This window comes from Tetrao urogallus, assembly GCF_951394365.1.
Source record: "Tetrao urogallus genome assembly, chromosome: 1".
Classification (NCBI taxonomy): Eukaryota; Metazoa; Chordata; class Aves; order Galliformes; family Phasianidae; genus Tetrao; species Tetrao urogallus.
In genome coordinates, this window is record NC_136813.1 from 116,554,795 (window position 1) to 116,698,973 (window position 144,179).

At 41.7% G+C, this 144,179-nt stretch overlaps 6 protein-coding genes across 6 annotated transcripts; 2 read left to right on the top strand and 4 right to left on the bottom strand.

Moving 5' to 3' along the window:
- Positions 1–7,378: 7,378 nt before the first annotated feature.
- YBX3 (Y-box binding protein 3) lies at positions 7,379–32,495 on the top strand (the record flags this gene model as incomplete). The annotated part of the gene is made up of 9 exons (XM_079541410.1): positions 7,379–7,616; positions 11,398–11,461; positions 13,404–13,437; positions 18,217–18,306; positions 18,616–18,738; positions 24,355–24,449; positions 30,422–30,593; positions 31,171–31,271; positions 31,983–32,495. 8 exons carry the CDS (start codon positions 7,379–7,381, stop codon positions 31,234–31,236), a joined length of 882 nt encoding a protein of 293 aa, XP_079397536.1. The 3' UTR covers positions 31,237–31,271; positions 31,983–32,495.
- A 5,332-nt stretch (positions 32,496–37,827) lies between these two features.
- SYCE3 (synaptonemal complex central element protein 3) lies at positions 37,828–39,182 on the bottom strand (the record flags this gene model as incomplete). Its single annotated transcript, XM_079541502.1, has 2 exons — positions 37,828–37,997; positions 39,074–39,182. The coding sequence occupies 2 exons, from the start codon at positions 39,180–39,182 to the stop codon at positions 37,828–37,830; spliced, it is 279 nt and encodes a 92-aa protein (XP_079397628.1).
- Positions 39,183–54,222: 15,040 nt separating this feature from the next.
- On the top strand, positions 54,223–61,374 carry STYK1 (serine/threonine/tyrosine kinase 1; the record flags this gene model as incomplete). The annotated part of the gene is made up of 9 exons (XM_079541383.1): positions 54,223–54,289; positions 55,215–55,364; positions 56,924–57,172; positions 57,415–57,596; positions 59,280–59,363; positions 59,603–59,811; positions 60,056–60,096; positions 60,393–60,489; positions 61,170–61,374. 9 exons carry the CDS (start codon positions 54,223–54,225, stop codon positions 61,372–61,374), a joined length of 1,284 nt encoding a protein of 427 aa, XP_079397509.1.
- Positions 61,375–84,991: 23,617 nt separating this feature from the next.
- On the bottom strand, positions 84,992–91,486 carry GABARAPL1 (GABA type A receptor associated protein like 1; the record flags this gene model as incomplete). The annotated part of the gene is made up of 4 exons (XM_079541492.1): positions 84,992–85,057; positions 86,076–86,194; positions 87,169–87,247; positions 91,397–91,486. The coding sequence occupies 4 exons, from the start codon at positions 91,484–91,486 to the stop codon at positions 84,992–84,994; spliced, it is 354 nt and encodes a 117-aa protein (XP_079397618.1).
- Positions 91,487–100,495: 9,009 nt separating this feature from the next.
- On the bottom strand, positions 100,496–103,955 carry TMEM52B (transmembrane protein 52B; the record flags this gene model as incomplete). The annotated part of the gene is made up of 5 exons (XM_079541467.1): positions 100,496–100,746; positions 101,198–101,385; positions 102,305–102,343; positions 103,320–103,363; positions 103,902–103,955. 5 exons carry the CDS (start codon positions 103,953–103,955, stop codon positions 100,496–100,498), a joined length of 576 nt encoding a protein of 191 aa, XP_079397593.1.
- Positions 103,956–119,618: 15,663 nt separating this feature from the next.
- Positions 119,619–126,754, bottom strand: KLRD1 (killer cell lectin like receptor D1; the record flags this gene model as incomplete). Its single annotated transcript, XM_079541444.1, has 6 exons — positions 119,619–119,739; positions 120,060–120,172; positions 122,525–122,679; positions 122,951–123,037; positions 124,067–124,165; positions 126,628–126,754. The coding sequence occupies 6 exons, from the start codon at positions 126,752–126,754 to the stop codon at positions 119,619–119,621; spliced, it is 702 nt and encodes a 233-aa protein (XP_079397570.1).
- Between the last annotated feature and the right edge of the window lie 17,425 nt (positions 126,755–144,179).

Consider the following 144,179-nt stretch of genomic DNA (forward strand, 5'->3'; position numbering starts at 1 on the left):
TATCTGATCTAGAATTCTTATGTCACACCTCTATAAATTCTCATAACTCAAAAATCACTCAGATTGGTTTAAAATCTTTTTTTTTTTTTTTAAGAAATTATGATTTTTTGATCTCTTTTATTATTTATGTTTAAAGCAGTACCTTTTCCACAGCTAGCACGGAGTAAGCAAGTTCTGTACAAAGGAATGCAATCACAGACTTTCAGGTTATAATAGGACTTGAGAGGCAACAATAATGAAACAGAGCCCTGTGGGAAAAGTGTAGTACTGGTCATAAAAATCACAAAGTATTTTCTAATCAAATGCAGGTACCTGAGGGATCCAAAACATGGAGTGCAGTTCCCTGAGGAGCTCACATGGAGCACTGGAAGAGTCAGTGACTTGAGGAGAGGAACTCACTGCACACAATGAATCTATGCTCAACAGTGTGGAAGAGCAAGAGAAAAGGTGGGGTTCAGTGCCAAACTCAACAAGAAAGACGGGCTTCCAGCCTGACATGGCAGCAAGACATCACTCACTCAGGATCTGCAAAAGCAACCATCCCTGGAGTCAGGATGTAAAACAACCTTTCCTCAGCATACCTAGGGGCTACCCTGCTCTCCTCAGCCTGTGTGCTTCCTGGTGCAGCCAAAACTCTGCTTTGTATAAACAATATACGTCATTCAGTGCGTAATGACACTTGTGCTTTAGGGCATCTTGCCTAGCCTCCATCTGAAGGTATGGATCTCCTCTGTTCCTGTTCCACATGTCCCAGCCTCATGCAGGTGTTTCATATCCCACCCAAACTGTAGAAACAGCAAGTGACTTGGAAAAGAAACAAATATGTGTTCAAGCAATTACCCAGAATCAGCAGATAGCTGAAAAAAGTAGCAATAGTCTCTTTTTGCCTCAGCTCCCCATTTCCAGAATGGTGGTTAAAATGCATTCAATAATTCCTGAGAACCATGGATACATAGCAGTAAAAGCCCTGCAGGATCCCAAAGGAAGGTACAAGTAGAATCACAGAATCATAGAATCATGGAATTGCTCAGGATGGAAAAGACCTTGAAGATCATCAAGTCCAACCACAACCTAATCATACTACCCTAACTCTAACAACCCTCTGCTAAATCATGTCCCTGAGCACCACATCCAAGCAGTTTTTAAACACATTTTTCAGGGATGGTGACTCAACCACCTCTCTGGGGAGCCTATTCCAGTGCTTAACAACCCTTTCTGTAAAGAAATGTTTCCTGATATTCAACCTACACTTACCCTGGTGCAACCTGAGGCCATTTCCCTCGTCCTGTCACCAGTGAGAAGAGACCAACCCCACTCTCACTGTCAGCACCTTGCAGTTATTGGAAGAGAGCAATACTGTCTTCCCTTAGCCTTCTCTTCCCCAAACTAAACATCCCCAGTTCCTTCAGTCACTCCTCATAGGCCATATTCTCCAAGCCCTTCTCAAGCCTTGTTGCCCTTCTTTGGACCTGCTCCAGCACTTCCATGTCCCTTCTCAGTACTCGAGGTGAAGCCTCACCAGGGCCAAGTACAGCGCAGGATTACTTCCCTAGTCCTGCTCACCATTCCATTCCTGATACCAGGCAGGATGCCATTGGCCTTCTTGGCCACCTGGGCACACTGCTGGCTCGTATTCAGCTGACTGTCCATCAGTACACCAAGGTCCCTTTCCGTCACTTTCAGCCACTCCTCCCCAAGCCTGTAGGGTTGCCTGGTAATGTTGTGAGCAAAACGCAGGATGGAACACTTGGCCCTATTGAAACTCATACAGTTCAACTTGGCCCATTGATCCAGTCTATCCAGGTCCCTCTGCAGTGCCTTTCTCCCCTCTGACAGATCAACACCTCCCATCTTGTTGTCTGCAAACTTACTGAGAGCGCACTCAATCCCCTCGTCAAGATTGTTAAAAAAGATGTTAAATTGAAGCGACCCCAGTAAATTCTGCATCTATTCTAAGGGTTATATAATATGCATTAAATAATGGCTTGATCTGCACATTTAGTGAGGAGGTTGAAAGGGATCACTGAAAGCTCACTTGCTGAAAAAGGCAGGATTCTGAGAGAAGAGGAAGGTGTGATCATCTAATTAAGAAGTGTATAATTATCCCTACACAAAGGGGAGCTGATCTTCAAGCTTAAAAGTAATCTCAGTTCTAGCATTTCTTAACTTTTCCTTACATAATTTTGCAGCTTCAGTGTCTTTTGTAAAATGTGTTTCAGTTCCCTTCTGAGAGTAAAACCTGAATATACTGGGGAATAGCACTTTTGTCCCACACAGCCACTCTGACTACAATGTGTGGGAAGCAGAGTCTGGATCTCCAGTGCTTCAGCTCAGAAAGCTTCCACTTGAGGATCTGAACCAACGGCAGGCAAAGCACACAGGACACTAAACCAGGCTGGTGGGCTGCCCCAAGGTGGTAACTGAATCTGCAGCATCCCAAATACTTAGAAGGGTGCTCCTTCTTCTTCCCTGACTTATTCATCATCAATTCATCACGTTCACTCCTCCTTACTCTTTCTTAGTTCCTCCATCTCTTTTTGTTTGCTGCCAGTTCTTTCCCTCTGATCTCTAAGCCTTTGTTTTCTCTTGGCTGCTGCCTTGGTATTTCATCTCCTGCTGACAAACATCATCCTGGATGTTTCAGTCCCTGGCAAGCCCTGCTCTTCAAGCCCTGGAGCCTATGCTCCCTATCCACCTTTTGCTTTTATTGTAACCTGGTCATCATGAGGCATGTAAAAGGAATAGTATTCTAGCTCCAAAAACTGGTGATGGTACCACAGTGACGCACAGGAACTGCAATTGTAAGAATGACCTGCTCAGCTGTAGATGACCCACCAGAGTGTCCTACAATGATCTTGCATGATTGACATAGAATTCAAACAGCATAGTCAGTGCACCTCCATACAGCAGCTTCAGGCAATTTTTCAGCTCAACTCCACAAGTTGCTACTGATCATGTTCTAAGTGGCTTTTCAGAAGACAACTACCTGGAGAAATTTAATTGCTAATAATCTGATTGATTTTGTTTTCCTCTCATGTAGGAAATATAAAATAAGTACCCCTAACACAGCTAAATCTCAACTTTCCATTCAAAAACGCAGAGTCACTGTAACTTACAAAGATAAGCCTTAAATCAATTTAAAATGAGAGAAAGCAAAGTATTTTAACCTCACCTTATTTTCAGAGCTGAGTATCTTCTGCTTAACTTTTCACACAAAAATTATGAATTTCAGTCCAGTCCAAGCCATTACAGTTTGGTCAAATTATGAGCAACTAAAACTACATGCGTTAGCTTGACATTTCCCCAACTTACAGTGTTAGAAAGATGTTGATGTGCTATGGACCTATGAATTAAGAAAGAGTGGCCTGAAAATGATTTTTAGAAATGTCTAGGGGTTCTTTTCCATAAAAATGCATCATCTGTTCATTTTGAGGTGATGGTCAAGGACTTGGTGATCCTCCATCCTGCCAAAGAGGGAAAACAGTGTGAGGAGGAGGAAGGGACTATATCAACAACTGGTTGCAGAGCTGGTGTTTACAACATGGTTTCGATTTCTTCTATTATGGGATCCCACTGGAAGATAAAAATCCCAATAGACCATTTCTAAGAAATCAGGATATAAGGTGCCACTATGAAATGCTTGCTCAATAATATATGCAGCATGGGGAATAAACTCAAGGAATTAGAGATGTGCAATTGCACAGCTATCGTCTGATAGGCATCAGAGACACATGGTAGGTTGCCTCATACGACTAGAGTGTTTCAGTGGAGGGATGCAACTGTTTAGGAAAGGACAGGCTGAAAAATGAGGTAGAGTTGCCCTTGATGTGACAGAGGAGTTGGTGTGCCTGGAGTTCTGCCTGGGAATGGATAAGGAACCAACACAAGATGTGAGTAATATAAGAGATAAAGAGCAAACCATTATGGGTGACATTGTAGTTGAAGTCTGCCACTACAGACTGCAACTACAGACAATCTGGCCACCTGACCATCTGCCTGTCCTTACAAGTGAATGAGGCCTACAGTTAGTCAGAAGTAGTACCCATTGGCAAGCCCTGGTAATCATGGAGATTTTTAAACACGCCCCATGCCTGTTGGAAGGACAATACAGCAGGGCATAAAGAATTCAGGAGTTCATGGTTATATATGACGTGGACATTACTGAGGTACTGAATGCCTTCTTTGCCTCAGCCTTTACCACTAAGAGTGGCCTTGGTTAATCCCAGGCCTGAGTCCAGGAGAAGGCTGGAGCAAGGCATATGTAACCTTTTCAGGGAGAATTAGATCAGGGAATACTTAAGTACACTGGACATAATAACAGGCCATGATGAGATGCAACTACGAGAGACTTGGCAGATGTCACTATGAGATCTCCTTGATAATCCTTGATTAATAATGGCAATGTGTTGAAGAGCTCAAAGACAGAAGGAAAGCATATATCACTCTTGTCTTCAAGAAGAACAAGAAGGAGTTTTCAGTAAACTACAAGTCAGTCAGATTCAACTCAGTCCCTGGAAAACTGGTGGAGCAGGTAAACCTAGAAACCATTTTCAGGCATGTGAAGGACAAGAGGGTGTCTTTCAGGAATAACCAAAGGGAAGACAAGTTTGACCATTCTGATAACCTTGTATGATGAAATGATTGGCCTAGTAGATGAGGAGAAAGCACTGGATATTGTATTCCTGGACCTCATTTAGTAAGACTTGGACACTGTCTCCAAAAAGATCCATATAGAGAAGTTAATTATATGAGCAGACCAAAGTGAAGTGAAAACTGGCTGAAGGGCCAGGGCTAACGGGGCTAACTCTGCCTTTTGCACCCACCACACACACTCAGTTGTATCAGAATCCTCATGTATGGCATATTACGTGTGCTTGTGCACTTGGTAAGTAAAACACTGTGATCACTGATAATAACATTGCAACCTACCTGCACATGTTTGTATCCAGGATATGCACTTTTTGTACATGCAGACACGTATGCTTTCTTATTTAATTATTAAACTACAGCTTGTGTTATTCTGTAAGATAATTTAATAAGTTAACACATTTATTGTGGAAGAAACATCTAGAATAGCTGTGTGGTACCAACACATTTTATAATTTTCAAAGTCTCAACAAGAGTACAAAAAGTACAAAATAATCTGCAATTTTTTTTTGGTGGATTTGACCACTAATTTTAATGAGTTAAACATGCATCTTCATAGTGAAAATCAATTTGTATGTGCTATGTTTCAAACTGTAACAGAGTCTGAAATGAATATTAAATGCTGGCAAGCTCAAGTTCTGGCACATTTTATGCATTTTGAGACATTGGTTGAACACAGTTCTGTAAACAGTGAATATGCAGCCATGCTTTCTGTTTTGATAACAGAATTTGAGAATAGATTTCAAGATGCCAAAAAAAATCATCTTTTTTTGGTATATGCCCAACTCCATTTTCAGTTGATGTGCATTGCCTGCAATTTTTTTAGTGGAATGTATAGAGTTGCAATCAGATATTCAAGTCAAAAATTTGATGAAGTAAACTTTGATCAGACCTGCCCTATCAGTTGTAAAATATCTCTCACTTCACAATCACACCTTATACATGTCATCACTTTTTGGCAGTATGTACATCTGTCAGCAACTGTTGTCAAGGCTGAAATGCAGGAAGCACAAAATTTCATCAAAAATCTTTGATGAATACCTCAAGAACTCATTGAGAATTGCATCCACTTCCATTGAACCAGACACTGATGCATTAGTTTCACAAAACCAAGGTCAAATATCCCACTAGTTTTGTTTTGTTGTTTTCCTTTTCAAAATGTTTCAGTAAAAAATAAAAGGAGTTTTGTTACTTACATACATTATATGCAGTCCAAGACAATTCCTCTTCACTCAATGAGGCCTCAATGTGCCAAAAAGTTTGGACCTAAGAAGTACCTTGCCAAGGAACACCTGAGACTTTCTTGGAGTCAGTGTTGGTATTGCTGATAGTGATATTCAGCTCCTTCAAAGACCTTTATTTTTGTTATGAAAACTATCAACTGATTGTCAATGCCACTTGTCAATGTCACTTTGCGCAAGAACTTCTTTACAGTGAGGTTGACGGAGCACTGGAACAGGCTGCCCAGGGAGGTGGTGGAGTCTCCTTCTCTGGAGATGTTCAAGACCTGCCTGGATGCCTACCTGTGCTACCTGGTGTAGGGAACCTGCTTTGGCAGGGGGGTTGGACTCGATGATCTCAGGAGGTCCCTTCCAACCCCTACAGTTCTGTGATTCTGTGATTCTGTGATTCTGTCAAGAAGTGGGACACAAAGGGAGAAACAAATGTGACCCCATGTTCTTTGAGCATTCATGAATACAGAGTAGCAAAGCTGAACTTGAAGAAAGTGGAGAAGACAGAGGTGCATGATGCATGAACAGATGTTCCCTACCTCGTAGGGAATGAAAGATTCAAGGCAGAGGGAATAACGAACAATGGCTATGCGGCAAACTGCAAAAGTGCTCTCTGAGCAGAAACATCATCAAAAGACCACTTAAGGAGGCTGTTCAAAAACTGGGAGGAGCAGGAAAAAAAGTCAAGGCAGGAAGGAAGGCGAGAGAGCTAGAAGCACAACTGCAAGGGAAAGAGGCGGCAGTGGGATGAAAATAAGTTCGAGGGGTTGCAGATTACACCACGGGTAAGGAAATAGCAGCATGGAAAGAAACAGGGGCAACAAAACCAACGCGGACGCACACTTAGGCTCACCTCATCGAGCCGTTTGTTCCCAACGGAGAGCACACGAACTCCCGTCCAAAACGAGCCGTTCTGCCCATACAGGGCACGGGGCAGATGTGCGCAGCCGTGCTTACAGACACCGCCGCCAGACCACGTTTGTCTGCACACGCGTGGGAGCAAGCAGCAACACACGGCCACGCGCCTACTGACATCTCGGACTCTCGACTGCAGTCGCGTGTGCGTATGTATCTATACACAACCCCACGCACAGAGGGATTCTTGCAGGTACCCACAGATACGGACGGCATACACGCGCGGTGCTCAGCTCAGCTCAGCTCCGCTCAGCTCCACACGCACACGCTCGCGTACCCACAGCCGCACTCGTGCGTGCACACACGGCCACCTGTACACCGCACGGCCACATTCACGCGCGTACCGCGCCCGTGCGCGCCCCTCACCTCACCGGGGCCGATCCCCACGCCGTCCCCCGCTCGCTCGGTCCAGCCGCGACCACGGTGCGGCCCCTTTAAATGCTAATGAGGCGGCGCAAGTCCCGGCGCCGGCCCCCGCTGACTGTGTTAAAACTTCGGCGGGGCCATTTTAGGGGCAGTAAGACCCAGCGCGGGCCCGAGGAACAGCTGCTCAGCGCCGCGCACCCGTCCTGCTGCCAACCAGTATGAGCGAGGCGGCGGAGACCAGCACCGCTAGCGGCACGGCGCCCGCCGCAGCTGCCCCCGCGCCACCGCCGCCCCCTGCTGCCGCCCCTCCGGACGTCAAGCCTAAGAGCCCCGTCAGCGGCGCCGCGCCGGGAGCATCGGGCGGCGAGGTGGCACCCGCCGCGTCCGGCTCCGCGGCCGCTACCGCCGCTACCGCCGCTACCGCCGCCGCAGGGGAGACGGAGAAGAAAGTGCTCGGTGGGTGCTGGGCGGGTAGGGCGGTATCGCGTGGCGGCTTCGCGCTCGCCTCGCTGCGGGAGGAGGGTTGACGGCAGCGCACGCTATGCTCCGGGCCGGGCGGAGCCGCCGCCCGCTTGCGGACGCCCCGCTCCTCCCCCCGTTCCTCGCTGCCGTGAGTCAGGCTGCGCGCGGGGTGGCGGCGGCGTCGTGGGGAGCCGCCGGAGGAGCGGGGCCCGGCTCGCACGCAACTCGGCGCGAAGTTGGGCGGCGCCGCCGCCGGTCGTGCGCGGAGCTGGGGCGCGGCTTCACCCTCCGATTCTACGAGGCCCCGCGTCGCGGAGAGTCGGGCGGGGGCTGCGTGGGCAGCGAGGAAAGCGAGCGCAGCCATGATGGCGAGCGGCGGGCGGCGGGGCAGGCTTGCCGGCACCTGCTGCGTGCCCGCTCCGCGCTGTAGGGAGAAGCCGCGGTTGTGCGGGCTGAGCGTCCCGGCCCCGCCCGGAGCGGTACGGGAGGGCGCGGGGCTGCGAGCCTACTGCCGGAATCGGCTGCTGGCAGAACGCGTGGATGACCGTGAGCCCGGATCTCTGAAGTCTTGGCAGAACTTCTTTACTCTTAAAGGACAGCAACTGCTTCAATAATGTCTCTTGGATATATGTTTTTGAAAATTATTTCTTTCACAATAGCAAAAGCGAAGTGCCGAATTGCTATCTCAGTACTCAAGCCGTGTACGTGCATAGCGTGTTTCTTTCTTTTTTTTTCTGTTTGAACTGTAGCTAAACAGGACCAACCTGTTGAAATGGTCTGGGTATAAGTCTGCGTTGAAATTGTTCTAGTGGAAGCAGGCTGCTGTTCATTACCTATTTATCTTGCTTATAATCTACTATTAATAACCACTTAACTTTAAGAGGCTAGCAAGACAAAAATAAGGCTTACTTCTAATGCCTGAGCTTCAGTGGGGAAAGACAGCATCTTCTCTTTAGAAGGTTTGAAATCTTAGTGCAACAGATAAAGGAGCAGGTAGAGACCTCAGTGGAACTGCCATGGCAAGGAGCCTAGCAAAGTAAACTGGTAGTATGTTTTTGGTAATGTTTTCATGCAGATCAAGCCCCTGCTTCCAACCTTCCTCCCCACCATTTCCTGGAGGGGGCAAAGAAGGAGTGAAGGCTCAAGTGCTTTTCCTGGTCTAGTAGGAAGAATAACCCCCATGATGATGCTTCTGCAAATGGGCCTTAATGTTAGGCAAGCTTTTTTCCTCAGACATGAGGAAATGATGCAATTAAAAATGGGCTCGAAAGTACATAGTAGTCTAGTAATAGGTCTTATGGTACAGTGCAATTAAATCTCCTCTTAAAAAGATATCACATTGGAAGCAAGGTTTGAGGCTTCCCCAGTGTTTGACTTCGAGGTATAAGGACAAATCAGCTTTCATGTGCTTTTCATTGCTGAATTAAGAAAAACAAAGCTATTTAAATGTGGATAGGAGTGACTGATCATTTCCCTGATATGTGCACAGCATTTCGTAGGAAATATGTGAGCTTTTGCTTGCCAGTGGGATAAGACTCATCATGTTAACTGCTTTCTTTGAATTGTCAGTAAGACTGGTTATGGCTTCCTCTGGGCTTGTTCCTTCTACCTGCCTGATCTCTCCACTATGACAACTCAGGCTTAACAACAGCTGTGGTCACATGGAGATCAAACATAATACTGACGTCTAATGTTCTTACCCTCTTGGTGATGCTTAAGGGGACATTGTTACACTAATACAGGCGGGGAATACTACTTCCACAGTATACCATCTTAGGAATGTGCTGGAGGTTTCCTGCAATCTGTGACAGCTTGTGCAAAAAGAAGAGTGCTGTTCTACCTAGCTCTGAAGCTGTGTGCGCATTTATCAGCGGCCATGTACGATGAGTTTTGACTACCTTTCCTTCCGCTAGTTTTCTGGCTCCTCTGAGAGTTTTCATAAGATTGTCAGGCTTCTCATCCTCTTCCTGATCTGATTGAATAGGCCAACATATTCATGGCTATTTTGAGAGAAGAGAAAAAAATAAGGCAATCAGTGGTATTAGCCTATTATTGTCTTCTCCCCCATTTTCCCCTGTTAACTTGCACAGCGCAGTGAACTCTTGCCTATGTTCTGTACCTTCATAATATCAGTAAGTATCTGGACCTAGATATGACCTGATGAAGCTAAACCTAGAAGCACTGCTGTAAGAGTGATAACTGTTGTCCTTCAGTCAATGCTGAGTGGCAAAATTTGGGGGCTTTTCTCCTCTTGAAAACAAGGGGAAAGCTGGGAATGGATGCTGTACTAGGTACAGCCTTTTTTCTCTAGTAACTATCACAGTCTTCCATGATTTCGCTTTTTCTGACTATAAACATTTGCTCCTAAAATATGAACGCTTACCAAAATCTTCACTGAAGTGCTGTGATAAAGCACTGTTACTATTTCCAGTAGACCTCAACAACAGTGTAACAGTGGACTGCTACCAGCAAACATTTCTGTTGTAGCTGTGTAGCTGGAGGATGAGGTCACTTTTTGTCTGTCAGGAAGGTGTGCACATATATCAATGTCAAGGCTGCGTAGGACCAGAGGTCTGTTTAGCCGTGCAGTTGCCCTGTGAATATTTAGGGAAGAATACAGAAGAAGGTAATTGTTTCCAGGATGTTTTCTTTTTGCCTCGAGCAGGCTGACTAAGGCTTCTGAACTGGAGATTATCCTGAAAAGACTTTTCCCCTTTAATTAATACTTATTTTTTTCCTGTTTTTTTTTTTTGTTTGTTTTGTTTTGTTTTGTTTTGTTTTTTTTTTAGAAAGTTGGCATTTGTCTGACTAGATCCTTTACAGGTGTCTACTGTTCAAATTAGGCAGTGTGACTGTTTGACATACTGCAACTGTGTAGCAGTGCTGTGTATTAAATAACACTTATAGGTCTCCAAATCCTCGCTTTCCTGCAGGTTTGGAAAGGGAAAATCTTGTAGTCCCCACTCAGTTGCTGACAAAAAAGGAGAGGTTGAACTACCTCCATCACAACTGAGTCCCTCCCACACACTACCTACATGTTGGTGGAACAAGTTCCACCAGATCCTTTAAGACACTACAGTCTGATTTCTACATGAGATGTGAGTTTAGTGTAGTGAGACAAGAAGTTGTCTTCTTTCTAGAAGCTTCAGCGTGGTCTGTTTACAGCTGATACTTTGTGGAAGAGCTCTGGAGTAAGGAATATAAACAGAAAACAAATGTTGGGCTTTTGTTTGGAGTGGGGTTTACAATGCAAGAGAGAGCTCATACATAAAAATAAACATGTGCTGCCCTTCTCACATGAGATTGTTGGATGATATTTGGCATACTGCTTCTTCAGCCAGTTCAGGTTTCCAAGGAAGCAAAAAGGAGGGATGTTTGAGTGAAAGAGCACTTCTAAACAGTTTCTTTCTGCTAGATGTGAAACATACAGCTACTAAGCTAAAGAGAACTGATGACTGGCGGTCATCAGAGGTTTAAATGTTCATTTCTTCTTTATGGAATAAGAAATAAAATAGAGGAGAAAAATAGATGGCCAACTCTGAAAATAGGGGGTGGACTTAACTGTAGATGGTGGAAGCTACCATGCAGCAAGTGAAAGCAATATTTCCTACTACTGCATTAGTATAAACTGAAATGGAGGTGAAGGTACATCTTTGGCATTAAGGAAGGAGACCAGGTCTGGTCTGAGAAATAACATGCAGCTATAAAAGCATTTCTGTGACACTTTTGTATTATTATTATTATAATTATTATTTGAACTACTTTTTTCTTCCAGCAACAAAAGTTCTTGGCACGGTCAAGTGGTTCAATGTCAGAAATGGATATGGCTTTATCAACAGGTATGTTTAAATTGATAGTTGTGCATATACTGCAGAAGGACTCATGGTATGGATAATATACCTTGTGTTAGTCATTCGAGCAGTGACCCAAGGAGCTGACTACAAGCTTGTGCACTTAGTGGTCAGGCATTCAGTAAACTTGGATTTTCTCTGAGCTGAATCTTTGCTCAGTGGTATGTGTGGGATGAAAATATAGTGTTAAATTCAGTATAAATTTGATCTGTTAATTGCTTCTCGTGTTTACTCATGCTACAGTTCTAATGAGCTGTATTATCTTTTGTGACTGTGTGGTTTTTTTTTGTTGTTGTTGGTTTTTTTTTTTTTTTTTTTTTTTTTAAGATGTGAGGAAGGAAGATGAGAGGGAATACCTCTGGCTAAGAATCTAGTGTGTTAAGATATTGCGAAATAACACTCTGAAAGAGTGGTCAGGCACTGGAATGGGCTGCCAGGGATGCGGTGGAGTCGCCAACTCTGGAGGTGTTTAAGGAACATTTGGACATTGTGATGAGGGACATGGTTTAGGGAGAACTGTTGGTGATAGGTAGATATTTGGACTGGGTGATCTTGTGGGTCTTTTCCAACCTTGGTGATTCTATGATATTAGTCAAAATGATTAAGTATGTCTGATATTTTTTTCAATATTATGTAACTGAGAGTATTTTAGGCCTGGGTTTGGGGATCTTTCGTTTTTTCCTCTCTAAATACAAATGAACGTTTAAATGGCACCAGTAATGGCTAGCTATAAGAGGTGTTTGTCATGCCTCCAACTTCAGATGCAGTAACAGCAGGGAACTCTGACTTTTAAGGCTGGAATATCTGTTAAGGGGCTTAAATGTATGATTTATGAGAAATGTTTCCTGCATAGTGAACACTTAGTAGACTCATAGAACTGCTTGGAAAGGACCTTAAAGATGTTGAAGTTCCAACCCCCTGCTATGAGCAGGGTTACCATCCAGTAGGTCATGTATCTTACAAGATACATACTTGTCCTGCAAGTCCCTGAATTGTTATGCAGATTTGGGTTAGTTGAACACTAGAATGGGATAGAAGAGTCCTGTTCCGTGGATCTGAAGCTCACTTTATTATAGCCCTATATCTGGAGCTACTATCTGGTGCACTGTAAAGTAGAAGAAAAGCTTGAATTGAGAAATACTTTCCTCAGTCAGGTCTTTCAGAGCACTTTGAAGGGGGAGCCTTCTGCTGGATATAGTATAATAACTGTCTCACAAAGCTGAAGTTACTTATTCTAAGCACAGGAAAGTTAGAATGATATGGTCTTTGCAAAGCCTTTGTGAAGGATACTTGCTCCTTCTGCAGGGATTTAAGTGAACAGACTAGACTGTAGAATCTAGGTTGTTCCTGTTGTGTGAGGACACAGAACTGACACATCTTCAGGTGTTGCATGTGGGAGCCTGAACTGGCTGGTGTAATCTAGACAACCATATGAGTTGTTTTCTGGTTCTCCCTCCAGTGGATGCTCTTAGCACCTTGTGCAGGGTTGCTTTAAGATTCACTGAAAGGAGAGCTGTTAACAGCTGTGGCCAGTCCTGTTGGTAGTGTTGCTTGACCTCTGGGATAACAGATCAAGTTGCAGGCACTGTGGAGGTTCTGGGAGGTGGGATAGTGGAATAGTGAAAGGCAAGTAGCCCAGTCATTACTTATTCAGTGTTTTGTTTCAACACAAAACGCTTCCCTATGAATTATAGGGCACCTCCCTCCTGTTCCCTCATTTCTCTGAAGAGTGGGAAGTCCTTACTGCTATTAAAGGTAGGATCCTCGAAAAATCAGACCAGCATCTTGACAACATAGCCTAACACAGAATGTGTGGAATCCAGGCGATGTGTGATGGGCTGGGGGAAGGGAGGCCTTACTTGTGAAGTCAGAGATCTCTATTTAAGTCTGTTAGTCTGAACTCTTATTACTTTTTCATTTCTTTTCACAGAAATGATACCAAAGAAGATGTGTTTGTTCATCAGGTAAGAGTGTGGTATTTGTAGTTAGAGATAAGCATTGTCATGGCCTACAATCATTTTCTAGTGTAACTTCTAGAGCAGCTGGGTTGCTGGGGTCAGCTTACCTTGGCAGCTGCTTAGAATATTTACTTCAAATATCTCAAGTTGGCATGCATGTGTTTCAGGGAGGAATACAAGGATATGTTTCTTCCTCTTTCAAAGTCATATTTGAAAGAGTAGATACTGCAAACCTTCACTCTGTCTTGTGTCTGCCTTAATTTGAACATTAGAGTTCCACCCACACCCAGAGGAGATGATGACTCTGTTTACCTGTCCTTCCCCCATTTTCCTCTACTTTGTCACTTTCCTCCTGTGTCTTGTTTCTTCCCACCATCTTAACCTGTGGGTCTGTTCTGTCTGCCCTCCCTGGTATTGGAGAGAAAGTGATCTGGCCTGGCTTTTGACCAGGTTGGGTTGCCATCAGCTGTTGCTGCATGAGGCAGCTGTTCTTGAGAAGAAGGGGTGGAAGGCGGTGTGCTGAGTGTGCCCAAGGAGGGAGAGGCTGCCAATCAGCCCGCCATTGGCTAACTTATGAACTGTCAGTGGGCTGTTCTAAGTTTATATCATGAGTCTTGGATCGCAGACAACTTGTGGGAAGGCAGAGGATGCTGCTTGCATTCTGGTGCTAACTGATTGGCTGGCTTAGATCTGCTTTTGCATCGCCCGAAGCTTTAGCAACAAGTGAATTATTGCACTTGGAACTTGTCTCATATGGAAGATCTGCTGTCTGTGTGATTGTTAAAATCATGAGAGTCCTCTGTAGCTCCATGGAAATATAGCTGGTGAAATTACCCTCAGAGTTGGTCACTGAGAGAAGAGGGTATGTACGTGTGTAATTAAAATTGCTGCTGAATGTCAAGTTAGTCATGAAGCCACAAACTAGACATCATAACTGTTTCTCTGAGTCAGGGGGTTTAGACTCATTATCCCTAAAATGGATGAAACTGAGTAAGACTAGTGCCTGGGACAAGTGAAGGTGGTGTCAGTCCATGTTCTCAGTATGCGTTCCTAATTCAGTTAGTAGAACAGTAGTGAGAGCTCTCAATGTGTATATGAATTTCTCAAGAGGTCTTAATTCATAAACAAAACTGTTAACAGTTACCCTCCTTTAATGACAATGTGTTTTGTACACACTGATTCAGATGTGTATCTTTTTCTAGATACACTGCCATTGTGCTGATACACAAGTTCTTGTAACAAAATATATTTTGCATAGGCAACATTGTAAAACTGCCTTGAAAACAAGGTATCCCTGAGATCTGTGTGAGGATATCCAGCTATCCTTCTGATGGCAAAAACTACATGGAGCATCATTTTCTTTGGGAAGACTGCCTGTGAGGGCTTCAGAACAATGAAGGCCAGCAGCAAGCTACTCTCTGTGCTGTTATATCTGTAGAGATGATTATTTAACTCTTTGTAAACTGATGGTGGAACTTTGCTTTTTTTTTTTTTTTTTTTTTTTTTTTTTCCCTCCACCACAGAAGACGAGATGTTCTAGACACAAACACAAATGCAAAACTGGCTTGATGTTTTAGAAATACCACATATATCCAATGTGAGCTTGCATGCTAACTTGCCTCTGGGCTCTGCATGACAGAGTATGTTCTCCCAGATACAGCCTGCCTCAGCTGCAGTCAGATATTCTGAAGCTTCTCTGTTTTGAGTTGTTTTACTACACAGCAGCAGAAAGTGAGGGTATAAAGGGGTGATGTGTCTTCTTTCTCCTCCTGTAATGTGCTGGAAGGAGATCCTTGTTCCTGGGGCCTTGTGGCCAGTGCTTAGTGCTGGACAGCCCTTCTTGGGTGGGGGAGCCAGATCTGTTGGGCTGTGAAGGAGGAGAATGAGTCCTCTGCAAACATCCTGCTGGGAGCTCCCTGTCTTTGGTGGTTAGTGCATATGCAGCTCCTCCTCCACTTCCCCTGCACCCAGCTTGGGATGGGCTGGATTATACAGCTAATCCTTTAAGAATAAGGTTGACCTAATTGAACAGAGACCACCCCCCTCCACTGCCCATGTGTACACACACACACAGGAGGAAACAGCCTGGTCTCATGATCAGGATAGGGGGTTAATTCTCAGTGTATGGCTATTGGATGCTATCTATAAACTGAGCACAGATTAAAATGCTTTTCGCTTTAGGACATGCATGGCTTGCTTTGAATTAACCCTTTGTCTTGCAGAGGACCCAAACAGTAGTATGGTGAAGGGAGAGTCTTACTTAGCTTTGTCTTGCTTGCATCTTTGTTCAGTTGGCTCGTGTGGGGTGCTGTCTTGGTGGAGTGTGTTGGGGTGTCTTGCAGTTTAACCCTATTAAAAGTATGCACAGCCAGAGAAGTTAATGAGAGAGTTGGAATCAAGAGGCAGTGAAGACGAAGCTAGTGCAGCGGATGAGATGAATGGCTTTCTTTTTCTTGTCTGAACTGATCTGTGTTCCTCTTACATTACAGTGCTTATAGTGCAGCCTAATACAGATGTATCAGTAACTGGTGTGGCAGATCGTGGCTTTCACTGTGACAGTGCTGGATGTAAACATGATGTGATATCTTGTGTGGGAAGAACTTTTCTAAACAGAGGACTGAACTAACTGAAATCTGTCATAGCCTTCTGTTCATCAGTGTCCCTTTCGAAAAGATCTCAGTTTATTGTTCAGTGCTGTCTATGTTAATACAGAACATCTGTCCCTTGAATCAAAGGCCCTAAGCCTGCAGGTGATGAACCGCAGCAGGAAGAACAGCATTCTCTCCTCTCTGGGTATATGGAGTAAAAGTCTTTTCATCAAGCTTAAAGTTCAGGCCTCTTATTTCTTCAGTGTTTACCTACTGCTGATGTAGCAGTAGGAAAGTCATATGGTTTCTACTCTGAATTCTAGAATGTACTCAGAATTATTCCTGGTTGCCTTCATAAAACAACTCAGTCTACCAAGTAATAGCTTCCATCTTCTATCCAGTTGCAATTCTAAATCTTGAAGTCTCTATACATAAGTCTGAAATAGTAGTTGTGAAGTCCTGTTGAATTTATCTTCCATTACTTTTCTTGAAAGTTTGAGTAGCTTTACTTATCTTAATTATGCCCTTTGTTGAAAAGGGGTCTTTCTAGTTCTCTTCCCCCTTTGCAAGAAAGAGGACTTGAAAATGCAACTTGACATGTCATGCAGAGCACAAGTCTGCTGAGGTCATGCCAATTATTTCAATACAAGTGAAATAATTAAACCCTCAATCTACTGTAAGATAACAATTTTTAGTATGAGTATGTCTTTTTTTGAAAAGCTAACAATTCCAGGTGGTTTTAGTAATGGGCTGTTACTAATATGTTAGCAAGAAAGCAAATTGTCTGTACTGGACAGTGGGAGTCTGCCTGTTCTCGTGTTTCCCAAAAGAATGTACTTGAGCAGTTCATTCTGTTCCTATATCAGAAAAGTTCTTGGATTGTTTATTGCTTTGGTATCAATACTGTCTATGCTCTCACGTTCTTCAGGGACACTGCGGGGTGCAGAGAATAACTGTCTAGATGTGCAGCTGCAGTGCTACAAGGACATCCAGGCCTATTGCCTTAAAGGAAGGGGGGTGGTTTTTCATCAACAAATAGAAGTGTCTTTTCTAAACTGGTCAAGCTGAACTATAAGCTGACTAGAATTTTTCATTTGGTACTTCAATAGACTAAAATATTTCTTACTGTTGATAGAATGACTATAGTTGCCATGCACTGGCAACAACTTGGCTGTTCTTCATTTGGCCTGTTTTTTCTAAACTGCTTATGACTTTCTGTTTTTGCCTTGTACCCCATTTATAAGTGGGATTTGTGTACTTCTAAGTACTAGATCTGTACCTACCTCATTTATGCTAACAAGACACCTGTATCAGGGAACTTAAAGTACACTGGTCTTTAACTGAAGAGTACTTCAGTAAAAAAAAATAAATTACTGGCTCAGTATATTGACATCTTCAGTATATGTGTTGTTTAGTGTTCTTCAGTCTCTTTAAGTTTGTAAACCCTTACTTAATGAGCTGACAGTAGCCTTGCCTTGCTTTGCGTTGCTTAATGCATTTTAGGAATCCTAGAAGCATGCCTCTAACTGGAAATCACCCTAGAATGATTTTCAGCCTATCAACAGTGGATGCCCAAGTGTTTCTGTGAGTTTAGAGATTGAGGGTAATACCAAGGGGGTCTAAACAATGACATTAATAGCATTTTTGTGTTTGTCTGCAAGGGATGTCTGAGATAATCTGTTCTGGTACTGTTTTGCTGTGTTAAGTAGGGACTCGCTTAACTTTCTGGGGTCTCCCTTACAGTGCTTAGGTAAAATGCTTATTTCTATTATTTCAGAGTTACAGTAATTCTTTAGTTACCATGGATTGCCAAAATATCTTTTTGTTGATGTCACCTCCTCCAAAATGCTCTTTATTTTTACACTCTTTGTAGTGCTCAGCGTGTGTCTCCTAATGATTGCTGCAGTTGCTATCTTGGTAGAGCATGCAGGAAATAGAGAATTCATGCAGAATGGTCCTGATATGCTGTAGGCTTGAGAGAAGGCATCTTGGGGCAACAGCTATTTTGTAAGCTTATGAGTATTGAAGGGGTAAATTTTGACTCAGTAAGGAGATTCTGTGAAAAGAGAGATCTATGTATCTTATATATTCTGGTATGTGGTTTTGAGACTGTAGCAGAAAGACTACTCTTTCCTCATCCACGAGGCTTTGAAGGAATGAAATGAACTAATGTATCTTTCTGTATCTTTATTTAAAGACTGCTATAAAGAAGAACAACCCACGGAAGTATCTGCGCAGTGTTGGTGATGGAGAGACTGTAGAATTTGATGTGGTCGAGGGAGAGAAGGTGAGATTACTGTGGCAAAGAGGTGTGATCCAACAGAGTTCTCAGTGTTACTTCTCAGAAGAATACAAGTTTTGCTGTATATCTAGTCTTTTTAATGTATTAATCCCTGTGGTGGGTGACACATTCTCACTCCATAACACCAGGATTATGAATAACAGGCTTGCTTTTGCACGACCTGTGAGGAAGGAATCTGGATAGCTAGGAAATGATGTTATATGCATAACATGTTCATGTTTTATCTTCCTTCCCCTTCTTGCTGTACCTGGCTCTCTTCTTCCATACACATGGCTTACACTTTTTAACTTCCAGGGTGCAGAAGCAGCTAATGTCACTGGGCCAGATGGAGTTCCTGTAGAAGGCAGCCGCTATGCTGCAGACCGACGCCGCTATCGACGTGGCTATTTTGGCAGACGCCGTGGGCCACCTCGAAGTGTAAGTGTAACTTTTTTTTTTTTTTCCAACAATGGTCATCCTACCTCCATAGTAATTCTAATTTTCTCAAGAGAGGGAGCTACAGGTTTGACTCAAGTTAATTAAATTGTGAGTGTTTCTCAGTAATATTCTAGCTTTTTCCAGCACATCACTGATGTTGTTGGTGATAGCTCTGTTACTGGGTGTCTGGTAGGCTCTTTCTTTTCATCCCATTCCAGAACTGTCTTAAGTATCTTTCTGGGTGTTAGGATATCTGCTTGTGGAGAAATAAGATACCTAGGCAGTTAACCATGCCCTTTACATGAAGCAATAGGAGGAAGTATTTGTAGTGACCTAAGTAAGCAGTGTAATAATCACTTGTGAAGGTTGAGTAGAGAAAATTTTTTCTTCAAAAGCTCATTGTTTTTGTATGGCACAGTAGTAGTTTAACAAACTAGTTGCTACTCTCACGTAGCATCCCTTAATAGAACTCTGTCTGCAGCAGTGCAGTATAAAAATGCATTTTTCTTTAAACTGACTATCTAAACATGTTATAAACAGTTGTGCATAGGTTTGGAAAGCTTTCCTTCAAGATTTCGCAGTGGGGAGGTCTCACTAAGTGATAGGTGGCTGTAGTTCTGACAGTTACCACTATCTGTTTTGTGCTTTTGCTGCGTTGGTGCCTGGAGTAATCCAATGACTTGAATGTAGTGCAGGCTTGACAATATTTTTTTTCTAACAGTTGAGTCTGATCATCATTTACAGGAATGTGGTGTTCTAGTATGAAAGTCTTGCTTCATCCAAGCAACATAACTCTCTTCATCTTGTTCTGCAGTTGCCACTGTGTAGGCATCCTTCTTTATAGCCTAGCTGTTGATGCTTGTCTGTTGAAGTATTTTCTTTTAATGCTGTTAGATACCACCAAACTTTAAATATGTGAAAGGTGTTCTTTGAATGAAGCCCTGTAGACTGCTAGAAGTTGGTGATGGTAACTGATACTTTATTTCTGAGTGTGTCTTTGTTGTGATAGTTCGCAGCTTACGCTTTCATTCCATGCAGCAGAGAGCTAAGAGTTGATGAGCTAACAAACTAGAAATGAGGAATATACTAGATATGTTCTAGTATCAATTTTTTTTTCCTTTTGCTCTGCTGAAATTAAAATCTCATTCTACTGTCTAGTGAATGCTTTAGTTATAGTATTTGATTGTCTGGGACCTGCTTCACATTTCAAATGAGCAAGCATATGAGGGTTTTAACACCCCTCTGCACTGCTGAGTACGTAAAGCAGCTCTTTTCCTTTTGCCTGAAGAATGATTGTGTGAGGCTTGTCTCAGGCATGGGGAACATTCAATCTGTAGGTTCTTGTGCTGAGCCATGTTTTCTTAGACATCTGATGGAAACTCATTAAGATTAAACTCTGACTAGCATGTGACAGTATAACACACTTAAATTCCAATACTTGAAGGTATATGGAGCAAGATTGGGAGCAAAATTGTGGTTCCATATTGTTTTCCTTACACTTGCTTATATCTAAATCCTCAGACTGGTACCCAAAACACAGCAGACCTCAATGGTTATGTGTCTGGGGCCTGGAAATCTTGAGAGAGAGACCTCTTATATGTAAAAATTAATATTTTTATATATTTAAAACTAGAAGCATACTGGTCTTCCTCAGCAGTTGATGATTCTGGAAGAATTGTAGCCTTCAAAACATGTGGATGATCACTGCTCATGAAGTTTTTTGTCTTCCTCTTCAGTTTAAGATTCCTCTGAGTGTTCAGCCTGCCCAACAATGCATTGTTCCTTTAGAGTTGGTAATCTGTGAGCTTAAGAGTAGATTCTGTTCTGCTGTCAGATGTTGGAGTTCTTACAGTACCATCCCTTAATGTGCCTGCCTTTAGCAGATAACCAAGTGAGCTCCATGATTGCTGTAACTTTTCAAATACAATAGTGGCCAGTTCCTTGAATGCTCTTAAATGTGTGCTGCCTAATCACAAACTTGGATGCATGTGATTTGCTTGAGTGATACCTCACTGTCAGAGATGAGCTCAGTCAAGAGTTCTGAGAAAGAAGTGGGCAGTTATGTGTACTAAACTTTGTGTATATTTCTTTGGGCAATTCTTGCATTCTCAGCTAGTGAGGACTGACCAGTTCTGCTGGGCTTTCTTACCAACCTGTCGATTAGCTGCCTGAACAAATCAAAGCCCTACTCTGGTAAGATCTTTTTAGGGACTGCAAGGGGCTCTCTGCAGGGACTGTCTCTGAATTGTCCTAGTGTAGGTCAGTGAAACCACTCTTAACTTACCCAAATCTTGTCATGCTTTGTTTGCTTGGTTTTGATCAATTGCTTGTAGACTGAATCATCAGAAGCAATTAGCATTTATTTTTGGAAATTTCTTGCATCAATTAACATACTCTTCATTTGGCAGTTTGCAGTAGAACTGCAGTTCTACTATATTTCAAAAGAAGCTTCTCTTTAATGACACTTCCTTACCTTCTCTTCTGATTTGCAGAGGGGTAGAAAAGTTAGCAATGTCTGAGCTGTAAGGTACCATTCACAGAGAATAAAGGTGGTGCCTCTCTGTGTGAGTCCTGTAAGATAGTTAGATGGAAATAACACCACTTTTGAGACTTAAATTTAAGTTACTGGTAGTACACTCAGCCTTCTGTGTCTAAAGAGCACCTCAAGGAATAGACTCCATTGTATCTATGCCTGTTGTTCTTCTGATGTACTGGGCTACAGAGGTGAAAGGTTTTTCTGTAACTCAGCTGCCATGTTGCTGATACTGCTAACAAAAGGGGGGGAAAAAAGAGTTGAGGGGAGGAAAAATCAATACAGTAGTTTATGGATTGTAATAACACTCAGCTTTAACATACTGAGGTGACTTCCAGCCTTCTAGAGCTTCTAACTGCTGTCACTTAACAAGTCCAGTCCAACCTTCTAGTCTGTCTCTTCTAGTCAAGACTGATTTCTCCTTGTTTAACTCCATGAGCGTTGGGAAGTATGCTAGATGCTATCTTCTGTTAGCCATGCTAGCTCGAATGTCTGTACTCTAGACATAACTTACTTGACCTAGTATATTCAAAACTATATGGATTTTTTTGAAGGGTGAAGAGAATCTTCAGCAACCTGAGACTTTTCACCAGCTTTAATGGACCTTTTGAACTGTTTGGGGAGTTCTGTGAAAAGCAGTACTTTTTTTGTATTGTAATCTTCAATTTCTCTGAAGACAAGAGGCTGCAATCTTCCACAAACTGTGGTAGTGTAGATGTGACATGGAGGTGTAATCAGAGTACTATTACAGGCAATGGATCATGAAATAACCTTGAATTGATGATATCTTCTTTTAAGTACTGCATGCATTACTAACGAAGTTCTATGCATGGATCAGGTAAAATCTCTTGGGAAACATTTTAAAGGTTGACGCTGTTTCCTGTAGAGAGAATGTGAAAACATGAGTACTACTGTATGAAAGTTAGAGAATGATCTGAAGAAATATAAAAATGAATGAAATTGAAGAGACAGGTGAAAAAACTCCTTGTGGTTACAGTTATGCTTAAAGACATTCTGTTCAGGGGAGGGATTAAAACTCAGTGTCTTCATGGGATAATACAGCATGCTTACCTATTTTGGTAGCCTTCAGAGACAAAAATGTGAGTGAAGCTGACCAGTTCTTTACATCCATCTTTTACGATGACCTAGTGTATTATTAAAAGGTAGGATGTAGAGTTGGAAGGTTTTAGTGGAGAATGTGAAGTGTATCATGTAGTAGATAACGTATATGTTGCGAGTTTGGTGCTTTTAATAGTACCAATGAAGTTTTTGTAGTAAATAAATGTAACTTATTGTCAGTATAATAAAGCAATCTTAAAGCTTAGGTTCTGTTTTCTGGTTAAACTGTATTTAGTGACTTCTGGCAGCATAGCAGCTTTATTCAGGAAGCATGCTTTACTTCAAACTGGCAGATCTGAGAAATTACTAGATATACGAATGTGCTAACTGAACTTTTGTGATACTGTAGAGGATGCAGGAAATAGCTGATATTTCTGGGCTAAGTAATTCATGTTTTCAACTAGCTACTTAAAACAAGCCCACATAAAATATTCACATATCAACATCCGATTCAAAATGAACAGGGAAACAGTGTCTGTATTGTTTTTCAGTAAAAGCTTTATCAAGGTTTTTTGTCACTAAATGAGCTGGAGACTGTTCTTTATCTGAGATTTCAATGCAGCATTCTGTGGGGAGGAATGCATTTGTGCTGTGCTATTAAAGACGTTGGAATTCAATACTATCTTTAAAGAGCAGTGAATTTAATACTAATTGTCCAGTGCTATAAGAGAGCTTTGGCTGATGAAGTCATGACTTTGCACTCTTCCTTACCGTTGAGTTGGCTGATGCTTTGTTAACCTCTGGTCCCTTAGTCAAGACCTTCTAGGCTTTTGTGTTTTCATATGTTTGACATTGCAGCACTAGAATTTGAATTGTTTGGTCAGAAATCCTGGAGAAGGGGAACAGTGATTGTGCTGAAACTTACCCAGAATCATAGTACAAGGGAAATAGTAATATATTTGCTTTGATTTTACTACTTTTGCTTTCAGATAGTGCTTTTTCTTTGGTCTCCCACGTCTGTGCTTTCCCAGACTGAATAGCCACATCCTTCCTTTATGGAAAGGAAATGCCAAGACTTCAGAACTGTTATTAGCACACATGCTTCACTATGCAAGGCAGACATTGACCTCTCCTCTCAGATTTTAACTGTCAAGTTGCATAGAACAGAGAGTCTTAATATAAACAGTGCCAGAGTGGTAAGGCAAACACTATAATGCTTAGAAATGTGTTTTCTTCAAATAATTCTTAAGTGGCTACAGAATGCATTGGGAATAAATAGCTTTTGTTACATGCTGAATCAGATGCAGAAAGCATTCTGTTTCCAGGTCTCTTTTTGAATCCTTTATTTTGGAGCAAAGAATAGTAAAACTAGAACTGTAAGGCATGGTGACCTCGTATGCCAGTAGTGTCTTATCTTTTGGAAAAAGAGAATGCTGTAATACAACTCTATCAATTTTCAGCTAGAGAGAGAGTCTCTCAAAGGCTGATATTGAGTGAATGTATGAGCTGAGTATTTGACATGATGCAGTAATCTTCTGTCTTTGAACTCAGTGTGTTTTCTTTTTGGAAAGAGGATTTTACTTAATAAAGTCAGAGTAGTGTCTAGCAGTATTTGGCATGACAACTTTCAGTCTTCTAAATTCAGAAGTGTCCAGGTCAACTGCTGCTTTTCCATTGCATAGTTTATCTTTTTTGAAATTCAATGTCATGTCTTGAAACCTACTTTTGTATGTACTGGGGAGATCTGACAGGTTCTTTACCTTTCCCTTGAGGCAGGGAGGATGCACTAATAGGTGGCTTTCTCCCTCACTATGAGGAACATGAGCAGCATAGCTAACTCTTGTTCTGCCCCTGATCTTTTCTTTGCCAAAATAAAAGCTTTGGCTTAGTATGTTGGGGTTTCTGTACAGGCTTACTGTTATCTGAGCTCATATTCAAGTCTCTGGGCTATACAGTCAGTATACTGCCTGAAGTAAGGCTATCTGTCCCTGATTTTTATTTTGTTTGCTTTATTTTGGCTTTAGGGTGTTGAGGGAGAAATCAAGGATGGGGTTACGGAAGGAGGACAAATTCATCAGCAAGTCCAAAGGAATCCTACTTATCGTCCCCGCTATCGCAGGTTTGTGCTGTTTTCTTTGCTTGTCATTGCAAGTGTAGTCTATAAAAGCTTGCAGAGTGAAAAGCTGAATTCCCAGACATTTGAGTACATGTAAGTGGTAGAGAGAATTGGAAGCATTTAAATTACCAGGAGGAATGTGTAACTTTTAGGAATAAGGAAATAGTTGTAGAATTTGCTTGATCTAATTGTGTGTTACTTACTTCCAGGAGCAGATCAAGAAAGGGCAAAGTTATTTGTATCCTGTACCAACTCATTTCAATATGTTGCTCAGCTGTGAGAAGTTCCATGTCTTTCCAGCTTGAATTCTTATAGTACTTCAGGCAAGCAACTTATCTAGATCCTGCTTGACATGGGGCAGGTTGTCCAGTGTCTGCAGGGTCAAGATGTGCTTTGTAAAGCTATCTGTGGACTGCAGTCAGTAGTCTAGCACTGTGTTGCTTGTGTACCCAGGATTGAGATGGTTGTATCACTCAAGCCTAGGTCTAAGCAGTGATGCTGTTTGTATGTACAAAAGAGCCTGTCTCTTCAGGAGAAAAATGAAGTCATGTTCTGTCCCCTACCGAACATCAGATACACAGAGGGTTTTCAGTATTGCAATTGCAAGCGCCCAAGGGCAGAGGCTCGGAGGTGGAAGGGAGAGATTTTTAAAATCATAAAATAGTTTGGATTGGAAGGCACCTTTAAAGGTCATCTAGTTCTAACATCCTTGATAGGAACTTCCTACTAGGTCAGGTTGTTCAAACTCCCAGTCTGGTGTTCTTGAACACTTTCAGGGGTGGGGCTTTCACAACCTCCTTACACAACTTGTTCCAGTGCCATCCACACAGTAAAAAATAATTTTACTTAAATCTAATCTTCATCTACTCTCTTTGATTTTATTTATTTATTTATTTTTTTAAAAAACCATTATTCTTTGTCCTGTCACTGCATGCCCTAGTAAAAAGTCTGTCTTCATCTTTTCTGAAAGCTACCCTTTAGATTCTGGAAGTTTAACATCAGGTATCCCTGGAGCCTTTTCTTCTCCAAGCTTGACAATCCCTACTCTCTCAGCTCCAGCCCTTCCTCACAGGAAAGGTGCTCCAGCACTGTTAATATTCATAGTCCACATCTGGATTTGTTCCAGAGCATCCATGGTGTTATGCTCAGGTCCCAGGGAGGAGCCCAGTACTCCAGGTGGGGTCTTGCAAGAGCAGAGTGGGAAAATCACTTCCCTTAATCTGATGACTGTGCTTCTTTTGATTTAACCCTCAATGCAGTTAGCTTTCTAGGCTGCAAACATGCTGCCACCTTATGTTTATCTTTTCATCCATTAACACCCTGTATAACTAACAAATATACAGGTATCTACAGATTGTATAGCTAGAAAGATTATCATGGTGGAAAGGGATAGTCAGAAATAAAATGCTCTCCTGTGTCCTGGCCTTACAGAAAAACTCTAAAGGGAGTGATCTCCAGAAAGAGATCCTTCCTCAGTGGCAGTCAGCCCTTAAATGGGGTCTAGGAGAGGTGGAGCCAGGCTCCACTTGTGCTCACACAGATGAATTGCCTTCACCTGTGCTCCTGCAGCTGATTCAGTGCTTGCCTCAGGTGATCAATCAGAGGTTCATGCTGTGATTCAACAGTTCTCATACACACCCCCAAGTCCTTGGCTGGTCTGCTGTCAATCTACTTATCATCTAGTTGGTATTCATGTTTGGGATTGTCCCAACCAATGTGTAAGACTTCTTACATGGCCTTGTTGAACTTTGTGAGGTTCTCACCTTGAAAATCTGTTAGCATTTCTCTGGAAGGCAATTCTTCCCTCTAGTGTCAGCTACACCACATACCTTGGTGTCATCTGCCAACTTACTGATGGTGTACTTTTTGTCCGTGCCACTGACAAAGATGTGAGTAGTCCTGATATCAGTCACTGAGGAATTCCCCTGTTGCTGATCACCACCTTGACATCAAGTTACTGACTACAACTGTTTGAGTGTGACTGCAATTTATTATTATTATTATTTTTTTAATCCACTGAGTGATCCATGTCTCTGATTTGAAGAAGGCAGGCTGAGGGAGCTGGGCTTCATCACTCTGGAGAAGAGAAGGCTCAGGGGAGACCTTATTGCAGCCTTCCAGTATTTGAAGGAAGATTAAAAAGGAGATAAACTGACTTTTTTTACACTGATAAATAGTGATAGGGCAAGGAGGAATGCTTTTAAGCTAAAGGAGGGGAGATTTAGATAAGATGTCCAGGCGGAGCCTATCACAGAGTGAGGTAGTGGAACAAGCTGTTGAGACAGGTTGTGGGTGTCCCATACATGGAAGTGTTCAAGGCCAGGTTGGTTGGAAACCCTGCTTCTGTGGCAGGGGGATTTTAACTAGATGATCTTTGGCCTGAGTTGGAAGGGACTTCATTCTGTGAATTGCAATGGATAGTTTCTTAGTAACTTCATCTGCTAGTGTTCCCTTGGGATCCTTCAATGCATCTTACCAGGTCTTGTGGACTTCTGCAACTTCAGGTTGCTTAGATGGTCTCAAACTTGATCTCTTCCTACAGTGGGTGGTTCTTCCAGTCTCTTTGTTTTCTGGAGTTGGGCAGTGTGAATAGAGCATTTTCCAGTGAAGATTAACGAGGGGAAAAAAATGATAATCAGGGAGTACCTCAGCCTTCTCCTACTATTTTCTTACAAAGAGGGCCCAATTTTTCCCTAGTTTCCTTTTATCACTGACATACTTAAAAGCCTTTCTTGTTGTTCTTAATGTCCCTGATCAGATTCCGTTCTTTCAAGGCTTTTGCTTTTCAAATCTGATCCCCTGGCTGTGCAGACAATGATTATGTTCCTCCCAGGTTAGTTCCATCCTTGTTTCTGATCTCCATGTATTTCCTTTTTGTATTTAGGTTTGTCTGGGAGCTTTTTGTGTTTTTTTTTTTTGCCTGACTTCTTTTTAGTTGCCTTGCAGTTGAGCTTGTAGGAGGTGATTATTGAATATTAATCAACTTTTCTGGGCCTCTCTTCTTTCCAGGGCTCTATCCCCTAGTTCTCTACCAGGCAAGTTCCTGAAATCTGTTCTCCTGAGCGACAGTGAGTTTACTGTGTGCCCTCCTTGTTGCCGTAATCATTTTGGGCTCTACCATTTTGTTGTCATTACAGCCAATTATGGAATCATCAGCGTTTGAAAAGACTTCCAGGATCATCCACTCCAATCATCCACCTATCACCAGTATTTCCTACTAAACCATATCCCTCAGTACAACTTCTAGACACTTCTTCAACACCTTCAAGGATGGTGACTCTCACCTCTGTGGGCAGCCTGTCTCAGCACCTGATCAATCCCTTGGAGAAGTAGTATTTCCTGATGTCTAACCTGAATCTCCTTTGTCACAACTTGAAGCTATTCCCCCTAGTCTTACTGCAGTGCTGCCCTTGAGCTTCATGTATCTCACCAGGCCTTCCTTGTTGGTGAGAACAAGATCCGATGTAGCACCTGTCCTCCTTGACTCCTCTGTTGCTTTGAAAGAAGCCATGATCATTCTAAACCTGGATGGCTTATGCCTTGTTGTGCTGTCCTTCCAACAGACACCAGAGTAGTCAGAGTCTCCCATGAAGATCAGGGCTTGTTGAACATGAGTGCTTGTTCTCCGTACTTCATGTTTGCATAGAGGCATTTAATTTGGGCCTTTAAACAAACTGGCTTACTGCCTGGTGTGGCTAAAACTCATTTGTGCTCATCAAGTGTTCTTCCTTTGACCTGTGGTCCTGTTGTCTCCCAGGCTTTCAGAATTGTGAGTGGTGTGGGAAGATTAGATGAAGTTCCATTATTTCATTTCTATTTTATTCTGACATAGGAATAAGCTATGAGGAGACATCAAATGAAGGAAGTGAGAGACATGTTGAGAAACGTTATGTTTGAAGCATATAGTTAGAACTTTTTGGTGCAGGATGCTGGGGAAATACAAGCTTGTGTAAGCTTAAGTGGTGTGGGTCACATAGCAAGAAGAGAATGCTATTGCAATATCACTAAATAGGCAGACTGTATCTAGCTGAGGAAATCTCCAGAGTGGAAAACAATTGGACATTAGGGGACTAAAGAGAAATAGGCTTCTTTATCCTTGCTTTTCCCTAGGGATCTATGGAACTGGGTTAAAGGGGTCCTTGAAGACCCAGTAGGACTTCAAATTATTAAAAAAAAAAAAAAAAACAAAAAAAAAAAAACAAACCTAAAAGCTATTTGGATTTTACATGAACACAATACTTTCCAGTGCGATAAGCAGTTAACTTGCTGAGTCACCTGTGTTAGTCATCCTGTAAATTGTCTAGTATAGGATTTCTATATTTCTGTCCTTAATTTTCTATTATTAATTCTGACGTGACCACTCCAGTTTCAGCCCTCCATGCTGAAGGAATGATTCCATAATTGAGTGACTCAATATAGTTAAAAATATTAGCGTGTGAAATACCCATCCTCTGACTGTTATGCATTTTGAGGTATTGCCCAATTTCTTTAAACTTCTTGAAGCTCATAAGTTACAAAAAATCAGATCATTTCCTTTTGGAGGATGTGACAAATGTGATGCCTTATGGAGACTACTCTTAAGGAGCAGAATTGCATTAGTCTGCCATAAACATACCTTAGTTGGTCCTCCTCATCTGGTCTGTTTTTTTTATATAGCTTATTGAGATCAGGTTCCAGCTTTGGATTTGGGTAGATGAACTATGAAATGGGTACAATTCTAGTTCTTTGTTGCATGCTTACTCGGAAGCAGATAGGAAGGAGCAAAAGAATAATGCAAAAGAAAGAAGGAGTTGAACTTCATAGGAATAACGGGGTGGTCCTTGATTGCAATGACATGTTCCATGCGGAGATAAACTTAACACTCTTATGCGTGCTGAGTCTACAACTATAAGCCTTCCTTCTCCCCTCTGATGTTTTCTAGCACTTAACAGAGTCATCCTCAACACAAACATTATCTGGGACTGCAGGAATGTAGATAATACTGACATTGTAGCAATCTGATATGTATGAACTACTGCTGAAAGTCCTCATTAGCATTGGGCTACCTCCTGTAAGAAGTAGCTTAATATGTACATTCCAATGTCAATGAATTATGTTTCTGTTTAGGTTAACAGTACATGTTAGTGCAAGCAATACCTAAATCTAGTGATACTAGTGTTTCTGTTAGGTTTTTTTTCCTTGAGAAATCTGAATAGCCTTTTGAAACTGGGTAACTGTGGATTAATTAAGCCATCTACTGGGAACAAGATAGTAGGCCGTGACTTCTAGCCATATTCTGACATTATTGTGAACAGAATACATTAAGTAATCTTTGTTCCTGAAGTACCCAAGAAAGCATTGCATTTCCAGTGGAGAGCTGAAGGTCACTTACTTGAGATGCATACTTTGTGGTCAGAGAGGCAACACTGCATTGGTTACTTGTGAGCTGTTTGTGGATATTCAAACTTGTCAAGTGTAAGTGTAATTTCCTGGGAACTGTGGCATTCAGTTATAAGGCTGGGTGGCTGTGTAACTAGTGCAACCTGACTGGCTTAATTGGTCACTGGCTTGTTTGTTGTTGTTTTCTTTTTTAATTCTCTTAGTCAACAGTTCAGAGAACAGTTCATCAATATGGTGAGCCATGGGGAGCCAAGGCACTCCAGGTTGCCTAATGGATAAGGCATTGGTGGTTCAGTGGTACAATTCTCTGAGCAGACTGAGCAGAGTGGGGCTGACCTACCTTTTTATTGCAGAGCAGGCAGCAGAACATGCTGTTGTAATCCCAACAGTGAAAACACTCAGACTGCATGTCTCTCAATGAACTAGGACTTTCCCTTGAACTGTATGACAGCGGAACTCCAAAGGAATTGTTTGCTTGCATTCTAAACTATGAAAGGTGGTAGTTGGCTGGTGAGGATTTTGCTGGGCTGAAATTAAGTTAGTTTAACAGTCTCAGGCTACTTTTGTACTTATATGCACTTTCTTGCCTCTTCAAGAGGGCCCCTGCGTCCACGCCCTGCCCCGGTCACTGGAGAGGCTGAGAACAAAGAGAACCAGCATGAGGCCAGCGCTGTGAGTCAGCAGCCACTTCGCCGTGGGTATAGGCGCCCATACAACTACCGGCGTCGGCCTCGTCCGCCCAACACACCAGCTCAGGATGGGAAAGAGGTAAGCATGCTCCTGGCCACGTGGCAGAGGCTGAGTTTTGATGGGATGAGTGCTAAGAGGTTTGGACGGGGGGGTTGACAAGTCTGTCGGTATGTTACAGAAAACTGATGGCAAGTTGATGGTAAGGGTAGCTGGCTTAATTGCCTGTTTCTTATGGACTTGTTTGAGCAGCTTACCTTAAATGAAACCAGCAGTGGGATAGAAATTGCTTCATATTCAATTGGAGTCAGACTGTAATAAATACCTCTGAAATAGAAAGAAACTCCTTATCTTCCAGCTCTGTTTCCAACTGTTTCTGAAACTATCCATTTCCAGGACAGGAGATGGATTTGAAAGTTCCAGATCAATTTTTTGAACTGCACAAACTAGATTTAGGTTAACCGTTAGTAATTAGACTTCACCTTAGTGAGGAGAAGACTTTATTATTCTATCCTATCCATTCAAGGTGGTTTTCTCCATGTCAGAGCTGACTAATAAAAAAAAACCAAAAACAAAAACAAAAAACCCTGCTATTGGACAGTGAAGGGACTTGCTCAGTTTTACCTATAACAAAAATGTTATTGTCTTTGTGTCTCAGACAAAGGTGGCTGAAACACCTGCTGAAAATCCTGCTCCAGTGACTGAGCAGAGTGGTGCTGAGTAATGTCAGGTTCTGCAGGCACCTCTACTATCCCTCAGGTAAGGAGCATAGCTAGTATCTTTTTTGAGTGAAATGGGATTTCTAGAACTCCTGGCATGTTGTCACATATCTATATTTCTGGCTAGATACTTGTAGTAACTTCTGAAAGCCTTTTATAGGTGAGTCAAGGAATTTCTTCCTCTGCATCTGTCTGTGTCTGTCACAAAGTAAAGTTTGCTTTATCTATATAGGTAACTCTAATCTTTGAAAGGGTAGATAACAGCAGGACAAGGGGAAATGGTTTTCAGTTGAAGGAGGGAAGACTTAGTTTGGATATCATGGGGATGCTCTTTACTATGAGAGTGGTGAGGTGCTGGAACAGTCTGCCCAGAGAGGTGGTGGATGCCCCATCCCTAGGGGTGTTCAAGGCTAGACTGGAGGAGGCCCTGGGCAGCCTGGTCTAGTATTAGTATGTGGTGGAGGGGAGTTGAAGATTCATGATCCTTGAGGTCCCTTCAAACCCTGGCCATTCTGTGATTCTGTGTGTGTGTGTGTGTATGTATATGTATGTATGTGTGTGTGTATATATATATATATGTACTTCATGAATACCATCTGTTGATGAGTTGGTGCTTTAGGAAGATGTGGTACTCAATTTATAAATAAGATATGCTGGTCATGCTTATCTTGCCATTAATAAGAATAGAATATTCTCTGCACTAAGAAAGCAAAACTTTAAGCTGCTTTTTTAACTTGACTTTTTTCAACAGGTGTCCTGTATAACTCAGAAATAACACCAAAGAAACATTCAAGCAATAAATAAGCAACAGTGATGAAAGCAAAGATTCAAAACATCAGAACTAAAAGCAGGAGGAAAAAAAAAAAAAATACCAGCAGCTGAGATCCAGGGAACGCCTGCAAGACAGATGCATAAAGAGTGAGATTTGGAAAGAGCAACCTCCCCAGTTTCAAGAGCAACTGTGGGTTTTTTTCTTGTTTAGAATTTCAATGTTTCACTAGTGTTGAATTTTTTCAGTTTTTCTTTTGGTATCAAACTGAAAAGGGGAAAATACCCAATGAAAGAACTGAAATAGAAATCAAATGCTTTTCTTTATTGGATGCTGGTGCTAGACCTCCCAGGTGTGTTGAGTATTTTTTTTTTCTGTGCCAGTCCTGTTCACTTCAGGACATGGGGAGGAGAAATTTCAGCTTTCCTTGGTAAGATCTATTTGAAACTGTGCAGCATGGGTGACGTTCCTTGCAAATAAAAGTGATTTCAACTACCAAAACCAATCCATTGAAGTGTTTGTTTATATTTACCTTTAAAATCATTCATGCTCTAATCTTGCTGCTTCAGTATTTACATGTGAAAATGAGCTGCATCTCTTAATATGCAGTGATATGTCTTGTCTAAAACACTGCTTGGATAATACATGTGCAAGGACTTGACTGGGTTAGTTATGGCTACTGTAAAACAAGAACAGCTTCTGCAAGGTAATTAGACAACAGAGCTGTAACACTACACTACCCTCTCTGCATTTCTGATTTTAGGTTTTTCTGTTACTATATTGCAGCAGTTGTTTGTAATATCCAGAGTGGATTAGTGGGATATCTTTCCCTTCTGGTTTCCAAGGTTTTTGTTATTGAAGCAGTAGAATCTAAGCCTATAGGTTTCTCTCTGCCCAGACTTAGGCTGCTACCTCATTCTAGCAAATAAAGTTCCAAATAATGGCAGTACATTTCATTAGTCTCTACAGTTTTCCTTACCTGAAAACAATGAAATTTTTCCACCTGCTCCATTTTGTGTTAGTATAATTCTTTGGTTATTAATATGTGTGAGGTTGTTGTTTGTTTGTTTGTTTTGTTTTGTGTCCATCCCCAAACCTGGGCTGTCTTGCATGTTATCACACTACTGCCAGCTGCTGAGTATGGGTGTGTTCCTTCAGCTATCTTGTTGCATGCTTCATTCTCTGGCCTGGTATTTCTCACGTTCTTGCTTTTACAGTTGATGTTATCCTGACCTTGAATAATGTATTTGTTTCCTTAAAACGCCTAATTCTGTTCCTAGTGATACAGCACTTATCCAGCCTCTAGTGAATTTTGCTTCAGGTAAATTCCCTTTAGTATGGAGCAATACTTTAAGACTAAACAAATGGAGAGACTTGTGGCAGGTGACTCCTACTACTGTTCCCCTCCCCCCCCTCCCCCCCAACTTTCTCTGTTCTAATAATTCAAAATCATATGAGATTCTTTGGGGTCTTACATTCCCATGTTACTTCTCAGGAAATGGGGAGTGGGGAAAGGAAGGGAGTCTTGAGTAGTGAATAATAAGGGCTGGGAGCAAATTGCTTTGGAGCCTTACTCCCTTTCTCTTCACCTGGTGTGAGGGAGGGATAAGGGAAGGCATGATGCATGGATTGCCCTGCCCCTAGCTTACACTATTAAATGTTTCTTGGCTTGCTTTTATGATCAGTGAGTTAAGAACTCTGAATAAACAGTGAAGTGAAAACGGCAGACTTGATTCAGGAATAAAAGTGCTTTTGCTTCCTTCAAGCACGTGCAGTGATGCACTCATTCACTGTAGAGTAAGCTCAGATTGCAGCACTGATCACTTCCATGCCTGCTTTCAGAAGTGCTAGGTAGGTACTACTGTGAGATACGTTCTGTGCTGAAACCACTGTGCTACAGAGAAGAGAAGGAAACAGTGATCCTCATGGATCTTTTCTGGGAGAAAAAGAATATGGCTGTTCTGACAGGTTAAAAACTTGACAAAAGCACACATACCTCTCAAAAATCCTCAAGTAGTACTAAATCCACTTCAGGCACATGGGTGCAGGGCTGTCTTGGTTCATTATAATCTTAACAGACATTCTTAAATGCTGTAGTAATGCTTTGATATTTACTGTACATAGAGGCATTACTTTTGGAGCAGCCTTATTTCATTCTATTGGCCCATGATGTCAGAAGCAGGTGTTGGTATGGCAGCAGAGACTGAGCCTTCCTGCCAATATTCTGTTACAGTTTGTTACTGTGTGACACATGGCAGCTGAAGGGCAGTCAGACAAAATGGCATCTAAAATGGAAGGTGCTTATGAAGCAAAGGTAGGTCACTGAATTCCTCCTTAGGGGGGAAAAAAGTGGCACCCACTGGCATTCATTGATGCTCGCTAAACCCTTACAGAGACCAAACACTGAATGTTAGGACAGTTTGTGTGTTTCAGCAACAGCAACATAAAAGACAAGCACATTCTGGATAGCCATACACAGCACGTATGGAATTGCAGTCAGATATTCAACTCAAAAATTTGACTGTATCTCATTACTAGGCTTATCTTAACACTAAAAAAAATATATCCCTTGCCTTACAGTTATGTCCTGTTCATGTCATTATTTTTGGTGGTACGTACATAAAGGCATAGGAAGTATAAAATAAGATCAAGTCTCTGATGAGCACCTTGAGAATTGTGACCACTTCCATTGAACCAGACATTGATGCCTTGCTTTCACAAAAACAAGGTCAAATGTCCAACTAGTTTTGCTTTTGTTCTCCTTTTTTTAATGTTTTAATAAGTAAATATATAAGTGAATATATAAATAAGTTTTATTATATATATATATAGGCTATATTTTTAATATGATGCTTAAGAAAATTTCTCTTCATTCAGCAAGGCCCAAGCATGGTCTAATCATTTTACAGTAAATCGTTTGTTGTTGTAAAGCTTGCCATAAAGGCTGAGAAAACCAGTTCTACGTGCATGCTTATTTCATGCAAGGACATGTGCTTCAGACTCCTTAGAATGTTCAAATGAAATTCACGATCTGGATACTAAGAGTTGTAGTGACCTTAGTTGTAGAGTAACAGCCTTGAATTCTTCAATTTGTAGATCCCTGGAAACTTTCAAAGATGATTAAGAGCTATACAAGTAAATTTGGTTTGGCTGTTCAGAAAGTCTATTTGCAAATTCTGAGTTTAAGTCTTAGATGTTGTCCTTTCTATTGGTCTAGCTTTTTTTCATCTGTAAAACCAGTTGGCCCTCAGCATCACTGTAAAGTTGTAGCAAGGAAGTATCTGTTCTGAGATGCTAATACATGGCTGGGGAAAAGCAGTCATACCAGCCAAAAGGGTGGTGAGAACTGGAAAGCACCAGTACTGAAAGAAATAAATATTCTAACCAGAGCTTTAGGCTATATTTCAACAAGGAGTGAGATGCCTAAGTAAGTGAAATGCAGAGGCCCCACAGGCCCTTCTCAATTCTGCTTTATTTTGTCATTACAGGCTTTTTGGATGAGACAGCACATGGCTTAGTTTGCTACTGCTTGGATAGTTAATTCTTGAGCATCCACCCTTACCTTGAAGACGAGTTAGGTAGCTAACTATGATCTGTAAATCTTGTTGTGATGAGCACTGTCTTTATTCATGCAATATGAATTAGCATTAACTAATTCTAGTGTCTCTCCAGATCTGCGTCTAAAACAGCTAACAACAAAGTTCAGCTGATTTGTGACTTGCTTATGAAATGTTACCATCAGAAGGTTAGGAAAGAATAGCTAAGGAAAAAATTCCTTATTCCTGCTATATTTGGGCACATAGATTGGCAGTGCACCAGTGCCAACTTCTCTTGCTTTTGTGGCTGTTGCACGGAAGCATGCTTTTCTGTAGAATACAGCCCAGGAAGCACTTGTGTATAACTGCTGTAAGGGCTGAAATCACATAAGTAGAGTTCACTGCAAGTGAGCGTAAAGCTTAACTGTTACTGACACTTTTCTTTACATAAATATTCCATGATGGATGATAGAGATGTCAGCCCAGCAATCTTGATTACTGTTTAAGTTATGTGAACACTAGATGAAGGTGTTGATCCACCACCTTTTTATTTTTGTAAGTTAAATTTGTATTCCATACCCCTGTGACAGGACATCAGTTGGTTTCCGTTGCAGATCTAAGATATCTAACTGGGCTGAAATGTGGAAGATGGTGAGAATGCGTGAAACAAAACTCACTCTTCCTTCAAGTTCATTATCAATAAATCTCAAAAAAAAAAAAAAAAAAAAAATTGTTAGTAGAAAAAGACAAGTATAATAATCTTGTCCCTATTCTGGTGCATCTCCCCAAGTCCCGTGCAGTTATCATTATGCAGCTGAGAAGAAAGGTTTAGAGAGGAAGAGGCAGTTTAGTCTACTAAGGTAGCCAGATTCTCCATGTTCTACTTCCTCACAGTTCTAATCTGCAGTGTCTTGTTCTCTTCCCAACTTCTCTCCCTACCCCTCGTCATAGGTGGGTGTTTGTTGGGCATGTGGTTACTAGGGTAAGAACTTCCACAAGTAAGAAAAAGGATGACCAAAAAAATTACACCACACAATCATAAAATTCAGTAAATCTCTGCACTACATGAGCAGTTAAAAGACTTGTGACACTTAAAAAAAAAAAAAAAAAAAAAAAAAAAAAAGTAAGTTCTTAATGCAGATTTAAAAAATGGAGGTGATGCAGTCAAGGTACTAAAGTGAAAACAGGCCATGAAGGTCCTCCAAGGAGTGATCAAATTGCTATTTTGCCCTACGTTGGCTGGAATGAGGACCTATCTTCTGCAACAAAAGTCAAGAATGTAGTTCAAACTTTCCATCTGCCTCTAGAAACAGTAGGTATAAATGGGGGTAGGGAGGGCAAGTTGACATTACTTTAGGGTGCTATTACTTGCTATGTTGCTGCTTGCTGTAAATCAGCCTGTTAACATAATGATTTTAATGGAAACTTACATGGTTTTCCAGCTTAGATAAAATATTTATGAATTAACTGCAAGCCACAAGGTGGTGCTCTTAGCCTGCATCTTGACTACAAGGGAAATTTTTTACTATTCCTTTTTAATAACATATAGAAGGAACATAGGGAGAAAGGCATGTTTTATAATAAGATCAATTTGGTTTCAGCAGCAATCCCACAGACTGTACCACACAAAGTGTAGTTTATAACTGAACATTTTTTTCTTACCTTCAGAGAATTTCAAGAGAATAAACTTTCTGGGACAGTCAATTCAAATAAATGGCTGAAATTCCAAGGAAATATAATGGAGAAAAAAAAAATTACAGATGAGCTACCTAATAAAAAAATTCTGTTGATGAACACCTGGTAGGTAATCTCACATCAAACTAGCATGATGAATCTGCAAGTCTAAAATTGTTAATTTGGTAAAAAATGAATTATTTACTTTTCCTTGAAAGGCACATTGGTGTAGTTGTGTACTGCATACCCTCCCCTTCTCCCTCCACTCAATTTGTTTATGAATCAAAGATTTCCACATAGGCATACTGACTGTGAAGTGAGTGTGATCTTCCAGGAAAAACAAAAAAAAACAAAAAAAAAAACACTTATAGCATCTTAAGTTCTGTATGCACATACACTATACAAGGTGAGCATAATAAAAATTAGAAACATAGTTACCTTTTATCTTCAACAGTATTAATATATCATAAAAATATTTCCATAAATGTAAACACATGCATAGTTCTTAGTAAGGTAAACAGCAATTCCATGGTGTTTATGAAAACTCCATGCCTGGAATACAAAAAAACTGGAGACTTTCCAAGCGATACAGTTCTGCCAGCATGACTAAATTCAACTTATTCCTTTTTTTGCTCTTCACCTTTAGATTCTCTTAGCACTTCTTGCCATTTTTTCTCCATTTCTTCTCTGCAGTTCAGGAAGGCCTCTTCCAAGCGCCTCATGGAATTGGCCAGGTCAGGGTTGGTACGCATTACTACCATGTCATATGCCATCCAGGTTGCCTGAACTATAAACACAAGAAATACTACCAAGCCAGAAATCTTGGCTAAAAACACAGGGGGTGATAAAACAAAAAAAATAAAATACATTAATTATTATCAGTTCAGATTTTATGTTAGAGGAAGCCTGACATACAACAGAAGAAGCTGCCCACAATAATGCTCAAAATTAATAGATATAATAAATCTGATATTATTTCCTTATAAATGTCTCAAAATACTTCAGTATGGAAGTATACGGATGTATACACTGTAAAGTACGAAAGGGTGATGGACATTTTTACCTACAGTTTACAACAAAGTGAGTAATTAAAAAGAAAGGCACTACAGGCTTTTTTAAAATAAATGAACTGAACCAAAGAATTCCCACCAGATCAGTAATGTTGAGGAAGAGGAAAGCAGTGAGGAAGAGGAGAAGTAAGAAGGCCACAGAATGGAGATGAAAAACTATTAAGAACAGTGAAACTAATGAGATCAATTCAGAAAAAAATAAGTATCTGATAAAGCAGAGGAAATTATTTTTGTATTTATTGATATTTTCCTTCTGTTTTATCATAAATGGACTGTTCTTTTTTTTTTACCAAAAATTGCAAGTTGCCACTAATTGCAAGTTGTTTACTTATTCCTTTCCATCTATTCATGTTGGTTGCATATAGTTTCTGATAGAACTGCTGCAGAAAATAAAGAAGAATATGCAGTCCCCTCCATAGGTAAGGGACTAAGATTAAATTTGCAAAGGAATCTTCCATGTGACTAATAAATTAAATATCACACACTAACTTGAGTTACTGCACATTCCACCATTTTTCAAAATTAAATTTCATTTTATGTTTTTATCTCTTTTAATTGATAGTTACATGCCTTAATATTATTTCTGTTCTCAGCCACCACTCTGAACCAAGCATGTTCTACTAACTAGTTTGATTGCTTGCACTCCTCTCAATTCAGGGCATTAGCTGATGGTGATTTTTCCCACTTACGTTTCTATGACATGGGAAAGTTCATAGCAATAAATATAAATAATACATCTTCAATGTCTTCACTCTAGTAAACAAATCCATATTGTCTTAATAAAGACCTTTACCTGTCAGTTTTTCCATTTCCTCCAGAAGTTTTTCTAGGTCTCTGTTCAGGTCCTCTATCATCTTCAGCATATTGTCATAGTTTCTCTCTTGAGGTTCTTGTCTGGCCATCTACAAGGAAAGCAGGTGTTTTATAATTTATTTTACTTTAAGGTGAGTTGATTTTCCCTGTTGAGGGAAAGCAGTATTGCAGTACAATTTATTATTTAAAATATACACAATTCTCAATTTAGATATGAATTCATTAAGAATTTGATCTGAAAGTAACCAGTTAACAACTGTCTGTTGCATACTACTTTCAATTCATTTTGAAACCATTTTCAGTGGTTCAGAGAGAATTACTCTCAAGATGCTGTATTTGTGCCAAGTAATGATTTTAGTATCTGCATCAAAGAAATCATTAGACAATTTCATCTACTGTTCTGCTACAGTTGTCTTAAAGCCTCTCTCTCAAATATTCTGACACAGGGCAATCCCTGATTTCCAACGTGAGCTGTAAAACCCCCACTCATGTCCAGTATTTCACACACACACGGTAGCACCAGATAACTGCACATCTTAAATTCTGTAACTGTATATGCAGCTAAGCTGTGGGAGCAACCTCAGCTTAAATTTACTGAAAGCAAAATAGATAGACTCAACCTCATCACTGAGTTTCAGAACCTCGGTATTATCTAAACAATGAGACCTTGCTTTTATTTCCTTTCCTGAAAACAAGGGATGGGGTGACACTATGGAAAGAGCTCCACTGTGGTAATTACATCACGCAGTTGGCAAAGTTTTTGTCAGTTTTCTTTTAAATACATGTAATTGTTCGAATACTGTCAGAGGGTACCCACTTTCAGGTTTTTATTGTAGATAAATGTGGAAGAAATGCCACGAGTTACAGTGGATTTAAAGCACTTAAAGCACTTCAGATGAACGTCAAGCCTCATCGGGGTGCTTCGTGTTCAGTCTTACTAAGTAACCGCGCGCCGACAAAGTCAGGGCGCCAAGAGTCTTAATAAAGCGGCCACGGTCCCGATTTCACCAGGACCTTCAGCCGGCACGGTGGCTGCAGGGCTCGTGGCTGCCAGCGCCGCTGCGAGGCCGGCCGAACACCCTTCAAGCAACAGCACACCGCCCGGACAGAAGGCAAAGAGCCGGCTTTGCAGATCCCTGCACCTTTACGTTCACGCTCCGGCCCGTACCGCCTCTCCCTCGACCCCTCCGCAACCGACACGGCCGCCGCCCCGCCGCCGCCCAACCGATCCCCTGGGTTCCTCCCCACCCCTCCGAAGTCGCGTGCGCAGCGCGGTTCCCTCATGAGCCTAGCAGCAGGGACGGGCGGGAACGGGACACGAGAAAATGCTGTTCTGCCCTTCCTGTTCGCTCGTGCCTGCTCTGCCCTCGAGCTCACCGCCTCGGTTAATCTTCTGTTTCACGACAAGAAACACTTCGACGGGCAGTTAGGCGGCCGTGGGAAAGGAAGGGGAAGGACGCGGGGCTGGAAGTGGCGGTGCGGCCGGCCAGGTGTGACCCGGCGCCGCTACGGGAGGGTGCTCGCCGGTTCTAGCAGCGTCCTGTCCGCCCAGCCTTCCTTCCAGCGCGGTCGCAGCCGGCCCCGGGCCGCGTCAGAGCGGGCGACTCAGCGGGCCCCCGCCGCGGTGCTCCCTGGCTATGGCCTCCGGTGCGGGCCTGGCCCGCTGCCTGCTGCGTGGTGCCTCGTCCCCGGCCTGCCACGAAACATAAGTGCTGCAGGAGGCCGGAGAGCAGGAGGTAATCCCCCCTTACCTGTCTGCGGTTCCCCGGTTCCCACAGCCCTACATCCCCCGATGCTGGCGTCCTTCAGCCGCCCTGCCGCTCCGGGCCGGGGACCCCGAACTGTTGCCGTGAGAGATCTGAAAATAGGTGCCAAGTGATGCCTCAAGCACAAACTCTCGAAGTTGGATGCGTCTGCTTTCTTTCCTACAGAGGTACACCTGCCCGTCATGATCTTTGTCTTTACAGTTATTGGAGAAGGTATTTGCAGGGCTAGGCAAAGAAGGGCAAGAAATTTTACAATGGCTGAGAAATGAGGCACAAAGTTTGTCTGATTTGTTGATAATAGGCATTAAGTGGTATATAGGAGGCTGAGGGTCACATCCCTTTGAATGGCTCGCATCCCTGGTCATGTCCTATTCTCTATTCATATCCAAGCCTTACTATCTGCTTCTACTAGTATCCAAACCTTAAACTGCCCTCGTTTTTAAATAATGGAGTATATTGGTATTTTAATTATGTGTGAAACTTTCACTCATCTCTTGTTACCACTGCTCATTTCACTGCCAGCTATTACTTATTGTACACCATAAGTAGCTAGTTTGAATATTGCACTCCATCCCTATACAAGAAAACTGGAATTTATCACAAAGTACTGTGTTGCTAAAATTTTGCAAGGTGTTGAAAGTAGGCAAAATCTTTCAAAACATATGAAAGAAAAGATAATACTTGGCTAACTAAGTTCTTGTATTGCTGGAGGCAATAGAAAGCATTGTGAGAAACACCATTTTATGTTGTTTCGAACTTTAGTTTCCCTAAGCAGTCCCACTGCCGGCTGTCTGAGGCACAGTGCTCACTAATGGATCCTTTGTTTGAAGTGGCACAGCCATTCTGATGTTTTCTGGCACCCCAGCTTCTGAATTCTCTGCCACTAAGAAGTCTCTCAGATGCAGCCGCTTATGTATATGTGTGTGTTTGAATGTTCTTAGGAAAGTCGCACTTGCTCTGGTATTGTTGTTATTTAATATTGCTCCCTTGCTCTGTGAAAATCTGGGCAAGCATTCTGCGTTCATGCAGTAATTTGTTCATGCCTTTAATTCTAGTAGCTTAGTTATAGCTATTATAGCTATAGCTATAGCTATATATATATATATATATATATATATATATAGCTATATAGTTGTTGCTAGTGTATAATACTATCCAGACTAAAATCCATTTGCAGTGACACTGGTAGACAGGAAAATGTTCAGTTTCAGAGTGTCTGATTTATTTGTCATTCTTATTGACTGTTCTTTAGGGCACAGTGATGTGTTAGAAAGTGAACTGCAGGTCAAAAATGCACTATTAAATGGAATAGTTCTTGAACATATTTTTATGTAACAGTGTTTCATAAAACTTTTGTGATATGTACTTTTTAGTTCTAGTAAGGTCTCTGTGATCAACCTTTCTGGGAGAGAGGTGGCTCCTCTACTTCTTTTTGTGTGAAGTGGTGCAATTTATTCAATACTTATACTGGGTGCTTAAGTTAAATATGTTCAACAACTTCAAGGTTTTGACAACCGGAACCATTTATTCTCACTTGGAAATGTGAACAATGAAAATGCAGTGGCAAAACCCAGGAACTTAAGAGGAGCGTTTATATGTCTAACAGAAAGAATAAAATAGAAAGAGAATAAGGTCAGATTAACAGAAGAATATGTATACATATTCTCAGGAACCTGGTTGCTAAGGTAATTAACACCCGGAAACTACACAAAGCTAATGGAAGTGCAAGTGATACGTGATGCACCTACTTTCCAGTCTTACCAGTTCATCTGTTGCCCTTGGAGTCCTGGAAAGAACTCGATGGGATAACTGGATAAGCACTGATTTTGGGATGCCAAAGAGCAGATCCTTTCAGAAGAAACTTGCTTTCTGGACAGTTACTTGGAGTTTGCTGAGTTTTGTGACTTTTCAGCCACAAGATAAGCTGTGTGGTTTTAACAGTGTCTTCAGGTAGGAAAAAGACTGAGTGTTTTGTGGCTGCATTTGCCATCAGACACCAAAGTGCATTGTAGAGATTACTGAGCAGTTGTGTGTGGATGGGATGGTTGTTTCATATACTGTAGATGTCTCAGAGATAGAGAGGACATTTTTGTTAACAGAACTGCCACTCCACCAATTTCAGTGCACCTAATCATACTTGCATAAGGAAAAACAGAGGAAAGAACACAAATATTTAAACAGGCAGTGTTCTCTTTAGGGATGTGCACAGACAAAATAAATAACTTATAACAGAAGTTTACATTTAACGGGATGAAATATGACAGTAAATGTCTGCTGTCCCTTAACCGAACAGGAGGAAGGGTTTATGGACTAGTGAAGAAGACTAGTCTGAGACCTGAACTCTGAACTGTTTAAATATCTTCTCCGACCAGTCTGACTGGGAGCACAGCAGAAAGATTAACTAGGGAAACAAAAAGGAAACAAAAAGCAGTGGGGGTTGCTACCTTTGCATATGCGTACCTTGAATATTAACCCCTTGCATATCCCACTTTTTTTTTCTTCCTGCAGATGGGGTCTTTAGAAAACTGGGGAAGAAGGAGTGAAAGGAGGAATACTATCAGTTATTGTATTTTGAAAGCCTAATCCCTAAATAGGAATCAGGTTCCTCTGAAGAGATTCCCCCAGCTGCCTTTACAAAAGGAGTCTGTGGAAAGCAACATATTTCAGTAAATAACACACATAAAAGAGGAAATGTCATTTTCAATGTAGCCACTTATTAAACAGGAATGGGTTATAGGACAGATCCTGTGCATCTTCATGGAAAAAATAACAGTTGATGCAGGTTAGCACCAGAAAAAGAGGATGACAGAAGCCAGAGCCTGAGCTTGAAATTTGCAGCTGTAGTGATCTTTGTAACTGAAGTAAATGCTCTGTCTGGAACATGGGTCTCCATCTTCCTGAATTCTTGGGCTGCACTGTGTGAAGAGGAATTGTCTTGGACAATATATAAAATACATAATGTAGCTAATGTATTTAAATACTTATTTTGTGTTTTTAAATATTTTTTATTAAAGCATTAAAAAAGGAGAGCAACAGAAACATGAAATCAGTGGGATATTTGACCTTGGTTTTGTGAAAATAGTGCATCAATGTCTGTCTGATTCAGTGAAAGAAGTTGCAATACTTAGTGAGGTCTCAAGGTGCTCGTCAGAGAGTTTTGATCTAATTGTGCCCTTCCAGTACTTCAGCCTTGAAAACAGTTGTTCACAAATGTATGTACTGCCAAAAGAAAAAAAAAAAATTGCTGACAAAAAGTAAAGCGTTATTGTTAAGTGAGGGATATTTTTCTCTGATAAGTTAGATCTCAGCATTTTATCCCAACTCAGCCACCTTCCTTCAGAAAAGCAAAAGATGCCCCCATAATCAGCATCCATACTTCGAAGGAATTCCTAGAACTGGTTCAATCCTTTGGCCATCGTGAAATTCACAGCTTTGCTGATGATTTTCATGACTTCATTGATTTTGAAAGCTTTGCATGTAAATTTTCTTGTTGAACGATGCAGCACCATTTCATCAAACATGAGTTGCTGACAGCAGTTGCATCGCCTTCCAGTAACTTTTGTAAGTCCCCCTTTTTTAGCACTTGTCACCGGGGCACCATCAGTATCTGTACCAGACATGTTGACAAAGGTTAAAGAAAACTGCTCTAATGTAATTAAAGTAAATGCAGTAAATAAATAATTTCTTCAGTGACATTATACTTGTTATCAGTACCTCTCTTGAAAATGGCAAGCTGAGCCGTGCCTGCAGCATCAGTACTTTCATGTGTCACCAAAGCATAAGATTTGAAATTACCAGCTTCACTCTCCAAATTTCTTTTAACAGTTTCTTGTTTCTTCAGTTTGTTTGGCTATGGTCCAGTGTGACAAACTGATTCTAGAAAGATTTGCTTTTTTATAAAGACACATTATATCTGCCATGCTTTTCATATGTTGCTTATTAAACTCATTGTCAGTAAATGGTTTTGATTTTTTTTTTTATTTTTTTTTTTATTTTATTTTATTTTTTTTTTTTGCATTCAGATTCCCTACCACATAACTAGCTTTTACAATAGAGTCCATTTGAGTTGTTTGGTTTTATGCTAAGGGATCGGTGTGCACCCAGAGCCCAGTCAGAACATTTAGAGGGGAATAGCCACCACCCTGATGGCATGGGGCAGGGAGCGGGCTGCATTGTGAGCTGTACTGGGCCACATGCAGGATGAGGGCCACAGGTTGGATGTGTGCAGTCTAGGGGATTTCTCTTCTCTTTTTTCAGGAGGCAAAACTCCACATCACTGCACTATTCATTAATACTGTTCTGCTCACTTCTGTCAGCCTATGTAGAGATCGAACAATGAAGAGATACAGTCCCAGTATTCACCATTTTGCACACTTAGACATTTAATACCAGAGAGAAGCTTGGGATGTTCTGCTCTGCAGGTATATTGATATATGGTCATTCTTGCAGATAAATTATCTATTGTGTTTCAGTATGTAACTTGACCTCTCTACCTCAGTCTTCCCTAAATGAATTAATGTACACAGCACCAAAGTATTACTACAAATAGGAATGGTTTGCTCAAGGAGTTGGTAGAGATCATATCATCTTCATGTCCTCAAAGCTATCCGTGGCATACTATTGACTATAAAATGAACTTTGTCTCTCAGTGTTAGGTCTCATGTTGTTTCCTCTTGTAATACAACAACTTTCCACTTGTGTGATATAGGTAAGCAAATAATCTTGTAGAGGCTTGTTTAACCAGGAGTCAGAAATCTGAAACATGAGATTTTTCAGTGATAGGCAGAGGCAGTCTTTGAGCTGATGTGGGGAGCCTGCAATCAAGCAGCTGGCATTTAAATACAGTGGTTGCCTGGAAGAAAGTCCCCAGGGCAGAAATGCTGAGAAAATGAAATGCAGTAAGGAGTACACCTCACAAATTATTCAGGATTGAGAGCATTAGCAGAGCTGAACAATGTCCTCAGGCACATATTAACAGGACAACATCACAGGGCAAGTTCAAGAATATTGACAGATCTTGTTAGGGAGCTCAGGACAGATTTGAAGAGGTTTTGTAAGTGTGCATCCATGACGGGACTGTGTAGGGAGCTGCAGGCTGGGCTACTGGGAGGACGGGGAAAGAAGTGACAGCAGAGCTGAAAAATGAAAGCAGAATGCAATGGACAGCCTGAGCGGGAGGGATACAAGGGACGAGAATGTAAGAAAAACTTGCATTGCTGCTGTCTGTTCTGTCATGGTTTTTATTAATCTCTTCTCCCTTTGCTCATTGGCCTGTTCTCTATCATGCCATGTTCCTGTTAGAAAGCTTTTTCAGCGTCTGGGTATTTTAGGGATTTTATACCAATTTTCTGTTCCGATAACCCTTTTTTTTTTTCTTTTTTTTTTTTCCCCTCTAAACGTGAAACATTAATATGGAGAGCATGGTTTCCATTTGTTATGTTATCCCTCCTGGTTTGTTGTTTATCTGCCTTTCAAATTACACTCCAGGTTCCCACCGAAGGAGTCTTTGCCTTGCTCAGCTCTCATCAGCCAGATGGGTCCGTTTCCTGGGTTTGTCCCTGCCTGTCAACTCATGTGTTAGACTTACGATCTTTCTGGGGAGAAAACTGAAAGGAACTTGAGGAGTAAAGAACTGAAGCTGGGCGGGTCTGGGGCAGGGAAATGAGTGAGAAGGAAGTTAGTCATAAGAAATACAGCAGCACGAAGTAATTGTATTGAGTGGCCTTGGACAAACAAGGAAACATGTAAGCTTCAGAAAGAGTACTGCATGGCAAGAGAAGTGGTGTAATTCAGGTGAGAGAAAACGCTGTTGGAAGATTAGCTAATGAATATTTACATATCTGAAAAGACTTTTATTAACATTAATTTGCCCTAAACTAGGATATAACTGCACCATAAAGTCTATATGCCTCTGTATGTATATGTATCTGCATCTGTGCTTACTGACTGTATTAAGAAGTTACTGATATAGTAATACATTTCTGTGAGGGGGAGGAGGAGAGAAAGAAACTGAGATCTCCCTATTTGCAGGTTGGTGTAGTGAAATAACTCCCAAACACATTTTGAACAGGGAGAAAATAGTGAAGGAAGTAAGTTCAATTTAAAATTAATCTCAGTTCACCAGTGATGCAGTGCCTGTCTATATAAGTAAGTACATTCAGTGCTTGATGAAGTGATATGTGTCGGGGAATTGATTCAGAATTAATTGGCATTCGATTCCTTCATTGTTACTTGATTGTAAGGATGGCAAATAATCTATCTAGCTATTTCTGTGTATTTATATGTTTTCATATCTCTGTGTGTACGCGCACGCTATTGATTAAATTGTAAACAACATCTCTGTTAAACGGACCAAGAATCATCTAAAAGTTAGGAACTTGTGAAGGTTTTAACATGGCTGTGCAACTGTAAAGGCAGATACAAATTGCGTTTCATAAGCCATTACACAGTAACATAATATGCCGTATTTTTATCAGCGGTGTTTTTCACAAGTGCTACCTATAGCTTTGGTCCTTCGAAAAACCCTTAACATTTTTTCTGTCCTGTCAGAGCTTTTGCTTTCACAGCATTACAGAGTATCAATATCAGATTTATAACTGTAAAAGGTTCATACTAGGGTTTTATACAGGTTCAGTTCTTGGGAGCACTGACAAAATCAGAGTTCAGTCAATCAAAAAGGTATAGCATGGGTGGCACTACTAAAAGTGGCCTTTGATTTTGAAATACAGAAAAGAAAGTCAAAGGGAAGAGTACGCTTGTGTCTGGCATCCAGACTTCTCGTATTCCTTCTCATTAGGGTCTTCAGGTTAATGTATGCATCTTTTTTCATTTATTTGTTTTTGTTTTTGTAATTCAAACTTTTATTCTGCAGACTATCTATGAGAAATAATATTTTTTGTGGCATCATTTAAGGAGGAATGTGATCAATATGATCAAGATGTATGTTAATATTTCAGAAAATATACTAGGTCTTGTCTGCATCAGAAAAAAATATTTTTCTTTAAATCACCACTCAGTTTCTGTGCTATTTCACAGTTCTGTAGTCAGAATTTTCTCAGGCTGCACAAATAAATTTGTGTTTTTTTGTGAAATTATCTAAGTTTAAACAAAGCTTAGCACCTTGAAATTTTGCATATCTCCATTGATGTAGTGCCAGTTTGAACTAACCTTTCTATAAAGGCACAGCAGTGCAGAGTGCTCTTCACTCACATTTCTCAGTGCAGTAGTGGCTGCTGACTTTGCTTGTTTTTAATTCTCCCTTGAAAAGGAGTCAGGTTTGCTGTAAGTAATTCACCAGCTCAGATTGCGGCACGGATTACGTTATTTGCTGTTCTCCCCATGGTTTAGCTCTTCCAAACTTGTTGTCCTGATTTTCGTTCACTCCTTTATATGCTTTATTAGGAGCTAGCCTAGGTCTGATGTTCAGATACCACTTCTAATTTTGGATCAAGTAAAAATATTGAGTCAATAAATTATTTATTTAAAATACTATCTTCTTATAAAACATTATGGCTGCTAGCTGGCACACAAGGCAGTTGAAGTACCAAATCTTTATAGCTGAGGAACTATCAAAGCAAATACAGCAAGCTGCAGAATATTATTGGTAATCTCTGTGCAGGACAGTGGTGAGGCATTCCTGGTATATTAAGAATTGATCTGACCAGTGAGAATTTCCCAATCTGAACAGCTAGAGATGCTGCTCAGACTAAGCAGCTCAGAGGTTCCCTAAGGTGAATGATGAGATGGCTCAGTGGGTCAGGAAAAACTTGCAAAGTTGCCACAATCTTCCAGGCTACTGGAGAAATTGTCACTAAAGTCTTCTGAAAGCAGAAGGGACAGGACATGCAGTCTAACAGGTGCAAAGCCATAGACATATATCCTGGCATCAAGTTGTTAGATGTGAGACCTATCAGTTGTTTTTTTATTTGTTTTGGAAGCTACTGCTAAGCAGAATTGTCAGTGTTACAGGGAAGAAATGTATTTCACTGTTTGCTTTTCCATAGTGATTTTCTTTTGCAAATTTCACATTCAGTGTCTACAACTGCCAGGTTATCTGAAGCCCAGACACTGTGGTTTCACTGCCATTTTGGCATCTGCCATTTTCTAGTACTCCCCTCTCTTTCGGCTGCATGGCCTGAGCAGTGCACTTGCATATCATGTCTGTCTAGGCCACGTTCAAAGGTCATATAAAAGAGAAATAAAATAATAAAAGTAGGACAAAAGTGGTGACTGAAAAGGCATGAGATTATGGATCTGCTCCTGCAAGAAATTAAATAGAATCATAGAATCATAGAATGACCTGGGTTGAAAAGGCCTACAATGATCATCTAGTTTCAACCCCCCTGCTGTGTTCAGGGTCACCAACCAGCAGACCAGGCTGCCCAGAGCCACATCCAGCCTGGCCTTGAATGCCTCCAGGGATGGGGCATCCACAACCTCTGTGGGCAACCTGTTCCAGTGTGTCACCACCCTCTGCGTGAAAAACTTCCTCCTAATATCTAACCTAAACCTCCCCTGTCTCAGTTTAAAACCATTCCCCCTTGTCCTATCACTATCCACCCTTGTAAACAGTTGTACCCTCTCCTGTTTATACGCTCCCTTCAAGTACTAGAAGGCCACAATGAGGTCTCCCCAGAGCCATCTCTTTTCCAAGCTAAACAAAGCCAGTTCCCACAACCTTTCTTCATAGGAGAAGTGCTCCAGCCCTCTCATCATGTCAGTTCCCCTCCCCTGGAGCTGCTTCAAGAGCTCCATGTCATTCCTGTACTGGGGGTTCCAGCCTGGATGCAGAACTGCAGATGAGGCCTCACAAGAGCCAAGTAGAGGGCGACAATCACCTCCCTCTCCCTGCTGGTCATTGCTCTTTTAATGCAGCCCAGAACACAGTTGGCCTTCTGGGCTGCATGCACACACTGCTGGCTCATGTCCAGCTTCTCATCCACCAGGACCCTCAAGTCCTTCTCTGCAGGGCTGCTCTCAAGGAGTTCTTCACCCAGTTTGTATAAATACCTGGGATTGCCCATAGGCCCATTTCTCCAGCCTGTCCAGGTCCCTGGCTTCCCTTCCTTCCAGTGTATCGATTGCACCATTCAGCTTGGAGTCATCTGCAAACTTGCTGAGGGTGCACTCGATGCCATCATCTATGTCATTGATGAAGATGCTGAAGAGCACAAGTCCCAAGACCAACCCCTAAGGGACACCACTTGTGACTGGCCTCCACCCAGAGACAGAACCATTGATCACAACCCTTTGGCTGCATCCAGCCAACCAATCCCTACTCCATCAAACAGTCTGTCCTTCAAATCCATGCCTCTCCAATTTAGAGAGAAGGATGCAGTGAGGGACCATGTCAAAGGCTTTGCAGAAGTCCAGGTAGATGACATCCAGAGTCCTTTCCCCATCCACTGATGCTGTCACTCCATCATAGAAGACCACCAGATTGGTCAGGCAAGATCTGCCCTTGATGAAGCCATTCTGGCTGTCTTGGACGTGCCTTAACACAGCTCCTAGGAGGATCTGCTCCATGATCTTCCCAGGCACAGAGGGTGATGCTCTCCAGCCTGTAATTCCCCTGGTCTTCCTTTCTGCCTTTGTTAAAAATGAGAGTAATGTTTCCTTTTTTCCAGTCACTGGGGACTTCATCACAGCCATGATTTTTCAAACATGATGTAGAGTGGCTGGGCAACCACATCACCCATCTGTCTCCGAACCCTGGGATGGATATCATCCAGTCCCATGGACTTATATACATTCAGTTCCATGAGGAGGAATTGGACTTGGACTCGTTTCACTATTACAGTGGGATGGAATTCACTCCCCACACTTCACCTAGAGTTTCAGGGTCCTATCAGATATGGGAAACCTGACCACCCGTGAAGACTGAGGAAAAGCACTCATTGAGTACCTCAGCTTTTTGTATGTCAGAGGAAGCCAGCTCCCCATTACCCTTCATCAGAGGGGGAACACTCTCCTCGACTTGTCTCCTCCTGCCTACATACTAGAATCCCTTCTTGTTATCTTTCACATCCCTTACGAAGTCAAGTTCCGTCTGTGCCTTGGCTTTCCTAATCCTATCTCTACACATGCAGACAACAGCCCTGTATTCCTCCCAGGCTACACAACCCTGCTTCCACTTCCAGTACGTTTCCCTCTTTTCCCTCAGTTTTAGCTGCAGGTCCTTGCTCAGCCATGTCAGTCGCCTGCCTCCCCTGCTTGACTTCTGCTGGAGGATGGAGATGTGAGAGTACCCAAGTCCATGTACATTCTATCCTTTTCCAAAACTCTCAGAAGTAGGAAAAGAAAGCTACGCTTAACTAGTTATTAGGCACTGCACACTTCCCATGCCCTGTTTTCAGTCCAGATAGGGTTAATAAGCCCACCAGTATTTGGTTGATGCTGAGTCACAGTTGCATGCCCAGAGTGGGATGGGCACTCTGGCAGGGCATGTGGCCCAGCACAGCTCACAGTGCAACCTGCCCTCTGCCATCATGGCAGCAGGCAGCATAGTGAGCTGTTCCAGGTTTCATGTGTCCTGATGGCCATGGGTTGGACATGCCTGACTTTGGTAATATAGTGTCATTGCTGTCTAAGTAGTCCTAAGGGTTATTTTCCTGTGATGCCATCATGTCCCTTCATTCCTTTTTTTAAATCTGTGTACATATGTCTGAGAATGAAAAGAGTTAGGAACATTCCTCTTAGGGTGGCGCATGTGTTGCTTTGTCTGCATATGTTATAGCCAAGGTACTTTAACTTAGTCTGCTCGCTTCCAGAGCGTACCTGAAAAACTTAGAGTTATTATCATTAACTCACTGTGTAGCTACACTGCTAAAACTAACATTTTAAGAATTAAAGGAAAAAATATCCTTTCTGCAATATCTTAGAAAGCAGACATAGTCAGTTTTCTTCTTTCTACTACCTCTCTTATACAAGAAGTTTTCCTCTAAACTTTAAGCATGAGATCAAACTCGCTAATGTTTTATCTATCATCAACTTCTATAGAGCCATTTTAGTATTAATAAGTATCCCATGTTACTATTCATATTTGTCACAATTAATTTGAGTTAATTGCATAGCTGAGGGGGGGAGGGGGGAATGAAATACTTATGAGAAATAAGTCAAAGATTGTGGACAGTACTGTTTGGGAGGATGCTGAATCTTAAACCTTCAGCAAAGTTCATAAGAAACAGTAGCTAAATTATGTCTTGTCTTTCTGTCAGTCATCAGCATTCCCTACATTGATTCTCACAATTTAGAAATAGTACTCTAGGTTCTCTGCTGATGAAAATACCCTTGTAGCCCAGAAAGCCAACTGTATGCTGGGCTGAATCAAAAGATGCATGACCAGCAGATCAATGGAGTGATTCTGCCCCTCTACTCTGTGCTGGTGAGAGCTCCCCTGGAGCACTGTGTTTAGATGTGGAGTCCTCAGTGCAGGAGACACACAGACCTGTTGGAGCGCATCCAGAGAAGGGCCACAAAAGTGATACATGGAATGGAATGCCTCTATTACAAGGGCAGGCTGAGAGAGCTGGGTCTGTTCAGCCTGCAGAAGAGAAAGCTGCAAGGTGACCTGATAGTGACTTTTCAGGTATCTAAAGAGGAGCTACAGGAAAGAAGGGGACAGACTGTTTAGAAAGTCCGTGGTGATAGAACAAGGGGAAAATGGTTTTAAGCTCAGGAAGGGCTGATTTAGGTTAGATATAAGGGAAAAAAAGTCTTTAAGTCTTTTGAGTGTGGCAAGACACTGGAACAGGTTACTTAAGTGTTGAGGTTGATGTCCCATCCCTGGACACTACCAAGGCAAGGCTACATAAGGCCCTGTATAACCTGATCTAGCTAATGTGTTGCTGTTCATTGCAGGGCAGTTGGACTAGAGGGCCCTCAGAGGTCCCTTCCAACTCTAGTGGTCTTATGAAAGTCTATGCAGCACCACAGAGCCTATTCCTATCCTGTAACTTCAGTCCTCAGTAAAGATATTATATGCACTGTAGCAGTGTGGCATCTTCTAAGACTTTTACACATTCTCCAGAGAATGAACAAAAACACAAACAGCTTGTACTGAAAAACAAATTTCTACAAGGATACTTTCCCTTTGTAGTACAGAACAACCAAAATTCTACTTCAAGGATGCATTTTACAGAGTCTGCAGCTGACCTGCAATCCTGGCACAGCAAAGTCAATGTCATGCACTCATGAGTCTAACCCTGCCTGAGTGAGGTTGTACTTGTGACAAGGTGTATACACACACACACACACACACACACACATATATATAAATATCAATTTATATATATATATATATATACATATATAAATCAGGAGGCTTTGTAGGTGCAAGTTGCAAGTGCTAAGGGATTAGTACAGTGACAGCTGAAGTTATACTGGAAATGCCTATGCTTGCACAGATTGTGTTTTTCAACTGCAAATGCACTCCTGTAGACAGCAGGAATCCCAGGTGTTGTAATTAAAATAAGTTATAGACCTAGCTACACAAAGTTGTAGTACTAGAAAATCCTAATGATAAGCCTTCTTTTTTTCTTGTGTTAGTGGACCAATAGCTGTGAAAAGTATTCTAGTCCAGAACAAACATTCTGTATACATGTTTCTGATTGGTATGGATCAGAAGATAAAAGGCCAAGTCTCTCTGGTATCTAGGAAAAGCCAGATTCTTTAAATATAATTGAGTTAGTGACTGTGAATGTTTGTGCACATGCCAACCTTCAGGCTTGAGATACCAAATTACTTGTTGTAATGCCATAATGTAATGGAAAGTACAGCAACAATAGGGGAGCAGCACAATCCTAGGCTCCAGCAAATAAAAACAACCTAAATGCAACAGCCATAGACACAGAAACAAAGGAAGAAAAACTGCTTACCTTTAGAAGGCCTCTAGCACACAGAGATCTTCAGCGAGATATCTTTGTTTCCACTGGCAACTCTTTAATGAGGACTGGGAAGGGGTGAATCCTGGCTCTACCCCTTCTGGTCACTGAGGTGCATGCTCCCTTGGGTTGACCCTGCCTTCCTACCAGGTGCTCAATTGCTGCTCTTGTGTAGTACTGCAGAAGAGGCTTAATCTTAAGTTCTCATCAGGCATGTAGTCTATGGTTCATGGGATTTGATAGTGGATATTCCATATCATTCTCTAAGCCTTGAAGTCCCTGTGCCTCTTCTTAACACTACCTCTGAACTTAAGGGGTGGAAATATCCATGTTCTGCTTATTAATTGTTCAATAAAGCATCCTTCCTTCTCATAAATTTTATTAATATTCTTCAATTTCTTCTAATATTTCTCTTAATATTCTTCAATTGCAATATCAGCTCAGAAGACAGAGGTTGGAGATCTGATTGCTTGTAATTGAACATGGCAGGAGATGTGAAAAGATTCACACGCATGCTACTGGAATGCAACAGCAATGACAAGCTGTGTGGTAAGATTCACTTTATTCCTTTAGGCAGTATTTTTCCACATAATGAGCAGGAAGGCCAGCTTTGCTAAAAAGGGAGCAAGGTCTTTCCCCTTCTCCACCTACATCCCATGCCACAAAAGAGGATTTGACAGTAGAAAGTCCTGTAAAAATCCCAGCCTTTATAGCCATCTTGGATTATTTCTACTTTGAATTACACATAAAAATGAGGTTAAGACCTCATAACATAGTCAGTAAAGATTCTCTTCTGCTTTCTTAAGGACCAGTTTTGTGAAATTTTGATGTTCACTGTGTCATCTTTGAAAGTGAAGTAGTGCCTTGTCCCGTGCAAAAATATCACCACCTCCAAATCTGGGGAGAGCCTGTTATCTGCAACTCCTTATTAATGGCAATGTCTTTTGATCAAACTCCAGAGCAGGTGATCATGCCCTGTTTTCTTTAAATTGCTCCCTATATTTTTAATTGAAGAAGCTGAACCTGTGATTTCACTGTTGTGTAGATTTGTGATGGCATAGCAATGGTCAACTCTTCCCAAAGCCCTTCTATCCCTCTGCCAGGGCCAGATACATTTCAGTGTGGGTGATACACTCATGACTAAAGTTCCTTGTCTCTGTACTAAGTCATCTAAATAAGTGAATAAGGCATCTGAATAAGCACAGGTGTCCTAGTGGCTTTATGAGGTTTAAAATTTTCAGCACCTTTGTGAAGCAACATTTGAGAAACAGGAATGCAGCACTAGAAAGTATTCAGTTGCTATTCTAAGAGGCAGCAAGTGGACGGACACAAACACACATTGTCAGTTGCAACAATTGCACCCTAAACAGTTTATTACTGCTGTGTTTTATAGAACTGGTGCACTCTTGGCAATGCTGCACACAGTCCTCAGTGCAGTGCTCCTTTAATTCCCATTTTCTTTATCTGCTTATAGTTGTGCGTGAATATCAGACTGAAGTGATTGTTGTCCCAGCTCTCCTTGTGGGTTTTTTTGTCATTCTGCTAACTGTGATCCTTTGGCTGCATTGCCGAGGCTTGCGAACAAGAACAAAGCGGGAGGAATCATCATCATCTGGACAACAAGGTAAACATCACCATTTTAAAACTGAGGAAAGAGTATTGATTTCAGTAGCCCTAAGTCAACAGCTTGAGTTGTTAGGCAATAACGACTGTTTTTGAAAATCCTGGGTGGTATTCAGCCATCTAGAGAATGTAAGAAAACTGGGGAACCTTCATTTGTCCAACTTCTGTTAGCAATAATAGAATCTGTAGTGCTGAGAGATCTGAGAAAACCTAAACCAGCATACTATGAGGGTACATAAACAAGTGATAACGTCACTCGAGAATTGCAAAGTATATTTATATGATAGCCTTTATGGATTCTCCTGCAAGCAACAGGGATAATTACAAATGAAAGTTTGTATATAATGATTTTGGATATATATCACACCTAGTTATCCCATTTATTTATTATCATTTACAAAATTTCATCTTAAGCTGATTTATCCTACTTCCTATGGGGACAACAGAAAACAGAACAAGGAGTGGTGAGAAGGAGAAAGGGTTGCCATTACTGCACGCGCATGCTGCTATGTTGAAATGAAACTCTAGTTCTGAACTGATTTTTTTTCCATACAGGAAAAAAAGCCTATGTTAAGGGAAGTAACTGAAAACCACGATAAGACATAGATGGGAGCACTCTCTGTGTATCTCTTTCATAACTGACAGTATCAGAAATAGCGTTGCCAGCAGGAGCAGGGAAGTGATCATCCCTCTGTACTCAGCACTGGTGAGGCCACACCTCAAGTACTGTGTTCAGTTTTGAGCCCCTCACTACAAGAAAGACACTGAGTCCCTGCTGCACGTGCAGAGAAGGGTAATGAAGCTGGTGAGGGGTCTGGAGTACAAGTCTTATGAGGAGCGATTGAGGAAACTGGGAATATTCTGGAGAAGAGGAGGCTCAGGGGAGACCTTATTGCTCTCTGCAGTTACCCGAAAGGAGGTTGTGGTGAGGTGAGGATCAGCCTCTTCTCCTATGTAACTATTAATAGGACTAGAGGGATTGGTCTCAAGTTGTGCCAGAGAAGATTCAAGTTGGATGTTAGGAAAAACTTCTCCAAAAGAATGGTCAGGTGCTGAAATAGGCTGCCTAGGCAGGTGATAGAGTCACCAACCCTGGAGGTGTTCAAGAAACACTTAAATGTTGTACTGAGAGGCATGGTTTAATGGGAAATATTGGTGATAGGTGGACAGCTGGACTTGATGATCTTGGAGGTCTTTTCCAATCTCAGTGATTCTATGATTCTATCTGGTAATAATAGAAAATGGTAATAAAAGAAAATGGCTGTTTCTTCAGCACAAGAATCAATTACAAATGTGCCTTATCCAGGAAGAAAGTTTGCATAGTTAAATCCAGTAGAGATCTCCAAACTCATTCTTTCTTTTTGTCAATTAGAGAATGAGATAAAGTCCTTTACCTCTTCCAGATCTGGGATCAGTAAGATGCAGTAGCATTTCTTTCCTTCCTCCTGATTTCCAAAAATAGCGTGGACCAAAATCAAAGAAAAAAGAATAATTGGCATTGCCACTTACTACAAGAGTTCATGTCTGTTTTTGTGTTTCACATGTATTTGGTTTTGTCAGCGAACAACAAGAACCAGCAGGAATCCAGTTCACAAGAGAACCAGTGTATACAGCTGAGTGAGATATCTACAGAGATCCTGCTAAGTTCTGCATCCTTGACTCTGAAAGAACTGCAGATACCACGGGAGAAACTCTCACTAGGCAGTCTGCAGATAGTAAAACATGGCCATAATGGGAGCTTCTACAGAGCAAAATTGGAAACTGGGAACTCAGGGAAGACTAAGAGTGTCATATTGAAAGCCTTACAAGGTAAAGCAAGGAGAACCCAGTTTGGTATAGATCTGTGTGTCAAAGACATAAAGTTGGGCAGAATTTTGTAATCATTACTGGCCAAGATCGAGCTGTGTTCAGTAACATACTAATATGTTAACTAGTCCACTGAAGTGGCACTGTAGTAGTATCAAAGAAGACTGCTGTCATTTCAAGCTAATTGCCCTGTTCTTTGCTGCTTCCTGTTCTTTGCTTCCTTCAAATTTCTTTGATTGTTTCAGATCTGGTTAGTCCCCAGGAAGTAAAGGATTTCCTGGGAAGGATTAAATTCCATCAAAATCTTGGCTATCATGAGAACCTGGTTGAATTGGTTGGATGCTGTGTAGATCGATTCCCACTTTATATGATAATGGAAGATGTATCTCTTGGTGACTTGCTAAAGTTTCTATGGACATGTCGTAAGGTGAGTCAAAAAAAGTGATGGTAGCATATCTTCTTCAAATGGCTCATTTCCATATCTGTGTGTAAGTCATAGAAGATTCTTTTCATCTCTTCATGCATCCATCTGTATCAGTCTAAACCATTTTCATCCCCAAAGAAGTTCTATGAAGTTCTGAACTGGAAAGAGCCAGTGCATTTCTAAATAGGTGTGTTAAAGTTTGGAGAAGCTGACATTTTGTAAGAAGTCTGACTTTGCAGGCCAGTGGAATTCTTTGAAGGGTTAAGCAGGCATTGGGAAAAGTGGTGCACTGATGAATACTTTTTTCCCAAAAGTTTTAAATGGAGGTTCTACTTTAAAAGCTTTTAGAGCAGCAGAGTAGTTTTGAAGATGGGGAGAAAGTCTTTGAATGATAACTAAATGATTAAAAGACAATTACTGGAATACAGGTGAGAAAGGTCAGTACTTGTACTGGAGTGAGTCACCCCTAGCTCTGCTAGGAAATATACTAGGACCTGGTGCTTTTCAGTGTGTGTGTCAGTAGCCTAGCAAAAGAGTTACAAGTGAGGTCATGATAGGTGATGAGAATAGCAAGGGCTTGAGCATTTGCAGAAGAATCTTTCTAAATTGAGTGACTAATCAATAAAAAGAAACAAATAAAAATCAGCATAGCTAAAAATAAAATGATACACATGTACAAAAGCAATCTTGACTTAATGTACATAATGATGGCCTATTGCTAATGAGATGTGAAATCATGGGACTGATTCTATGTACACATATAATCTCATGCAGAAGTTAACTGAAGAAAAAAAAAAACACAGACATATTTAAAATTAGTAAGAAAGGCATAGAAACAAAACACTATTATGTCTCTGTATAAATCTGTCTTTCTTCCACATCTGAAATTTTAAATACAGAGAGATTGCTTTCTGTTTTGTTCAGCAGAAAGACAAGGTGGTAACAAATAAGGCTAGTAAGTGCCATGGTCAAAGGAAACTAGTGGAGATAGTTCGTCACAAAGTGGGGATTTGACTAATGGAATTCCTGTTCACTGAGTGCTATGGATACAGAAGCTTTTTACAGGTTCAAGACGAGACTTAATAAATTAATGGAAGATAAGTATGAAGGTTACTGAACATGTTGAGATCCTAACCATTTTGGGAAGTCCTTAGACTGAAAATAACTAGGGGCAGAAGGCTACTTAGGAAAAGCAACATATGCTTATTTTGTTTTTTCTCTCTGACTTGGGTATCCAGCCAGGGTCACTCTTAGAAGCAAGAGAGTAAGACATGGGTTGATAATCTCATCCCAGATATTCATTTGTGTGTTACAGGTGTGCTTTTCTAATTTGTTACAGTTCTTTCACTCATGTATGAATTGTCATTTTCCACTGTCATTCTGCTCATTTTTGTCCAAGCTATTAAATTATTTTCCATTATTCAGTTTACCCACCAGTCTCAGCTGTCCTTATCTTACCCAATATATCATCTATCGTGAACATCGCCCATTCATATGCCCTTATCTTTCAGTCAGTTTATGACTAATCTGTGAAATTAGCCAAGGAAGCTAATTATAATTAGCTCTATAGCTAATTGTAGCTATATAGCAATTATAATTACATAATACTCATTTTATGAGATTGAAAGGAGACACATTCGCCAGCACTTTACATCTGTAACTCAATGTCTACTCTTTTGTCTCTAGGATGTAATGACAGTGGATGCTGTCCCCTACGACCTCACTGAAAGGCAAGTATACGAAGTTGGACAACAAGTTGCAGCAGCTCTGGTAAGTCTGCTCACATTTGCTCGTATTTTGCTTCTTGTTTGATTGTAACACAAGCTCACGCTTAACTTAGGCAGTGAGGATGCCATTTGTTAAAATTGAGCCAAATATATTTGTACTGATTTGGTGGGCCTCCACCTCTGTTCTGCACTGTGGAGGATGGGTGCAAACTCATTAAAAATTTCTGCCAATTAGAATTACTTTTAAAATGATCATAGTCTCTTCCTTTTCCAACTTTTTAGGCTTACCTTGAGCAGAAGAAGTTGTTCCATGGTGACATCGCTGCCAGGAATGTCCTACTTCAGCACAACTTCACTGCCAAGCTTTGTGGTTTTGGGCTGGCCTATAAAGCTCATACATATGGTGCCAGTTCAGTCACAGAAATGGTGTCAGTAAAGTGGCAGGCACCAGAGCGGCTTCTAAAGGACCCCCCTAGCATCAAGGCAGACATGTATGATTTTATTTCTGAACTAGAATTTCGTCTGTCTGTCAGACCTGGCTTTTTCACTTCTTTATGTATCATTATTTCATGTCCTGAAGTTCACAGCAAGACTTAACTGTTCTCACCACAGTGCTTAACTTTTCATCTCATACCTTCTCATTTCTGCAGAACGCAACTAATCATTTGTATGTGTTTAAGCTAGCTAGCTTGCTGGAACAGAAACTTACTATTGCTTTGTTTTCTTTTCTTACAGATGGTCTTTTGGAATTCTACTGTATGAAATGATTACATTAGGTAAGAAAATGTAATAAAAAAAAATTAAAATATAGACATTAGCAACAAATTAACAAGACCAAAAATGTGAAATTTAAGAATGCAAAATTGAGGCTAATTTAAATAATAAGTGACCTGTTTTTTTTTTTTTTCTGACATGCAAAACTCATGACATTTGTTTTTAGGTCTTCTGTCAGTGTGAACTGAAAGAACAAGAGAATAGATTTTATTAGGCAGAGATGTCATTCTTATAGTGAAGCTGCTGTCTGTGACCTTTACCTTATAGCTTTTCTGCTGTTTTCTCTCTCACCTTCCAGGTGATCCACCATATCCTGAGGTCCGACCTTCTGACATCTTGCCATACCTGCAGAGACGAAACATTATGAAACAGCCCTCAAGCTGCCAGCAAGCCATGTAAGCCACTCATTTTATGTACAGTTGAGATATTCGCAGAGATAAATGGAAATGCGGAATGCAAAACTGTATTTTAAAGAAGATTTCTAAGTCTAGACTGTACAAAACTGCATCTTCTTAGTTGAGAGGACTTGTTCTCATGCCTGCCACATCTTACTGGGTTTTCCTGCATGAAACCTCTACTGCCACTCTTACCTGCTTTAAAAATTGTTCTTGTTTCTGCTTTCTTTTCTGCCTTTAAATTTTGTTGCTCCACTGCTTCTCTGCAAGGTACAGGACTATTCTAGAGCAATCATTCTCCTGTAAGTGCTGAATGATCTCTGAAATGAACGAAGCAACCACAGGGAAGATATGAAGCATTGTGTTTCTTCTTGTGAAGACTTTTAATGTTATTATTTTTTTTAATATTGAAGCTTTTTCATCGGTAGGATATCCAGTTGCTGTTTCAAAAGGAAATATCAAATGTAATCTTCACCTTTTCCCATACTCAGAGATGGCATCCTGGCAAACAGCTGAATGCCTGCCTTTTTCCCCACACATTATTATGTATATACAGGTTTTGCTGAAAGAACTTTCTATGAAGCAGAAAAAAGAGGAGGACTCTAGATGTTTTACATATGAGATAAAATTTTTGTTGGTATTTTTCATTTCCAGCTCCTCTCTACTTCTTCATCTTACAGGTACAGCATCATGAAGTCTTGTTGGCAGTGGAATGCAACTGATAGGCCTTCTCCGTCAGACCTGATCCAGAGCCTACAAACAGCTATGAAGACCAGTAATGACCAGAGAGTTCTGCAGGTTCCTGAGCTAGTGGTGCCTGAAATCTATGCTGATATCGCTGGTGTTGCAATGGACAGTTTAGTGAGTGACTATACTGTACTTTGAAGGACTCTTTCTCATATTAGTAAAAGAGAGGTCTCTATATTGCCTATTCAAGACACTTGGCAAACTCAGAATGAGATGTTTATGTATATACTTCAGATCTGTCCTCCACACTTGAAATAATGAACCGGTAGTAGCAGTACTTTTAAATCACCCTGCTGATACTATTTTGACAGTGGTCATTTTAAAGCAAAATGGATTTAGGAAGCTATAGAAAATGCAATGAGAAATTTGAGTTTTAGGTTTTTTGAAATCTCTATCCATTTTTCTTTCCCATGAAACTGCATCACTTGAATATTCAGAAGATGAGGTGTCCAAGAGGAATACGCTCTTGGGCACAATCTTACTGGAAAATGTGGACAGAGTAGGTAACAGAAATGGATGGCTTCCTGTCCTGCCAACAGTTCACAGTCTGGTTCAGCCCAGTTCTGTGACTAGCAGGCTGAGGGTACCCACAGACCCGTGTCCTGGAACAGGGAAAAGGGTGGGGAGATGGGCCTAAAAACAAACAGCGACAGTAATCTGAGGAGAAACAAACTAATTTACTAAAAATGATATCAAAATGCAAGATAACACGATATAATGTAATATAACACAGTGTAATTGGAATTGAGGATAATAAATCAAATAAAATGAGAGTGTCCAAGAACTGAAGGCCTTACTCTAAGTAAGCTAAGGCGATACAGTACCTGCAACAGAGATGAGCCAGAAGATCAAAAAGGAAGGTCCTGTAAAAACTGTAAACAGTTTTTATTTTTCCCTCTGAGTAGAAAACAGTTACAGAACAGCAAACAGTTTTTTGGGAGATGTAGTTTCTCTCTTCTGGGACAGGTACCCAGAACTGGAGCATTAACTCTTTAACTCCCAGTATACTACATGATGTTATGATGTGGAATACTGATAACAAAAATCATAAAACCATGACACTGTGCATTATTTTCACATTTGCTAAAGGCCTATGTGATTAACTTGCATTATTGCCTATTAAGTGCTCAATAAATGTCTGGGATCTCTCCAAAGCTTTGCATGAAAGAATAGGCACTGTATATTTTAAACAAAATAAAATGCTTACATATGTGTGACTACAGAAATTTTTAAATTGAAATGATGCATCTCCACATAGAGCGTACTTTTTCTGTGGTAGTGATGAGATTGAGTGCATACTTGTTACAAATGGAAACTGCTTCAGTCATAAGGGAGAAGCAACAGTATGTTTATTGAAATCATATAGTGATTTAGCAATGCTTGATTGTAAATAATACAGTGATTTAGATGGCAGAGTACAGTGACAGAGATGTCAAAGTACACTTAATTCTTTACTGCATAAAGGATAGGGTTATACAGCTCATCTAGAAGACCTTCCTGTTGAGTCATGAGGTTCATAATGCAGCCCTTTGCTTTCTTAACACCTTGAACAACAGAGGTAAAGAGCCTGGGTGCAGCTGCATCTACTGCTAGACCCAAACTTGGTCAAAGGTTTACATCTAAGAGCTTGTATGTGCACTGTCAATCTAAGATACAATCTTTACAAGGGTAACAAAGCTTACACAAACTATTAATCACTTATTGAAGTTCTGTATCAGCAAGAAGACACTTGTGATCAGGATGTAAGGGATCTTTACAGCAAGTGTAAACTCAAGACCTGTCTCTACTCAAAGGGAGATCCTATCATGCAGCTAGCTGCCATGCAGAGAGTTCAAGGCTTGCTTGGCTGCTCACTATTTGTGGGATGAGATGGTTGACTCATAGCTGTATTTTTTGCCACATGCTCATCTGGCCCTCAGCTGTTGAACTAAGTATCTGCCATCAGTTCTTTCAGCACTCAGTTTGAGGCAGATTTGTGTTTGTTATCTGTCTTAGCAAGATTCTGAGTGTAACTAGTATTGTGCTTGCTATCTGCCTGAAAAGGCCCTATGTGTAACAGTCGGAACGAAGGAGGAAGTTGTGGGAGGGCACACTATAACGATACTCCAAGATAAAAGGAATATGATCCCATCCTTATCACAGGGAAAAGTTCTTACTGACCTCAAGTTCTCAGGGATGGTTCTTAATTAATCCTTCCTTTGAGCAGAACAGGTCATTTGTGCTTCTTTTTTGAGTTGCAAATTGGTGGGTTAATAAATATATGTTTTCTTTTAAGGGAGGAGGATATCTGGTTATAGTTACAACAGCTATTGTGAAAATAGCGTGGAAGTAGTAGGAGTACACCAAAAAAGAAAGGCTGAATTACAATAAAACAACATATGAGAAGGATAAACATGCATAGTGATTGTGTGGCTGTAGACTGTAGACTATACTTATCTCTGTGATGACAACTTTGGTATAAAACTTCTGTACTGAGGATGCAGGTATTTGATATTACCTTCTTAGCTACCATATGACAAGTGTGACAGCATGTAGCATTTTGTGAATATTGTGATGAAAACACAGCTGATGTCTAAAGGAAACAAGTCAACCAGATACTGAAAGAAGATGTCTATTGTGCTTGGCTTGCTATGAAGAAGAGTTGCATGGAATATTCTAGCTGCAAATGGCATTAGCCTTCAGCATTAATCACAGGAATTAGAAACTGAAAAATTAGAAAAAGTGGAGCGAACCATTCATGCAGGTAAATGTCACCAGTATACTTAGAGATAAATAATTTTGCAGTTTTGGTTTATAAAAAAAATCCTGTACTGTGGAGAAAGTGTTCTAGTTTTGCGGATGAACCACCTAGGACCCACAGCTATTACAGAAATGAAATAAATATCTTGCCTCTCTGTGTATATTGGTTCTTTGCACACTGGGTTAAAATACTTAAATTTTTGGACAGCACAGCTACTTCAAAGTCTCACATATAAGCACCACAGATACTTTGGTAATCGTAAGGAGAATATGAATTTGTGCTCAGTGAGTTGCTGTGTGGGAACTCAAGGTTTAATTTAAAATGCTCATGTGAGAAATTTTCTGTATGTATTATTCTTCTAAGCCACGTATATTCCATATTCCATGCATTGATCAGTGGATTTGTTTCTGCAAAAGACTTCAGTGGCTAGGGTGACCACACTGGTGACTTATGTGAGTGCACGTAATTTGGTTACTCATGTTTTGCTGTGCAAATGCCTTTTGCAGAAAAGTGAATAGTGCCCATACTAAGACTTGCCCTGGGACATCTGAGTAATGGAAAACCCAGTGGAAATGCACGTGTGTGTTTACATAGGGCAGACATTTGTCTCTTTAATTAAAAAAAATGTTTTTTGTTTTTTGTTTTCTTTTTTTTGCTTGTTCTGTGTTTATACTTTACAATATAAGCTACACAAAGCTTATCTGACAATATCTGGTTATTCGCTTTCATGAACGCACAAATTTTTGTAAAAAACTGGCACTTGAAAATTTTTTGCCTTCATTTCAGGGGAAGCAAATTCTGCTTGTGAAATGATTTTTATCACCTGACTTCTGTTTCCTCTTTCTGACTTTGCAGTGCCTCAGAAGACTTTTTTATCTGATTACTTGTCACTTTGAGCAATAAAGTTTTTTCTTTTTCTTCTTTTTTTTGTAAAAAATAAAGTAGATGCACTTTAAAGGAACGGTTTTATTGTACCATGTGAAGAATTAACATTCACTCAGTATCCCTGCAATTAGCATGACCCTTGTATGAAGTAGAAGAGCATAGCAACGCATAGAAGACTAATTACTGTCAGTTACATTTCTTAGGTTTCAGTCTTTCATGTAGTTGAATCCTTGATATTTTCAGAAGAATGCTTGCAGCATCCTAACAAAAACAAAACTAGATCTTGTTTGGCATGTAGAATGAAAAGATGAAAAAAAAGGCTATGTGGAAAAAGCTTATCAATGGCTCTTCTAAATGGAACACTCACTCTAGAGGAAGTCTTCAACCCTCAGTATAGATGCAAAAAGGAGCTTACTTTCTTTTTTTCATCAAAACTTATTAGTCATCTTTTTCTAAAGACAATGTTAAGAATTTTTCTCTTTAAAATGCAAAATACATGAAAGAAATGGTTGTTTCTGCTACTTACACTGTTTAAGAAACTATATTTTCATCCAGAAATAAAGGAAATTTTAGTTTCTAATATACTTATGTCACCAGTACAAACTCCATTAAACGCTGCAAACTCCATTAAAGAGTGCTCAGTTAGCTTCCTAGACTCAAGAACTGAAGAATTTAAGCATCTTTACAAATGTTTAAAATGTATGTGTTTAAAATACTCTATCTGTCATTTGAAAATAGCTTGAAAGTTGCCTGGTAATTATAGGATAAATTTACAATTACCAATCAGCATTTGTGTGTGTGTGAATAAAATATTCATCACAAAAAACATTAGCTTGTTTCAAACCTCCCACACTAGAATGGGATGGTCTCACAGATCTTGTCAAGGAAATTTGTGTGCGTTTCAGATGTATAATAAAATCTCACAACCTTGAACAGCATCTCACAACCACAGTATTGCTGCAGATCTGCTGAGTAATGCACAGTGGTTCGTAGGAATATTTTTTGTTAAATGGAGAGAGAAATCATAGAATCATAGGATGACCTGGGTTGAAAAGGACCACAATGCTCATCTAGTTTCAACCCCCCTGCTGTGTTCAGGGTTGCCAACCAGCAGACCAGGCTGCCCAGAGCCACATCCAGCCTGGCCTTGAATGCCTCCAGGGATGGGGCATCCGCAGCCCCCTTGGGCAACCTGTTCCAGTGTGTCACCACCTTCTGTGTGAAAAACTTCCTCTTAATATCTAACCTAAACCTCCCTTGTCTCAGTTTAAAACCATTCCCCCTTGTCCTATCACTATCCACCCTTGTAAACAGTTGTACCCCCTCCTGTTTATACGCTCCTTTCAAGTACTAGAAGGCCACAATGGGGTCTCCCTGGAACCTTCTCTTCTCCAAGCTAAACAAGCCCAGTTCCCTTAACCTTTCTTCATAGGAGAGGTGCTCCAGCCCTCTCATCATCTTAGGATGCAGTGAGGGACCACGTCAAAGGCCTTGCAGAAGTCCACGTAGATGACATCCATCATCCTTCCCCCATCCACCAATGCCGTCACTCCATCATAGAAAGCCACCAGATTGGCCAGGCAAGGTCTTCCCTTGGTGAAGCCATTCTGGCTGTCTAGGATCATCTGTTTGTCTCATACATGCCATAACACGGTAACCAGGAGGAGCTGCTCTGTGGTCTTTCCAGGCACAAAGGTGAGGCTCACCAGCCTCAAATATGATGAATGCTTCACTGTTCTCAGAGCTCCCTATTGTGTTACATCCTTAAAAACAATGTTCTGGCTTACATGAATCCTTGTATTTTGTTTCTATTTTCAAATCTTTGATTAAGGGAAGAAATGGAATTCAGTATTCTGAGCACCTTATGATCTCTCAGAAAATAAATGCTTCAGTTTTATTCGAGAGCAAGCCTGTGCCAATTGACTGTTTATGAATCTGTCCACAGGAAAACATTTTCCTGCTATTTTATAATATTTAAAATTAACCTCATTTCATTGAGGTGGCTTAATTCCCAGTGTGAACATTCTTACATTACTTTGCCTTTTCCCCAAATTGGCTTATACAGGTTTGGAAGAGACTGAATCTAAATCAGGTTGAGTTTTCTGATGGCATAAAGAATTAAATTCATGAAGATACACAAGTTCAACTACACTTTGTGATCATGAATGTAGACTTTTTTTTCACATGGCAGTCTCCATTCATGCATGGGTCTATAAACTTTTAGGATCAGCATAGACTCATGTATGTATTTCTCCTTACTGAAATCACTGAGGGCTTGGTGAAAATTTTTCATGGGTGTTTTGTGGGAAAGACTTTGTTTTATTTGCTTAATTGAAACATCTTGTTCCATATAAAATGTTGACTTTTTAGTATCACGCTGCAATTTTCTCTAAGGCAGCAACCTGCTTAATTCAGTCTGCTATGCTGACGTAGTGTGAAACAGACGAACCGCGATTTGCAAAACTGATGAAATGGACTTTACACCTGAGCCTTACCTCTCTAATTTGCAACGTCAGTATTTTTCGTACAGATTTGCAAATCTGATGAACTATCATTGCTGAGAAAGAAAACGGACCACTTGGTCTCAGACAGTTTTGTTTTGTCAGCTGGAGTATTAGGAAGCCCGTGCTGGGATGGTTTAGTCCTACTGCAAGGGCAGCCTCACCACATCAGAGCTGCTGTCATGTGACAAAATAATCAAAAAGGTGCATTAATTACTGGCTACTGGGTGTTCTGGGGTGTTTTGTTTGTTGCTGTAGCACTCAGGAGCAGCAGCCATTTGCACTAGAAAAATAACTGTCAGGAGAAGGGAGACGAACAGTTTTTCCTTGACGAATGTTAGTTTAGACCAGGCACGTCCAACCTGCAGCCCACAGCCTACACGTGGCCTATTATAGCCATTACTGCATGTGTCCCCTGCCTTGCACTATCTTGGCAGTGGTTCTGCCCCACCAAGCAGCATGCTGTAGCCACACAGCCATCGCTCAGCAACATCCAAACTCTGGTGTACACTGGGCGCTGCCTGGGCTGTAAGCAGGGCAGGGCAGTGCTGGCTCTTTGCACCTGTCACAGGCACACAGTTGAACTGAAACCCGTGTGTATGACACATGGCACGCGCTTCTTCCACTTTGTGAGGACAATGCAGTGATTGCTGATACTCATATTTTCAACTCATTGTCTCAAAAAAAGGAAAAAAAAAAGAAGAAGAATTGTGGATGAATGAAGAAGGTTTGAAGAAGAATGGCCAGTTTAATATTTTATTTTCAAGACAAACATTATGGCAATATACTTAATTTGTAAGGAAATTGTGTCCATCTTTAAAGATTACTATTTGAAAGGATAGCGTGCAGACACATGCTGCTAAATTCAATTAATATCAAGGAATGCTTCGTAAAGACAAAATAGTGGAGCTGAAAAAGTCTGTCATGTCAACAAAAACTTTTTTAAGAGGCTACAACTCAAAAGGACTCTATTGTAAAAGCTAGTTATGTGGTAGGGAATCTGGCTGCAAAAAAAAATCAAAACCATTTACTGACAATGAGTTTAATAAGCAACATATGAAAAGCATGGCAGATATAATGTGTCTTTATAAAAAAGCAAATCTTTCTAGAATCAGTTTGTCACACTGGACCATAGCCAAACAAACTGAAGAAACAAGAAACTGTTAAAAGAAATTTGGAGAGTGAAGCTGGTAATTTCAAATCTTATGCTTTGGTGACACATGAAAGTACTGATGCTGCAGGCACAGCTCAGCTTGCCATTTTCAAGAGAGGTACTGATAACAAGTACAATATCACTGAAGAAATTATTTCTTTGGTGCCATCAAAAGACACAACTAAATCTCTTGATTTGTGTGAAGCAGTAACAATTATGTTAGAGCAGTTTTCTTTAACCTTTGTCAACATGTCTGGTACAGATACTGATGGTGCCCTGGTGACAACTGCTAAAAAAGGGGGACTTACAAAAGTTACTGGAAGGCGATGCAACTGCTGTCAGCAAGTCATGTTTGATGAAATGGTGCTGCATCAAGAAAATTTACACACAAAGCTTTCAAGATCAATGAAGTCATGAAAATCATCAGCAAAGCTGTGAATTTCGTGATGGTTGCCCTGCAGCCTTCTCTTCTCCAGGCTGAACAAGACCAGTATGTCTTCATAGGAGAGGTGCTCCAGCCCTCTGATCACCTTTGTGGCCCTCCTCTGGCCCATCTCTAACAGCTCCCTGTCTTTCTCGTATTGGGGGCCCCAGACCTGGACACAGTACTCCAGATGGATCCTCAGAAAGGGCAGAGTAGAGAGGGACAGACACCTTCCTGCCCCTGCTGGCCCCCCCTCTTCTGATGGAGCCCAGGATACCATTTGCTTTATGAGCTGCAAGAGCACACTGCTAGCTCACATTCAGTTTTTCATCCACCAAGACACCCAGGTCCTTCTCTGCAGGGCTGCTCTCAAGGACTGCTCCTCCCAATCTGTATGGATGCCTGGGATTCCTCTGGCCCAAATGCAAATCCTTGCACTTTGCTTTGTTGAACCTCATTAGATTCACCCAGGCTCACCTTTTGAGTCTGTTGAGGTTCCTCTGAATGGCATCCCTTCCCTCCACTGTGTCAGCTGCACCACTCAGCTTGATGTCATCAGCAAACTCGCTGAGGGTCCACTCAATTCTATCATCGATGTCATTGACAAAGAAGGCAAAGAGCACTGGTCCCAAGACAGTCCGCTGGTGGACACCACTCGTTACCGTCCTCCGCCTGGACACAGAACCATCGATCACCAGCTTCTGCCTACAGCCTTTCAACCCATTCCTTATCCACCCATCAAATCTACATCTCTCCCATTTGGAAATAAGCATGTGATGAAGGACCACGTCAGAGGCCTTGCACAACTCCAGGTAAATGATATCGGTCGCCTTCCCTTTCTCTACCAATGCCATGACTCCATCATAGAAGGCCACCAGATTGCTTAGGTATGACCTTCTGCTGGCTCTCTCAGATCACACACTTCTTCCTCATGAGACCTAGAATGTCATCCAGGAGGATCTGATCCATCATTTTCCCAGGCACACACTTGACACTCACCAGCCTGTAGTTCCCCAGGGTCCTCCTTGCTCCCTTGCAAAGAAAACAGGAAAGATTATTTGAAGTCTTGCAGGTGAGTCTCTCTAAGGAAAGATCTCTGTTAGGTTGCTGTCTTCCCTCTGGAAATCCTGAGTTCCACGATGTTTGCTCGGGTATTCCCATTGCAATGTGGTGGGAAGGGAAGGTTTTCCCAGGCTGAGAGTCGAAGGGGGGGTGCTGTTCCTGACTCAAAGTCCGTACTCAGCTGCCACTCACTGGAACACAGTGATCATTGCAGCTGACATACACCTCCTTAAATCAAAACGTTGGTTTGTTTGTTTCCTAAACTTTATGCTACAATATATTAGCACAATTTCAAATTTCAGTAATCTTAACGCAGTGTTATTGTAGAACTGAATAATACGTTCTAAGAAATTTCTCTGTAGTCAGCTCTCATCCACAGTTTAACAATAAAGCAAATAATTCTCCAAGAAATCAGACATAATCCACTTAAGCAGAAACAAATTGTTTGTTTTTAATTAAGTAATAAGGGCATTACATAGTACACTGTAGCATTAGCATTATCACAATATGAAGTATTTCATAAATATAGTTTGGATTACTGTTTCTACTCTTCGTAGCCATGATATGATGTATATAGGACTTTTGCAAAGATGGCTTTATGTTTTTTATAAGTATGTTTTTTTGCACTGATTTCAGCGCAGCCATATTTACCCCATAATCACTTACTTGAAAACATTACTTTCCAGGAGTGCTGGTAAAAGCAGCAGCAAGCCTAGTTTCACATTTGGAATGTGTGGTTTTGCTAGGTTAGTGTTTGGTAGATCCATAAGGCAAATGAGTCCTTTCTCTTTTGCAAAATGAGAATGTTGTAGGGATGATTCCTGAGATCCTTTACAGATCTATTGGCTTACTAGGTGAGTCTTTTGTTGAAGAGTCCCAAGGCAGAATTTACACAGTCGGGTTTATTTTAATTGTGCATTATTAGTAAAATGAGAGAAACAGGTCTCTGGCCTGAACTCACTACTCTTCACCCTTTTCCTGGGATCTACTCACCAAAAATTAGGCATGAGATAAGGTCTGTTTCCCCACAGGATTTTGAGAAAGCTGCTGGCATTTCTTCTACTCTGTAAAGAAGTCAGCACTGTGTATTTTGGAGTATCCTCTGTGACTTGTAAGCTGAGAGAAATGTTAGTGGAGTGCCATGGCAGAAATGAAGGGATCATCACATTGTCAGTGATAATATGCAGGGCACTGCTATGCAGTTATCCTACCTTCCAAGGAAGAATCTCGAGGATGTGAGTATTGTTTGCAACACCACCAATCTTAGTGACGACTGAATTGATGTAGCAAATGAAGATACACAGTCTATCAGAAAGTGCAGTGCATCATGAGACCTTAGCCATTTGTTAAAGAATTGAGTAACTATATTTCTAACTAAAATTTCCGTACGTCAAAAAAGAATGTTTGAAAAACAAATCTTTGTTTCAGGATGCCTGGAAATTTTTTAAGATAGTGTTCTACTTTTGAGCAATAAGGAATCTAGAAACATCTCCAAAGCCTGCATACACCAACACTGTGGAAGTGCAGTCTCCACTGGTGGAACGCTGATGTGTCAAGGATGTCTGTCTCAAGGCTTGTGCACACAAAGGCTGTTTCAACAGCATTTTGAGACAGTAGTACACTGTTATGAATATGGCCTTGTCCCTCTCCTTATGTCTTTCCTTTGTCTTCACTCTGCCTTTCCAAGCTGCCAAGACAATGGCGATAAATTTTTCCTCGTGTCAGTGCTTACCCCTCTTTGCCCTATTTCCAAGGCTATAAAGCAATAATGAGATGAGCTATGTAGTACCAACCACAGCAGCAACTACAGCTCTGGAAAATATTAAATGTAGCTGCCTTAATTTGCTGTGAGTCTCACCTCTATGCCTGGGAAGATCATGGAACAGATCCTCCTGAAAGACATGTTAAGGCACATGAGGGACAAGGTGGTGATCTGAGACAGACAGCACACCTTCACCAAGGGAAGTCCATGCCTGACCAATCTCGTGGCCTTCTGTGATGGAGCATTGGCATCAGTGGATAAAGAAAAGGCAACTGATGTCATCTAACTGGACTTTTGCAAGGCCTTTGACATGGTCCTCCCCCACATCCTTATCTCTAAATTGGAAAGATATGGATGTGAAGGGTGGACTATACAGCAGATAAGGAATTGGTTGGAAAGCTGCAGCCAGAGGAGTTGTGGTCAATGGTTCTATTCCGGGTGTAATCCATGATGAGCAGTGTCACCTAGGGATCTGTCTTGGGACTGGTACTCTTCAAAATCTTCATAGATAACATCCATGATGAGATCAAGTGCACCGTCAGCAAGTTTCCTGGTGACACCAAGCTGAATGATGCAGTTGATACAGCAGAAATAAGGGATGCCACCCAGTGGGACCCTGATAAATTTGAAAGGTGGGTCTATGCGAACCTAATGATACTCAACAAAGAGAAGTGCAAGGTTTTGCACCTGAGTCTAGGTAATCGCAGATATGTATCCAGACTAGGAGAAGAACTCTTTGAGTTCCTGATCCCTGCTGAGAAGCCAGCAGTGTGCACTTGCAGCCTGGAAGCCAACGGTATCCTGGGCTCCATTAGAGGAAGGGTGGAAAGCAGGAAGAGGGAGGTGATTGTCCCTCTCTACTCTGCCCTCATGAGGCCCCATCTGGAGTACTGCGTCCAGGTCTGGGGGCCCCAGCTCAGTAAACATGTTGAGATTTTGGAGAGGGCTATGAAGATGATCAGAGGGCTAGAGCAGAAATCCTATGAAAACAGACTGAAGGAGCTGGGCTTGTTCAGTCTGAAGAGGTAAAGGCTCAGAGTAGACCTCGTTACATCCTGCCAGTATTTAAAGAGAGATTGTAAACAGGAGGGAAATCAACATTTTACATGGGTAGAAAGTGATAGAACAAGGGGGATCATTTTAAACTAAATGAGGGAAAAATCAGATTAGATTGCAGGGGGAAGTTTTTCACAGAGAGGGTGGCGAGGTGCTGAAACATGCTGCCCAGAGAGGCTGTGGATGCCATGCTCCTGGAGGAGTTCAAGACAAGGTTGGATGGGGCTTTGGGCAACCTGATCTAGTACTTGATCTGACAGCTGACAACCCTGCCTGCAGCAGGGAGGTTGGAACTTGAAGATCCTTGAGGTCTCTTCCAACCCAAGACATCTTGTATTTCTATATTTCTATGAAATGTTTCATATCTAATGCTGCGCTGGCTGACAAGTCCTGTCATGAAATATCAGTTCAGTCAGATCACATTTTTTCTACTTAGATCCCAGATTCATTTCTAATGAATCCCAGATCCCAGATACGTTTCTTGCACAGTTTCCTAGCCAGGTTCACTGAGAGCACAAAAGCAGACTTATCAGCCTTGCTTTATATTCTTTCAGGCTGGCCGTTCTCAGCTGGGATCTACCCAGTGTGAAAACCAGTATTAATTACCTCTCAGTAGTATTTTTTTTTGCCTGATATGTATTATGATGTCTGAAGTGGGAAATGAAGAATGAAGAACGAATGGAATTTGGTACCATTGACAAGTACTTGTTGAAGAACATACATGAGGAACCTGTAAGGTTTTGTCTCAAAACACACAACCCACGCTCTGTGGTGGGGTTGTGGTTAGAGAGCCTTATCGAAGGCTGTGCCTAGGTTACATATCCTTAATCTCCAAAACAGAGCACACATAGAGACAAGATCAAATTAAAATCAGGCACCCTATGGGGGTGCTCCACCTGGTTGACCAGCTGAGACCTCAGAAAATGCCTCCTACACATTTCTGGAAAGTTCTTGGACCTAAGCAGAGCATGTGTGAACAATGACACCATCCCTTAAGAATCCAGAGCTGCTGGCTCTATAAAAGCACCTACTGGGAGAGGCCCCACATCAACCTTTCACTTTTGGATAAAAGAACTGAAGATTCCATCACTGGATCCTTAGGTAGTCAACACATATATATCTATATCATATTACCTCTTCCTCTTTTTCTTTATTTTCCTACCTATCTATCTATCTATCTATCTGTCTGTCTGTCTGTCTGTCTTTCATACCAAGCAGATGCACCAAGCCTTGTACGATTTTCACTGTCACTGAATTTGCCTGGTTTTGCTCCTACATGTGGTCGTATTACTTTTTTTGCATAGTTTTACTATCTTTTTGACTCCTATCAAGGACAAAAAAAGATTTTTTTTTTCTACTCAGCTTTGGATAGAAACAGATTTTGTCTGTTTAGAAAAAAAGAAAACTTCAATTTTTCGCACTTTGGGTAACAGAAGGGTGAAACAGCTGCTTATTCCAATACTCAGCTATAGTTTGGGGTCAAATTTTCAAACTGAATTTCAGCTGAGGACTTCTGGGAGTAGGAGTTATTTTTTCCTGCTATTTTGGAAAGAAGAAGAAAATATCATGTGCATAAAGTAACCCTGGCTTACTAACCTTTTACAGGAGCAGATGTGAATGAGAACTGTTCCGCCAAACCTAACAATTCTAAGCCCTTACAACCCTTCCAATGTTGCTTGTGAACAGCAATTAACCTACAGTAAATAATGTATTTGAAATTAGCTTCTAATTAAACATAACACTTCTTCAGACATCTATGCTTTTTTGTGTGTTTTTTTTTTTTTTAATGAATTTAGAATTTGCTTTTTTTTTTTTTCCCCTTTCTTTTTTATCTGTGTCAACAGAAGGATAAAATCATTCCCTTAATTTTTCATTATTTCTTGATTGGTGTATTTTTGGGTGTTTTCAAATCTTTGACACATATAGGTCAGACCAGTTAATTAAATCTGTTGTTCTGGTTTGCTTGCAAATCATAACAAAATTAGTCATTATGGAATTGATCAGTACCTCTTTGTACAAAAGGTAAATTGAATAATACTTAGTAACAGTACACAGATTTGGCAGAGGGGATTCCCAGGTATTTTGACATAAATGTTTTTTAATAGGTAAAAATGTGTTGCAGTCACCAAGAAGACAACAGCTGTACAGCACAATCTTTAGCACAGAGGAAATCTGCTTTTTGTCAAATTACTTCTGCTGATGAACAAGGAGAGACATGATTAGCCGGTGTTTGCAGACAAGGCATCACTGCACTTCCCTCTGTGCAACTCTGCCAACTTCAGTGCCATGAACGTAGTCTATAGAATTGTAGAATCATAGAATGGTTTGGGATAGAAGGAACTTATTTAGTTCCAACCACCCTGCTATAGGCAAGGACACCTCACACAGGTTGCTCAAAGCTCCATCCAGCCTGGCCTTGAATGCTTCCAGGGAGAGGGCACACACAACCTCACTGGGCAACCTGTTCCAGAGTCTCACCACTTTCATAGTAAAGAATGTCTTTCTAATATCCAGTCTAAATCTATCCTCTTTCAGTTTAAAGCTATTTTCCCTTGACCTGTTGCTACATGCCCTTCTAAAAAGTCCCTCACCAGCTTGCCTGTTGACCCTCTGCAGGCACTGCAAAGTTGCTATAATGTCCCCCAAGAACGTTTTCTTCTCCAGGCTGAAAAACCCAAACTCTCTGCACCTGTTCTCATAGGGTTAGTGCTCCAGTCCTCTGATAATCTTCATGGCCCTTCTCTGTACCCACTTCAACTGCTTCATGTCCTTCTTTTGTTGGAGGCCCTGGACGCAGTACTCCAGGTGGGATCTCATGAGAGCAGAGTTAAGGGGCAGAATCACCTCCCTTGACCTGCTGGCCATGCTTCTCTTGATGCAACTCAGGATATGGTTGGTGTTCTGGGATGTAAGCACACATTGCTGGCTCATGTTCAGTGTTTCATCAACCAGCACCTCCAAATCAATCTCCTCATGGACTGCTCTTAAGCCAGTCTTGGCCCAGCTTGTATTTGTGCTTGAATTGCTCCAACCCAAGTGCAACACCTTGCACTTGGCCTTGTTGAACTTCATGAGGTTGGCATGGGCCCACCTCTCAAGCCTGTCCAGGTCCCTCTGGATTGCATCCCTTCTCTCTAGCATGTCAACTGCACTACTCAGCTTGGTGTCATCTGCAAACTTACTGGGCGTGCACTTGATCCCTGAGGAGCACCACTCATCACCAGTCTCCACTTGGATATTGAGCCGTAGACTGCAATCCTCCAATTTCATCAAATCCATTCTTCTCCAGTTTGTTAACAAGTATGTCGTGCAGGACGGAGTCAAATGCTCTGCACAAGTCCAGGTAGGTGACATCAGTTGCTCTTTCTTTACCCACTGATGCTGTAACTCCATCAGAAAAGGCCACCAAGTTTGTCAGGCATGATTCGTCCTTGATGAAGCCATGTTGGTTACCAGCAATCACCTCATCTTTATTTTCCATGTACCAGAATCTTATCTCTGCTTTCTAATGCATAGATTGCTCTATAAAACCAAACACTAAACGATTCATCAGTGTCAGTGAAAGCAGGGTCAATCACTCAGTATTATCTTCTCTGTAAATTCTTTATGCTTCCTTTAATGCTCCTTTAATTTAGGGAACTAACATTTAGAGGCTCATTGATTCTTGCTGCTGGGAGTTCATTCGTTATTGGTGATATGCTGTCTTCTGCCTGGAAGAAGCTGGTGAGAAGATGGGCATTTACAAAATAAGAAGTGGGTTGGAAAGGAGCAAACCCACATTTTTTTAAATGCCCTTAATTCCAGGGAAACAAAGAGGATCATAGAATCATAGAATGACCTGGATTGAAAAGGACCATAATGATCATCTAGTAGTTTTTAATGGTGTTAAGGTCAAAAGACTGCATTAAATAAATACATAACATTTGAAGAATATCTTTTGTTATGTCACCGTTAACATACACAGCATCACATGCAGCATACATATATTTTCAGAAGCGTCTGCAGAGACAAACAGCTGTGTATCTAGCTGCCTTTTGAGAGGGTACAATTCTCTTTATGAATTAAAGGAGAAAAATTGGTGATGCCAATCCAGATTCTCCAGCACACACTGCAGCACAGAATTCCAACAGAAATTGAAGCATCTGTGACTGATACATTATTCCCAAACAGCCTCACACTCATTTTCCCTATACCTGTATGATAGGAGAGTACAATCATCAGCGTGCAGGGGTGGACAAAAGGAAGGCCTGCTCTGTATGTCAGAAGTCTGTATTAAATTGACCTGTGTGTTCAGTAGTTTTGACCAATAAGAGTTCTTTTGAAATCCAGCTGAAAGGATAAAGCTGTGCTCCTTTATACTGTAAATACCCTAAGAGTCAAGTTTTGGCTATAGCTTCTGAATTTCATGGCTGTTTATCCTAACATGTTAGGTCCAGTATTAACATGACTAATCTGTCTGGTAGGATGACTTTTTAATGTCTCTTCTACACTTTGGAGATTTGCAACTCCTATAGCCCATCAAGGCAGACAAACAAATATCTTACATAAACAGTGAATATTTGAGTTACTTGACTGAAACAAGAATCTGTAACCAGAATAGCTGGGAGGCTTCTATTTCACACAGGGCTATGCTTTCTCACTTTGCCTTTTGTTCTGTACTTGTTAAGAGGCTTCTAAATAATTAAAATCCTTTTGCAAAAAATTTATGAAACATCTTCATAATAGAAGAGCAGATGACAAAATGCAACAAAATGCAAATAACAAGAAAACATACTTTTTTTTTTTTTTTTTTTTTTTTTGCAGGCTTGTGCTGTGATTTGGTCGTGGTATCTTTGTTTTTGTTACTGTTTTTTGTTTATCTGTATGCTTTTGTTCCAGAAAAAGAAGGCACTGATAAATGAATAGAAGATTTTTTAACAGAACCGTTGTTCAAACACAATCCAGCAGTGTTTACTTGGTAGTATATCTGAATGGAGCTAAATCCTTGTTGCTGGTTCTGGCAAAGAAATCAGAGCTTTTCCAGTCTGCAAATGGCAGAATACCAAAACATATGAGGCTGTGTTCCCAAATATAATAAGGAGTTTCTTTCATTAGTGAAAGATACTAGCAATATATAGGATTTACATTTCAAATTTTCTGTCTATTGAGTATAATTCTGTTACTAGAGGTGCTAGAAGTCAGAGAGATGAGTTTTTTTTGTTGTTGGTTTTTTTTTTTGTCTCTGTTTCTAATTTGTTTTGTGGCCTTAAGGCATGACAGTTCACATCTCTGTGCCTCAGTTTCCTCAACTGCAGGTTGGAAACAAAAAGAGCTACCTCTCTGGGCTGTTGTGGGGTTGAATATATCAGTATTTTTGAAATGACTGAGGCTATCATATAGAACTTCTCTTCATCATGGAAGAGCTATTAAGGCACATGCAAGATGAGAAGGTAATCCAAAACAGCCAGCAGGGTTTCATCAAGAACAGATCATTCCTGACCAATCTGGAGGTGGGCTTTTATGAGGGAATGACAACTTCAGTGGACAAAGGAAGGGCAACTGATGTCATCCACCTGGACTTGTGCAAGGCATTTGACATGCACCACATCCTCTCTAAATTGGAAAAATATGAATTCGAAGGGTGATGAATAAAGAGTCTGTTGCAAGATCACAGCCAGAGGGTTGGGGTCAATGGATCTATGCCCAGGTGGAGGCTGGTCACAAGTAGTGTGTCCCAGCGGTCAGTCTTGGGACCAGTGCTCTTCAACATCTTTATCAATGTCACGGACAGTGTGATCAAGTACACCACTCAGCAAACCAAGTGGTGCAGTTGATATGGCAGAAGGTAGAGATGTCATCCAGAGAGACCTTGGTAAACTTGAAAGGTGGGCCCATGTGAACATAATGAGGTTCAACAAGGCCAAGTACAAGGTGTTGCACTTGCGTTAAGGCAATCGTAAATATGCGTAGTGACTGGGAGAAGAACTCCCTGAGAGCAGCCCTGTGAAGAAGTACTTAGGGACCCTGGTTGACAAAAAGCTGGACACAAGCCAGCAGAGTGCGCTTGCAGCCTGGCAGGCTATATGACATCCTGGGCTGCATCAAAAGAAGAGTGGTCAGCAGGCAGGTGATTTTTCCCTCTACTCTGCCCTTGTGAGGCCCCATTTGGAGTACTGCATCCTGATCTGGGGCTCCCAGCTCAAAAAAGACATGGAGTTGCTGGAGAAGGTCCAGAGGAAGGACACAAAGATGATCAGAGGTTTGAAGCACCTCCCCTACAAAGACAGACTGAAGGAACTGAGTTTGTTCAGCTTGGAAAACAAAAGGCTCAAGGGAGACCTGATTGTGGCCTTCCAACACTTGAAGGGAGCTTATAAGCAGGAGGGGGACTGACTTTTTACATGATCTAAAAGTGATAGGACAACGGGGAATGGCTTTAAACTTTACTCAGAGGGTGGTGAGGCACTGTAGCAAATTGCCCAGAGAAGCTGTGGGTGCCCCATCCCTGAAGGTGTTCAAGTCCAGGTTGGTTGTGGCCCTGGATATCCTCATCTAGTGACTGGCAACCTCACTTATGACTGGAGGCTTGCAGCCAGATGATATTTAAGGTCCCTTCCAACCTAAACCTTTCTATGATTCTATGAAAAAGATGCTGCAATATCCAGCTCTTTCAGGAGAATATTGCCTAATTCCTGTAACAGTACTACCCCCAGACAAAAGCAGTTTTGGATTTCATATTGGCTGCTAGTAATAAAAATACCAGAGGACTTACAACATCCTCCTGAAGACTGGCAGCACATGCTGGGGCATCTGCTCTTCATTGTCAGTCACCCTCAGCAGCAGTGAGCTCACTAGTCACACTCTGTGACTCATCCTGGGGATGAATTTATCAGAGACTGAATGTTAGGAATGACTTGAAGAGTCTCCTTCTGGTAGTTTTATTTTTGTTTTAATCAGTGCTTCCCTTGTCTTGCACATGACTATTTTATGGGAGTGAAAATAATATAATTTGGGATCTGTTATGTTAGCTCAGATCTCCTTCATGGTGATGTTATGATGCACTAATGCTCCAAGCCATCTTTTTTCTTAGATATTCTCTGATCTCCTCTGATCCTGGAGGTTTACCTTAAATGAAAGCATCAGGAGAGAGGATCCCAACTGCAGTGACAGTGACCAAGTCAGTATTCTAATTACTCAACCTCTCTCAACTGAGTTTTTTACTTTATATCAGGCCTTGCTCCAATCCAATTTTTATCATCTTATTGGTATGACCCAGGAGAATAGAAGTGGACATCTTTGAGCACAGGCTAACAATTCACATATGAACCAGGCAAATCACATTTAGCAAATGCACTATTTCTTTCAGGAATGGCGCTGACACAAACTTGCAAACAGCATGGCAAGTACAAGGAATACAAATATCACTGGTGCTAAAAATCAAGGCAGAAAACAGCATCTATTTTGAATGATTTCAGCTGGTTGCATAAGCTTTGAGCAAATTTCTAGCCTTGTATAGCCCTGGAGTCATCACACCATTCTGTCCTACAGTCCTTATGGAGAATATGAACACAGAAACTGCTGCTGTGATCAGGCTCTGAGTTAACACAGTGCAGGATGAATTACTGCCTCTGTTAGATTTCAGTGTTTGCAACAAAAGCACACAGTGGCTGTACCTTGTACTCGGTGGGGAAAGAAATATACTACTAGACTTAGCAGGTTTTATCCCTGTGAGTTTCAGCGTTACAAACTTTGACTTCAGTGGTTAAAGCAATTTTCTGCAGGTGTAGCATGCAGAAGCAATGAACTGCAAGGTAAGAGGTGAAGGTCACATCCTGATTAGGATGGAGCTAATTTTTATCACAGCAGTTTGTATGGTGCTGCATTTTAGATTTGTTACCAAAACAATGCTGATAATACGTTTTAGCTTGTGCTAAAGAATGTTTGCAGTGTCAAGTCTTTCCCTCAAGTAAACAGATTTCAGAGGGCTGGAAAGGGATACAGGGCAGACAACATGAACTAACCAAAGAGATATTTCATACCACATAACACCATGCTTAGTAACAAAAAGGAAGAGGGACTTTCAGGCAGTTAATCTTCTGCTTGGGAGCATACCAGGCATGTCCATCCACAGTAAGTGGTGAGTGATTTGTTTTCTCTTCTTCTACTTCTTATTTAATAATTTTTATTTCAACTTTGATCTCAAGTTCTACTCATTTTTACTCTTCCTCTGTCCCACCAAGGGTGGTGGTGGTGGACAAGTGTAGGAGAACCTGTTTGGCATTTAGCTGCCTGCTGAGGTTAACCCGCAATAAGCACATTGACTGTCTTGGCCAGTGGCACCTGCACAAACTCACAGGTGACACCATAGCTGGAAAGCCATACTCCAGAGCCTGACTTGGCCTGGCCTGGCTGCTGGGGAGGATGGGAAAGACGGGGGAAGCTTGTGTGCCTCTCTCACCATTACCTCGTGTGCTACATGTGACCAACCTGGAGAGGCTATGCTAAGGGAAAACATTACCTGCTTGGCTTACTCACTTCCAGCAGGGCTATTTTCCTCTTGGCACGCAAATATCCATAAGGATATGTCCAGAGAGGTTGTGTAGTCTCCCTCTTTGGAATATTCAGACACCACCTGGTCACAGTCCTGGGCAGACAGCTCTATTTGTCCCTGCTTTAAGGTTAGATCAAACAACTCCCAGAGGTCCCCAACAACCTTGGCTGTTCTGTGATACCAGGATTCTATGAAAACAAACCTAGATTTGCTGTCATTGCAGTTCTACCTCTTAGCAAATCCCAGATTTCCTTATAGCTGATGGATGATGATAGGCCAGGGCCAATTTGGGCCATGGATGTGCCCAGCTCAGGGAGTGAGTATGGCTGGGCAAGGCAGTGGAAGTCTGGAGTCCAGCCCCGCTGCGACCTTGCAGCTGAAGATGTTAGTGGCTGTGGGGGTGACTTGGAGTCCTGGGTGGGTTGAGGGTAGGCACAGTAGCTAAGTCTGGTTGTGCCCTTGGGGCCCATCAGCTAGCTAGCTCTGCACAGATCCTAAAAATGGCAGAGAACGTCTCTGCACATCCAGTATATTCCTTAAGACTTTCTTACATGGTCTACATCTAAGTAAAGTTCACGAGTGGCATGGCAAGACACAGACAAGTGACAACAAAAAAATAAAAAAATAAAAAAATAAAAAATGGAGAGGTCTGACTTATAGACAGGATGGAAGAAGTCTAGAGTTCTACAAAAACATAGCAGCAAGAAGTTCTGACAAAGCAGCCCTGGTTAGTCAGGCTCTTTATTTACAAGCACACACGGTGATAAATACTACAGTCAATCACATTTTGGGCCAATCCTGTGATTTTCAAATGCATCTTTATTGACTGGTTGATTTAGCTTAAGTAGTATGAATTTTTAAAAGAACCTGCAGCTAATCAACACAAAAAAAGAACTACCGTCATTGTTTCGTACAGTGTTAGTCTAGCACAAAAACAAAAGTAAATGCCACAATCCAATTAAAAGAAATGTAAAGTAACTAATGTAAAGTGTTAATTCAAACGTCGCAAACAGCTGAGATAAGTCCCATTCTTTTTACTTATAAACCCAGCAGCAGGAGGGGAAAAGAGGTCTGAACACAAAAAAACACAACCCAGATACCAACTCTTTCTCTCTTACGTGTGCCTAAACACGTTACTTTGAGACAACACACAATCACATGCTTAGCGGCACACTATGTGAGCAAGTGGGACAGTGGCAAAGGGCTGTATACAATTTGCCTTTATCTTCTCTTTTACCCTAAAGAGCCTTCCGAGTCTATTCTCTACTTCAGAACGTTCAGAGCTTCCTAGAAGAGTAGACTGACGTGCATTTGCACCCCAAGGATGTTAAAGGAGTCTAACTGAAGGAGAGTGGTCCAGTAAAAGAGGAAGTTATGTAAACTTGCAGCAGATACAAGTCCTCCAAATGTATTTATTCCAGATGAACGTGATAGAACAACAAACCTGAAATTCAGGATGAAAAATGCCTGTAGAAACCCACCTATTTCATCCTTTATTCCCCCACTTCATCCTTTATTCCCCCGTTTTCTGTTTCCCCTTTATGACTACCTTGCCTGGATTCTTTGCTTCCTTTTCTTCCATTCATTTGCTACTTACTGTACCACACAGGCAGTGAGTCTCCTGCACTACAGTGCATCCCTGTCCTTCACACAGCTGTATTAATGACTCCTGCTTCACACCCCCAGCCTCATTTTCCATCTTCTCAGTGGACCAAATCAGAAAAGGCTGCAATCTGATTTCCTGTCTCCACAACCATAGAAGCACTCATCTTGATCTATCATTCCTGAGGAATGCAGAGAACTGGATTCTAACTTTTTCAGGTAAATACAGTAAATACCCTCAACTTATTTTGGACTCTGCCTGTCTCCTTCGTCTTTCTCGTCTTTTCCTCCCACTTGATCCACCCCCTAAATATAGGAATGCTTGCAATAATTCAGGTCCAGTTATTCTATCTTTAGATAAAACCTCTAAACATTCCTGAAAGTCAGCTCACTCACCAAACCACAGCCCCTCATCTGAGTTATGGCAATTATGGGAAAATCTGCTGTTTGTGCCACCAAGAAGTAACTGCTTTGGCATGACAGCGTAAGGTTTGCACAGGACAGCATCTATCTGGTAACTTCCATAGAATCATAAAATGTCCTGGGTTAGAAGAGACCTCAGGATCATCAAGCTCTAATTCCCCTGCCATAGGCAAGCTTGCCAACTGCTAGATCAAGCACTAGGACAGGTTGTCCAGGGCCTCACCCAGCCTGGCCTTGAACACCTCCAAGGGTGGGGCATACACAACACTGGCTTAAAATAAAGTAAAAAATGTCAACAAAAAAATAAAAATAAAAAAACCTACAGAGAATCTTTTCCCCTTCCCCTTCATGTCTAAAAGCACCTCTCGTGTCAAAGAGTGACACTGCTGTCCAATCACAAAAAGCAAAAGACACATGGGAGGGACTGATCTCTTCTGTTTGTGCAGATGGTGCAAGATCTGTACAGGGATGAGACATGGAAGGGAGGGCTAAACCCAAAAGATTTCTGCCAACTTCAAATCTGCAGAAGATTGGTGCAAGGACAACACTGGCGGATAATTTTCTGTGTTCACTAGTTACAAGACCACCCCTAGTTAACTGTATTAATGCACTGCTAGGGAGACTAAACTTAAATAGCAAGAAAAGCACTCTCACTTGTAGGTTAGCTAGAAACTGGAACAGACTATCTAAGCAGTCTCCAGAGTCTGCCTACATGACTGTCTCTAGGAATAAATTGGATGAATAGCTATGGACATGTTCGGTATACTCAATCCTGCCTCAATGCTGAAGTGGGCTAGTTGTTCTCCTGAGGTCCTTGTTTATGAGTTCAGCAGTTAGCTTCACTGAAAAGAACAAAAGAGTTGTCTCAAATTGTTCTGTCCAGAACATGCAATTAGAAGAACAATGGAAAAAAATATTCCTCCCTTCTTTCCCTCATCCTCTCCATCTCTGTATCTCACAGCTGAGTAGCTCCCAGCCCTCAGAGTTGGAGGCTGGGAGTAAAATGCATTCTAAAATGGTGGAAGCAACAGGAAATACAGTAGACTTGGTACACTTCACATATAGCAGCTAGAGTGAGGACTATCAGCACAGGACAGCCTTGTATGGTCAGGGTGAAATATTTCACAGCTTACTGAATGCTCATAGGTATGCAGCCCGTGCCATGGGTAAGGTGCGACAAGATCAGTGTACAGGTTCCAGGCATGCCTTCTGCATCCAATGGAAAGGTTACACATGAACAACCATTTCCCTCCTGTTCATTCACTCTCCAGGAGCTCCACTACACTGGCTTGTCTAGCAGCCTCCAGTACCAGCTAGCAACTTCCAGCTGCATAAGGGAAGAGTACAAACAGTGGATTCTCCCATTCCTCAACACAGAACCTCTTGTTAGCCTATCAGTTCACCATTTCATTTACAATACCCCCACCCTCCCGCCCCTCAACTTAAAAATAATGGTTATAATTAACACATGGAAGATGATGGCACTGTGCATGTGGTTAACTTCCAGTCCTCTTCCCCTCTTCTCAAGCATTCTTCTTCCTCCTCTTCAACACCCTCCCCCTATTCCCCAATCAGTTCCATCAGTCCATCTCGCCTGCATGCCTGGGGGACTGCTGCTCACTTGCCATAGACACTCTCATCACTGTAGGCCACGTAGAGAAAATAGTCCTCCTCGTGATTATCCTGCAAGGGCAGAAAAGAAAAAAGTATCAAACCACAGCCCCGTAGTTCTTCACTACATATGAGAAAATCCAACAAGGAAACCATTGTAGCAAAAAAGAGGCATAACCTTTCTGTTTACATTGATAGCTCCACATTTTCCTAAGAGAATATATACAGAAACTCCCTCTACTCACAGCTCAACCTCTAAATTTAGACACGTCATATTTTTGGATACACTGGATTTACTAGAAAAGATAGTGTGCTGTAAATATGCAACAGAAACAGCTCTGACTGTTGCAGGCTATGCAGCAGAATGTCAGCACTGACATAACCTTAAGATCAGGAGGAGTGACTTAGGAGTGCTCTAACATTAAAAACAATCTCTGCATACTTTGGTATTTGATAAATGTTGTTACATTTGTCATATTTCAGAACACCTTACTAAATGGCTGTGATACTAGTCCACTTTTATATAGGGGCAGTAAAACTGAGATGTTAAATGATTAAATGGATACAAAAAGTCTGCAGAATGCCAGAGAGTCTTGATCTCAGCTTTAGATAGTCAGATGTACTTATTTCTACATAGCCAGATTTGAGTAGTTAATCTTACATCTTCATTAGTCTACATATACAAATTATCCAGTCATTGTCAAAAAGTGCTAGGTCAAATAAGGCTTGCAGCACCAAACTGGAGCTCTTCTATTAAAAACCACTAGCACAGCCCAAGGAGAAATCAAGGAGAAATCAATCCAGGCTGCAAAGCAACCATGATATAATCAATGCCTATGTAACAGAGGAATGATGGGCACAGAATATGCCTTCAAAGTTAAGTAACACTGCTTAGTAGAAATATTAGCAAGCAATGTTCACAATGTCCTTATACAGTACAAGCTAGGAAAAAGTACTCCTGAACAAAGGTTTAGTATTCTTTCAAAATGTATTTATAGACATTTAGTTGCAGAGGGATACTGTGTTCTTTTACTGCTAAGAGAAAATTTCTTTTGTATTGAACAAGAAGAGAAAGATAGGTCAGACCTACCTCATACAGCTGACCCATGGTAGCACTCGTGGGAGGGATGGTATTATTGACAAAGAAGAATAGTGCATCCTCTGGCCTCAGGTGGATCCGCTTTCGGATTAAGAAGTAGAATTGCCCAACTGAAGAGAAACAGAGGAGAATGCCTCAGACACAAAGAGATTTTCCAACTAAGCATGGCTGTTTTCTTTCAAGAATGAAGTGATGGAAGTCACATACTGTATGTAAAAACTAGGGAAAATGGACAGTGTGGAAAATCAGGTAGGAACTTTATGACTGTAACAATATTAGCAGCCAATCCACACTGAGCTGACAGTTTCACAAGTTAATCAGTACTGCTTCAGACCACCACATTCTCTAAATCCATACCCCAGCTATTATGGTATGAATTGTTCTTCTGCAGGGATTAGTGGAAGACTTCTAACTTGCTTAAACGTTAAACTCTGTACATCAAAAACATGTTAGGAGAATTTTCACACTGTAAATGGGTTGCAGTTCCTGAAAACAAATTCCTTATTTATTTGAGCTATTCTGCATAAGAAAGTATTCTGCAATAAGTTACGTACTGCAATGAGAGGAAAAGAGGAGGAAAAAAAAAAAAAAAGAAAAAAAAAAGCTGCTCCTGTAACTTATTTATGTTCTCAAATGAAAACAAATGTAATCACACAAAAATGTTCATGAACACTCAGAAAAAAAATCATGGTCATGACTCCAACCACAGTAGTGGACAACAATGAGAATATTTCAAGAACTTGTCCTTTCCTGCAGCAAGTATACCTGAGTTACCTCATCAGTGACTGATGATTTCACCACTGCCTGTGATACACAATTCAGTCATTTTCACCACAGCTGGAAGTCACATTGACACACACGTATTATTTTAGTCACTGTGACACCTACAGTCTCAAAGAATTCTGCACGTTGTAATCTAGACTGTAAGATACATAGATACAATAAGTACAGCTGGGCAAACTGGGGTAGTGATAAAATGTTGAGTCCTGCCTGGATTTTTCATTTTTGGTGATGATCACATGAACTAAAGTCACTTAATAAGTCCATCTTAATGAAAATCAAGAACAGAGGCAGACTTTGTTACCTGTGAGGTCAGAAGGCACAAGATACTTCCTTTTGTCTAGATCAGGTACTCTGGCTTTTGGTGCTTTTTCCACAATTACCTGATGAGGTAGAAAGAGACAAGCTATGGGCATCATTAAAGAAAATGAACCAAAGAAATAGAAGTTGAAGAAGGCAATACCCTTCGAGAAAGCTGGTCCTACCAGGCCTTTAGAAATTCCTTTCATCCCTAACAAATACACAACATTAAAGAATAGATAGGTAAGAAGAAGACAGCAAATCATTGGCAATCTCTGTGCTGGGAGCTCAGGACTACAGCAGTAAGCACAACGAATAAAAAGTGGAAAGTGGAATAAGCATAAAAATAAACCATAATTGCCAAGGGAAAAATAATAATAATAATTTAAAAAAAATCAGGTCACCTTGATAGTCTTAAGGCAGGTTAATTTTGTATGAGGGAGCTACCAGGAGGCTACTACACAAATACAAGTAAATTGAGCTGTTTCCAAGTTACATTTCAACCTGCCTGACACAAAATCAGCTCCATTCCCAGTAGTCCCATATCCTAATTTCCACATTCACCCACAGTGATCTAGAATGAAGCAAAGAATTAAAAGAGAAGCTACAGCTTACTGAGGAAGGTTTCGTTTTTTTTTTTTTTCAAATTGCCAGTTCTTCAGTAGTTATCTTCTGCTCTGAAATTCATATCCCTTCAGGTTATTTCATAGAATCACAGAATGGCTTGGGTTGGAAGGGGCCTTTAAGATCATCTAGTTCCAACTCCCCTACTATAGGCAGGGACATCATACTAGACCAGGTTGCTCAAAGCTCTATCCAGCCTGGCCCTAAACACCTCCAGGGAGGGGCGCCCACAACCTCTCTGGGCAGACTGACCTGTTCCAGTGTTTTACCACTCTCACAGTAAAGAATTTCCTCCTAATACCTAGTTTAAATCTATCCTCTTCAGTTTAAAACCAGCTCCCCTCATCGTGTCGCCACATGCCCTTCTAAAATGTCCCTCTTCGGCTTTCCTGTAGGGCCCCTTCAGGTACTGGTAGAACACTACACAGGTCCCCCCAGAGCCTTTTCTTCTCCAGGCTGAAGAGCCCCAGAGAGCTTCTCTCATCCTGTCCTCACAGAGGAAGTGTTCAAGCCCTCTGATTGTGGCCCTCCTCTGGACCTGATCCAACAACTCGATGTTATTTCCCCTATTTAATATAGTTACACACATTTCTTTATTTGTATAAATACATAATGAATAAACAACACATTACCACCTGGACTTACAGAGACCTTTGGCACCAAATACTAATCCTCATTATACATTGACATAAGAAAGAATAAGCTCAGCAGCTTTGAGGTCAGAGAGGCGAAGAGATCTCCTGCTACATAGAACTTTATGTTACCAGAGCTAGGCAAAATGCTTCTCTCTGAAATAGGAACTATTCCAAGTGACTTGAATATAAAAAGGTTTGGAAATCTTTCCAAAGCTTGGTGATATGTTTCCATGGAAATACTGCGTGCATGTGGAAAGAAAATGCAGACACTGGTGGCAGTTGTTATTTTTTCCTTGTATGTATTTTTGATCAAGTAGAGAGATATGTCACATGGTTCAATCTACATTCTGCAGAAACCATTTTCAACCTTCTAAAAAAAGAAGTTCAATTTTCTGAACTTTCTAAACTTTGTAATTCTGCTAGAACCTGTGATTGTATACAGCCTATGTGAGACACTGTGAGACTAATTTCTAAGGACTCATGCTCCCAGCCCTTTGGCAACAAAAATCAGCAGCTGTGTCAGTTGTACAATAGAAAAGGCTGAACTGTCATGCTTTGTGCTTCCTCCTTCTTTAGGAGGAAAATGGTGTTGACACATCAATGAAACAGTATGCCAAAGGAAAAAAATGTGATGAGCTTTGTGTATTAACTTGGAAAAAGTGCCACACCAACCAAACTCTCCTCCTTCCAGATCCAAGTATCTGCAAAGCATATCACACAGTAGAGATGCTGGCTTGGACATCTTTGCGCTGCACTCCATTTAGATGCCTCCAACACAGCCAAAAGCCCTGAAAATTCTGTTTCTTTCTAAAACACATGTGTAGTTTGCTAGTGCAAGAACTTCAAGAACCTCAACTACTAGGCAACTGAGCTCTTTCAGATTAAGTCTGTGTTAGGACATGCATTTCCATACAAGATACAATTGGTAAGTATTGTGAAGGAAAGGCACAATCTCACTACACAGATGCAGGCTGACCAGCAAGAGTACTTTGCCTGTTTTCTTATCCTGAAATGCTACAAGGTAGTATTTAACAAATTGCAGCAGAAAAAAGCCTTTAATTTTTGCTTTCCATTTAGAAGACTGGTAAGCAGAACTGCTAGGTAGCAGCAGTGACAGGACCAAACTGACTCAAAAGGATGGCATTTAGCTTAGTCGCTAGACAAAGGAAGATAGAGGGTACCTTGATTTATGCCATGGCTATGAGGACAAGGTGAGTTTTGGGGATTCTAAACACCTAGAAAGGATTCAAATCAAATCATAAAGCTTGAGACAGATCTCCCTCTTACAAAGAGTCAGGGAAAAATGGAGGTGTTTTCCTAGACTATAACTGTAGTCAGTTTCCAGGTAGGTATCTCTTCTAAAGGTTACTTTGCACACAGAGTCAAATCTACAAAAACAATCCAAAGGCCAGACACATATTACCTTCATATCTCTTACTGCTGGGAGGTGACTCTGGTAACAATGGACTGGGGCAGAATGCTGAAATTGTCTAATTTCAGCAAAATGCTGAGATGTATCACGACACTGAAGCGTTGGCAGCCAAAGGGACACTGTTGTTAAGGATCATACTGCTGTGAAGGGCAGTGACAGAACTGATGTAAAAACCATTTGCTGCACTCATTTGTTCCACATGCAGCTCCAACAACAAGCCTCCCCCAACAATACACATCAGACCTCTCCAGGCAGTGTTCTCACTTTTCCTTAGCTGCAGCACACCTCACTCACTTTGATCCTGTTTTTGTCCATAACACTCTGCTAATGCCCCTCTGTCTTGATATTTCTACTTCCTGCCACACCAGGTCTGTTGCCGGGCTCTCCACATGGTTCTTCCAGTTACTTCTATCATGACCTGCTGCATAATCTGCCATGTCGACCCTCAGTTTACAGTTTGCCTCTCTCCTGACCAGCTGAGCCCTCTGAGGTCCTCATCTCAAAAGACAGAACTGCATACACTATGTGCTCAACCTGCTCTGATGTGCTAGGGGCCCCAAAAATGACTGGGTAAAACGTACCCAAATTCTGACTTTCAAGAACTTCTATCAACCCAGTTGTGGGCCTTTCTCAAAATGAAAAAATGGTCCCATCCTACAGGGAAAACCTAAGTTGTAACAGTTCTTTTGCACGCTGCATCTAGGACAGAACTCTCCCAGTGGGGTTGGAGAGAAAAGCTGTAAACCATTTATTAAAAGGGGACAAAAAAATAAAATAAAATAAAATAAAATAAAATAAAATAAAATAAAATAAAATAAAAACTAGTGTTACTATTTCTTTTGGCAATTATTGTTACAAATTATAAAGCCAGGAGTTTTCCACCAGGATTCCAGAGGGACCTAAGGATAAGGAAGGAAAGTTTAGCTAGAAGATGATCTTGTTTTCCAAATGATGTTTGTTGTTTTTTGTTTTTTGTTTTTTTTCCACAGGATGATTAAACAAGAGAGAAGTAAGACTGAGAATTATTATTTAGCATCCTTTTTTTTTTTTTTTTTTTTTTTTTTTTCTTTCACGCAAAGGAAAAGAACGGAGTACGACTATACTGAAGAGCAAGCTCTAAAAAAAGGCAAAAAATAAAAGGAAAACATTTGATTTAGGTCTTTTTTCTTACAAAGAACGCCTGTTTTACTCATTCATTGTTCTCCTCCATTTTCCCAGAGCAAGCTCCTTCCCCATCCGCCAGTCCCACGCACACAGGCTGCCATAATAAGATTAACAGCGTTCTTGCAGTCGAATTACTGCGGATGCCTGAAAAAAGACCCCCACACCCACCCACAGACCTTGGCGTAAAACAACGAATACGTTCGCACTAAAGAGAAAGCAGTCTGGAATTAATATCGAAACGTCAAAGTAATCATGTTTCCTAATCCCGTTTTTCTCAGAGAAAAGAAGCAAAGCAGCAGGCGGCAGCGACAAGGACAGCAAAGAATGGCGATGTCTGCACAGCTAGCCCGAGGGCAGCGCTCGTCCGGCACACTCACGGGGACTCTGTCGGGGTATTTCTTCCTGATTTTCTCCCCTTCTTTTTTCCTGTACTCGAACGGGTGGTCTTCCTTGTACTGGAACTTCATGATGCGACACCTCCGAGCCGGCCACCGCTCTCCCACCGTCACCTACGACTCAGCAAACCCAACGACACCCGCGCAGCTCACGCAAGCCGAGCCCAGCGGAGCGCAGCTCCGTGCCGTGCTGCTGCGTGATGTCACCGCGACGCGCCCTCCCCTTCCGCCGCGGCCGCCATTGCAGCGCGGTGCGGGCGCTTGCAGCCGGGGAGCGCGCCGCCCTCGTGCGTGTGTCTGTGGTGGGCGTTTGGCTTTACGTTGGGTTGCTGTGCGTTTCGGGTTTTTTTCGTGGTAACAATTTAAAAAGAACAGCAACAACAACAACAACAACAAAATCCGCAGAAACACAGCCGCCAAAATAAACGTGAAGTGCGTGACTCAGGGGTTATCCACGCAGCCGCGCGCCCGTCCTCACGCACCGACCTCCGAGGTGTCCCCGTGCGAGCGCCTTCATGAGGCTGTTCTGTACGTGGTTGTGAGCTGTACAGCGGAGGAAAAAGGGAAAATAGAAGGCTAGTTGTTGTGTCTGTCCCTGCTGTTAGCAGATCTGGGTTGTTCTGTTTATTCTCTTTTCCGGTTAAACAACAAGGGAGAGGAGGCGAGTTGAGGAAGTGTGTTTTGTAACTTGTTTTAAGGAATAGTTGATTTGAAAAAGTAGAAATACCACGTATTTTAGGAATAAAGTTGTTGTATTATGTGGTTAATTCTTACAAAACTGTGAAAGCTTTTAGATGTTGTGAATAGTGTGGATGTAGTATTATGGACTAGAAAACGTAAGACTGTTCTGTTTTGACAAAAGGCTCTCAGCAAAAGAAACACAACAATGAAAGCTATGACCTCCACACAAGGTCGAATTGTCTCACTCTGGGATTAGGTTGGGATGCAACAGGCAGGCATCAAGATTCTCCCCTCTATCCTCCTTATCTTCTACAACCCAGTATATATTATTAAAAAACAGGTTAACACCCCAGTGTATATCACTAAAAGACAGGTCGCCACAAACTTATCTCTATCCAAGGACAAACAAATGTCCAGAAATAATGGCCGGGTGCTGACTGAGCAAACATTACGATTTTGGTACCTATAAATTACTTACAATAGGCATTCTCCTACTGAGCATGCATCAGTGAGGAAAGTTCATCTAGAGGACAAGAGAGGAAGACCACTGGCTAAAGTAAAAGGCTGTCTGTTTGACTGTCAGGATGCTAAAAGGGCACTAGACAGTAGAAGAGACCATGGACTAGTAGACTGGAAACCTCATAAATCACTATGTGAAATAGGCGTGTTAATTGTCTTACACGTAATTGATGAGTATATACTATCTGTAGAAATATAATGGACTTCGAATCATATAATCTTGGAAGTGCTTATAGTAGAAATGTCCCCAGTACTTCCCAGTGCTGCTAAGAAAGAACACCTGGCTTAACAGTAACAAAACGTTGCTGTTAAGTTCCTACGCATTGATTTCTTCAAATCACAAGTGTGTCACATAACATCCCAGGCCAGAGGTACGTTACAAGCAGCATGTGGTAAAGGGAGTTAACTGCAAAGAAGTCTAAATAGCCAGCCAATTTTAGATGATACACACAGTAGTATCATCCTTTAGTTCTGTTTTTTGTTTTTTGTTTTTTGTTTTTTTCTGAGTGTGGCTAAGCTCACAGTACTGACCAGCAAAAGAGAAGGTGCTGAAGTATGGGTCCACATGGTCAAATCAGTACTAAAAAGAAAAACTGCTATTGCCCTGGAGACATTGAACAGGAGTGCATCAAATAATTATTCCATTGCATGCTTCATCCATAGAAGTGGAACTTTTCCAAGAATGATGTTTTATTTGTGCAGCAGTTTTGATAGCAGCGAGTGTTGTGTGGAATAGTAGACTGCCTTAGTATAAGGCAACACTCAAAGGCAAAGGCCACACCAGAGGCAGAAGTAAGAGAATGCAGGTTCACTGTACTCGATTCAGCTAGCTTGCTGGCACAGTGAATAGGAGTGGGAAAATACATAGTTGCTATTTTGCAGGCACCATGATTCTACAGTATGGTTTGAATGGAAAAAAAAAATCCAGACTAGAGCAGAGTCAGCTCAAAACCATAAGAAATGGAAGACCAAAGATGGAAGTTCCATTACAATGCTCTGTAAGGGCATCATAACGAAATAATAAGTAATAAAAATAGGATCGGGGGAAAAGGATCAGGAAAAAGCCCTCATCTTTTTCTAGAAGTATTCATATACATCTTTAAGGCTGCCCCAAGAAACTCATGCTTCAGGTGTTAATGGTTTCTTTATCCCTATACACTGATACACATACCTGAGTTGCCTGAAGGGAAGGAGTTATCCCAACAATGGGAAGGACCTATTGCATATCCCCACAGCAGATTCAGGGTGCTAGTTTGTGCTCTTTGCCCTGGAGAGAGTTGTTTATCATATACTACCCACCACCCACCTTTGCACTCTACGCCCATTGCTTCTTGAATTCAGAGGTATATTGGTAATGTCTGGTGACTATGATCTCTCATCTTGCGTGAAGGAGAGATACGGAGGAAGTACATTTACTTAGAAGCAGATATGCACTGACAGTGGCAGTTCAGAGATGATCTTACCCAGTGAATGCAGACGGGCATGAGATAGAAATCTCACTTACACTTACAGATTAGGCATTTGTACCATAGTCTGTCACCTTAAAATGCCTTCATAGTGTAAGGTAATAAACAGACACGTTAGATGTGATTTTTCTCACCTGAATGCTGACATCTATTTTTGGAGGGTTATAATGTCTCTGTCCTGTTCTGTCCCTCCTCCTTCCCCCCTACCCCCCGACAGCTCCACCTCCTCCCAGAGAACTCTGGCAGATGCTTTTGTGCTTAAGTAGTTACATGTCCACATGGTGCTGTGACCTCCAACAAGTATGTGCCAGATTCTCCTAAAGGTAGAACAAGCCACAGTGGGAATGGCATGGATCAGTCTTCAGTAGTTCGCATACACGAGGTTAGTACAGGAAGCATCACTGACTTGTTTCTCTCATTCTGTCATTAGACATTGGAGCATTTCCCAATAGTTGCTGGTAGAGTCAGAGGATCTCAGAAGGATGACTCAGAACCGAGGCATTGATTTTTTTTATGCCAGGAGAAAAAGCTGTCTTCATGCCATAGTGCTTTTCTGTAACATGTTTGGCCTCCTTTTTGCTTCCTAGTTGCCTGCCCCATAGCAGTTGCTAAATCTCCATGTCCATAGAGACATAGATATGTCTTCCTCAAGAACAAAAGAGAGGAGGTAACTGCATAGTAGCTAACATCTAGCTTGAAATTCTGTAACAAACCAGAGAGAGTCTTGCATTTTCCCCTCCTCTGGTGCCAAGACACGACCTGGTGAGAATATCACCAGGTAACCTCTCCTCCCCACAGCAAATCCCACGTGACGATCACAAATCCCGTCGCTGAACTCCTGCCCGATGACGCAGCCCGGACGCGCCCCGACAAGGTCGCTCCTCCTGCTTCCCGTTCCTCCCGTCTCCACCTCCTGTGGCTCAGTAAAAACAACCTCGGTGCTGGCGCAGCGGCTGGCAGGAAGATGATGCATGCAGGAGCAGTGACAAACAAGCATCTGACTTATAGTTCTTACTAACATGTCAACCCATGGGCATGTGACAAACCCCGCATTAAGGGGCCGCGTGCTAGAGAGAGGATCTGAAAAATGGATTGGTTATTCTTTCACTGGACTCCAGGCACAACATAGTTCACAGGGTGGCTAAACAATGAACTTTCTTAACCTGGAGTGCTAGAAGTATAGTGTTTATGTAGTAGAGTGGTGTGTTTGTATATTGTGTGCTTGGCGCTTCACATAAGGGATTCCTCAAGCCTTGCCAATGCTGTAGCCATAGAAGCAGGAAATGAAAATATTTACACAAAATCCAGGGGAAAGGGAGGGAGCTGTAGTCCATCCTGTACCACACACACTCCAGGAGCAGTGCTTGGAGCTTTGCGGTGTCCTACTACTAGCTTGGAAATATGTACATGACTGGATAAAATTCCCTGACTTCAGAATAAAAACATCCCTGTTATTTTCTTATTTGCCTTATTTTTCTTGGAGATGCCATCTAGGTAGATATCTCCCAGGACAGTCCCTGAAACTGCTCTGTAGTTGTATCAGCTGTAAATCACTCTTCTACTGATATCTCCCCTGAGGTGATTGTTCTGTCTGTATCACCACAGACTGGCCTTTTAAAAAATTCTCAGTGCAGGCACATCCAACCTATGACCCACAGATTGCACGCATCCCGTCCCAGCCTATCCTGCAGCAGACCTCTGCCCTGTCCTACCAGACAAAAATATCTTCACTTCCACATCTTACTCATGTCTTTAGTTTTTGGCAGCGCATAGATTTGTGAGCAACTATCTTCAAGGATAAATTACTGGAAGAGCAAAATTAGATGAAAAACCTTTGATGAACAGCTTGAAAACTCACGAAGAAATGCAACCATCAAACCAGACTGTTAAATTAGTTTCACAAAGACAAGTTCAAATATCTCTCTACTTTTATTTTTTGTTGCTCTCTTTTTTAATGTTTTAATGGAAATATTGGGAATTAAAATAAGTTTCGTTACTTGTATACATTAAAAATATTAGGACTGCTCAAAAAGTAATACCTCCTATTTTTTTTTTATTTTGGTCCAGAACATCAGAGTTGGATGTTGATGGTATGGCAGTTGAGGTTGAATCTTCCTGCCAGTATTTCATTACATTTTGTCACCATGTGACAGATGGCAGCAGAGGGACAGTCTGACAAAATGACGTCAGACATGGAAGTGCATATGAAGCAAAGGTATGTCACTGAAGTGCTCCATGCAGAAAAAATTGCACCCATTGACATTCATCTGTGCTTATTGAACATGGAGACCAAACTGTGGATGTGAGCACAATGAGGTGATGGGTTTCAGCAGAGGAGATGGAGGCAGTAGGTCACCTTTGCTGGCATAGATTGTTACGAGAGTGGTATGCAGGCTCTTGTTGATTGCTGGTAAAAATTGATAGCTAGTGGTGGTGACTATGTTGAAAAATAGTGTTTTGTAGCTGAGAATTTGCTCAATCAAATAGTGTCATTGTGCTCTTTTATTGTGCTCTATTTAATTGACTTTCAGTATCCTTATTTTAGCAGAGAAAAATATTTGCTTTGCTTTACAGTCCCATTTTATTCATGTCAGTGATTTTTGGCAGTAAACACATTTTGAACAATTATTGTCAAGGATGAAGTACAGGAAGAATAAAATTCAGTAAAAAATCTCTGGTGAATACCTTGAATCCTCACTAAGAATCGCAGCCACTGCCACGGAACCAGACTGGTGTGTCAGTTTCAGAAAAACAAAAGCACACAATCACAGAATGGTCTGATTTGGAAGGGCCCTCAAGAATCATAAATCTCCAACCCTGCCACAACAGGCAACCTCCCCATTTAATACTAGACCAGGCTGCCCAGGGTCCCATCCAACTGGGCCTTGAACACTTTCAGGGACTGGGCATCCACAACATCTCTGGGCAGCCTGTTCCAGCACCTCACCACTCTCTTGGTAAAGAACTTCCCAATGATATCCAACCTGAATCTTCCCTCAACTTCAACTGAAAACCATTTCCCCTTATCCTGCTGTTATCTAACCTTTCAAAGAGTTGACTCAAATGAGTCTCAAATGAGTTGACTTAAAACCCACTGGTTTTAAGGTTTTGTTCTTTTTCTTTTTAAATTTAAAGAAAAAGTATTTACAGTCAAAATGTTTTTAACTTATACATTAAGAATAGTGTATATTTTATTAGGGCTGCTCCAAAAGTAATGCCTGCTGTTATATTATGTTGACCCGTAACATCAGAGGTGGATGTTAGTGGTATGGCAGTGGAGGCAGAACCTTCCCACCAATATTCCATTGCACTTTTTTTTTTTTGCTGTGTAGCAGGTAGCAGCAGAGGGATCATCTGAGAAAATAGTGTCTGACATAGAAGAGAATATGAAGCAAAGGCGTGTCTTTGAATTCCTCCATGAGGAAGAAATTGCACCCACTTGCTGGATGTTTATGGAGACTAAACAGTGGTGAGGTAGTGTGTTTCAGCTGTGGTGACAGTGGGTCACCTTCACTTGTTCAGATTTTTATGAGAGCAGCATTAAGGCTCTTGTTTCTTGTGGATGAAAATGAATAGTTAATGGTGGTGGTTATGTTAGTGTGGTGGAAAGTTAGTGTTTTGTAGCTGAGATTTGCTCTGTCAAACACTGTTATGGAGCTCTTTGTGTCAACCATAATATCCATGGAAATAAATAGGAGGCATTACTTTTGGAGCGACTTACTCAGCGCAAGACAATTTCTGTTCACTGAATGCGGCCCAGGCAAGCCAAAAGGTTTGATGCCCATGAGATATGGTGGCTGTTGGTCTGCTTTTACATTTTTTTTCTTTTTCTTCTTTTACTTTTTTTTTTCTTTTTCTTTTTTCTTTTTCTTTTTTTCTTTTTCTTTTTTCTTTTTCTTTTTTTCTTTTTCTTTTTCTCTTTATCTTTCTCTTTCTCTTTCTCTTTCTCTTTTTCTTTTTCTTTTTTCTTTTTCTTTTCTATTATTTTATTATATCCTGTGGACTTTGAGTGTCAGATCAGTTGCAAGAGTATTTTCTCTGAATTCACTCATCTGAAACCACTTTAGGAAATCCTTAACAAATGAAGTTGTATCTATCATTATTGTCACATTATTTGATCTCTTGCCAGCAAAAGACCTGTTACAGTCAGTCACAATGAAGCATGAGTCAAATGGAAGAAGATATGAGCAGACAGAAAAGTATATGAGAGTTAGACAATAGTGGCTCTGCTCGAGGGAAATACACTCAGATCAGCAGGTAATATCCAGCTCTCAGTACAAGTGACACACTATTTTTTCCTTGAAATGGAGAACAGAGATAGCAAAGGTGATGTGATGCAGAGGAGGGGGAAGGAGTAAAACATTTTAAAACTTCCTTTTTTTATTGCACATCTGATCAAAATTACAAAATTATCATAAAAAATTCTTTTAAAATATCCTTTCTTGTATTATTAGGTTTGGGAAGAATTCTAGCAGTGAGATTGCTCCCCTGTGGAGAACGACTGCCATCTCACGTTAAAAGCACAGCTCAGGACTTGGCCGGCTGTGTTCTTCAGCAGGAAAAAAGGGGGTGGAGACAGCGCAGGAATGGTATGTTCCAAATGGAAATGTTTGTGAAGGCTTCCAAGAAGTTTCTGGTCTTAATAGGGCCAGACACATTTTCAGCAAATGTCTCTGCTTGCTTCAGGACTTTACTCTGAAGTAAACAAGAGACTTCCAGGAAATGTTCTGCAGCGTGATAGAGACATCAGGCTTGAACTCGACTTCAGAGATCAGCTTACAAAATAGGTCACACAACTGGATGTTGCACAAACAGTTATTATTATTTCAAGTGCTACGTAACATAAGAGACATAACCTTATATGTCACTTATTTATTTTATTCAATTTCATCTATTACTGATGCAATTAACAAATGACTAGGCAATTCAGGAAAAAAAAAAAAATAGTGGTGAGCTAGGGAACTGAGACCTGCATTAAATTCTTTTCTTGGATACAAAATTTCTGTGACCAGCCAAAGTCTGGGACACAATCAAAGATCTTCTAGTTGTTCAGTTCTGCTTTATGCTATCCCTGGAGATATCTTACCAACATTCCTTTCTAGATCCCTTGATGATTATAATCTCAATCCTTTCTCTCCATATCTGAAAAGCGGCTGTATTATTCTGTATTTCACAGAAATGTTGCAAACATCAACATGTTAAAATCTGTGAGGTTTTGGGTAGTATAGCAGGAAGAGCTGTGCAGTCACTTCAGATGTTCAGTCTGTGATCTATGCATACATATCAACATTAACATGTAAAGTAATTATTAACTAAGGTAATAAAAATAAAATAAATAATGACTGCTTATTGTTTGGTATCTGATGTTATTCTTCTTTAATGTTTTCAGTTGCAAAACCTGGGGTACAGACAACACCAGTGTAATTCAACAGTCACTTTGAGTATCTAATTGAATTAAACTTTGAATTGAAGTATTAAAATTTTTTGCAGTTAGTCCATAGCAGTGCTCATCCAAGCAGTTTGATGAATATCTATTTGTGATTAATCATATCTCTATGGATCAGGAAAGACTCACAAATTATTTATATCTGAAAAATGGCTTAAATGTTTTAAATCATCTTCTTTAGACTGATCTGATTTTGACAGCAGTGGTAGGAATAATTAATAAGTGATACAATATGAAGGCAACTAAAACATAATTAAACTTTATTTTAACAACAGAACACTTTCTTCTCCTATTGTTTGATTTGTTATTGCGCACATCATAGTTTCAATTCAAATACCAGAGCTTATAACTGCTATTTCAGAATTGCTATATATCATATTCAAAACAAGAGTGTACTCCCTCTATATATCCTGTAGAGCATTTAGGGAACTGTAAATACTACCAGTGTACGCTATGCTATCTTTCACTTACATGCAGATTGTGTACAGGTAGCCTCTTTTTTTTTTTCTTCTACTGTGAATGGATGGCTGGTGCTTTCCTGGAGTTTGGTTTTAATATTGGTGTAAGACCTTTTCGTATTGCTTTTCCTGCTCTGAAAACCTCTGCCATCCCCAGGAAATTTAGGCTGGTGGCAATCAGAATGAGATAGCATCTCCCTGTAGGTATCCAGCACCAGCCTGCAAGGCTCAGCACTTTGATCTTGCTGCATGCTTGGATATGCAATCTGTGAATCTAGTGATGTGTGTGTATAATAAATGGATCCAGGGATTGCCAATGGTCACTTATCTCAAGGTGTAAAAAGGAACTATCCAAATATTCTGGATCTAGAACTATCTGGAATTTTAGTCTCTTTTTTTCCCTTTCTCATTAGACTAAGGGGATTAATCTGATACTCCTAACCCTGACCACAAGAACTACTCTCTGAATGTTACTATTCTGAATTTTACTGCCATTCAGTGAACGTAAGCACTAGTGTCCTGCAAAGACTGGCTGGACATCCTTGTCCTCGGCAGATGTCTGCAGTTTTTCTTTAGTCGCTGGATCCAGGTCTAGCATTTTCTGCCCTGCCCTGGCAACAGTGAACCTGCTCGTGTGTAGAGCTTCATCGTAGACTGGAGGAGTGTCTGATGCTGTCAGGGGTGGCGTGCCCTGCACAGTGTTGTGGGAGTGTGCCACTGCTAGTATCCTCCTGGCGGCTGGCCCAAATACCGAATGGAGAGCTGAAAGGGAGGAGACAGAAGCTATTTCCCTCATCCTGAAAGCACTGTACAATTAAAGTGGGACAGGTATATTTGCAGTGCACAAGCTTTTCTCTCCCCATGGCCAGAATGTTTTCCTGCCCCTTGGTCCTCCCATAAAGGGAGGAATGAAGCCCCATCAGCAACATCCCATAATTACTCTTTTCTCTAATGCCATCCAGGATCTTGCAGCTGCCCTTAGTCCACCCAAACATGTCTTACGAACAGTTCACCATCTGACCATATTTGCTACATAAGGCCTGGTGAATACCTGAATTTATAGTATTTACAGATGCCACATTCCCAGCACCCTGCCTAGGACATCCTTCTGCCAGCCCGTTGGAGGACTTCATATGCCTGTCTGGGCATTTTATGGTGCAACCCCCACAGTGGGATGTTGTGAGGTGCCCAGTATCTGGCAAAGCCCACTCACATGTAATGGTGCTCTGGAGAGTGCTGTCGTGATCAAAAGCAATGACAGTGACCTCATAGGGTTGAGGACCTGATTCCTCCCCAGCCTGACGGCAGTGAGTGAAACAGCATCTCATGCAGACAGAAACCAAGCCGCACAGCAGCAGCAGTCCACCAATCACAACCACCAGCCTAGAAGAAGAGAGAAAACTGGATATGGACAGAAAGATTTTTTTTTTTGAGGGGGCATATTAAAATCTCTCCTTGCTAATGTCAAAGCTAGACACAATTGTTTAGAGCCTTTTTCAATAGAGTTTGACGGTCTCCAGAGAAGGGGATGCCATGTCTCTTTCAAGCACCAGTTCCTGTGTGACATTACCTTGAGGTAAGCATTTTGTCTTTGTCTAACCAGTTTCCCTGCATGCAGTTTGGTCCATGACCTCAGATCCTTTTGCTGTGCACCTCTGAGGAAAATCTGGCTCTATCTTCAATCTAGACCTACCTTAGTTAGTGGAAAGCATCAGTTGAGTTCCTTTCTCCCTACCTCTTAGCCTCCTCCAGGATGGATAAACCTAGTTCCTCCTCATACATCATGTCCCCTAGCCAGTTTGTTGTATCTAGTTGTTGTTGCCCCTGCTTGTCAACATCTCTTTCTAACTGGGGAAACAAAAGTGAGCTAGCTATTCCAGGAGTGTCCTTATGAGTTACAAGTGGAGGGGAAAAATCATAACTCAATGTGCTAGCTTCACTCTTACTAATGCAACCTTGTAGATGCCCAACAACTGCAATTCTTTTTAATCTCATACTGAATTTCTAAGGAATCAGAATGAAATTATTTTAAAAAATGGGCCTTTTAAAAGGCATATAATGACACAAAGGCTTTATTAATATTATACTTACAACTATACGTGACATTGAAAAAATGCCTGTGATGGCAATTCACTGTTTGCCGAAGACAACATAATGACTAAGGTGGTGCCTTGCTACTGTAGAGCATTTACAGGGCATGGAGGTAAAGTGGAGAGTAGCATCACACTTGAGTGAGTTACAAGATGCCATTTAATCCCACTATTTGCTGCTAGAATTGCCCAGTGATGCACATATTTTAAGTAATCACAAGCCATCTTACCAAATATACCAGAGACGGATCCACTCAGTACCTGAACAGCTGAGGAGAAAGAAATAGTTAGACATAGAACAACAAAATAGGAAGATCTCCCACTGCGTTCTCTGCCAGCTCCCCTCACACTCCAGCTTGTAAATTGCACAAATGATGAGAAACCCACAGTTCTCATTTTGTATAGGAGACAGTTGTCCAACCTCATCAATCTTCTGTTAGAAGTGAGTTGTTCTTCTCTTTGGCTTTATCTCTTGTTATCCTGATATTTGAGCTTAACCAAGTCTCTTTTCATGCCTTAGCAATCTATATCATGTACTCTCTAAACTTCCTTACCATAATATGTTTTTTTCACCATTTAGTCTGTCAAATACTATTGTTTTACTTTTTTTTTTTTTTCCTCCTGAATTTCTTTTTTATTTCTTTCTGGCCCTATACTGTGGGCATATTTTAGATGCTGTGTTGTATGTTCCTTTTGTTTCAGTCAGCAGACATTTCCTGTGCATTTTTGAAATGTATTTCTTCAATCAAAACAGAATCCTCATTTTTCCTTCCCCCTCTTCTCCCCCCCCCCCCTTTTTTTTTTAAGAGTAGGTAGAATAAAGTCAAATTTTTTCTTAATCTCCAGTCTGAACCCTCCCTGATGCAGATTTGAGCCATTCCTGTGTCTCCTTAATTTGTCTTAATTTCTTTCATTCTTACAAATGACATCATCAAGGCAGTATATTTAAAAAAACAAATCTTCAAGGAATGGTCACTTCCAAATTCATAACCTCAGCCAATCAAAATTACGCCAGAATGTTCTTTATCATAACAGTTATCCAAATAGGAAGCAGAAATGGTACTGCAGGATCAGTGTGTTGAAGAGGTAGCAATCAATGCATCTCACCTTGAAAGCAAGGGACATTTTATCTAAGTTTTCAACAGTTACAGTGTTTCTGGAAAATGTCTGCCACCATGTCATAACAGTTATGTCTTTTGTCCTTCATTGTTTTCTTAAAAGAGTGCAATACCTACGAATACTCACAATTCAGCATTGAGACACCCTTCCTCACTTCTTACTTTGGGAAACTAGAAGGAGAAAACAAGATATGCAACCTGTATCTTTGTTACATAGACTGTTAGCAGTCTGAATTTCCTATAAAAATGATTTACTATTATCTTTAATAATTTTCTCGTATATTCTGCTCTAGATTTGAAGTTACTGTGATACCAACCACACCATTTTCACATCTTCACATAGTCAATAAAATCCTACTCAACATTGTTCCCAGTGAAGACCCCAACTTCCTTCAGGCTGATCACAACTTTCCTTTTCCCCACCAAAAGCTGTTACACTACACATATAAATTGTTCTCAGTGCTCAAATATTTGAAGCCCTAAAAACTCCTGTTACATATTACACTCCTACGCTTCCTGTTCTGCCTTGGTACCTTGATTTCTGCGTTACCATCCCTGGAATTACAGCAAGTATTCTGTCTCCATGCCTATGCCCAACTCCTTCTAGTATTGCAGAAATTCCTGTTATCATCAGTTGCTAACACTCCTCCAGCTTTCCCACATAACTTCACAGCACAGACCGTGTTAAAAAGAACTTGATGTGACTTACCCATAAGAAAAATCCTAGAACAAAGCAGATAATGACTGAGTTATGCATCCCCATGGGGCAGATCTGTGGCCTTTTCCTGTCTCAAGCTATTCAGTATCTTTTCTCCTTCCTAGCTTCTGTTCATCCTCTCCAGTCCACTGATTAGGAGAAGGAGCAGATTCCTTCTTGTTTGTTGAATCCCATCTCTTCTTCCCACTCTAGTTCTTTCTGTCTGCCTCTGGGTCTGTACCTGGTCTCTGCTCTCGAAGTTTTAGCTTCCCTCTTTTTTTCTCTTTGTCACTGACAGCTCTTGTTTGTTTCTGCCTGTCTCCTTTGGTTATTTTCTTGGTACGTGTCGTTCCCTCTTTTGAAGGGATCTCTAAAACCTTCCAGTCAGATCAGGAGAAAAGTGGTGGCTACGAGTTTGTTCTTTAGATGTTGAACTAGCTCAGTAAAGGGCATCAAGAGATCTCTGCAGACCTGACCCTGCACTTCTATGAGCAGAAAGGGTCTGAGTTTGTTCATTCCAAATTGTTCTTTTCTCCACCCCTACCCTAAGGGTGAATGGATTGAAGGTCATGTTACTGACCTGTTTAATTGGAGGTCAGATTATTCTCTCTCCTCCAGGACCTTTTCTACCCCTGCACTCATGTTGTCCTACTTCTGTAAGGTTCAATCAACTGAAATTGGCCATGTGATCAGTGTCTGGAGTATGCTGCAAGTGGGATGTTCCTGCTGAAATGAAAGCATTTGCAATATAATAAGTACTTATGTACTGAATGATATATGTGTGTATGTATACAGTACCTACTGTATTTTCAATTTTAAGGCTCTGCCACCAGCCCTGTTGTCTCCTGCTATGGCAGTCCTTCAACAACCACTCTGCTCACTCCTCTCTCACAGGCCCCAGTCCTGAAGTTCTGTGTGGGCAGACAAATCCCCCCAAATGCTCTGCTACGCAGGGTATACATGCCAATTCTCTTATCACAGATGCTATGTATGTATCCTGCAGCTAACAAGAACATTCAGTTCAACAACCCAAAAGTTTTCTTTCATTTATACAACTGCTTGGTATTTCTGTTACTTCTCATGACCACTAAGAATAGTACTTTTTAAAAATTGTGTTCACTTTCTCTTTTGAATAGCTAAGATAGAAAAAAAAAATGTTCTATAATAATGTGTTACTATTTGTGTTTGGAAACTGCCTGGGACTGGTGTATATGTTAAAGGCAGGATAGCATCTATAGAGACATATTGCTCAATGTTGCAATTACATTAATCTAGTGAATCATTAGCTTTGTTGATGCATTTCAGAGTTGCAGAGCAGAACCAATGGATTCATGAATGTTATGTGTTCTCACAAGGAGGCTAAAAACCATTTACCACTCTCAATTATAAAAGTAGTGATGCAGTGTAACCATGCATTAGCATGAACTCCTTTTTTTCTTTTTTTTTCTTTTTTCTTTTTTTTTTTCTTTTATTTTTTTTCCCCCTCTCTCTCATTACTTTTGCTTCAAAACTAGTCTGATACTGAAAGGTTTCTGTGTTTTGGTAGACAAATAAGAAACAGAAGTGTGAGTGATTGATTTTGTATTTATGTAGCATATGGATAATATTCTTTTTTCTCTCTCTTCTTAAATTCTTTTGTGTATTATAGGAATTCCAGTAGAAAATATTCCTGCCCATAGAAGAGGAGTTGGAGACAGATGATTTTAAGGTCTTTTTCAACTCAAACAATTTAATGTTTCTATGATTCTATGATTTATAAAAGACAAAAAAAACAACAATGAAGAAATGTAAAATAGCTTTTCTTGTATGTACAGCCTTTGAAACTGATGGGATTCAATGTAGAAAAGAAGTGCAAATTATCCACGTTTTTCAGGGGATTTTTTTCTCATATTTCAATAAGTTACCACCAGCTTTTTAGCTGAAATTTAGAGGTTCAAATGCTAGAAAAATCAAATTGAAAAAAATATCAGATAAAATGATTAAGCAATTGTAAAGAAATAGTATCAATGCAGTATGAAGTAATCCCTCCCAAAAGTATACCGTAACTCATTCTTCTTAAGATTTATTGATGATTCTGTTTCTATTTATATGGCAATGCCATTAATACTGTGCTGCCAGAAATTTATCTGCTGCCTTGCTAGCCTGCCATCCAACGATTATTTAAATTTCTTCACTGTCTCTTGCTGTTTTGCCTCAGTTATCTCTCTATTTTGTCTTTATTTTATATTGAAGTAAATGTTCGCTTTATATTTTCCCTTACTGCCTTTGAAAGGTTTTAAAAATATGATCAGACTCCTACAGACTTGCTAAAACAAACACAAATACCCCATAATTGACTTTTCGCAGTTCTTTACCATTGTTTGAAATCTAAGAGTCCATGCCATAGTAAGCTGTGCAGTTTCCATGTGTCCTTCCCTGGATACCAGTCAAAGCATACCTGAGTGTGGGCAGAATATGCTTGTGTCTTCTGTCAGCGAACATGTTCTGGTTTTATCAAGGGGTGGATGTCAAGGCTGTTCTTTTATTTATTAGGTAGCATGATCTTAAATGGGAATAAAACTTAAAGCACTGGAAACATGCCACTGTACTGTTCTCAGAGTTTGTCGAGAAATTACTGCTTACTCTTGTAAGGAGTATTACATTAAAGCCAACTTGATTAGTCATACCAAATACTTCCCCAGAGGCATTTAGAAATGTAAAATATGGAGCACATTTGGGACTCACGAGGCCTCCCTGATACTTTTGCCATTGTGGCAAGTCATTATGAAGACTTTTTTTTATATTTTATGATGAATAATGGTAATCTGAAAAGGTTCTGTTGCTTACGAAGCAAAAATAGATTTTTATTGAATGAACTATGTGCAAAGAAGCTTCTACATTTCATTCTCTTTGCATAAGAGTTATTATGAGAAGGTATGACAGAAGATTCACAAGCATCATCTTATTGAGGAAAAAACAAGACACTCTTGGAAATTAGCATTTATTGGTCTATTTGTGTCTGCCCAGATGAGAGAGTCCAAGTCACTGTGCTCATTTTTTCCTCTTTAAGATAAGTCTGGATCCTGGTGCTAATTGGTGCTCTCCTTTTGTCCCAGAGATTTGCACACAGATGGAGAGACCAGCAGTACTTAGACTGAATGCAGTAGAGTGCCATATACAATAACTCAGAAACTAGTTAAGTTTCTCCACCATATGTCCATGCACCTGAAGTTTGACAGTACATGGAGCAGACTCTCAAGCTGTGTCTCAGTGGCAACCTTAGCACAACAATATGCCGCTCTGCTCCATTAATCATCCTTGCTAGAAGGAGGGAATTATCACATGTCACGTGTAACTGAGCCTAGATTGCTGCTGGGCCTGAGCTAGTGTAGGAGCACAGTGTTGTTCTCTGGTATGTAAGTATTCCACCTGACTCCCCATTAGTTCACTTGATTTTTTCAGCTCACTGCCTTTTACAGTGCAGACATACTTGGAACAACAGTTGAGAAACCTGGATTCATTCATGTCCCAGTAATGGACAGTGGCTGTGACAAGAATATGTGCTTCCCCTTCAGGACAAGCATGATGTGCTCATAAGCAATAAGCAACAGGGATAAGTTATAGTTTCCACTTCATTTTACCTTCATTCCTCTTAACCATCTTAGAAAGCCCTTCTAGATAAAATTTTCTGGACATTAATCACTGCAGAATAAAGCCAGAAAGCAAATGTCCTTGCTACTGAAAAACATCAAGTAATTGTTTAGACATAATCTAAAAGTAACATCAGTTCCTCTTCGCCTTTTCTCTTCCTTCTTTTTATTTCCAGAAAAAAGGACTTATTCTCCAAACTAGGTAACTATGCATTTGTTCCAAGAATTGAGAATTGGTGATTTCTATGCATATACATGAAAGTAAAACACTGTTCTGGGATTGTTTTAGCTTCTGGTGAGTGTGTGAGTTCACAACCTCTGGCATTTCTGTGTTATGAAATCCTTTAAAATAAGCAAAAAAATAAAAATAAAAAAACATGACTTCTATATGAATAATTCTCTCAAATCCCAATGACATTGACCATTCATTTAATCCCAATCAGAATCTTTTGTCTACTTTTCTTGTGGGAAGTCTGAAACCTTTGATTCCTCTTGCAGCCTTGCCAGAAATAACTACAGAAGTGACATGTGATATACAGACCTGAGGTTTGTGACACTGGAAAGAATTACAGATCAAGGATGTCCAGACTACCAGAGCAAAAGGTAGCAGTGGTGGCTGGGGGCAGTTGTGCACAGGGAAAACTTTCACTGTGGAAAACAATTTTTACGTGGCACTCAGAAGAGGTTGTCACCTACATATTTCAGGTCAGATTCTGGGATCCCTTTGGATTCAAAACTTCAAAGAAATTGGAGGGACAGAGAAAAGGGAGGAGATTAAAAAGAATGGATGTTTGAAGAAATTGGAAAAACTGTTCAGATATGAGAGAGATAATTAAGACTGTGGGAGGCAGTTAAGTAAAAATGAACGTGTTCACGCTACTTATTAAGTGATATCTCTTGCAAGTAATTTACCTAAGGGACCTTGTAAAGTTTTTTTTACTTTGTTCATTTTAATCTGACTAACTGAAGTAAATGCTAAGGAAAGAAACAGCTTACCTCTCAAGAAGGAATGGATAGACAAATAAGTTTGTGTGCTTAAAAATCATAAATAGTATGCTGTGTAGCTCACAGAGGATACAAAGGAAGGTAGGAATGTGGCTAATCCCATGTCTGTATTCTGTACTTTACATACAAGTGTAAAGAGTTTATTTAGAATTGTTGTGTATGAAGCATAACAGGAAGAAAGTGAGATTTTACATCCATCCTGAATAACCAGATGAATTTATTAGGCTAGCAGATTGAAGGGCAGATTGAAGGAAATTTTCCTTTATTGACTATTCTACTCAGCAATCTTCTCATTTTCGCTTTTGAGCGATCCTTGTATTTTGTACTTGAAGGCTGAAACTGAAATCCCAGTAGGGCTCTTGTCATCTGTTAGGTTAGAGGGTTACAGGACACAGGAGATAGAAGGCAGAAGTGCCACAGGTGAGTATCCCATCTATGTCTGTTAGTGACTTAAACATAATGTAAGCAATTGTCACTGAAGTGTTGTGCTGGAGTCTAGTAAAAGAATACAAAAGTCATAAATTGGAATAAGCTCTTTTCTCTCTGTTCTGGGACTCTGCACTCATTTAAGTTCTCCGTGTTTGCCCACTCTACAAGAATGGTGTGTGTGTTTCCATGTATGGGACTGTGTTTATTTGCAGCTGAAGGTATATAGTTTTGCTCCCATCTATGCCCTAATTTCAGATTTTTTTTTTTTTTGTAGGGACCTCAGTGGTGAGTATTTCTGAAGTTATTTTCTGGAGAAGAAAATTAACTCCTAGTTTGGCAGGTTAGGCATTCAAAAGCTAAAATACACCAATACCCAGCTGTGTATTAACATTTTAACCATCTTTTGAACACAAATACTTTCTTGATGGTATCTTCACATGTGTAAAATTGTTTTGCCAGTGGATGAGCTCAGTACAAAGGTCACAGACACCAAGGTAAAGAAATATGTTAATCTTGTGTTAAACAGTGAGATAATAAGTGAAACAATACAACAAGAATAAAACAGAACAAGGCAATGCACCTAACCACTACCATATGAGGATAGTATAGTGATTAAGAAAGATACATCACCAGTTGCCCTAATACTTTACCATCATCCAGATCCACAGTTGCTGGGGAGCCCTGGTAGCAGTGAGGATTTGGAGAGCTTTTCCTGGCAACTGGGAGTGTGTCTGTGCATAGATGAGGTCTTCATTGCAACCAGGGCATTAATCATCATCGGAAGACAGATTTTCCTTGAAATCACCAAAATGACCACAACAGTCATTTCAGAATTGAAATATCTAGACAGAATAAAGTTCAATAGAAACTTTTATCCTAAAAGGTTCATCAAATAACAAAAACAACAAAAATGCTTATTAATTATTATTAATATAATTATATTATATTATATATAATAATTATATAATATTATATAATTTATATAATTATAATTAATTAATAAAAGATTATTTTAGAAGCTTGTTTAACAAACATTTTATTGGGTAGAAGGATGAAAGTAACCCCTTGTAAAATAACCAGCATCACTATCTACATTATCTGTTCTTGTGCAAACTAATACAGATATTCATTTCCTCTTCAGTAGTTCTTTGTCCACCAGTCAGTGCCCATATACAAGCCTATCTTATGGGAACTTCTTTCGATAGACTAGGACTGAAATTGAGTTTTTAACTTTGAGCCGTAAAAACAGTGATACAGGGGAAGCAGACACTCATGTTGGGTTAAATGCTGGCTATTTTGATTCAGTCAACCTCTCCTGCAGCCAAAGAAGCATCTGTCCTAACCTTATACTTTTCAGTCGTGTCTTAATAAGCGTGATTTGATTTGCCCTCATTTAGCATGAGCCAGATGACACTGTTTAACCGGTTTATAGTGATAAAAAGATTTTTATCTGATCACATAAAGAGAAAAAAAAGTCCCTAATATTAAATCCTTGTAATGTTCTCACTTATACTGACTTCCCCTTGTAACTTTCCTCAATGCATTCTTGATGCAAAGGTGTAAAAGAAAATAATTAGTTACAATTGCAAATTGGATGCTTTGAGTAAAATGTTGAAATTTTCTGAGGCAGAGTGGTTACTCACAGTCATACATTCAGAATAGGGGTGTCAGAGGCTTGCTGAGAGCTGGTACCACCAAGAGCCTTTGATAAAATTGGAGGTGGGACCCAAGAAAGAAGACGTTGTATTTTCAGTAGGTAATAGGGCAGTCTTTAGCTTATAAAATATTGGGACTAAATTTGACTGGAAGTACTTTAAAAATAACAGGGTAGAAGGATCAGGGATGATAGTTTCACTTTCTGAGGCTGCTGAATTAAAATGGGAAGATAAAATAGTTGCAGGACAGTTGTGTGTGCCTGAATCAAGGACAAATTTATTAGGAAGGGATTTAATAGTTAAATTAGAATTGCAGTTGAGAACCTGTGAAACAGGATTAAGTGTTTCAGTGAATTTAGACAGATAATAAGAAAGAAATAGATCCAAAAGTATGTGTGGGAGAAAGAAACTAGAAGGGACTGAAAACTACTCTCTTAAAAATAATTGCTCAGGAGGGGAGTGAAGCAGTGAAACAGCAACAATATCCCATACCTTTAGAAGGGAAAATGGGTCTAAAAGCTGTGGTACAAACACTACTGACAAGTGGTCTTTTGGAACCTTGTGCGTTGAAACATAACACTCCGATTTTGCCAGTGTGAAAGGCAGAGGGCATATCCAGGCCAGGGCAGCTAAATAAAAGATAAGATAGTCCTCAAGCGCTACCCTGTGGTTCACAATCCCTACACTCTTAAGATTCTACATGACTATAAATCGTTTAGAGCAAAAGATTTGAAAGGTGCTTTCTGGATCTGTCCCTTGGATCCAGAAAGCCGAGATCTTTTTGCATTTGAATGGGAAGACCCAGGATCAGGACAAAAACAACAATGTGGGTGGGCTGTTTCGTCCCAAGGATTCACCTAATTTATTTGGATAAATTTTAGAAGGAGTAATATTGTTGTATTATGTAGATGATTTGTTAATCTGTGGGGCAGAGAAATCAAAACGGAAAGAAAAATAAACTCCTAAATTTCTTAGGAGAGCAGGGACTGAGGGTGTCCAAAAATAAGCTCCAGTATGTGGAGGAAGAAGTCAGGTATCTTGGACACTTAATTTCAGAGACTCATAGAATCTTAGAATCTCCAAGGTTGGAAAAGACCTCTAAGATCACCCAGTCTTATTGTCCTCCTATCACCAATATTTCCCACTAAACCGTACTCCTCAGTACATTTAAATATTTCTTGAACACCTCCAGAGTAGGTGACCACCACGTCCTTGGGCAGGCAGCCCATTCCAGCACCTGATCACTCTCTCATAGAACAAGAATTTCCTAACATCCAACTGAATCTCCCCTGGTGCAACTTGAGGCCATTCCCTCTAGTTCTATTGCTAATTACACAGAAGAAGAGACTGACCCCCACTTCACCACAATCTCCCTTCAGGTAGTTGTAGAGAGCTCTAAGGTCACCTCTGAACCTCCTCTTCTCCAGATTAAACAGTCCCAGCTCCCTCAGCCACTTCTCATGAGGCTTGTGCACCTCATGAGGGGACAGACTGCTTCTAAACCTTCAAGACTCCCTTCTTGAGGAGCAACCAGCCTTCCTGGGTCTCTTTATCCTTCAGGACTGAATGGCTCTCTCCATACCAGTGTCCTGAACAGTTCAGAGTCTGCCCTCTAAAGGTCCAGTAGGTCTTCTCCTGACTTCACCAAGGATAGAGAACTCTACCATTTCATGGTCATTCTGTTCAAGACAGTTCCCAACCTTCACATCTCCCTCCAGTCCTTCTCTGCTTGTGAACAGCAAGCGAAGTGGGGCACCTCCCCTGGTAGGCTCTCTGACCAGCTGCATCAGGAATTTATTTTCCATACACTCCAGAAACCTCCCGGACTGCTGCTTCCATGCTGTATTGTGTTTCCACCGTTTATCAGGGAAGTTGAAGTCTCCCATAGAAACAAGTGCTGGCAATCATGCAGCTTCTGCCTGCTGATAGTAGAATGCCTTATCTGTCTCTTCATCCTGGTTAGGCAGTCCGTAACAGACCCCCATCAGGATGTGGTGTCCACCCTTTTGGCTCTCCCCCTGATCCTTACCCACAGAGATTCAACCTTATCATTCCCAGCCCCAGGCTCAACATCAAAACCCTCTCTAACATAGAGAGCCATGCCACCATTCCTTCTTCCTTGCATATCCCTTCTGAAGAGCTTGTAGCCATCCATTGCAGCACTCCAATTGTGGGAGTGATCCTACCACATTTCTGTAATGGCAGTTAAGTCATAGTTTGCCTGCTGCACAATAGCTCCCAGCTGCTCCTGTATGTTGCCTGTGCTTTGTGTATTGGTGTAGATGCACTTCAGCTGGGCCCCTTGACTCACCCCCAGTCCCATCATCATTCCTCTAGGTTCATCTCTAGCGGGGATGTTTTTATCCCCTTCCCCTTTCATATCTAGCTTACAGCTCTCTCAGTGAACCCTACTAGCTCCTGGGCTAGGGTCCATTTCCCTCCTTAAGACAGGTGAGACCCATCTGCAGCCATCAGGATATGAAGGTGATAGACATGGGAAGCTTGCCTAGTAATTGATCAGCTCATACTTGTGAATTACATGCCTTGAATCAAGAGCTGAAGTTATTACAAGGAGAACAGGAAACTATATATATAAAGACTCATGAGATACTTATGGAATAGTATGTACATTTGGAAAAATTTGGGAAGAAAGGGATTTAATATATAGGAGAGAGAAGGAATTGGCCCATGAAGAATTGATTTTGGAAAACCTGTTACTACCTGAAGAAATTGCTACGGTACACATCAGTAATATCAAAAAGGAGATTATTTGCATTCTAGCATGGGGGAAAAAGAATCTCCTGATGAAAAAGCGAAGGAGGCTGCTTTACAGTCAGAAAAAGTAATGAAACTGTCTGAAATGCCTGAAATGAAGCCTCTGCCTGAACATCAATTTTCAGTGAAAAAGAGAATGCAGCTTTTAAAGAGTTAGATATAAAGGAGGCAGAAGGATGATGGATGCTCCTCAACAGTAGGGAAATGATAAACAAACAACTGATTAGAGAAATTTTAACCATTCTGCATCTGGGGAATCATTGAAGAGTCCAAGCAACGTGTGATGCTATATTGAGAAAGTATGTGTGTATAGGATTGTATACAGTGGCCAAGCAGATATGCAATAGCTGTATAACAATGAATAAATAAGATTCATAATCAATGAATAAATGAGAATATCATAAGAAAACAACTTTTGGTGGACAGGAGCCAGGACACAGACCTTTCCAGGGCATCCAAGTATATTTTCCTGAATTAGGGAGATTTAAGTATCTGTTAGTATTAGTAGACCATCTGTCAGGGTGGGTAGCTGGCAACAGCTAGTGTAGTGACAAAACCAATTTTGGTACAAATAATCCCTAGATATGAGGCTGTGCAGAATACAGACTCAGACAGGGAGTCATTTTTCTTCACATATCCTCCAAGGAGCTAGTGAAAAATTTAGAGATAAAGTGGGAGTTGCATACTCCATGGCATCCCCTCTCTTCAAGAAAAGTAAAGTAGATGAATCAGACATTGAAAAAGCACCTGTCAAAACTGATTCTAGAAACCAAATTACCATGGACAAAGTGTTTGCCTTTAGCTCTTCTCAAGATTTGAACTGATCCTAGAGAAAATATAGGGGTATCACAATAGAAAATGCTGTTTGGGTTATCATATTTAGGTGGAAATGGTGAGGTGCCCACTCTCAAAACCAAGGGTAAGTTTTTTAAGAACTATATACTCAGGTTGTCTTCTTCCTTGTCTCTTAAGGTTTGTAGATTTCTGGCTCAAACTCTGCCTCTGGAAGTCATGCAGTCATTCCATGCAAGAGACTGGGTTCTAATACAAATCTGAAAGGAGTCAAAGCTTCATCCTGAGTGGGAAAGACCATTTCCGGTATTGTTGGATCACCAAAACAGCAGTGAGAACTACAGAAAAGAAGTGGACACACTACACATGTTTTAAAGCCTCCACAGATCCTAATACTGGAGAAATAGAAGGTTCACTGGAAGATAAATAAACTTCACACTGGAGAATTAAGAGAATGAACATAACCTGTGATTGGAAAGAAGGACTGGCATATATAGAATTGGAGTGTCCACAAGAGGAACTATAGATGTCTGTGGTTGTATTTGGAGTATTGATTTGCAGGTTTCTGGTACATTTCCAGGTTTCTGGTAAAACTGAGGACTAGAACAAAACGTTGCAAACCAGTCTGTTGTTTTAAAATTGCCCAAATTATGATACCAAATGTTGATTAGATTGAACACTTGGGAGGGACTTCTAAAGTTCCAATTGTAAATTATAAAGAATTTTATGAAATAAAATTACAGTGAAGGAGGCAGTATTTCTCTTAATTATAATGGAGAAAGTTTGTAGTCAAGAAGATCTGAAATGGCCATAGCAACAACCATATATACAATGCACTGTTAACACAGGAACCAATCCAACTGATAGTAGGTATAGGGACTTCAGCTCGACTGCTGTGGTTATGCATAGAAATAAAGTATACTCTAAACAAAAATTATCTGGGATAAATTTAAGCAAATAATCTCCTTAGCAGGAAAAGCTGAAGAAGTCCTAGCTGCAGAATGAAAAATGGAACTACCTACAAAGAGGCATCTCAGGTAACAATTAGCTCTGTAGAGAATTTTATGAGTATTGCAAGGTGTCTTATGTCGATCAAAGACCTGACTGTTGGCATAACTCTACACTTACATATCCCGTGCTTGTAGTCTTTTAGTAGTCTAACCAGAATTTTGAGCCAGAATGTGTGTTTAAAATAGATATAACCACAGCTATCTTCACAACAACATTCTCTCTCTGAGAATACCCTGCCTTTACATCTTAGGATGCAGATCACTTGGGTCATTTGTGACTGGAAGGGTCATTAGATGCCATGGTCTCAAGCTCACATTAACTAAACTGGGAAGAGTAGGAATAAATCCCAGCAACAAAGTCCTGAATTTGGCTATTGTGGTTATGCGTGGGACCAAAATGTATCCAGAATAGGAATGGGGTTGGTATGATACTTCTCAGACAGCCAAATGTCATGCTGTACCAGGAGACAGAATACAAATTGGCTGCCAACTAATTAATGGACCTAGCTATTGTAGACCCACTGAAACTGAAGCACTGCATACTAATGGTATTAGAACAGAAAATCCCAAGAATTGAGATTTCTAACTGCATATAATGGAATGAAACACATGATGGTGGGGAAATTGTTAGAGGGACTTGGAACAGTTGTGAAGCAATCTAGAGAAAAATGGACGAGGAATTCTGATCACAGTGCACAGTGTCATAGAACGAATGAAGAAAGACAGAGAACAACAGTGGTGGGACATCCTTTTGGAATGGCTGCATGCTGCAACACGGCTTTTCAACAAGATGTTCCACCCTGTTGAGGTTATTCTGTTTTGTATATAAGCTGTTTGTTCTTGATAATAATCGTATATATTAAGATTTGGAAAACTGCAAGAAAAGTAGTCCTGATAGGCTAGAGTTAGCAACTATCAAGCTAGGCTATTAAGATTATTCCTCTTCTGTAATTGTTCCATTTCCCTGTGCAAAAACGCAAAAGAGTAAAAAGAAAAGAAGGGGGGAATTGTGAGTTAAATAGTGTTTTTGCAGTAGAAAACTTCTAGCACTAAGGCACAGGCTCTTACTGAACGTGTAAGTGTCTCACAAAATTGCTGCAGGGGTTGTTTTTCACAAAAAAAACCCTATTGAGGCAGAAGCTAGTACAGAGTAGAGTGAGTATGTCAGGTATTTTGTTTTTCAGAACATTCCGACCAGGTGGATAAAAACTGATACTAAGCTAAGGCAGATAGGCAGGGTAGGGAGAGCCTTATATACATCGTCCTCTTGTCTCCTTTGAAAAATGAAAAACAACAGGTGGGTGATAGACCGTATAGGGAAGCATGACTTAGCAACCGCGTCGAGTAGGTTGTGCGCCTGAGATGCTCAGGCAGTGAGTGCAAGGAGGCAGGCTGTATAATGGTACGGATTTGACTGGCAAAGCGCACGCTTTCTCCTTTGCCATAAGGGGGCGTGCACCCGCCATTCCAATAATGAATAAACTTCGCTGGTTTACTAACATCTTTGTTTGACCGAAAATTGTTGATTTTTTGTGTTTCTCACGGGGCTCTGCCTGCGTGGTAGTTGCCCTGCATATGTGCTAATGATTGTTTGAATACAGCAAGAACCTAAGGAGGAAGTTTTTGACTCACAGGGTGGTGACACACTGGAACAGGTTGCCCAAGGAGGCTGTGGATGCTCCATCCCTGTAGTCATTCAAGGTTAGGCTGGATGTGGCTCTGGGCAGCCTGGTCTGATGGTTGGCGACCCTGCACATAGCAGGGGGGTTGAAATTAGATGATCATTGTAGTTCTTTTCAACACAGGCCATTCTATATGATTCTAAGGCATCTGTCTGCCTCTTTGGCACTCTAACAGAGGGCAAAACATGAAAGCTTTTTTTCTATTAAAGTCAGATCATCTAGTGTCTATAGCAATTTCTTGTAAAAATGAACATCAATAAAACAAATCACATTATAACCAATTCCAGACTTCAGAGTCTGAACCTGAAGCCACCTGTCTTTTTTCTACAGAAATTTAGGGCAACATTTTATTTTCACATTCTTGCATGCTTATTCTTACCAGAAACAAAACAAAACAAAACTGAACAAAACAAAACAAAACCAAAAACAATGACATAGTGCACGGAAATAAACATTAATCCTATAATTACATATTTATCTCATTTATTGAACTAGAAAGGATAGACCATTTGTATTGTCATTGAATACCATGGCACAGGAAGTTCAAAGAGCAAGTGTCAGTTGCACCTTCACTGATATTCAGAGACAGTTAGTGTCTGGATGGCCTTTGTGGCAGATGCTTTAAATGAGAATATCTGTCTTCTTCCTCGTATTCAGCATCTGAGAACTCATTCATACATTCCCTGCATTAATGGCAAATGCACTTAACACGAGCAGTTTACAGGAAACCCGGGGCCTAACAATTTTTTTTTCACAATGCTGCTATCAAACAAGTTCATGCAACAAGAAAACGAACCAACAAACCAACAAGTTGTATGTTAGCCATGATTAGTTTTTCAAAAGAAAACGGGGCAAAACTTAGCAGCTTATTTGCTACCTGTGAATTTTTCTTTCAAGTTCTATGAGGAGCAGCTGAGGGAGCTGGGATTGTTCAGTCTGGAGAAGAGGAGGCTCAGGGCAGACCTCACTGCACTGTACAACTTCCTGAAGGGAGGCTGTGATGAGGAGGGGTTTGGCCTCTTCTCCCAGGCAACAAACAGGACCCGGGGAAATGGCTACAAGTTGTACCAGAGGAGGTTTAGGTTAGACGTAAGGAAGAACTGTTTCTCTCAGAGAGTGGTCAGGACTGTAATGGCTGCCCAGGGGGGTGGTGGAGTCATCACCCCTGGTGGTGTTCAAGAGGCGTCTGGATGAGGAGCTGCAAGATACGGGTTAGTGCTTGTGGTAGCAGTGTAATGAGAAGATGGACTAGATGACCTTATAGGTCATTTCCAACCTTGTGATTCTATGATTCTGTGATTCTAAGTTGAAGGAGCTGAAACCTTTGAATGGATGAAATATTGTACCCTACTTTCAGATACGCATGTTTGATTGCAATAGCAATGATTTCTAGATAGTTCAGCTGGTAGCTCATAGAACAGCATCACAGAACAGAATTCTTCTGAAAATCTCCAGTATCCATACATTAGGAATTGGCTCTACTAAGTACTGTGAAGTAATTCAGTTCATAAACATCTTTCATCACACTAGGTAGGGGGTTGTTTTTTTTGTTGTTTTTTTTTTGTTAGTCTGTTTTTTGAATGAATTGCTTCAGTCTTTGAAATCACTTTCAAAGGAAATTATGATTATTAAAGACACGGCATTGTATTTAATTTATTTTAAGGAAGGTCTCCAAGCGCTACTGCATATCTATCTATCAATCAATCAATCAATCTATCTATCTATACATATATATACACACATAAGGAATGTTTCATGTATGATATAAAACATCCATCTATTATTTCCATACACAAACTTCAATGATCTCACGCCATGAAACTCCACCCAGAAATCTAGAGGCATTGTTTTGTTCCAGGAAGTGTGACAAATTCTTTAATAGTATATGACACATACTACGTGTCTTGGACTCCAGAGATCCCAAACAGTGTGGCTACAACACATGAACATAGATATTATTTGTGGCAACAGATGCTGCATCAGTTTGAGTACTCATTGAGATTATCTGTGATTAAAGCATGTCACTGTTATCCTTACTACTATTTACATAGCAATTCTATTTATTACAGCACTGACGTTTTGTTTAGGTAATATTTTAATATGCACATGACACTTGGGTCTAATTTTTAGAGATTTCTTCTAGGGATTTCCTGTACTCTTCAAAAAAATGTGCTTCTGTTTCTATAGATATTAATGCATACGCAAAGAGAGTTTTATTAGTAAAGGGAACCTTGTGTTCATTCTGTATTTCTACACTTCAAAGAAGGGAAGAACTGGAAGAACAGAATTAGGAACAAGGGTATGAGTAGGCAAGCTAGTCAATAACAGGGTTATGTAGTTAGTGTATACAGTAATTCAGTGGATAAAATCATCAAGGATATGGAGATGGAGTGGTTTATGACTAGCAGCTGTAGAATGCTGAGGAAAGGAGAAATTGTAACAGAAGCACAAGAAATATATGGCTCTGTGAGAATGTGTGGTTGTCCAAAAAAAGATTCATGAAAGAATTATTACTTGATTGTTGCTAACCCTTTAAAATTGCTTCCTAGGCTTTTAGCTTTGTAGTATTTTTCTCTCATCTATGAGCCTGAGTGCAGACGAAGTTTAATCTCTGTTGACCTGTCTATTTGAATTAACATTCTGAGAAATCTGCATGATAAACAAACAAAAATAAAAATACATTTAGAACACCCGGTTCCTAGAAATGGTATCTAACAGTGACAGAACCCACATTACTTCTCACAGTGCTTCTTCAGGCAAATTGAACAGCTCCTTTCTCACAGATCCAGAATTGCTCTGTCGAACAGGAGTTACTGTCATAAATAATCTGTCCATATATGGAGGCACAGAAGTTGTGCTCACGTAATAAAGTCCTAGAAAATTAAAAGATGGGAATTAGTAACGTCCCAGTGATATTATGCGCTCTGTATTTGGATTTGTTATCATACTGATTTGCCACTGAAATGTAGTTATTTCCCCCTCGAAGCTATTTTATTAGTGCTTTTTGGGTCCAGATCCAGTGACTGAGCTGTTCTTTGCTACTCTCTGTTGATAGCCCTATAGCAGATATGAGCATCTCCATGCTCCTTCATCATTGCATATGTGGCAAACATGGGAAAGTAAGAGTAATTGCAAGTTTTCTGCATGTTACTAGGGCCCATAAGCCAGAACCACACTGATTATGAAGTCTTACCAAGCTTTGGCTTCTCTTGAAAGAGCAGTTCCATCCTCCCAGAACCAGCCATTCCTTTCAGGCATGTATGATAATCCAACCCAATAAAACTGTGAATCATATGGCAGAGAGACCTGTAGCAATGGGAAAATCATCACAATGATATTTCAAAAATAAGACTCAAATTCCCTTATCTTCCAGCTGTGAAGTGTCTGCAACTAAATTGCAATTGCTAAATTATATGAGTAACCTGTTGCCCTATTCTTGTTTCCATGATACAATGCTGGCTGCTCTGATTATAGGATCCTTCAAATATCTTTATTTATTGAACTGTCACAAGATAAATGTACCTTGGATCTGCAAAACAAATGCTTTTATAAAGAAAAATATATTATTTTTTCTGTCTTAAAGTATCTATGTTACAGACATGAGGGCATTGTTGAAGCCCCAGTTAGAGTCAGCAGAGATATGGCCAAAATGAAGCCTGAGATGTGATTCATCTCATGCAGTGGGAATGGTAAAGAGTAGTGACTGTATTGGCTAGATCTTCCACTGGCTTGTAATGAAGCCTAAGAAGGAAGCTTTGGAGACCACTTACAATGCAGATGTCTGGTGTTAAGTGGAATGAATCCCTGCCTACAAGGGAGAATTTGTTTGCTAAGCACAGTCCTCTAACAACATTTTGGATAGCCTAAGCTGTCTAAAGTGTTGTCATAGGTCTGCTGGCAGACACCCATAACATACAGGAGAATTATGCCATTCTGAAGCATTATTTAAAGGTGAGAGAGTATACTCCAGTGCATCTCAGATTGCACTAGACAACTAGGCTTAGGCACTTGAATAATTCCCTATATGTGCTTTTTAAGATGTTCCTCAGCATCTTAACCTGTTCAGATCCTCCAGAAACTATTTATTTGTAGGGATGCTTAGGGACTCATCCACAATCGAAAATCTACAACTAGCTTAACTTGGCCTAGTTTTAGTCAGGTTCCAGTGATACATGCCAAACACGGAAGATAAAGCAAACAACCACGCATCTGTCATCAAACTACACATGGATTTATATAGCACACCAAAATCATCTCTTGAATGGTCATTCAAGGTGTGGTGGTCAGGTGTTGTCCAGCAATGTGGACAAGGATTCTGAGCTCAGGATCATAGAATCATAGAAAGTTTAAAGTTGAGAAGAAATTTTTCCATAGAAAATTTGAGTTGAAAAGATCTTTAAAATCATCAAACCAACCATCACCTGACCCTACTAAGTCTATCAGTAAACCGTGTCCCTAAGTTTCAGATGCACACATCCATTAAATATCTCCAGGGATGGGGAGGGGAGAAACTTCTCCCCCCTGGACAATGCCTAACCACCCTTTCCATGAAGAAGTTCTTCTAAACAGCTAATTCAAACCTCTCCTGGTGCAACTTTAGGCTGTTGCATCACATCTTATCACTTGGCACCTGATAAAAGAGACCAACACTCTCCATCGTGCAGCCTTCTTTCAAGTTTTCAGGTAGTTGTAAGAGAGTGATGAATTTTTCCCTTATCCTCCTCTTCTCTAGGCTCCTCGTAACTCTTGCTTTCAAGACCCTTTGCCAGCTTCATTGCTCTTCAGTTCTGCTAGACTAAGTAACTATCAGTTCTCTACTTGTGTATATCCAGCTGATTTTCATTAAAAAAAAAATCCAAATGGGTATTTATGCCTTAAAGTAAGAGAGTTGAGAACTCACATTTGAAACTAACTCCATCTGAAAAAAGGAGGGATTTTCACACAAGCATTTTCCTTTCAAAAGTTTTACATAGCCAAAAGCAAACAAGGATTTTTGGGCTTTGTGTAAGCTTAACAGCTAGTGAAAAAGAGGTATCCAGATGCGTGAGTACAGAAAGGGAAAATATGCTTCTGCCAGTAAATTACTAATTTTTCATTAGTCAACAAAAATAACAAAATTAAGAAGCTTATTTAAAACTATTAATTCCCTAAACCTTATTCAGTCATAATAAAATCCTCTGCTGTCTATCCTTTGTGCTGTCATTAATGTCAGTCTTTGAAGGGTGTAATACAGTCACAAAACCCAAACTGTGGACTGCCATTTTATATAACAAATGACAGCATGGTGTATTGACCACTCTAGATCAATTGTAGACCTAGGTTTGATGCTAGGAGTTCTCAGAAACAAAACTTGTGGAAAGAGATAACAGAGATATATGTTCTGTGTGTTAGGTGTCCTTTCCATGCTGACAATATGCAATTTATCTAGGAATAAGCTAATTTAGGTATTTAATAAATTCAGTGTCATTTTTGCTAGCACAATTAGTGTAACACAAGAAAGTGTTACAAGTCATGAAAATCCTGTAATTTTCAAAAAGACCACTTGACACATAGAAAACAAATAAAGGCCCTGTAAATGACCAAACTAATTTCTGGTCGCCACATTTCTTGAAGTTAAAATACATGTGACATAAAGGAAGAATGAGATTAAAACTATACCATCTTTATTTTGTCTTTCAGCACAATAAGTGTGGAGTTTCTCGTGGAACAGAACTCCTGGCTTTCTTTCCATGTTTTCTTCTGTTTTGAAACGTAGAAGCAGCTGCCAACTTCGCTGCTTTTCCACCTTGCTGGACAGACAGCACATTCTGTTTCTAAAAATCAGAGAGAGAGTACTTGCACATTTGCAAGTAACACTGGGGCTTCAGCTGCTGGCTTGATTGAGGAAAGAAGATAAGGGTAGTTATGAATCATCTGAGATGTTTGGAGGCCTGTGAGAGACAAGTTGTTATACATGTTAGTTTGTTCATGTCTACATCTCAAATACCACCACACTTACAAGCAGACAGTAGGTGAACAGATTATTTTCCCCATGGTTTTACAGCTCTCAATGGGCTCTGAAAGTGGATGATTATATACATTTACCGTTCCTTGCCCTCCTTTCAAAACACAATGCTTCCCTCATGGCCTGCAGCTTCTTTCCTTCTTCAGGGTCCTGGTATATCTGAAAAACTGAAGGGATGAAAATTCTTATCAGAGTTTTTCCTTTAAAAATAATTTTAAATTGTAGCTCTTGGTATTCTTCCAATTTTTGTCTGATTTATTTGCATGTCCGGCCTATACATCATCTGTATTTTTATTTTTTGAAAGGAGTAGGGTGAAGGAGATTTTCAGCCAAAAGTGAATTAATTGCAAATGGATTTAATAGGGGTCTATAGCTACTCAAAGGACATTTACAAAAAGGGAGCAAAACTGCCCCGGAGAGCAGAAAGCAATATGACAGTAGGCAACCATCACAAATTAAGAATTAAGGTATTCATGTTGGTCACTAGAAGAAAGCTCTTCATCAAGCTCCAGCACTGAGAAAAGAAGTGGTGGCATCTCTACCCTTGGAGAATTTCAAAAGTGATCTAAACAAAGGCATAAATGATTTTATTTGTGGTTACTAATACTCCAGCTTGGGACGCATTGGAGGGCGAACTAGAAACTCACATAAATGTTTCTGAGCTAACAATCGTGGACTACCCTGAGCGTTTGTCCTGGGTGCTTGCAAAAGAATCCTTCCCCCTGAAAAGGAGCTTGAACTCTCTCTTTGCTTCGATAAGTCCTGTAGCATCAGCTCCAATTGATAAATTGAAATGTTTCTACTGTCATCAAATTGTCATTCTTGCAAAAAAATTGCAATTCAAGAAAGTGGGAATTGAAAGATAACAGTCACTGGAGGCACTGTGTAGCCAAGGAGATGAATTTCAGTTACAAAAATTAAGCATTTGAGGAAGGATTCAGCCTTTCTCTCCTCGGTTACTCCTTTAAGTGCAGTGGAAGTTTTGTTGCACCTGGAAGGTTTTCTGTCAAGTGTGGGATGGGGCGGAGGCTGTGAATACAGACCAAAGTCAATCTAAGTGACACGTGCAGATGCACAATGGAGCAGGGAATTTTCCATTCTTGTTATATTATTTCCATGGGTGTTTGGAGGGATGGTCAGCATAAACAGACACTAAATCACTGCACAGCAGTACCTCGGGACACCACAGTACTTACACAGGGACAGTAAGACCACCAGACCTGTGAGCAGCACCAGGCTCAAAGTGAAGAATGCTAAGGTTGCTGGTTGCCTTATGGCGGATGAGGCAGAGACTCCTGGAACAAACAAGAAAAAAAATCAGCAACAAAAAGGCCTCCTCACAGTGGTGTTACCTGCTCTCCAGCATCACCCCCTTATCTCTTCTGTAGACCTTCTCTTTTACTTACCACAAAGTTTTTGTTATCACTGTCCTGAATTTCTAGGAGTTTTTTTTGTTTGTTTTGTTTTTTGTTTCTAGACATATCCACTGAAAATATGTATTAACTGAGGCTGTAGTGTTTTAAAGCAAAATCTCTTCTCAGAAAGTAGGTAAGTAAATTAAATTTTGAAATTTCCACAATTCTAGAAATAGTAAAACAAACTGTAAGATTTCGTCATGAAGGAAAAAAGATATCATCTAGTTTTAGATAAAAAAACTTCCAGGCATCTGATTGGAATTTCAAAATGCTTGCAGCATTCCAGCATTAAACTGTGCATCTTTCTTCAGGCTCTTTCTCAAAATTTCCATTGGATTTCAATGCCCCATCAGGAATATAGTCCTCCAGAAATTTAAAGCTGACTATCCTCTAATTAAAATATTTTCATATACAATTATTTCGTGAAGTAGTGATCTACAATTTTCTGTAATACTTTTCCAAGTCCAATCCACACTCTACTGGTTACAAATGCCAAGTACTATTATTTGAGTCCAGTGCATGCAAGGAACAAGTCTTTTATAAGGTGAGAAGAATTATTCTCCAGAAGTGCCTAGATGATACCCAGACTGGGTAACTGAAACTTACATAGCCACAGTTGAGAAAGATGATCCTAACCTTTCTTGGTTAAGGCCATTTCACAAGACTGCAGAAGACACAATGCTGTGGGTAGTGACTGGTGTGCAGGAGGGTAGAGATGCTTTTTAAAGCAGGAATGAGCTGTAAGTGCAACAGAGCTTGGAAAAGACAAATGCAAAGTCCTCTACTTCTAACAGTATGACTCCATTAACCAGTGCAGCTGGAGGTCTGACTGGCTAGAAAGCATGTATACTGATCAATATTTCAAGGTGCTGGTGTACAATGTGAACACAAGTCACCAGCATGCCCTTATGGAAGGGAAAGCTGACCATCACTGTGCTGCACTGTCAAGACTGTAGGCAGCAGCTTGAAAGAAATTAGTTTCTTCTCTGTTTAGCAGCCACGAAGCCACATCTGGAGTAACACGTCCAGTGCTGGGGCCCTTCAGTCAAGAGAGATGTAAGCTAACTATAAAGAGTCCAGAAGAGAACCACTAAGATGGATAATATAGGTCACACCTACAGAATAGTTGAAGGAAGCTAAGGGACCTAATTTCAGTCCCCCACTGTGTAGAAGAGCTTCACAGACAGAGCCACAGCCTTTTCAGAGGCACAGAAAAGGGTATAATGCAGCAGTCACAATTTGCACCAGAAGAACTTCTGATCAGATGTGAAGAAAAAGAATTCTTCCTTTCTACGCTGGAATAAGTGCACACAGAGACTGTGAGATCTCCATGCCTGGAGGTTTCCAAAATTCAAGCAGGCAACAGCCTGAGCAACTTAATCAGTCTTAAACCTAGTTAGCCCTTTCAAGATGCAGAGTGGCAAAGATGAACAATGGTGATTACTCCTAACTTAATTGATACACAAGTCTACCTACATGTCCTTTATGTCCAAAAAGAGGTCATTTAAGAGTTTTCTGGGCTTGCCACCATGTTTCCTTCTGGGAAACTCTGCCTTTAGATAAGACTACCTAATATATATCCCTGCCTTTCTGGCTTCTGCTTGCCAACAGCTTATCCATCCTTCTCACTTTCAGAGGATAGTGCTGGATCTATTCCAAACGGCACCAGAGTTATATCAGTTTAGTCTATGACTGTTCTGTTCAATATATGATTAGCATCAATTATACTGATTTCATGCAAAAGCCTGTTCCTTAAGTTCCGAGCAACAGCAACTGTATTCAAGTTGCATTCTTATGGACTCAGGCATTCCACAGGCACAATACACTTACTTAACAAAACTTATTTAACATTCAGTCTCCTTACAGAAAAACTTTGAACTACTTTATTTAACACTCATTTTCCCTATAGAAAGATTTTGAACAAATAAAAATACATTCCCATATGAGCTTGCATTCATACTATGACTGAAAAACAGAGCAACTTTCTGGTTCCACTGGCTGAGCAAGCTCCTTCAATTTCCAAAGACTGCCTTCCTCTCTTGCAGTACCCTACTGTAACAAATGAGTCTTACCAAAATAATAACATCTATATGAAGGCAGAATTTGTCTTCTGTGTTCACATAAATAGAACAAAATAATTGGCATAAATATAGACCTCAAAGTCTTCAGAAAAAACTATCTTCTGTGATCATACAGCACATCACATAAGACTGCTTTTTCGATGAAAATTTAAACAAGAATATACTATAAAGTTTTGAAGGATTCTAGAGCAACCAAGATGAACATGCTAATTCAAGTTACATCCCGATTTAGACAGATAGCTGATTTCCATATGTACTTACTGTCTACTGTAACACAATGGGCTGGAGTACTAAATATAGGACATTTGTTATTGCTTGAGTATCCATCAGTAATAACTGAAGCTGGGAGTCGTAAATTTAGTGTGGTGTAGCCTTCCTCATCCTCCATCTTAAGCTTGTCACACTTCTTTCCAAGAGCAGTAAACAGGAGATGGGGGACACTGCAGAGAAACAGATAGGGCAGTGGGAATGGTTTACATTTCAGCCTTTCCAGTGAAACCACAAAGGAAGCTGGCTCTGTTCTGATTACTGTGCCAACATCATAAAAGTATGTTAAGAAGAAAAAAATTCTCTATCAAGGATAGGTAATTTCTTGAACATGAAGGCCTGGAGTCTTGGGTCTTGGTTGGAGCCTAGAACAGTTTCACCTGACTACCCAAACATTAGGGTTTTCTACCTCCTTAAATTATGATGTTTTCAAAATAGTTGCTATTTTGCATTAAGCTATGAGAATTATCTATGTAAACCAAAGGGCACGAATACAACACAAGACCTACATTTCAGAGTAATAGGTTGCATTTCCACATACTATTATTAAATAAATGAAAAATGAAAAAAATTTGTAAACTTTCACTTAAATGAATTCTACAAATACAGTCAATGTTATGTCAAGCCATGCTCTTTTAGATACCTCATGCAGTTTTAGACTGTGAACTGATTCGGAAGATCCAGACAGAGGACCATTAAGGGAAAATTCTAACCTCTCTGTATCAGGAAAAATAATAATACTGGATCTAGGAGGCAAACAACAAGTGGAGAAGATCTGTGAAGATTATCCTGATTTATCAAGAAATGTTGACAGGATTCTCCATGTAGTCTGGCACTAAATTCTGAGTGATTATGATAGATGGCATTTGCTTTTTTATGTTACTATAGGCTCTGATCAGGTTAGCAGGAGGGCTACCAGTAAATGTTTATGTCCTAGGTACTGTTCAGTCAGTGCTGTGGTATATTTTAGAAGAGCTTCACTCCTCTCTCAACATTGCACAGCAATATGTAGAGCTGAGAAGCTCCTGTCCTGAAAGCAAGGTTTTCTCTTCTAAGGGATTGGAAACTATGAGATGTGGCAAGATCAGAAGAAAACCTTTAGCAGAAAAGGAGGTCAGGGACAAGAACAAACAAAAGAGAGAAAGAAAGAGCAAGCAAGAAAGTGAGAAAGCAAGCAAGCAAGCAAGCAAGCAAGAAAGGTTCAAAATGGAAAAGAAGGAAAACTGAGCTGACAGAGTGATGAGGTCAGGAGCTTAGCAGGATTGACATGGTCACTCAACCTGGGTCACGCAAAGATCAAGCAACATTGAGGATCTCTCTGCTGCTGCACTGTAGACAGGAGTTGCAGTACAAAAATGACTTATCCTTCCTCACTCTCCATGTCTAACACTTTGCCATACCTTTCTCCAATTCTGATCTCTAATCCTTAAACACCTTCAAAAACTTTAACAGAATGATTCTCCAGGCATGGTGATTCATGTCATGGTGAAACAGTGAGTCAACGGGAAATTGCAATGGAGGAGTTTCTGTGGTAGCTATTTCTGCTCATGTATAAAGTGCAAGGTTTCCTGTTTGCAGACTTGAAATACATTATGACTGACTTTCTGCCTTGCTGTGCAGTTGATAGCTTTTTTTTTTTCCAGAGAGAAATATCACTGGCTGCATGTATCTCTTGCATTACAGCTTACCCATATGCAAAAAGAAATTTTGAGTGAAAAGCTTGGAGTAAAGGGCGTTTTCAGTCAATTTTTCCATGCAGAACAGTGCTCAAGTACTAGCATTTACTGTGGGTTCATGGTGTCCTCATTCCCTTCAATTTCCAGTACCCCAAATCTATTGCTTAGGGGGACCTGGGGAAGCAGAGTAGGCAGGCAGGGGATGCACCCATGATGCTGACTCTCTTCCAAGCTTCTCATCTGTCAGGTCTGTCTGACTGTGACAGGGTAGGGGTTCCACAACTTTTCTGGGGGTATCTCCCTGGCACCCTTCCCAACTGCACTCCAGTGAGTCACTTTACCAGTCAATCTCCTGCTCACACTCCCTGATGGTCCTTAGTCTCTCCACCTCCTCCTTGAGCTCCACCACCATACCAAGCAGATTATCCATCTGCTCACACCTCATGCTGATACAACTTCTGCCACTCTCCCCAGGCAGCAGGAGGCTCAGGCATTCCCTGCAGCCTGAGACCTGAATATTTCTGGGCCACTAGTCTTCTTGCAGAAAGCCTGCTGTCTGGCAGAGATCATGTTTAAACCTGTGGTCTCAGAGACAGCGAATAGGAAAGCAGGTCGCCTGAGCAAAGAGGGACAGCGCTTATGTGCCCTGCCACTCAACCCACCTCCCATATCTGCTGCTGCAGTACAGTATGGACAGTGCAGGCTGTGCTCATGAATTGACTTCCCCTCCCTATTCCCAGTAGGCAGCAACAGTCTGCTTGCCCTGCATGCTCTGTGGAAGCTAGCTTCTGCCCTCTCTAAGGCTGTTTACAACCTGGCAGCCACAAGTCAAGTGTGGGCAGTGCCGGCTCAGCAACCCACCCACAAGCTGCCAGGCCACCTGGCAAAGGCACAGCACTTTTGCTGGCTTCAAAAAAAGCCCTAAAAAGAGCTTTTTTGTTGGCCTTTTTTGCTTCAGCTCCTTTGCCCAGTGCAGTCTTAAAAGTCTGAAAGTTTAGATCAGGTATCAGCAACTCATTCCCAAGTGTTTTCATCTTGTTTGGGAACATGAGACCAACTCTTGCAGAAAGCACTTCCACAAAACTGGGAGGACTATGGTGCACCTATGGGGAGAAGAAATTGAAAGAAGCTTTTACACTAACATCTTACCAAGTCTGTAACACTTCTTAAATTAATGACTAAACCAGTTTCACCAATCATCCTAGTAGAAAGAGAGTATCTAGCCACAGTAAGTAAGAGTAAGAGAGGCTTTTGCTGACTTCCAGCTGCTGGAAGGGCAACACTTCGTGTAGTGGTGACTCTATGTCTTAACCCTTCCCAGAACAATACAATCTCTGTAGAAAGTTAGCTCACAGAGATGTTTAAGTAAATGGTGTGTGACATGGCAAGTTGACAGGAAACTGCTGACTCCACAATCAGTCTGAGCACTGGAAAAACTGAGACTATCCTAACTTCCAGTCTATGTCTATTGCCTCTTGGCAAGAACAGCCTAACAGAGCTGTTTTTGCCAAAGGGAAGTTCCTTCATGCTAAAGAGAATCAAAAACCAAACTAGCTTTTCTGCCTCTTTTATCAGAAGAACAGTAAGAAACAAAACCCTTGACTCTGTTGCCGTATCTTCTTTTTGGTAGTAACCAAAAGTGTTAGTGGTAGTAATACTGTCACATATCACTGATAGTTTGCAGGATAGAGTTCTGGCCTGGAAAAGAAAACCATCAATCCTTTGCTGCTTCTAGGATGCTGCAACAGAACATCACTCCTGGCCTATGATCACAAAATCCTTATGAAGTGGAGAAATTTGCAACAGTCCTCGTTCAGTCAAAGTCTCACTGTGGTCCCAGAAGATTCAGATAAACGTATGAAAACTTAATCATGCCCCCCACTACCCATTCCTTTATACCTTTGGGAAGCTTCAGGTTCTGTATATGGGATTTATTTTATGAATCTACAAAGATGACATGAGTGCTGGCAGCTTGCAGCTTGAACAAGCACACTCTTAGCTGGCTAAAGAACTGACTTTATGGCCGGGACCAGAGAGTGGTGGTGAATGGAATTAAATTCAGCTGGCGATTGGTCATGAGTGGTGTTCCCCAGGGGTTGTTCTAGGGCCTACCTTGCTCGGTATCTTTACTGATGACCTGGATAAGGGTACTGAGTGCACCCTCAGTAAGTTTGCAGATGACACCAAGTTGGGAGGAAATGTCAATCTGCCTGGGGGTAGGAAGGTCCTGCAGAGGGATCTGGACAGGCTGGATCACTGGGCTGAGGCCAGTGGGGTGAAGTTCAGCAAGACTGAGTTTCAGGTGCTGCACTTTGGCTGCAACAACCCCAGGTAACATTACAGGCTTGGGGGCAGAATGGCTGGAAGACTGTGTAGATGAAACAGATCTGGGGGTGTCAGTAGGCACTCCGCTGAACATGAGCCAGCAGTGTGCACAGGTGGCCAAAAAAGCCAGTGGCATCCTGACCCAGCAGGAGCAGGGAAGTGATCATCCCTCTGTAATCAGCACTGGTGAGAATGTACCTTGAATACTGTGTTCAGTTTTGAGCCCATCGCAACAAGAAACACATTGAGGCTCTGGAGCATGTCCAGAGAAGGGCAATAAAGCAGGTAAGGAATCTGGAGGAAACAAGTCTTATGAGGAGCAGCTGAGGGAACTGTGATTGTTTAGTCAGGAGAAGAGGAGGCTCAGGGAGACCTTATCACTCTCTACAACTCCCTGAAAGGAGATTGTGGTGAGGTGGAGGTCAGCCTCTTCCCTAATGTAACTAATGGTAGGACAAGAGGGAATGGCTTCAAGCTGATCCAGGAGAGATTCAGGTTGTATGTTAGGAAAAATTTCTTCTCTGAAAGAATGGTCAGACACCAAAATGGACTGCTCGGGAAGGTGGTTGAGTTGCTGTCCCTGGGGGTGTTCAAGGAATGTTTAGATTTTGTACTGAAGGACATAGTTTGTGGGGAAATATTGGTGATTGGTGGGCAGTTGGACTGGATGATCTTGTAGGTCTGCTTTAACCTTGGTGATTCTATGATTCTGTGATTCTATGATTTTATCCTGTGAATAGAAATGTTTGAGAAACACTTGTGTGTGTGTGTGTAATTTCAAGTGTCTTAACTGGAAGGAAATGGACTGCATCCTGCACTGTCAATTTATCTTTTATCTGTCTAAACTTAGACAGTTGCTTGTATTTGGCAGTTGTGAACAGTATTTGGACAAATGAAATTACCCTTCCCAATAGTCACAATAGGATTTCTTAGCCTGACACAATTACTTCTCTGTGTGTAACTTCTGAAAAGAACTGCTTTGCTCAGTGGCTCATTGTCAAATGCTACTTCAGGAACTGAGCTGTGGCAAACTGATTTCACAAACACTTGAAAGGTGGGCCCTCATAAACACATAATAATTCACTGTTATTTTGAAGACTTCTTCTCCTTCCCTTTCAAAACACAGCTGATTTCCAAATACTTGCATCACTGTTTAGAAATTTGCATGCAGATCACTCTTTGGCATGTGACAATCTCTAATCTGTGTCCTGTAGTCTTTGGAACCCAGGGAGACTGAAATTCACAGTAAGAAATCCTCCTGTGCTATTCTTCAGGAAAGGAGGAACAGAAGTAGGAAAAGGGTTAGCAGATCATTAGGGATAAACAAATCATATGAGAGAAATGTTATTCCTCCCTGAACCATTGCTTGCAAAAATTCCTGAGATGGAGAATATTTATGTATTGTATTTTTACAGCTGTGGCTGTTAGTAAAGATATTTCCATTTTGCATGTGACTATGAGTGAGAAACAAAATAAAAGCGTTGTGTTTTAGAATATATTTCTAAATATTGTGTTGGTTACCAGACTGTGCTTTTTTCCTAAAAATGTGAGCTTAGGTCTGGCTCACACAGTGGAATTGTTAAGGAGGGGAAATAATGGGTATAGATGATTGTATGGGAACTGTTGATTACGGCCTCAACCTCTGATTCTCTGATTGACCACCTGAGGCAAGCAATGAGTCAGCTGCGGGAGCATAGGGGAAGGCAATTCACCTGTGCTACCAGAAGGGGTGGAGCCTGGCTCCACTTCTCCTACATCCCATTCATGTGCTGACTGCCACTGAGGAAGGATCTCTTTCTGGAGATTGCCCCTCATGGAGTTTATTGTGAGCCTACAACACTGGTGAGCATTTTCCATTTACCATCTTTCCACTGCGATAATCCTACTTCGCCTAACCTCTGTACACCTATTGATTGTACAGCGTTTGAATGTGACACGGAGCTTTTCCCTTCCCTTCAAATCCAGCATTACTCAAACTTATCAAAGGAGAATTCAGTCAATCATCAGTACAGTAGGACTATTAACACATAGTTTCTTGGAGATCAGACCATGGCAGACACAAAAAGCAGCGAATCTCCTACTCTACCTCTTTGCAGTTCCTCTCCTTGTTACTCATTTCTATCCTTATCATGTCTTGAATTAAGAAAAGATGCTGTGGAAAGTAAATATATCTGGGAAGGCAGACCTGTTATTTCCTTGGCTTGCTTGTTCTCAGCTTTATCAGAAATTGAACCTGAAGGAGATATCAATCTGATGTCATGTGGTAGCTTGAGCCCCCCAGCAATGCAGAAATGCAGTGGCACTTAAATGAAATTGCCAGAGTCACCAGGCCCATCAGCAATGGCAGGCACAGTATGAAACACAAAGAACTGGCTGCTAAGAGTGGGATGAAATGGGATGCCCTGGGAATAATTCAGTCACGAACTGGGAGTGTGTTATTAAGGGAGTGGGGAACACACATTAGCCTTATTAAATTCCAGATCACTTCAGGGTGTGTTAATCAAGAAATTATTGCTTTCTACGTCATGGTCATATATTCCTGATACAGAGTCTCTCTGCATGTAGTAAAAGATGCTAAGATAAGAGAGTGAGAGACCACAAAAACTCAGTGAAAAAGTGAACAGCCTTGGCCTTTTAGAAGGCTATGAACTGCACAGCTGAGATTTTGCAACGTCTGGAAACCTGACTACTGAAAGTTGAAAACAATATGCACTGTAGTGTTGTAATTTTTCACAGTGCAGTGTAATTCTGTGGTAACCTGGTAAATTCAACTGCGTGTCCCAGATGGTCAGCATCTGTGGCAAAGTAAGCCCAGGCAGAATTTGGTACAAAATCTCACACTGTAGAAACTTGAAGATCAGCTCCTTGATGAACTTTCATTTTCTAGGAGAAATGCCTTGTATTCTACAAAACCCTGAGAGGATTTTACAATCTTTCCACATCTGAGTACATTCACACAACACCGCTACCACAGGTACAGTTCACATGGTCATCCTCCGCTCCTTCAGCTAACATTTCATTTCCTGGGTATATCTGCACTATCAGAGATGGAACAACCAGCATGGCTTTACCAAGGGCAGGTCCTGCCTGACCAAACTTGTTGCTTTTTATGATGGCGTGACTGTGTTGGTGGACAAGGGAAGAGCAACTGATGTCATCTGTCTGCGCTTTAGTAAGGCATTTGACATGATCCTCCCTGAATATACTTCTCTCCAAGTCGGAAAGATATGGATTTGACGGGTGGACTGCATGATGGATGAAGAAGTAGTTATAAGATCATACCCAGAGAGTAGTGGTCAGTGGTTCAATGTTCAGACAGATATCGGTGATGAGTGGTGCCTCTCAAGAGTCAGCACTGGGACCAGTGTTCTTTAACATCTTAATAAATGACACCAGCGATGGGATGGAATGCACCCTTGGCAAGCTGGCAGATGACACAAAGCTGCCTGGTGCAATCAACATGCCCAAGGGACGAGACGTCATCCAGACAGATCTACACAGGTGCTAGAAGTGGACCCAGGGTGAACCTGAGAGATTCAATAAATCCAAGCGCACAGTCTTGAACCTGGCTTATGGCAACCCCCGCTACCAGTGCAAGCCGGGTTAGCAGGCAATGTTGGTGGTAGGGGGGGACGGTTGGACCAGATGATCTTAGAGGTCTTTTCCAATCTTTATGATTCTATGATTCTATTTCACTGAGGGAAAGACATGAGCGGAAAGCATATCTTTACACAGGCAGTTGTGTAAAGTAGGATTCTGTAGATGCAGAATGATGATGATGATGATGCAGGTGAGCTGGATTTTGATGGAGTTCTCAAAGTCCACCTTGTTGTGTTACTTTCAGAGCCAAAAGTGAATTACTGCTTGGAGATTCAAATGTTGTAAAACTTGTAAGTTAACAAAGATCACCTTTAAATAAGGGAAAGAAGCTCAGGGTTTGAGAATGTTGGAATCCTGGAAAAAAAATCTTTAGGTGTGAAAAAGTAGTGGAGCAGCCAGTAGAAGAAGATAGAATTGGCTGAACAATATTATACTTCAGGATTTGATAATATGCTATAAATTAAGAGGGAACTTTAAAAATCATGGAATGACTGATAAGGTGAAATTGTATCAATACTACATGCAAAAACCTTTCATTTTTGCCCTGATCATAGAATCGTTTGAGTTAGGAGGGATCCTTAAAGATCATCTAGGCCAACTTCCCGGCAATGAACAGGGACAATGCAGAGCTAAATCAGGTTGCCCAGGGCTTGATCCAGCCTTGCCTGGAAAGTCTTCAGGGAAGGGGCATCAGCCACATCTCTAGGCAACGTGTTCCACTGCCTCAGCACCCTCACTGTCAAAAACTTCTCCTTATATCCAATCTAATTCTCCCCTCTTTTTGTTCAAAACCATTTCCCCTTGTCCTATCACCACAGGCTTTTCTTAAAGAGTCTGTCTCCTTCTTTCCTACAGATATGCCCTTTAGATACTGAAAGGCCACTATCAGGTCACCTCAGAGCCTTCTCTTCTCCAGGATGAACAGCCACAGCTCTTTCAGCCCATCTTTACAGGGGGTGTTCAATCCCTCAGATCATTTTTGTGGCCCTCCTTTGTCTCTCCTGTTCTGAAGACTCCACATCTGGATGCAAAACTAGAGGTGAGAGCACTGATATTCCTAAAAGGACCCAAAGGAACATGAGATGCCAGAACTGAATACCAATTCTGGGAGGATCGAGTCTCTTATTCAGCAGCCACACACTGCTGGCCGACAATTACTGACGTGGTTATAACACTGATGCTTGCTTGGGATAGAGTTCTTGCATAGTCAAATTGGAATTATTTAGAGGCAGCTCTCTGGTCTGTTAACATAGCTCTCAGAATACATTTGATGACTTAGATCATCTGTTGATGTCTGATAGGCTGCAATGTACATCTGTGTCCAAATGTATTTTAAACATTTTTGCAATATGGATCATCGTAATCTCTTGAATGATTTATGCTAAAACGATAACAGGTAGAAAAGTATGTAAAAATATGGGTTAGAATAATGATTATTGTTTTCCTTAATCCTATCTAATTTGCAATTGATTGTAAAAGCTGACATTGATATGACATGGCAACAAGACTTACTCCAAGTTGTCCAAGTCATCTTTTACATCTCATGTCATTGTTAACTTCTGTAAAAGGCTAGCACATGGGATGAAGGGATCTTGGGATCACTGAGTTCTTTCCTTTGCTGCAATACGGAACGGTCTGCACAACAACCTTTCTGCAGTCTGTCTCATCTGCTCCTAAGAGCCACTAACAAGAATCACACTCAGTAAATCAGTCTTAAATTGAAGAGAACATTGTAAGAAAGAGATGTTTGAGGTATTGGATTTGTGTAGGTGAAATGAAGACGAAGAAAAGCCTTGGCTCTGTTGTGTGACTCTGTTCATTGAACCATTTCTAGTCTCGCTGTAATATGGAGATAGATACAGAAGTAGAAGAGAAAGTTAGAGAAGGTAATGGGTAAGTGGTATTCGTGCTGTAAGATTCGTGCACGTAGCAGGAAGAAATAAATGAGTTAGTGTAATTTGTCTGGATGCTGTTTTTTGAAGCGATGTATTTTCTCTTAGGTATGAAATACTGACTAATTTTAAGAAATCGATATTTTAGCATTATGTGTAAGCTTGTGTTGTTGTTGTTTAAATGGCTGCTTCTTCAGATGATGAATATCACTGGGTTGTGTGAATAGTTTGCTGGTTTTACCACTGATTTGGATTCTTGCCACATTGAGAACTAAGAAAGCTAGGCTGCAATCCCGAGTTTCCGTAATATGTACAGTTGGGCGCTGTTAGTGAAGCTTTAAACTTAATTTTACACAGTTACATAGGTAGGCACTATACAACCCAGGGCACAGAATTCATTCAGCATTAAATCCAAATATTCTGATCTTGGAATCAGGGAGATGTTGATGGAAGCAAACTGTGACTGCCACCTTAATGTTTGTTGAATGTTAAAAAATGCGTTGGTTTCAAAACCAGTGCTGGAAGTCATTTTTGCCAGGATGAGTCAACATTTTCAGAGTTAGCATGAGACAGTTTCTTAACTTCATAATAACTTGATAACCGAGAGCAGGAAAGAAGTAGGTTAGCTCATGAGCGAGCAGAGGAGAATGCTTGCTTTTAAACAATGATCTGCTTAATGGATGGTAAACCAACGAAGTAAAACGTCAAATAAATGAATGTTTCTGGACGAAGATACAAAGATGTCTTTAAAAAGTTAATTGCAAACAACGGTCACCGACGAAAGACAAAACTTTGGAGATAAAACTCTAGTTTTCAAATGGGGGTTTTGTTTGTTTGTTTGTTTGTTGTTTTTTAATCTGTAGAAGTTTTCTCAGAGATCAGCAATACTTTAAAATATTAGTTTATGTCTTGCTATCTTTGTAGAGACTGGCAAATCTCTCATGGTAGCTACTCAAAAGCACTGTAGGAATGACCCTAAATAATGCCAGGGAAAGGATAAAAAAGATAATGTGAATTCCAGGAAAAGCTTTGCAAATGAATGCTTGATGGAAAAGTATTGTGAAGAAGAGGAAAAAGAAGAAAAAGTGGAACAGAACGTGACTTCAGTGTGACTGTAAAAAAACAACAGCAGAAAGTCCAATAAAGTTGTCCACTATGTGAGCAAACCTTAAGTACAATTAAATACATGCTGTAATCAGTTATGTGCAATGCACAGGTAACTTGACGTGGGACATTCTTGTAGAGATTTAGCCAGACCAATACACACAGTTTGAGTTTATTCATAGTACATTGAGTCTTATGTGATAATTTGTGTTCATTTTACCATGCAGAATTTAGTAAGTGACGTAGCACTTTTTATCTCTGTTTTCCTTTGTGTGCCGCATAGTTTAACCAAAACCACAGCGCCAGGCTGAGTACAGATTTCAGGACAGAGGAACTTGATTGTCAAGATAATCTACTCGATATTTTTCTTCTGTTCCAAGCCACTGCCATGAGAATTTGTCTTCTACTTCATTTTCTCTTCACTACACAACTACCAACCTTATTTTTCATCGCTTGCTACAGGTTTTAGAGGGTACGATGTGTTTCTTTTTAATATTCTTTACCTTTGGTTGTATGAGTCTTTTCTTTGGTGGCACTGGTTCCTTGGTTGGACTGTCTTCACGTGGTTGTTCCCTTCTGGTTGTGCAGAGTTCTCCACACCTCCTTCTCCTTGTTCCCCAGAGCTTCACAGCTGTTGGTTAGAGCGATTTCAGGGGCAAGGGGCAGGCTCTTCCTTCTGCTCTGCATAGAGACAAGGGTCCAGTCTGCCTCATGTTGCATGCTTTTGCCATCCGTGTCCTTGGAGTTGGAAGCCTGTTTACCCTCTTCCCCTTGCTGGGACTTACAGATAGAACTGCTGCCTGTGCCACTGCACATTAGCATGCATCAGTCTTTGTCCAATTGCTCAATCCATCTCAGGAGGCTGCTGGGGGCTCCACGTCTTCTTTTTCGGTCTTGGCCTGCAGTACCTGCTTCCTTAGCCTTACTTTTGGGGGCTGGTGTGAGTCTGGTGTTGCTGCCTTTATTTTTATGGGTCTGCTCAGCTCCTCGATCCCAGGCAGCACCCTGGGCTGCCTTCAGCCTCTGGTGGAGGGAGTTGTGGGTGCTGCAGACCCCTGCTTGTGGTGACGAGGTGAGCAGGATGGGGCTGTGCCTCCCCAGTCCAGAGTTGCTGGGTGTAAGGAGCAAGGCAAAGGGCTGCTGCAACAAAAGCAATGCGTCTTTGCAATGCTTGCTTTGAAGCTTGTTTTGCATCATTTTCTCTTTCTTGCCTGTCTCCTGTGGCAGGTTGAGCGAGGGCTGCAGCCAGGATCGACCCAGAGCCGCGAGCTGTTCTGGCAACAAGGAGACCGTGGAGGTGGTGAGTGCTGGGAATGCTGGGGTGCGAGGCCCCCCCCACGGTGTGGGGACTGCCTGTCCCCTTACACCTTGGTGCAGGGGCTGCCAGCCAGCACCTCTGCAGGTGGCTCACAGGCTGGGGCTGCAGTGAGGAGTGGAGTGCAGCAAAGTCTTTCCCAGCTCAGCAGCGAGGCGAGTCCTGTCCTTGCATCTCCAGCCTCTGGATGGAGCCCTTTGGATGGGGCTTGTGGCTGAGGGTGATGCCAGATAGAGGACAAAAGCACTTCTGCATCCCTCCTCCTGTTTGTGAGGTGATGGGGTGCCCAGAGCCATGCTCACCCCCGAATTTGGGCCCCCACCCTACAGCTTTGTTCTTGTCTTCCAGCGCTGAAGGCAGACGCCTACTGCTCTCCAGGAAAGTGGAGTGGCTGCAGTGGGAATGGAGAGGAACGGGGAGCAGTGGTGCTGGGGTGACAGCAGCTCTTGCTTCCTAACAGCAGTTGGGGTCCCGGTGATGCTTCCTGCTACGGGGCACCTCCCTGCTCCTGCGAAGGTAGGGATTGCATGGCAACACAGCATCCTGGGGACAAGTGCATCTTGCCTGCCCTCCTCCACCAGCAATGATGGTGCAGTGATGCAGCTGGGTGCTGCTGCAGGCTGTGAGCAAGAAATGGCAGAAGCTGCACAACATTGTGATGTTCTCTATTCTGCTAAACGCAGTGTTGTGGGAGCCAGCATGTGGTAGAACCCCCCAGTGTCACCATCCCAGATCTCTGTTCCACGGGGCCCCACTAAGATTTTGAGACCCTGTTCGTCCCCCAGCTCTTGGCTGAGGCTTCCCTGCGTGGTGCTGCTTGGCTGGGGGCTGCACACTGGGAGTGCATGAAAATTCTAGTGGTTGGGGGGAGACCAGCAGCTCTGTACCTCCTCCAGCTTGCTTTACGGGACGGAAAGAAGAGCGGAAAATGTCAGGTGAGCAAAATTTTTTATTATCCAGGTGTTCCCGCAGATATGCTACCTGCTTTGTGTTCACTTTGTCTTCCTACACATCCTTCAATAGCAGAAGAAATAGGGAGGATGATGAAAAAGGCGGACCATAATGCAGAGCTTCCTGTGGACGAAAAAAAAAAGGATGCGGGCAGAAAGGAGCCCTCCGCCTGGGGAGGGGACCCAGTACCCCTTCTGTACGGATGGAGCTGGGGTGCCCTCGGCCTGGGGAGGAGAGCCCGTGCATGGAGGCGGGATGGGGCTTAGCCCTGAAGTTTTCAAGGGAGGCTGAGGCTTCCCAGGGTGGTGCTACTTATCAGCGGGCAGCCCTTTGGGACTGCATGCATTCTCCCACGGGTGGGGGGAGACCTGCAGTGCCGTCCCCCATCCAGCCTGCTTTCCGGAGTGCAAAGAACTGCAGAACATCTACACTGAGCACAACAATTTATTTTCCAGGTGTTCCGGCAGATATGCTGGCAGCATTGGGCACGGATGGTCTTCTCTAAGTTCCTTGAAGACGAGACAACACGGAGGAAAACGAAAACATCTGACCACGACAAATCGATCCTGTTGAGAAAAAATGAAAGGATATGGGGAGAGGAGTGCCCTCCATACCCCATGCATGCAGGTAAGATGGGGCTTAGCCCTCGAGTTTTCGAGGGATCCCCTTGTGTGCGGGCGTGGCTGGGGTGCCCTCCGGCTGGAGAGAGGACCCCGTGCGTGGAGGTGAGATGGGGCTTAGCCCTGAAGTTTTCAAGGGATCCCCATGCGTGCAGGTGCGACTGGGGTGCCCTCCGGCTGGGGAGGGGACCCCGTGCGTGGAGGTGAGATGGGGCTTAGCCCTGAAGTTTTCAAGGGATCCCCATGCGTGCAAGCGTGGCTGGGGTGCCCTCCGGCTGGGGAGGGGACCCCATGCGTGCAGGTAAGATGGGGCTTAGCCCTGAAGTTTTCAAGGGATCCCCTTGAGTGCAAGCGTGGCTGGGGTGCCCTCCGGCTGGGGAGGGGACCCCGTGTGTGCAGGTGAGATGGGGCTTAGCCCTGAAGTTTTCAAGGGATCCCCATGCGTGCAAGCGTGGCTGGGGTGCCCTCCGGCTGGGGAGGGGACCCCGTGCGTGCAGGTGAGATGGGGCTTAGCCCTGAAGTTTTCAAGGGATCCCCATGCGTGCAAGCGTGGCTGGGGTGCCCTCCGTCTGGGGAGGGGACCCCGTGTGTGCAGGTGAGATGGGGCTTAGCCCTGAAGTTTTCAAGGGATCCCCTTGAGTGCGAGCGTGGCTGGGGTGCCCTCCGGCTGGGGAGGGGACACCGTGCGTGCAGGTGACATGGGGCTTAGCCCTGAAGTTTTCAAGGGATCCCCATGCGTGCGGGTGCAACTGGGGTGCCCTCCGGCTGGGGAGGGGACCCCGTGCGTGCAGGTGAGATGGGGCTTAGCCCTGAAGTTTTCAAGGGATCCCCATGCGTGTGGGTGCGACTGGGGTGCCCTCTGGCTGGGGAGGGGACCCCGTGCGTGCAGGTGAGATGGGGCTTAGCCCTGAAGTTTTCAAGGGATCCCCATGCGTGCAGGTGTGACTGGGGTGCCCTCCGGCTGGGGAGGGGACCCCATGCGTGCAGGTGAGATGGGGCTTAGCCCTGAAGTTTTCAAGGGATCCCCTTGAGTGCGAGCGTGGCTGGGGTGCCCTCCGGCTGGGGAGGGGACACCGTGCGTGCAGGTGACATGGGGCTTAGCCCTGAAGTTTTCAAGGGATCCCCATGCGTGCGGGTGCAACTGGGGTGCCCTCCGGCTGGGGAGGGGACCCCGTGCGTGCAGGTGAGATGGGGCTTAGCCCTGAAGTTTTCAAGGGATCCCCATGCGTGCAAGCGTGGCTGGGGTGCCCTCCGGCTGGGGAGGGGACCCCGTGCGTGCAGGTGAGATGGGGCTTAGCCCTGAAGTTTTCAAGGGATCCCCATGCGTGCGGGTGCAACTGGGGTGCCCTCCGGCTGGGGAGGGGACCCCGTGCGTGCAGGTGAGATGGGGCTTAGCCCTGAAGTTTTCAAGGGATCCCCATGCGTGCAAGCGTGGCTGGGGTGCCCTCCGGCTGGGGAGGGGACCCCGTGCGTGCAGGTGAGATGGGGCTTAGCCCTGAAGTTTTCAAGGGATCCCCATGCATGCAAGCGTGGCTGGGGTGCCCTCCGGCTGGGGAGGGGACCCCGTGCGTGCAGGTGAGATGGGGCTTAGCCCTGAAGTTTTCAAGGGATCCCCATGCGTGCAGGTGCGACTGGGGTGCCCTCCGGCTGGGGAGGGGACCCCGTGCGTGCAGGTGAGATGGGGCTTAGCCCTGAAGTTTTCGAGGGATCCCCATGCGTGCGGGCGCGGCTGGGGTCCCTCCGCCTGGTGTCAACGGTTTACCGCCTCTTTGGCCCGGTTCCGTGACCCATGTCATTGTTTCATGACTTTTGGCTAGCAGTATTACACACGGTAGCATCGTGTAATGCACTGGGGGTTTTATTTGTAATGCTCAGTTCCAAATATTTGTCCGACAGAGGAGAACTACGTTTCCCCAGGTGGCTATGCGGTCAGCAAGGAGATATAACTGTATGCAAGGTCACCTCATCCTTCTTCTTTCTATGCTCTTCTTCACCTGCATCAACTCCAAAGCAATTGAAAACAGCAGCAACAGTCCCACGTCGAGCAATGTCGTTAAGCAATCAGCAAAATACAATGAGAGCAATAGAGAGTTTGTCAGGTAGGTAGGTCTTGTCACAACGATGAGGTGAAAGGTCCAGTTCAGTTGAGCAGATAAATAAAAGCAGACGGCAAATTGCAAATGGAGAAGTGCAGATGGAATAGAGCAGGCAAAGAAGAAGGATCAGGTGACCTTGCACACAGTTATAGCTCCTCGCTGACCGCAAAGCCTCCTTGGGAAATGTAGATCTTCTCCGTCGGACAAATATTCGGAACTGAGCATTAAAAGTCAAACCCCCAGTGCATTACATGATGTAATGGTGTGGAATACTGATAGCCAAAAGTCATAAAACTGTGACACCTGGGGAGGGGACCCCGCGCGTGGGGAATAGCCCCTGGTGAAGGGGTCTCTCCCCTGAGTGCGTGTCTGTGGTACCTGGTGCTTGTCGCATTTTCAGGCGCTCTGGCTGCTCCGTAGCTGAGGTGGTCTTGCTGCTCTTTGGCCTGTGTCTCTGCTAGCGTCTTCATGCCCGTCTGCTGGCTGCGGCCACGTACACCTATCCGAGGCTGAGCTTCTCCCTGCCGTTGTGCTTTGCCTTCAAGATCTCCTGTTTCACAAGCTCTCTCTGTTCAACTCCGTTATGTCTAGGTGGGAAGAAATATAATCACAAGTTATTTTCTTGCAACTTCTGTCTTCTGTGGTTCTGCATCTTTCTTTCAGCCCACTCCCTCCCATGTTTATTTTCTGTTAGCCGTCAGTTACAATCTTGCCCGTACTGACAAAATTACGGGTTTACCACACTTACTTTTTCAGGAAGCTGTACGTTTGCAGAAGCTGGCACAGCTTTCCATGAAAAAGAGCGCAGCACGAGGAACGCGGGACGGAGATTAGGCTCGGCCTCCCCGCGCCGTGTCCCAGCGCCGCGTCTTCTGTCGCTCAACGGCCGAAGCAGACGGGCGGCGACGAAAGCTGCCGGCCGCCTTAATGCCGGAGGCAGTGCCGGCACTCGGGAGGACGGCAGAGCCCGGCGCTGCTCGGCTCGAAGCGCTCCCCGCCCGCCCGGCCCGTTTCCCCACCTGGCAGCGCGGCGTCGGCTCGGCTCCGGGGGCGGCACAGAGCCGTGCTTTGCGGCGTCACGGCAAGCAAGCCGCTAGCAACGGCACGCGTTCCAACGGGCTGCCACCCGCACAGCGCCCGCCCCAGCCGCGCGCCGCCCCGGCAACGGCTGCCTGCCCTCCTCCTCGCGCCTCCTCCTCTGTCTCTCCCGCGGCCGCGGCCGGGGCTGCCCGAGGGAGCGGGGAGGTGCGGGCCGGGGCGGGGCGGAGCGGGGAGGTGCGGGGCCGCGGCCGTCGGTGCCTCCCGGGGCTCCGTCCGCAGCGCCGATCCGGGCTGCGCCCTTCCAAGCGGCGTCCGGGGCCCCGGCCTGCGGGCACGGCACCGCGATCCCCGGCTGTGGCCGGTTTTGTCCTCCCGTGATATTGGTTTAGCAATAAAGCAACTTGGATGATGACTATTCAAATAGCGTCATTATTCCCTTAGGGCTAACCGCAGAAGGACTCTTTGTGGGTCGGGGCTGGACGTGGCGGTGTGAGACTCTTTCGCAGCCGTAATGGTTCTGCGATTCTACCATTCCTTTTGAAGTGCGGCTTTACTCCTTGAAGTACCAAACTGCAGCTACGGAGAGCGCAGTAACGCTTCTCCGAAGTTCAAGGCTGCTCTTCAAGGATGCCTTTCTGAGAGCACTAGAGCTGTCAGGATCCTTGTATTTCTCACGTCCCTAAACTCTGCATCCCTAAACCTCTGCGTGGAGACTGGGGGAGTAAATCCCCTCCTTCCCCTTCCCGCCCACCGTAAGGGCAGAGCAAGTGATGCCGTGTATACTTGCCTTTGTACTGGGCTTGATATACTGAACACACCTTCAGCTTTGTTCACTTGAGTCTACTACTAGCAGTTACTAGCAGCCAGCGCCAGCATCCTGGCCCTGTACTGTTTGTGAGAAAAGTGCAGACTTGATCAATTCAGAA